The sequence below is a fragment of the Malaclemys terrapin genome, chromosome 5 (genome assembly GCF_027887155.1).
Source record: "Malaclemys terrapin pileata isolate rMalTer1 chromosome 5, rMalTer1.hap1, whole genome shotgun sequence".
Classification (NCBI taxonomy): Eukaryota; Metazoa; Chordata; order Testudines; family Emydidae; genus Malaclemys; species Malaclemys terrapin.
The window spans coordinates 46988347-47132525 of record NC_071509.1 but is presented as its reverse complement, the minus strand read 5'-3'; the positions used below and the strand labels follow the sequence as shown (position 1 = coordinate 47132525).

Sequence of the window (144179 nt, the reverse complement as noted above, 5' to 3'; positions counted from 1 at the left end):
TCACTCTCAATGTGAGAGACAATACATTGCTTTTAAAAAGGGTGGATATGGACTCTAAAATGGTTGAAAGTGAACAAAAGGGAATGGTTGAAACATGGTCAAAGCTTTCACAATAATAACAAATTCAGAAATTTTTCAATTATTTTTTACAATAAATGTCTTATTAATCAAGGCTTTCTTTTCTGCCTGCCTGTAGTCTTTAAAACCACAAAGGTCATATTTTCTTAAACTCTGCATTTCATCAAAGCCTGATACACTTTTATGAGGAGTTTAAACTCTGTAAATACACTAGTGACTGATGAAATGCAGTTTGCCTGCAGGAAATAATATTGTGCAGATGTCCTTTATTTTCTGAAAGCTCTTGCTCTCCATTCTCCAATTATCTCCACCACTCTGCCTTCCAAAAAAGACTTCAAGGTCAAATCCAGGTCTCTCAACCAGCTACACGCTTAACAGGTGAGTGCAGTTATTTTATTTTCAGTTATTTTTATCTCTAAAAGCTATTCTCAACATTGTCAACTAAACACAGGTAGTACAAGATCCAATCAACATGGTGGGAAATGTTTAGCAGGCAGAGAATTGAACACATGATATTTTGGAACAAATATGTTCTAAAATCTTAGTGTTCCTATTTTAATGCAGTTAAGAAATGCAAATATTTAGTTAAGATTTGAAAATGAAAAAAATGATTTCTAAGTGCTGGGTATCGGAATTGTTAGCAGAATGGAGAGGTAGCGGCAATGCAGATGCTTGTAGAGGGTTTCAGAACACCAAATGATATCGGTTTAGGGAAGGAAGGGAAAAGGTGACAACAAAATCAGGACAGGATAAGAGCATAAGAATGGCGATATTGGGTCAGACCAATGTCTAGCCCAGTATCCTGTCTTCCAACAGTGGTCAGATGCTTCAGAGAGAATAAAGAGAGCAGGTATATCGAGTGGTTCATTCCCTGTCGTCCACTCCCAGCTTCTGGCAGTCAGAGGTTTAGGGATTACCCAGGGCATGAAGTTACATCCCTCACCATCTTGGCTAATAGCCATTGATGGACCTAACTTCCATGGACTTATCTAATTTTTTTTAATCTAGTTATACTGTTGGCCTTCACAGCATCCCCTGGCAATGAGTTCCACAAGTTGACTAAGTTGTGTGAATTACTTCCTTAGGTTTTTTTAAAACCTGTTGTCACGGAGTTCCTGGGCGATGCTCTGGAACTGCTCCCTACAGTCAGGTCTCAGGTGAAGTCTCCTCTATGTGAGCAGACTGTCTTCAGGGCAAGGAGCTCACACGGCTTCCACCTTCCTGGGTCTGACCTTTGGAGCATTCAGCATCCTCTGCCCCTCTGTGCGCTTCCCACAGCGAGTCCTCCCTGGCGGGGTCCTGGGGAAGCCACAGGGTCCTGCACCCCCACTCCCCAGTCAGACATGTCTCTTAACCAGCCAGTAAAACAGAGGTTTATTAGACGACAAGAACATGGTCTGAAACAGAGCTTGTAGGTACAGAGAACAGGACCCCTCAGCCGGGTCCATCCTGGGGGACAGCAAGCCAGACACCCACATCTGCACCCACTCCACGTCCCCAGCCAGCTCCAAACTAACTCACTCACCCTCCAGCCCCTCCTCCTCTTGGCTTTGTTTCTTTCCCAGGCCAGGAGGTCACCTGATCTCTTTGTTCTCCAACACCTTTAGCTATCTTCTTACAGGGGGGAAGGGCCCTGGCCATTAGTTGCCAGGTAATAAAGTGTCGGCCATATATGTGCACTGGCCCTTTGCTCTGCAACAATCTTACCCCCTAGAGACTTAAGAAATCCATAGGGGAAACTGAGTCACCCACACAGTATTCAGAGGAAACATTAAGAACAGTCCCACTTCATCACACCTGTAGCCTATTAATTTTATTGGTGACCCCTGGTTGTTGTGTTAGGTGTGTTACATTTCCTTATTTACTCTCTCAATACTATTCATCATTTTATAGACCTCTATCATATTCCCTTTTGGTCATCTCTTTTCTAAATTGAACAGTCCCAGTCTTTTTAATCTCTTCTCAAATGGAAGATGTTTCAGACCCTTAATTATTTTTGTTGCCCTTATCTGTACTTTTTCCAATTTATATAGATAGATAGATAGATGTGGTCACCAGAACTGCAAGCAGTATTCAAGCTGTGGATGTACCATGGATTTATATAGTAGCAGTATGATATTTTCTGACTTATTATCAAATGGTTCCTAACATTCTGATGTTCTGTGAGAATTCTGGAGGCAGGCTAGTTGGAAAGAAGGCAAAGCACTTTTTTAAAATTGCATTAATCTCATCCTGAGACTACTCAGGTGACATTTAGTTCACACTGGACATACTCCGATCTCACACACATCACCTTTTTCCTCACTTGAGTTCCCATACATGTTCTACCCTGATCCATACACAAAGTACTACAGTGAATGAAACAACAAATTCACACTACTGTGGCTCTTTTGGGGTAATGTTGAGCACTAATTTGGCCCCTGAATCACTGATGTCTGAATATCACTGGTCTAGATACTTAGTACTTACATGTATGTGAACATACAGGAACAACCTTAATTATCCACACAATAATATATTTGTAACCTGTGTGCACTTTCTTCTGTTTAGTTCATTATTTTTGCGAACACTTGAGCAAGGTCCTGCCTATTGATTTGTCTAGTATCAAGAATACTTTTGGGTGCTCAGTAATGAATAATATTTGTTGATTTTAGTAGAAAAAATAAATATTTACTCCTGTTAGTGCTGAAAGGCTAAAAGAAGTAACACAGCTATGAAAGAGTGAGGTAGATTCTTTCCTGGCTCATACATCATCAACAGATTCATTCACTAAATCCTGATTAAAGCATCTTTATTTTTGGTAATAATTTGCAAGCCAGAAAGAACTCATCTTGACTTCCAGCTCCTAAATTAAGTTCTCACAATTGGGATTTAGAAAAACATCCTTTTCCTTGTAAACTTTACGCAGAAATCATTAACAGACAAAAATATGAACCCCCACATTGCCATTTTTAGAGAATTTTTTCAAAGAATAAATGAACATTAATGAGAACTATGGGATACACAGATACATTTTAAAAGAGAGAAATGCATCAGTAATTCATGACACTAATTAGAGCTCTTTTCATTAGTTCCTGATAATGGGAAATATGTGAGAAAAACATATTTTACTATAAACAGAGACAGATTGAAAAACATAAAAAGAACTTCTCATCTCATTTGTGTCTCTTCTTTGTCTTGGAAACAAAAAGAGAAATAAATAAGAACTGCCTTCTGTTATGGGAATGACAAATAGCATCTTTAGTGGAAAATATGTCATTCAAAGGCAGAGTAATTAAAATTTAAGTTCTTAAAAGTAGTTAGTCAGCTAACCATTACAAAAGCTAAATCTTAACTGCTTTAAAGCACAGGTGGTTTATGGACTTTCAGTACTTTAGTTCAGCAAACCGCTGTTGCTAATAGAGGCTGAAAAATGTTGATGGTAAGCACAATACATTTTTTCCATAACACTGATTGTACATCATTGTAATCTACCGATAGGAATTGTGTGCACTGCATGTAACAGAAGGCCAAGGAATGAGCCCAGAGGAACACCAACCAATTATCATTATGCCTAATGTTTATTTATTCAATTTGTATTGTAGATGCACTCTTTAAGAGCAATAAATCACATTCTAAGCTGTTATTTATGAAAATATGTGAACAGAAGGAACTAGAGAGGGAAAACAGTTCTCAAAATATGAACCAGTCTGCTGGCAGGATGCAGTCACCAAAGTGAGCCCCATATTCTGCTTGTCATTTAGGTGGGGAGTATAATAAAATAATAATGGTTCAAGATATGTAGTTGCTCATGTTAGGGTTTTTTTAGTCCAAATTATGCCTGCACAGGGCACACAGAGTGAAAAGAGTCCTTCTCACCTTAGGAATCTTGCACTATGCGCAGCCATAGAGCTGTTGCCTTCACTCTCAAAATGGATGGGGGGAAGCGTTAGCATTGCACGTAGTGTTCTGCACAGAGTGGGCTGTCTGGATGGGGATGTGGCCATTTCCACTGGCTTGAAACTTGGGGAGTGTGCTGGAGAAGCACAGACTTGGGGCCTGCTCCCAACCACTCTAGGCCTGACGTCTCCCACCATCATGGCTGCCCAGACAAACAAAAGTGGGTTTCTATGTAGCAGATAGGCCTAGATTATGAGCCTATCAGAGAATAAGCGGATGAGGGAAGATGGAGTTAAGTTTGCTCATTGATGTGGAAACAATGAGAGACATACACCATAGTATGATTAAATGAACAGGCTGCAATTTTATTAAAGCCCTCAACCAACAGGGAATCACTCCCCAAATTACTTGACAGGGCTGTTCCAGTGTGGATTTTGATGAGGCTTCAAAGGCACCAGGTTCTGCAAATCTGAGGACAGTTATGAAAGCAATGCCCCCTCTGACTTCCAGCCAGGATCCCTAGACAGACAGACCTGAGTGCCAGTCCACTGCCTTCCTCCATGCAGGAGGTAGATGAAATGAGATGAGGGAGCCACATGCTGTACGAGACATAGAGACATACCCCCTCGCTGGGCGCATGCCCAGCAGCCCATTAGGTTACCGGGGCCTCATGTTAGACCTTTTTAAAACCAACCCTCTGCACTAGGACCTGCCAAAGTTGCAACAATGTAATATAAATCCTCAAAACTGGCCCTTCCAGATGCTCGAGAGAAGGAGAAAAATCCTTCCCAGACCCCAAAATTTGCCTAGCCCTCAGCATCATAAGAGATAGGAACAGGGCTGGAACAGAGCCCAGTTGGCTACACACCAGCAGCAAGAGAAAGCAAAACCCAGCCCTCTTCCCCCCACCCCATCAGGCAAGAGCCAATTAGCCAGCCCCTCATGGCCCTACTGTTCAATGTCAGCAGAATCGGCAGCACAGGCTCCGCTATCCGGATACCATGTAAGATAGCCCATCCCCTCTCCCCCTTGCCGTCATTACATGTCCCTGCATGGAGAAGTGGGGAGGGAACAGGAAAGAAGCAGCAATATCGCCCTCTTCCATACAAACATGCTGTTGGCAAGGGGAACCAGAGATGCATGTTTGGCACTATCTCAGATGCCCCCACTTGCATGGGCATTGGAACAATTTGTATAGTTGGGGTGCTGAAAGCCATTGAATAAACTATAAACCCTGTATATGATGAAACCCCTTCAAGCCAGGGGATGCTGCCACACCCTCAGCGCCCCTAGTTCCACTACCCCTGCCAACTTGGGATTTCTCCCTCTACTTAGAGCAAAGGAAAGAGAGAGGATGTTGCCATTGACTCCAGACTTATCAAAGACTCACCCCAGCTACCAAGGTGAACATTTTGATAAATTTCCCATACTTCAGCTGACAAGGGATTGCCAAGCTTATCCTAATTCTTGAAGTAAGATTTCTCACTATTTTACAAAGAGAAGAATTAAAATGGCCAATGGCTTATCCAGAATTGTAATTTTAAGTGTAAAGGCATGTATACAAATAATGAATGAAAAACATTATGAGCCAAAATCTGATCTCACACATACTAGTTTCAGTTGCATGAGGATCTGCGGTCAGAATTCGGCTCTATATAAAGTTAGCTATATTCTGCCATAGGGGGGGTGGGGTGGGGTGGAGCACTTAAGCTGCAAATTGTAGTAGATCAGTATGAGTTACAAGAGCACACATCACAATGGGATTGTGCTCACTGTCATCTGCCAATCTTTGTTGTCAGACCTTTCTGAATAAGGGGATTTTCAGATATGCATTTTTGCCATGTGTTCTACACTACCTGTTTCTGTATGTTGTCAGAGGAAAACAGAGTTCTCACTCTCTTTTTTGGGTGCAGCAAAGTCAGATACTTTATTCTCAAGCAATTGCATAGAGGGAGAGAATGCACTAGGACACAGGGTTTCCCCCTCCTAGGCAGGTCTCTCAAAAGATAAACAATTAAGGCAAGCATTTATACCTTTTGTTACATACAATAATGGGCAACAGCTGCATTTTGTTTATACATAGGCCATCCTGATATCTTATTTTTCACATCTATTTAGACTCTAGTCTACATTCCATATTTATCTACACAAGGTCGCAACAACTTCTCACACAGTTCTTTCCCACTCGCCTCACACAATCCTCGCTTGTACACATCTCGCATTATTAGGGTTACAGCTAGCCTGACGCTTGCTCACAGAAGAGACTGTATGCATTGAAATCCCCTTCAAATCCCTGTCAGTTCTTGCTCTACTTCCACACTGTGGATCTGTACAGGTCTATACTTAAGCAACTTTTTGGCTACCTCATTCTGACAGACTTATCCAGAGTGTATCCTCGTGATAACGTTCTGGATATAATAGAGGCTCTCATAGTGTCTGTGATTAACACTACAACCCTGGTGCTTTAAATTCCTGTTATTCTGCAAGGCATTTGTGCCCTGAAGCCTGAATTTCATTGAATAAGACAGTTCCTGGAGTGGTTTTTGTTTGTTTTTTTTGTTTTTTTCTTTGTTATGCCCTTTAAGACATTGCCCTTTCTTATTGCTGGCCAGAAGAAAATTTAAAGGGCTAGTAGTGTATATGAGGAATACACAGTCTTTGTCTGAAATTCGAGTGACAAATAGCTCGAACAGCTATCATTGTATGCTTTATATCCTGTAAATGTATATGTTCTAAGGCATGGAGAAATATTGACATTGATAAATAATCTCTAATAAATCTTTTAGATATCAGCCCTCATCCCACTTGTTTTCTGGGGTCTAACACTGCTGGGGTCGCCAACAAGGAGATCCCCAAAGCATTTACACTTGGCCTTTGAACAATAGCACAGGGGAGAGGACAGTCCTTGCATCTTCTCCTCCTCCTTACCCACCCACACAGGAATGGGTATGAGCTCACCTCTCAGGACCAAGGAAGTTAGTGACTTAACAGGTACAATGGACTGTGAGTGTTTAATCATTCCTGAGCGCCTATAACAATCCATTCTTGTTAGGCTTTTCCTCCCCTTTTATTTCAGTTATAAATTATTGGTCTTTCTTTTGAGTGTTCCTTACTGCTATTTCCTGCATGAAGGGATAAAAAATATGAGAATATCATGGACTGACTTTGCTCTATAGAAATGGAATCCTAATACGCAGATATATGTCAGGTGATCTTTCTGAAAACAATAGAGAAATTGGATTCCTCTGGAGTGTCTTTTTTTCATATTCTTTCATGAACTGCTATCTACAGTTCAACATACAATACCTTGTATATAAACTGGGATGCAGGAAACATTTAAAGGGCTTTCCTGTGAAAACTTGTCCTCATTTAATAGTTCATTTCCGAAGCTGTTGCTTGACAGAGCCAGGGAATGCATACATGAGTTAATAAAGGCCACACTTCAGTACTGCTTTCCAGTTCATTAACTTCTCTTCCCCAGTGTCTAGATAATTAACTCCTGCTGCATCCCTAGAGTGATGCCTATGGCAAAAATGAAGGCAGAGTCACCTGAAAAAGTCAAAGAGATCGCTTCTGTACTGCTTTCTTGGGCAGATAGGCCACAACCCAACCCTGAAAGAAATGATCCTGGGAAAGAAAAGAAGGAAGAAGGTTTAAGTGATACTCTTCCCACTGATTGTAACTGGGAGGGTTACAGGAGACTGTATTATAGTATTCAAGAAAAATACAGTAGCTATTTGTTTTAATTGGATAAAATCCATATTTGGTGGAACATTTGTATTCTCTATCTCAGAGATACTGCACACTTCATTTAAAAAGCATGTTTGGCAATATAGGTTTAGTGAGAGTTGGGCTCCATTTAAACACGTTATTCCTCTGTTAACATGCTATCTTTAGAGGCATACAATGTCATAGAGCTTTATGCCTCCATAGTTTCTATTTGAAGGATGTACAATGGATCTTCTGGGCCTGATTGTCCTCTAGAGGCACCCACCCCTGTATGCCTATGAGTTGTTCTGCTGAAGGAAGATTCACCCCAGGCAAAGGCATCTTTTGCTCTAACCATGTCTCTGTACGCCACATTGGTGGTGTTTGCCCAGGGCTTGAGTTGTTCAGCATGTGGCCTTGGTTCCCTGACCATACACTCTGCCTGTCCAGCCCTGTCTACTTTATGGGAAGACCTGCTAATTCCAATCCCCGTGATGAGCACTACCTGGGCAAGTACTCCACTTCCCAGAGTGTGCAGTCCAGGTTCTGATGGCTTCCAGGCAGCTGGGCCACTGTAAATTACCTCCCACTTAGAAGTTATTAATTGTAAGTGGACAAGTGTCCTCATTTCATACAATCCCACCACTGTTTTTGGCTTGCCTGCTAAAATGGTCAAGGACTAAACAATCCTGGACACCAAGGGTTTGTCTACATAGTTCTTTACTCCATACCAAAGGGATGTACCTTTTATTTTGTACTAGTGTTTTGCACATTAACTGGCCCATGTGGAATCTGCTGGCACACCTTGAAAGTTCCCTAGTTGGTATTCACATAGCACTGTTTGAAATAGGACTATGTTAATGCACACTAAGAAACTCTAGTGCATGCCAGCAGGGTCCACACAGGCCAGCCAATGTGTGAAGCACTAGTGTGGATTAAAATTTACACCTGTGTGTCTGGGATGGACTAAATCACAATGTAGACAAGACAATAAGCCATCAGTTCCTATCTCCTGGAGGTAATCACTCCAGGTCAGCAGTGAGGTACATTTACATGCATTGTAGATGCCTTTACTAATCCTACTTTGTGGCTACATAGAACATTTTGGGCTCCAGTGCTGTCAATCTAGCTTTGTCCATGAGTAATCACACACATACACAAATATTTTGTAAAATTAGAAAAAAAGAACAGATATTCAGGAAATAAGGTTAAATAAAGTGAAGAAACAATGTCCAACAACTTTATATCAGATAAAGAGTATTCTAATGTGTCTTACAATGAGATTGATGTATAGCAGCATGAACAATGCTCCAATACAAATGGGTGCTGTCGACCAAGAAATCAATCCTTTAGTGCATAGAAAACTGAACAGTTCTTTGAATTTCTCATACAAATACCAACATGTAACCTATCCACAACATTATTACAGCCTGCTGTGTTGTTGTTTTCCTTATTCTCATATTTGACACCACAGGAAATAAATAATTTATTGAAATAACACTTATCAACTTGCCTTTTGTTTGTTGTGGGGGGAGGAGTTACGTATCTAAACTCTTATTGCAGTGTATGTAGTTCAAAATCCATCCAACAAATAAAACCTAAACTAGTAAATCATACTAGGTGGGTAGGTTGGTGGATTTTACCTGCTGCTTTAAAAATCATGTTTAAGGCTTTTATTTTCAACTATAGCTAGATGGAATGTTCTGTTGAAGTGTTTTGTTGATGAAAAATGCAGTTTCTGCAAAATCAAAATTTTCCAAGAGAAATGTTTTTTGCTGAAAGTTTTTGTTTTCGGGTCAACTCTGACTGAACCATAGCAGTGCATCAGGGAGTTGTGTGGCCATGATGCATTATGTCTGGTCTAGACCTGCCAGAGAGCCTAGCCCATGGAGGAGAATGAGGCATGAGAGGGCACAAGGCACCCAAAATACAGCTCCCGTGAGGCACTGCAGCAGCTCAGGCAAACACAGATTAATGTTAAACCAAGCTAAAACAAAATGTTTTGATTTGGTTCAACAAACTGAAACAAAATGTTTCAATTCACAAATGTGAATTCTTTTGATCACAAATGTCAAAACAAAGCATTTTGAGATTTCAAAATTAAAGTGTTTTGGAACTTTCCGTTCTTCCCCCCAGAATGTTGATATTTCAGCTCTTTGTTCTGATTAGGGCTGAAAACAAATTTTGAAATATCAGCATTTCCCCATGGCTGGAAAATCTGATTTTCAACCAGCTTTATTTTCAACCTAGTATTGAATTTTACATATCTTACACTTCAGTTCTAACCAGGGCCGGCTCCAGGCACCAGCTGAGCAAGCTCGTGCTTGGGGCGGCAGATTCCAAGGGGTGGCATTCCGGCCGCCCTTTTTTTTTTCTTTTTCTTTTTGGTTTGCCGCTCTGGCTGCCCTATAGGGGGCAGCGGCACGGAGGAGGGGAGCACCCTGCAGCAAACTTGGCAGGGCAGCCTGCATCCTTCCCTCCCAGCTGACCAGAGCGGCCTGGAGCCCTCCTGGCAGGTGGCATGGTGGGAGGGGCCATGTGGTGAGTGCCCCGCTGAAGCCCTGGCTGCCCCCCTTCTCTAATGAAGATTAGACAGATTCAAATATTTGGCTAAGCACTTGAAGTCAGTGGCTCTGAAGGTCTCTTAACACTTCACAGGAGTGCTCAGCCCCTTGCAGGATTGGGTCTAACAATCTATAGGCAGTTTCAATATTTTTCAGGTACCCCCTCTCAGTCACATGGGTCAGGTTTCTCAGTACCAATCCGCCACTAGTTAAGATAGCTTTTAAACAGTATTCTATTCACACACTGGAACTTTCCACAATGGGCTACATTTATATATTGTCCTCTAGATGACAGTGAAGGTAAATTCCTCTTCATCTAATTAAAGAGATATTTAATTTACCCCCTTTCCTCTACACAAATAACAAAGCCCTGATTAATCAGCTGTACAGCAAGAGTAAACACTCTGCTTCACTTAATTAAAAATTAAATTCCTCTTGAGGGATGATTACAGCAGGGAGCTGGTATATGCCTTTGCTAAATAGGTGTTTCTTCCATGACACAGTTAGAGGTAGACCACTGGGAACTCTGTATCAATATAAACAGAAATTTGTTCAGACATTCAATTAGGACTCTATACATGTTCATCCTCCTCTGAGAAGAGGTGTGCATAGAAAGGCCAAGGGAACTTTCAAGAATTTGGAGGTTAGAGCTGTGTTATTTGGTACATGATACATTTGATGTATTTGCATGGCATTTGATGCTCTTTTAATGAATATTTGTAATGTCAATACTTTAAAAAAGAGTGAATTTTGCACAAAGGTACTGCTCAAGGTTTTGCATGCTTCTGTGTGGGATGTTTTCAGTTTCCTCTCCCCCCACACACACACAAATCAAAATCTAACAAACTTAATTAAGAAAATATTGAACAAGAATTTTCATCAATATCTTTTCTTCTCCATTTCCCTCCCTCTGCTAAAATTTGGATCACAGGGTACTTTTTCTGTTCCTTTTATCCTCTCCTTGGCAACTAGATCATCATTAGCTCTGCGCAGTTGCACATGGGCGTACCTTGGTATAAGATACCCCCTTAATCTTTTGTGCAGGCTACACATTATCCCATGGGTTGTAACATGGGAAAGAGCAGGCTCTGCAGAGCCACTACTTCCCCACCTCCATGCAGGTGGGTAGGGACTGGACTGGACTGGACTTAGCTCCACCCCCTCTCTGCCCCAGCCAGCATAGGCTGTGGTAGCAGAGTGGGTGATATACACTGCACTGGGTACAGATGCACTTCCTCCTCAGTACAGTGAGGAGACAGAGCGTAACACTCTGCTACATTGGGGCAACAAAACCATGTACTTCCTCTTGCTCAGGTAACAGTCTAACTAGTCCCTTGGAGAACACAGAGGGGAATAACCTGCTCCCTTAGAACTAAAAATCTGATTTTGGGATTATTTTTCCCTCGATAACAAGAGTGGGAATTCACGTGCAAACTGGCAATTTTAACTTCAATGCTAAGCTGAGGACTCTTGTAAAACATCCCTGTTGGCTAAACATCTTGTGATCCAGGCATGTAAAATGTGAGCATTCTGTGAATTAGTAGTACAATATCAGGATTATTATTTATTTTCTCAAGAACTATACATGCAAGGTAAATAGACCATAGCAATATCATTACACACATTCCTACACTCACTTTAGAGACAATCAATATCAATTATCAAATTCTCAGCAGGAGAGAATGGTGGTGAAATTGACCATAAAACAAATTTACAAAGTCAACCCAGTACTTTCTATGTACCCTTTTATTTTTAAAAATGTATAATTGTTTCAAAGGATCTTTTATCTTAATGATCATAAAATTGCCTATGTGTAACATCACGGACATCCATTGTACCTTATTATATTTCATGGAAATAATGAAGGTAATTGGATTCTTATTTTAATGAAGGTTTTTGGTTTTTTATTCCATTGTATTCTTAGACTGTAATCTGTTTGAGGCAGGATCATTCTCTTGTATTTGTCTGCCAAGCACATACAAACACCAATGTCCCTCATTAAAATAAAATGGCATCCCTCTTGATTAGCCCAACAGTAAACTTTTCAAATGCCAGTTACAGTTAAATAGCATAGGCAGAGATCATCCTCACCTGCAGGAATACCAAATGGAGAGTCTGATGGAAGAAAGCCTTCACGGAGATTTCTCCAATTCATTCTGTCATGTGGGTGAAGGTGCTTCCCATCCTCCCCTCCCCCTTCCGAATATATGACAGATCTGCTGCCAAACCTTTCACATTTCCGAAGAGCCCTCACACCCCTGGAGATAGCACAGCTCCAAAAAAAACATTTTTAAATTCCAACCCTGCCAGTGACTCACGAGACAGTAGCTGTTCTCAGAATACTGGGGATTCCCAGGTACTGAGGGTATGTCTACACTGAAATGTAAGCCTAGGTCTGTGGGACTACAGCCCTCAGATCTGGTATTTCTAAGACCACATTTGAGTGTCCACACTGATTAGTCAGCCTGGATTTACAATTTCTGGACCTGGGTTTCACACCCACGCTCACATGACCACATTTCACTATATAGTCTTGAGTCAAACCAGCCTATCCGAGGCTTCCTAGTGCCCTACTCAACTGTAGCAGTTCTAGCCCTTGGTTCATGATGCACTATGGGAAAACTTGATTATCCATCCCATGGCACTTTACTGAAAGTTATCTCAGCCCACCAACACATCCAGCCAAGCCAACTTTTTGGGTCGATATACTCCAAGCAACTGGAGCCAGCAGCATGGAAGAGGCACAATTTAAGGAACTTGTCCTCCTTGTGCTTTCTCTTCTTTTCCAGAAACAGGCAGAGCACCCATGAGACACTTTTGGATATTTCAATGGCGTTTTATGACCTACCTAAGGCACCTATCAGAGGAGGAGGATACAGACATGGCAGACTCCAACTGGCTAATGTGGCTCATGACTCTCAGTATAGCCGCTGATGTCTCGTATGTAGACCGGTGCTTCTGGAGCTAGGCCACAAGCACAGAGTGGTAGGATCACATCATCATGCAGACCTGGGACAACCAGCATGAGTCCACAACTTCGGCATGAATAAAGCAGTGTTTCTGAAGCTTTGTGAGCAGCTTGCTCTGACCTCCAGGATCTGAACACATGCATGAGGGAGGCCATGCTGGTCCGGAAGTGGGCTGGTATAACTGGAAGCTGGGCACTGCTGACTGCTGCATGTCCATTGCTAACCAGTTTGGTGTTGCCAAGTCAACAGTGGGGCTGTGGTGACAGAGGTTTCTAGGGCAAAAGGCATGTGATTTACCCAGTGGAGGTGGGTATAAACAATGTCCCTGAAATAATTGGCAATTTTGAGCAAATGAGGTTTCCTTACTGCACCAGAGGCCGATTTATGGATGCCAGCATGGGCTTCACTGCAAAGGTGCTATGGTTTTCTGCCGATCGGGAGTCTACAGTCATGGACAGGCTAGGATGCTTTTCCCACTGAATGACATTGTCATAAATGCAGTAACTGTCCCCACAGTTATTCTAGGAGACCCATGTATTCCCTTTTGCCTTGGATTATGAAACCATACCCTGATCTCAGAGGGCCAGGCAAAAGAAGGTTGAATTACCCTGTTAGCAGGTGTAGAATGGTAGCTGAATGTGCATTTGGCAGATTGAAAGCCCGCTGGTGCTGTTTTACAGAATCATTTGGATTCCGGTGTTATCAATGCTGTCCACATTATTGTGGCTTGCTGTGCTTTTCACAATTTCTGGGAAGCCAAAGTTGAGCATATTCCTCCAGAGTGGAGCCATGACATTAATGGTTTGCTGAACTAACACACTCCGCCATAAAATGCACCTGTCATAACGAGAGGAGGATGCACAAGTGCAACAGAAATCAGGGATACTTTGTGTGCCCACATTATGGACTTGCTTGGACCAATGGAAGAAGGAGAATGGTTCATATATGAATGCATTTGTGATATCAGCTGCAATATCAATAGTAAATGAAGTGCTATCACTGTATGCTATGCATGGGGGGGCAATGACTGTAATCAGTTTTTAGGTATGTATTACGTGACTGTTTATACTATGTTTTTTTTAACTTGTGGATAACAACTGTGGATTTTAATTATGGATCTGAAAAGATACATCAAGAGAGATAAGGTGGGTGAGGTAATATTTTATTGGACCAATTTCTGTTGGTAAAAGAGACACGCTGTGTAGCTTGAAAGCTTGTCTCTTTCACCCATTGAAAAAGGTATTATCTCATCCACCTTGTTGCTCTCATATCCTCGGATCAACACGGCTACAACAACATTGCCAACACAATATATTGAGACATCTTATTTGCATAAAACTTCCCAGTTATGCCTTATGATAGCTTTACCTTTATTCTATGACATACATTTGTTGTATGACGTGATGTAATGATGGTAATAAACTTCCTTAATGAATTCAAAGACTTTATTCGTTAACGTGGTTGTATGACAAAATGACAGTATTAAAAAACTGACAGGCTGGCCAGCTGCTATAAAAAGAACAAACCAGAAACAAAATAAAGTTCATAACACAAACATTTAACAGTACAAAATAGTGAAACCAGTGTAGAAAAAAAGGTTAAACTCTCCTACTCCTGGGTGTCCCCGTCCCCTATTCTCCTTTCTCACTCGGCGCTGCTGCATGGAGATGAAGGATTGCACGGGGATGGAAGACTGCATTGGGTACATTTGCCCAGTCCAAATAATGTTCAGTCCTGGTTGCATAGGATGCCCACCCATAGAATTGTCCAGTGGGTTCCTGATCTTCAGGAGATGGTACCATGGAGCTCACTCAGGACATGGTGCTGGCGCAGAAGGTGAGAGTGGACCAGGAGCCTGTACTCTCACAGCCATTAGCATACGCAGCCTCTCAAACAGGTTTCTGCTGCACTCTGTCCTCCTCCCTCAAGCAACATTTCTTGCTCAAGAAACTGCTACAAGTCTCTCATCACACTCTGCAGCCTCTCTGTCTTTCAACTTGCATTGAATCCTTCTGCCTTTGGTACTGTAACTGCTGGTCGGCCCTCTTCACACTTCCTCTTTGACCACACCATTACAGTGCAACACCCCAAACTCCTGCTGGATTGTGGCTGGGCTGCAGAGAGGAAAGAGCCTGAAAATAGAAATGGAACAGTACAGTATTGTCTCAGTATTTCTGAAAAGGTTCACTACATCAGCAGCAGAAGTGCCTTTAGAATCTCAAGGCCAAACAATGATACTTTGTAAAATTCTGCTTCAATATATTCTCAGAGTAACAGTTAAGTTCCCAGATATGCTTTGGATACAATTGAGAGATAAACAGAGTATAAATCCTTCACACATAATTTTAGGATGAAAATTATAAATGATGTAGCTTTAAAAATTACAGACCATTTCAGTTTTTTGAGGGCAGGGGGTGGTAGCACTTGCTGGGGTTTACTACCTATGGCTTCACAGTCCTTTCAGGCATACAACATTCTGGAGGACATAATAATTCTGGAGATTCCTGAATGGCAAAGGGATATTCTAGCCCACAATACTGGAGGCAAGCCAGCTGTGTATGCTGAATAGGTTTTCAAGCTTATGTGACTGAGCAACACATCTATGAGTGGAGTGGGCTGCTGACCTACAGAGGAGGACCTGGAAAGTATTCCCTTCCCTAACTACGCCCATCTGCAGTTCTGACTATGGGAAAAGTTTGCAGCTATTAGCACATTGTATCAAATTAATGAGGGAATCACCAGGATGCTGCACTAGCTTATAGATTGGAGAAGCAGCCACAGAAAGTGAGAAGGATCGGTCCTGTAGCCCTGGGTCCTTACTTACCGCTTGTATGTCAACCACAAAAAGATCAGTTAATCAGACTTCCTGCTGATGCAGTGACTTCCACCCTTAACATGATGTTTACTGTGTTTTCAGACACTGAATATAGGATTGTCATGAACTGTGTATTTTATCAGTGATTTCTTGTCTTCAAAAGTGAAGGGCCTGATTCTCCACTGCCTCATTCCTGTTTTATGCCAATGTAACTCCAGTAATCTTAGTGGAAATATACTGGAATAAAGCAGTGGAGAAACATGACTCAAGACTTTAATGCATTGTACCCCTTCCTATCTACTACTTTTCAAGGTGATTATACATATCCCACTTTGACATCACTATAACACTGTGTTTCCAGGTTTGTCCATAAAAAGTACAAAGGCATCCATCATTTCCCAAGGCACTGCCAACTTGAAAGTGTCATGTTTGTACTTTTGAATGTGCAATATATAATTTCTCTACATTTGGTACTTTAAAAGCCCCATCCTTAATCCTTTATCTCTAATTTAGACAACTAATTGCTTCAGACAAATTACACCATTCCCTTTCATATTTCCCTATATGCTAAATGCTGATAAGTAACCTCCATTTATCAATGATATTCAGCTTTACATTAATTATATTTCAAGGCACACACAAATCATTGTGCAGTACATGCTTTAGTGATGCACAAATGAACCACATATTAAATATGAAGCAAATATGAAATATTTAACTGAAACTGAGTGAAATACTGAATCCTGAGCAGAGATGAAAATAATCCATTCAAATTAATTCTGGTATTTTTAATTACTGTTATTTTTACTTCAGTTGACTCTCAAAAGTTACACTTTTTGAACTACAGCAACTGGGATTAAAGATTCGAATGTATGGGGCCTACCTGAATCCTTCTGAATAGCCACAGTTATCCCGTGATTTGTAATGCTCTGCTCTCTCCTCTGTTAAAACCAGAAATTGTTTTTAATATGAAAATCAGTAGTTTACTAATGCCTGTTAGAACTTTATTTCATTTCTTTATATGTGCTATATTGCATTCATTTAACTGGCTTCCCTGTACCATAAAAATTAAGGATAACATTTTTCTTAGTCTGATTATAATTAGGATGGCAATTGAAGGGAAATGGAAACTATTGCAAACACAATATTATTTTGGATATATTTGTAAGTTTAAACCCTGGCATTTAATAAGCAATTTGAGAGTAAGTTAAACATACATACGAACATAAGAACGGCCTTCCTGGGTCAGACCAAAGGTCCATCTAGCCCAGTATCCTGTCTACTGACAGTGGCCGATGCCAGGTGCCCCAGAGGGAGTGAACCTAACAGGTAATGATCAAGTGATCTCTCTCCTGCCATCCATCTCCACCCTCTGACAAACAGAGGCTAGGGACACCATTCCTTACCCATCCTGGCTAATAGCCATTAATGGACTTAACCACCATGAATTTATCCAGTTCTCTTTTAAAGGCTGTTATAGTCCTAGCCTTCACAACCTCCTCAGGTAAGGAGTTCCACAAGCTGACTGTGCGCTGTGTGAAGAAGAACTTCCTTTTATTTGTTTTAAACCTGCTGCCTATTAATTTCATTTGGTGACCCCTAGTTCTTGTATTATGGGAATAAGTAAATAATTTTTCCTTATCTACTTTCTCCACATCACTCATAATTTTATATACCTCTATCATATCCCCCCTTAGTCTCCTCTTTTCCAAGCTGAAAAGTCCTAGCCTCGTTAATCTTTCCTCTTATGGGACCCGTTCCAAACCCCTAATCATTTTAGTTGCCCTACCCTGAACCTTTTCTAGTGCCAGTATATCTTTTCTGAGATTAGGAGACCACAGCTGTACGCAGTATTCAAGATGTGGGCGTACCATCGATTTATATAAGGGCAATAATATATTCTCCGTCTTATTCTCTATCCCCTTTTTAATGATTTCTAACATCCTGTTTGCTTTTTTGACCGCACACTGTGTGGACGTCTTCAGAGAACTATCCACGATGACTCCAAGATCTTTTTCCTGATTTGTTGTAGCTAAATTAGCCCCCATCATATTGTATGTATAGTTGGGGTTATTTTTCCCAATGTGCATTACTTTACATTTATCCACATTAAATTTCATTTGCCATTTTGTTGCCCAATCACTTAGTTTTGTGAGATCTTTTTGAAGTTCTTCACAGTCTGCTTTGGTCTTAATTATCTTGAGCTGTTTAGTATCCTCTGCAAACTTTGCCACCTCACTTTTTACCCCCTTCTCCAGATCATTTATGAATAAGTTGATTAGGATTTGTCCTAGGACTGACCCTTGGGGAACACCACTAGTTACCCCTCTCCATTCCGAGAATTTACCATTAATTCCTATCCTTTGTTCCCTGTCTTTTAATCAGTTCTCAATCCCTTTTATCCTATGACAACTTAATTTACATAAGAGCCTTTGGTGAGGGACCTTGTCAAAGGCTTTCTGGAAATCTAAGTACACTTTGTCCACTGGATCCCCCTTGTCCACATGTTTGATGACCCCTTCAAAGAACTCTAATAGATTAGTAAAATACGATTTCCCTTTAGAGAAACCATATTGACTTTTGCCCAACAGTTTATGTTCTTCTTTGTGTCTGACCATTTTATTCTTTACTATTGTTTCGACTAATTTGCCCAGTACCGACATTAGACTTACCGGTCTGTAATTGCCAGAATCACCTCTAGAGCCCTTTTTAAATATTGGCATTACATTAGCTATCTTCTAGTCATTGGGTACAGAAGCTGATTTAAAGGACAGGTTACAAACCCTAGTTAATAGTTCCGCAATTTCACATTTGAGTTCTTTCAGAACTCTTGGGTGAATGCCATCTGGTCCCGGTGACTTGTTAATGTTAAGTTTATCAATTCTAAAACCACCTCTAGTGACACTTCAATCTGTGACAGTTCCTCAGATTTGTCAGCTACAAAAGCCGGCTCAGGTTTGGGAATCTCCCTAACATCCTCCGCCATGAAGACTGAAGCAAAGAATTAGTTTAGTTTCTCCGCAATGACTTTATCGTCTTTAAGCGCTCCTTTTGTATCTCAATCATCGAGGGGTCCAACTGGTTGTTTAGCAGGCTTCCTGCTTTTGATGTACTTAAACATTTTGTTATTACCTTTTGAGTTTTTGGCTAGCCGTTCTTCAAACTCCTCTTTGGGTTTTCTTATTACATTTTTACACTTAATTTGGCAGTGTTTATGCTCCTTTCTGTTTACCTAGCTAGATTCTGCAGATAACACCTGTGTCCTTCCATTTCTGTGCAAGACCTCATTAGCCACACATGGATCTTGGTTCCTTTTCTACTTAAGTAAATTTAGCACTGTGAAGAAGCACTACAAGGTGGGCATTTCATATTAATGAACTCTCTTCTCCCCATGGTACATTTTTCCTATTTGAGAAGATTTAAAATTGACCCTTTGCCAGGAATATATATATGTTACATAAGATAGTAGTCCTGCAGCAATTAGAATCATTATCCATATAAACAGTCCAGGTAAACAGTCACTTAGGACTGTGTTTTCTAGTAGGTCAGACTCTGAAGCTATTTTTATGTGAGTTAAAGACACCTCTACCTGACCCCAGTCCTTCTTTGTTTGATTGAAGGCAATAGGGTCTGGGTCAAAAGTTTCTTTTCTCTTAACTATATTGAAGACAGCAAGATTGCTGAAGAAAAATTTAAAACATTGCTGGAAAAGAATTTCTCAGACCTCTAGTGGATTGAAATTGAGCTGCTCAGACTTAACATGTTACTTAGCACAGCAGTAATTTCTGGTAGTTTATTCCCTAGTGGAGGCCTCAGAAAACAAAAACAAACAAAAAAAGATATCAGGGCTAAATACTGCTGACAGGCATTATTCTCCTTTGGCTCCACTGTAAAGTTTACTGCTTTTTGGATACAAAGATTTCTGTTACAAGTATCATCCGGGACATATCCCTCACAAAATTTTATTACCAGTAGACTGTTTTGAGATTTCTAGCATGCATTCCTTTTGCAATTTCATTAACTACTTGGAATTCAGACTTATTTAGCACTACTCAAATGGTTTTCATAGGGATTATTTATGTGCTATTCAGGGGCCAGAAAAGCAGGTTGCTGCAAAGGACTTAATGCAGATAACTACTGCAGATGTGTGGATTCTGGTTGAACAGCCTCTGTTTTTTAAATCTCTCTCCTTCTGTTTACCCATCTATTTTAGAAGCTATAATCTTTTCATATCGCTAGGCTGGGCCTGAGCCACCTGCTATGTTGTCTCCTAGCTCTTGTCTCTACTTAGGTGCTGTTCATGAATGTGAGTCTCATGCTGGCAGAGTGTAAAGTGGATGGAAGAGTCAAGAAGAAGTAAAACATGGAAAGACAAATGTCTCAACAGCATAGAAAAACCCATCAAGGCCATTGCTTTCATCATGCCAATGAGAATGGGTGGAAAGAAAGAGAGAGCCCCCTCAATACAATTTTGTTGTAAAAGGAAGAATGAAAAAGAAGGAAATATACAGAGATAGAAAGAGAGTTAGGAGTAGAAAGAAAGTTTAGTGGATGATAAACATGTCGATGATGATGATTATGTATTATTTATATTGCGTTAACATCTAGAGGTTTCAATCAGGAATCGGGGTCCCATTGTGCTAGATTCTGTGCAAACGCATATGAAGATATGGTTTCTCTATAGGTACCTCCATCCATGATGCCACAAGTTGGCTGTGCTCTTCTGGAACAATGCAGCTCACAAACCCCAGGATGCAGTGCATTAAAACCAAACCCGAAACATTCTTAGTTGAGGGGTTTGGCTGTGGATTAGCTTTCAGAGGCGTCTGACTACCTTGTCAGTGCGCGTAAAATTATTCTCTTTGAGAAAGCTTTTCCACCATAAGGAGGTTGAGGGAGGAGGTGAAGAAAAAGAAAAAAGGAGTAGAGATGTGTACCCCAAGCAGAATCTCTCCACTGAGAAAGAAAGAAGAGCAGAAGGCTCCATGAAGCGTATTAAGGCTTTCACAGTGAAAATCTAAATTATTTAGGAAGTATTTAGGTATTATGGTGACAGGCTCTATAGAAAACCCTAAACTAGATAGCATAGTAAAAGCAGAGATTAGAAATCAATTTATTTATCCCACCTTCCCAGCAGCATTTGGAAGAAGCACAAAGATCAAAGCAGTCCTCCCCAGGACAGAGAAAATGTAAGGATTGATATAACCATCTCCTCCTGCTGTGCTCCAGTCACATCCACTCTTCTCTACCCCACCCACAGGAACCCCCAAGTTAGCCCAACAATGTAGCCAATTCTTGCAATTTTATCGCAAGTCTCACAATATTTGTTGTTTGTCTTTAAGGTCCAGCTGCTGGAATCAGGTTATTACCTGATAATCTTTTAGCTAGCATTGAAAACATTTCCCACCCTCACATTTGCAGAGAAAAGCTTAAAACTAGGATTCTACATGCTCCAATGCCAAAAGGTAAACATAAAGACCCTCACTTTTTTAAGCTCATGATTTTTAAGTCAGTCTCAGGATTTTTGGAGCCTGATTCATTATTTTTGAATGCTTGAGGTTGGCAATACTCGCGTAGAATAGGGTGGGAAGTAGCATGATGATACCATGAATTACAGATACAATATTGCTGCCAGACACTTGGATGACAGAGCAATATTTTTGATCTGTGAGGAAGAATCATCTTTATTTCCATTGCAAAATTCCAGCCCTTATTATTCAACTGAACTTAAATCTCCAATCTCTCATCCTTAATTTTCAATGTATTTAAAAGTGCTGTTTCAAACTGTGGATGGTATTGAAGGTACTTATCAAACATTGTCCAACCTTCAGAGTAAGATTCAGCTTTGTTGTAAATTAATCTATATACTGGAGATCACAGAGATGCCAAAGCTCCTATTTTAAAGTTAGCAAAGAAAACAGATTGTAGGGTTGAGAAAAAACACATTTAGTCGGGTATTAATTATTGTGACAGAGAAGGGCTTGTTTTTTGGGTCTGTGAATGTGCTGCTAATCCCCCTTAATCACACAGACAGGGTGAGAACTGAATTATTGACTCTTTCAAAGAGCTGATCATTCTTTGTTAGGTTTAAAGGAGAAATCCTAGAGCTAAAATCTAGTAGTTATCAAGCCTAGGATTTGTCACTTGGTTGGATAATAGAAAAGCCAGAAATGTTAAAGTACACTGAGCACATTACAAAACATATATACACTGTTTTATTCACAGAGTCTAAAACTCTTTAAAATTAAGTGCAGTCAAACTGATTTAAGATGTAGCATTAAAGGAGTCAAATATTTGATACCGAACCCCACTGATTGATCAGAATATTTCTGTCAAGTGTATAATGAAATAATGTCTCTGTAATGGGGCATATGAACCCCACACTTGGCCCAAAGGGATTAAAAGACAATGCTGGGCCCAACTAGCTCCATGCCTACAGACCTGCGAAACAAGCTACAGCTGGAAGAATGGGTTAAAAGGAGCTTAGAAGCCTAGCTAAGGGGTAGTGGACAGGCTGCAGGAAAGAAAAATCCAGGAAAACAGACAGAAGGCGGCACCTGAGAGGGGACCACAGAGTGGGCAAGACCCAGGCAGTCCCTTTGCCAACCACCACCCACTTTGAGGACCAGCAAGCCTTGCAGGGCCCTGCTCATTTGGATTTTGTTTGTGAAGCTATTGACTGTTTGGACTATAGGGACCATGCTCCAGAAGTTATCATATAGGTGGCAAATAGCCCAGGGCAGTGGACTTAGACTTTCTGCAGAGAGGACTCTGCTGGTGTTACTTTCCACAGGTACCTGGGCTGGAACCAGGTGGAGAGGGAGGGCCTGGGTCCCCCTACCATGTCCCACTTAAGAGCAAAGGCCCAGATGAAGTGGGGAGGCCCAGCGACATCTGGCCTGGGGTCAGGAACCAGGCACAGCTACTGCTCTGCCCCCATCCCCCAACAGAGATACAGCGGGTTAGGGGCACTAGACTACCTGGTCCTCCAAGCCCCCTATCACAGTCTCTTTAAGTCTTTAAAACTTGGATCATGTCACAATATATATGTCATACACCAGGAGTCACTGTATATGAGCACTGACCATGCAGAAAGTTTTATTTCTTGATCATGGGCCCAACAGTGACTGGCCCTTGGAGAGGTGGGCCAGGTACAGTTACAGCCCTTGTGCTTTGCTGAGCCCAAGGACTGTTCACTTCTAGTATTAGCAGATGTCTTTCCCAAAAGAGTGAAGAGAAGGTAGGGCCATGGCCCCACAATTCCTTCTATGGAACTGCCTGGACAAAGTCCATCTTGCAACCTCCTGAGTGGCATGTTCCTCCTGGGGCTATGTGGCACCACACTGACCCCTGCTCAGGGCTTTGCCAACAAGCACAATCTTCCCTATGGAAGTCTCATATTTCATGACCCATTCATATGTGCTGGAACTAGGGGTGCTGGAGGTACAGCTGCACCCTGGCTTGAAGTGGTTTCAATTATATTCAGGGTTTACAGTTTGATTCAGTGGCTCTCGGCACTCCCACTATACAAATTGTTTCAGCAATCCTGGCCCGATTTCTTACAGAAAGGTAAGCAAATGTGACATAGCTGACTGTGACATTGGAAGGTAATTTTATTTTTTCTTCCAGATTCAACTTTTCATGGTTGATCACTCCAGGATGTTTGTATTTGCTTCCAAAATAGTTGCCCAGTTTGAAGTTTTTAAACAACAAACTCTGTTTTCTTTCTCCATATCAGTCACTTGACTTCACCGGCAGTGGTGGATGCTCAGCCCTTTTGATTATAAAACCCACTGTATCCATGAAAATGGAGGCACTCTGTTTAGCAGCCACTCTTCAAAATTTGTCCCAAAGTGACTTCCACAACATCCAGAACCAACAACAAGTGAGTAGCAGAGCTGCAAATGTCCTGACTAGGATGTGGGAGACACGTAAGGCAAGATGTTCAGTTCAAGGGGGGTTGGCAGAAAACCAACTCTTTTGTGTTTTCTTGAAGTAAAAGTTCAAATCAAACCCCCAAGGGTTTTCCCTATTGCTTTGCTAGGATACCTGTCACCATGCATCTGAAGAAGTGAGGTTCTTACCCATGAAAGCTTATGCTCCCAATACGTCTGTTAGTCTCAAAGGTGCCACAGGACGCTCTGTTGCCTGTCACCATGGTATCTAAGCACTGAGAGGAAGCTAACTTACCTCCCTGTCTAGCTCCTAGACACCACACCAAGTGTCTTGGTTCCTCGTGTTAATGGAAATGTTTATATTGAAGGATTTTATTTAAGGATTAGCTAACTGTAACACAAGAGATGCCAGAGCCTGCTGTTCACTGCAGGCTGCAGATCACCCTCAGAAGCCCAGAGCCCCATCTTCCAAGATGGAGGGTGATCATTATTGACACAAGTGTTCCACACATCCTGCTCCACCTGCTCACTGTTGTTAGTTCTGAGGAAGACATGGGCTTCTGCAGATACAAAGACATGCCAAATCAGATACTGTGCTTCAAGCTCTTAGTCCTTATAGAAGGATGAGAGGACGGGAAGAGGTGCCACTTGTTAATCATGAATTTTAGACACAAAAATAACAACTGATAGTAAAAAATGATGCTCTCTATAGAGGCAGCAGGGTTATAATACCTAAAGGTGTGCATCCGGAAAAGCTGCCTGGAACACTGGAGCAATATTGGGCAGAAGCATGTCTATGTGTGAGCCCCATGGCTAGAAGACCTAGAGAATGGAGATTTCTGCTCCTTCTATTTGTGAGAAAGACAAAAACCAGTTCTGGCCAACTTCGTATATATCTTGTTTACCCATAATTCTACCTGAATTTAGTTGGAATATTTTTCTTTGGTGTGTAATGATTTTAATGGATTGTTCCATGAAAAGGTGTAAAAATTGTGCAGAATATGCCCTAGGTGTGGGGTTACCCTGAGCATTCAAGAAAGGGATTTTGGCTTGAGCTCAGCAAAGAAAGAGGAGGAAATTGCTCTGTCCTAGAAACCAGGAGTTCTAATTTGCGGAACAGTGTTTCTGTCAGAGTCCTGTTTTGCATTCCCCTTCTGGAGATCTGATGGCCTGTATGTAGAAATTTGATAGACAAGGACCAACAGGACCAGCAATGGCAGCAGAACAGAGCAGGTTCCATGGGGAGCTCTGGACCAGCAGCAGCAACATTGGAGAGCTGACTCCATGGCCAGATCATCATATCAAGCTGGCAATGCCAATACTGAGCTGACTTCACAGTACCCTAACTCACCCAGTTGGTGGAAGTGAGAGAAAACTACTGAACTGCACTAGGAGGCTGCACTGTGGAGTTCTTTCAGGACCAGAGCAGACCAGCAGAGGAGAGCCATCCCTGGATACCTTTGGCTATCATTGATTCAGTCTGTGAGTGAGTTTTTGGTGGGGTAGATGGTGAGCCAGGTTTCTGGACCTTCATCAGCTGGACATTTATTACTTGATACTGAGAGGGATTGACCAGTCTCCTAATAAGTTAATTTGAGTTGCTCAATTTCTTATACTAATATATGACTATACTCTGGATAGTTCATGTTTCTTTTGCCTGTTTTCTCCTCTTTTCCCATATAAAAGCATTGCTCTATCCCATGTTCCCAAAAGACTAGCAAGTAAAGGAAAAACTGCTTGCAAAGGTGACAAGTGATGCCTTTTTAAATTAATTAATTAATTAATCTATGTCTCAGAGCCAGAAATAAGAGTCTGACTCTGGGTGGGGGCTTGAACCATTGTTTCACTTATTTATCAAAAAGAACCTCCAGACATGTTGAACTCAGCCCTTGTTGTTGCCACCTGGCAAAGGCTGATTCATGCAAGGCACAAGATGTCCTATATTGACCAAGCATGGGCAGTGGGATCAAGGATTCCATAAGCCTACAGTATCTGCAATGAATTCCTATCAACTCAGCAAAGGGATCCTCTGACCATGAATAAAATACCTGATAAACCTGGGAGCAAGCTAGTCATGGATTTCTGTATATTGGGAAATTAAGTATACCTTGTGAGGGTTGATTATTGTTTGGATTATTGGCAAGTAGATCCCTTACATATAAAAACAGCAGCCTCTATCATGGAATGCTGCAGCTTGCTGGCATGGAATTGCAGAGACAGTTAATGTAGATAATGGACCACTTTGCCGGTTGGAATTTGCAATTTGAAGTATCAGCAAAATTCACATCTTCTGCGCATCACAGCCAGTCTAATGGCAAAGCAGAAGCTGCCAACAAGAGTCCAAGATACTATTTAAAAAAGCATATTGCACTGATGATAAAGTCCCATGGGTAGCTCTACCGGATTGAAAAAATAAACCACCAGAAGCCATTATAGAAAGAGAGGTTACTAAATGGATCAGTTTAAAAAGATAAGGTGCTAGGAGGTGGTGCTCAAGCGCATGTAGCATAGTTTATGGGTTTTGTAGGAATGATAAAACTTTTCCAAATGCAAAACTGCAAATCACTTCCTTTGTACAGATCTTTGAATCACCTCTTAAGTCATTAGGGAATCTTCAGCAGCACCTTAGCAACTCTGTGCCAAAAATTATGGGGCTTAAGTTTCTGGTAAGTGATTGTTTGGGAAGCTGTGAGGGTTCACTGCCTACTGTTAGCCATTATCTTGTCCGTATGATTTAGTGTAGAGCCACTGCTGTAGGAAATAGACTTTCATTCTTTCACTGCTCCATAGGAAAAATCAAGCCTATTCCTGATCACCCTTCCTCTGAAAATCAGGCCTCTTTTTTTTCTCTAGTTGAGGATCCAGAATCACTAGCCACTTACAGAAATCTTGGCTGTTATCCATAAGAGTCTATTTAAAAAACAAAAAAACAAAAAAACCCTGCTATGTCCTTGGACAAAATGATATTTTAAAATAAAATAAAATGTATTAACTGCAAAAAGATTCAGAAGACTCATGACACTTACAAAACTCTTCCATTTGGCTTTTAGACAGTGAGGAAAAGGGGAAAGGATTAAAAATGAACTATAGGCAAAAAAGAGAGAAAAAAGGAGGTGGGGGAAGGCATCAAGGAAGCCAAAATCAAAAAACAGGTGTTTCATTATGAAAAATTGTGGTTAATCAAAAAACCAATCTACACAATTGATATTTTCCTAGCCAACTAGAAATCTGTAGCTATTAATTGATATTCTTCTCATTTTAAATGATTATTCAAGAGGCCTATTTCTTATCATGAATATTACGAAGGAACTAAAAGTTCAGACAACTGGATCTTTTTCAGGAAAATACAATCATTAAATATTCCTATTACCGTAGCATTTAGAATCCACAGGCATGAACCAGGACCCCACTGTTCTGTGCACTGCACCTAGCACAAAAAAGTTCTCTGCCCCCAAAGAACTTACAATCTAAGTATATAGCATTTTTTAAAAAAGAAAAGATTTCTACGTTTACTGAGTACCTGTTCTGTTATAGAACTATTTAAGGACTGATCTATAGAACTGTTCATGAATTGTGTGTGTAATCCAGATGGGAGAGTTTTGTAAATGTCACGGGACCTTTCCAGTCCCCTTTCTTTCAATAAGCATTAATTTATTGATTCTTTAACTGTAGCAGCAGAAATGCTAACAGATGGGTTTTCACCACTGGGGAGACTAGACTTTTTAAATATTTTATAAAATATACCAGTAAAAAGAAGTGAAAATAGATGGTGCTTTCTAGTACCTGCTCCCAATTAAGTCTACTTTATTAGAATGATGTCATGTTCTCAGCATGGATGAGCAAAAATACGTATGGCATTTTTCCCCCTTACATTTCTTTTGGTCTCACTCAGAGTGCTCATTCAACAGCACTCTAAAATTAAACCAAGACATCATTAAATGAGGTCTTTGTTGAAGTAAAGGGGACTTTTATGTGTGGATTTATTGCAGGATCATGCACATACAGCTAGTACAATATTAATATTTCTCTCCTCCCTATTAGTAGCTGATTCTGCTGTTGTATTGTGCCTGTTACCCTAATATTCCCTTCTCCTATGTTTTTTCTCAGTTTTCAGGTTTATTCAAGAGCAGATGGTAATTTAAGGCTTCCATGCCACCTTCCTGAAGTTAATTGGACTCTTCCTCGAGCCACACTGCAGATTGCGATTCAACTCCCTCAACTCATAAGACCCCCTTGATCCTTCCAGCTCTGAGAGAATCCACTGGAAGCAAGGAAAGCTTGCCCAGGAGCTCTTTGCCTCTCCAGTGCCACCCAGCCCTTGATCTTCCTGTACCCATTGATAGCTCAATCCTGACTGTCAAGGGTGCTCCACCACCATTGCCCCCTGGTCCTCCTTGGCAGGTGCATGTTCCAGATCCTCTGTCCCAGATCTGCATATTTTCCAGAAGGTAAAAGCGGATGGGGAAATGGGCCCTAAGAGTTGATCAAAAACTAGATTTGTCTTTTGTGTGTGTGGATTTACAGCTTTTCCCCCTTTCCCTCCAATGAACCAAGAGCCTGTTCATTACCAGTTGAAATCTATAATTTCTATATTCTTATTTCTGTGATTCTGCTCTTCCGGTTGTTCTTGTTGCTGGAATTAGGTCTCTGACCCTTTTTTCTGGGAAAGCAGTTTCATTGCATAATACTGGTTTCTGATGGGCTTAAAACTCTCATGTCAGCAAGAGACGGGAAGATATCTAATTGCAACAGTGGTATCTGCTGTAAACGCACAGCATCTTGTTTTGCACCGGTCAGAAATGAAGTTGTCTATTGTATTATTAAGTATTGGAGTGGTTAAAGAAAGTTGCTTATTGCTTTAGTAAGTATCTCAGTGGTAATAACTGGAGTTATTACAAAGCCTCCGCGTGATCCTGCAATCTCTCCTCATCTGCTGGGAATTCTGTGAATGCAGCATTTACAGTATTAGGCTACATATTACTTTTTTCAAAGTAGTAGTTAAAAGAGCTGTTGTTACTGCAGTATTGTCTGATACTAGCATCTAGCGCTTATATGGGACTTTTCATGCTTAGCTCTCAAACTGCTTTAAGCATCATTATACCCATTTTACAAATGGGGAAACCGAGGCAACTTGCCCAAGGTCACTTAGCAAGCCAATGCCAGAGTTGGGACTAGAACCCAGCTCTGTGGGGTACTAGTACAGGGGTCTGTCCACTAGGCCATGCTGCCTTCCTAGTAACTAGTAACACTTAACTAACATTATACTCATTAATTTCTTTAGCAAAAATAAAATTCTGATGACAAAACAGAGAGGGATTGATGATAATATCACTTAACATCCAGCTGAAAACAAAGGATTACATTCTGGAAGATGCTGATGCCCTTTTATACCACACTCATCTCCATGCTATCAGAGAGCTTTTCACTTCAGTGGGAGCTGAAAGTAGCAAACCCCTCTCAGGAGTTGCTCAGCTTCTTGCTGGATTGGGTCCTGAAATCATAATTGGAGAGGGTAATTTCAACCTGGTCACAAGTGGAAGCGAGGTAGAATCAACCAGACTCAAACTAGAAGCAGTTATGCCATTAAACAAAAAACAACATGTGTGCAAAACCAGAATTTTAATGCTACACAGAAGAGAGCATGCAAAAATGTAACCGCTTTAAAAATATTTTTTCTAATTATTTAAAAATAAAATAAGGTGATAACTGTGCTTTTAGTATTACATGTGCCGACATCTTAAATAGTGCATTATTTATATCCACACTGATATTTGCTCAAGAGTTTGGAGGCCCATTAAAAACAGAGCTGCTGATGGAGTAAATGGGTAGCAAAAGAATTCAGTACAGTAATAAAACCTCTCTTTCCATCAGTTGCTTGTCAGTGTTATGGTGCTGTAACCATGACCAATGATGGTTTGGAAACTTTCTCACACTGCACTAATAGTGGACTACGGTAAATCACACATTAAGCACTATATAGGTGGGACAATTTGACGACACAGATACTGCATCAACTGTGGAACTAGTGCGTAAGTCACTACTTTTCCGTGAAGTAAAATACAGTTATCAGGAGTGTGAACAGGCTGATTCTTTACCTCATGCTAGGATAGCACATACTTTAAGTTAGTGCCCAGAATCGCTGCTCTTCCTGAAGTTTGGCTCTATTAAAAAAGTAACTACTAAAAAAAAAAAAAAAAAAAAAAAACAGCACCCATAAACTCCATCCTGAACTTTTTTCCAGGGTGGGCAATTTCCTAGGCTTTTTTCTGTAAATGCCCATAATCACATCCTAGCTTTCTCCCCCAAAGAGCTCTGCCAACCTTTCTTATACCTAAGGTACAGTTAGCTGCAAGAATTAATCAGCAGTTCCCTGCTTATTCCAACACTTGCTTATTCCAGAGCCCAGTCACCCTATTGTAGTGAGATTTTGAGGGTAACCTCCTATAATGAGCATTTATTGATAACATAATGATAACTGTTCAATTAGGAGCACACAAACATCCAACCCAAACAGATGGTTTTGGTAAGGGCAGTTCCATGGGGATGGGAAGAAGACAAATTCTTCCCCTCTCACACCCGCACGTGCACAAACACACAGATAGCATTTGTGGCCCTCTTAATGGAGAGCAATCTTGGGTACATCCACGTAGCTCTAGATCCACCAGCCCTTGACCTGCTCCTTCCTGGCACACTCAACTCCATTGTTCCAGCAAAGTAATGCATTGTAGAGCAGGACTCCATAATAGGCATATAGAGCCACCTCAGCGCCGGCCTAAGGTATGGGCAAACTGGGTGAAGGCCTGGGGCACCATTCTAAGCGGGGCACCTCTGGAGCAGGAGTACCCCTTCTCCTACTGCTGCTCTGCTTCTGCCCTTTGCCTTGGAGCCGCCCCTGGCCAGCTGCTCCCAGGAGCCTCCTGTTTGCTGTGTGAAGTGGGGGAGGAAAGGGGGACGCTGATGTTGGGGTATCCCCCTGCTCCTGCCCCCCTACCCATGTATCTCCAATAAGCTGGGGTGGGGGGACAGGGCTCAGGAGTGGGACCAGGCTGCTGGCAGCTGCCGCTGTCTGAACAAGCCTTCAGACTGGTGAGTGAAGCTCTGCTTAAAGGGACAGCACGCGGTCTCTCATACTTCCCTGACACACACCATCTGTCTCTCTCCCACACATACACACACACACTCTGTCACTCTCTTATACACACACACACACACACACACACACACTCTGTCACTCTCACACTCCCCGAGCACACACTGTTTCTCTCTCTCTCACACACTCTGTCTCTCACATTCCCCCAACATACACACACTCTCGCTCAGACATATACACAGACTGTCTCTCTCTCACACTCTCCCAACACACACTCTTGAGCCACATGCCAAGCACCAGGCACCACAGCAGCAGCACAGAAGTAAGGGTGGCAATACACCATATACCATGCCACCCTTACTTCTGCACAGCGTTGCCTTCAGAGCTGGGCACCCTGGCAGCACCCACCAGTATCAGGCTGCCCTGCCAGGGCTGAGCTCTGGCACCTCTTTCAATACAAATTAAACACTGGAGGAGGCAGTGGGGCCCAGAGGTGATGGGGGGGAAGCCCAGGGAGCCTATAGGGGTCAGGGGTGATGAGGTGGGTGCCAAAATACAAGCTGGCCCAGCGTGCCATTTTCCCTAAGGCCAGCCCTGGAGCACCTGCACAAGTTCCCAAAATCCTGTCCTGCTTCTGCATGCATCTGAACTTTGATGGCTTTGCTGTGGTAGGAAAGCATGGGCAGAATTTGCACTTTCATGTGAGTCATCCCTATATGTTGGTAAGAGCAACAATCACAGGAGCATTTTCTACAGGAAGATAGCTGGACCCTCTAAATTAGCATTAAGGAACTTTTAAAGAAAAAAATTTATTGGAATATGCAGAAAGCTGCTGATTGATTCTTGCTGTTAACTGTAAGTTGGCTATAACGTGAGCTTGGAGGAACTCTTTGGGGTAGGAAACTAGGATCTGAGTGTGGGCATTTATGGCTTGATAAATAGAGAGAATTTCAGTCTTTTTTTTTTCCAACTGAGGTATCCCTGTTCTCATTTGAGCAGTGTGCAGTCAGGACCCTCCTCTTTTAAAGTTTCATTTATTATTCATGGATATATGAGAATGTGCACTAATGGCCAAGTTCATCCCTGAAGCAACTCCCATTGCCCTCTGTGCAGCTGTCTCTGCATACTCAGGGTCAAAGAGGGTCTATGTGTCCCAGGGAACCTACAGAATTGTCTGCACTTCTTCTAAATCATTCTCACCAGCTACTTACACCCAGGATGATGCACAGCATGCGAGTGTGTGAAGTGCTAGAGTAACAACACAAAATAACAGCATGTTATGAAACCTTTGGGGAGAACCCCTATTTTATCATGCTTCCTATTTTGTTGGGTCAGGTCACCTGAACCAGATCCAGATGTTTGCAGTCCTCTTATCCATCACTGCCAGACATAGATTTCAAGATTCCCAGTTAATTTGTTGCTCTTCCATTAAGCTAAAGGAAAATCTTCACCCGATGACTCCAACTACTGTACTGTCTCTTCTCATTCTAATCTTTCTTATACTAGGCACAACCATCACAGATTAGAAGCACACTAGCTCCATCTGCTGAAATTCTTTTAGAAATGCCATTTTACATCCAGTGGAATTACACCAGGGGTTTATTTAGCCCAGACAATTGAGAGAGAGAGAGAGAGAGAGAGAGAGAAATTTCTAGCATAGGACACTGTATGAACCACCCTTTATTGCAGCTATCCGATACAATGACAATATACACATTAAAATGTACTTTTCAAAACATATTCTATGGAAAATATATTGTCCATTATAATTGTAAAGGCAAATCATTATAATTACACTTCCCTGCAACTCTCCCCCACTTCTGCTGACTCGCATTTGCATCAGAACACAATTTGTTGTTGTGTTTTTTATGACAGACTTAAGAAGGCTTTCGCCACAAAAAAATCCTTTTTATTTTGGTTGCTTTAAAGATCACATTAAAAATTTTCATTCAAAAGGATTTTTCCCATGAAAATGGGGAAAATGGATTTTTTTTTCAAAATGGAAAACTCCATGAGAAATAGATATTTTCAATTAAAAGTTTCTAGTTTTTGGTCCAAAAACTGAAGGAAAAAAACTTAATATTTTTTTGGTAAGCAAGAATTAAAGTATTTTCCATAACGAAAACCTAAAAATTGTTCTGCTTTTTATTTTTAGTTTCTCAATGAAAAAACCTGTAAATTTTTGTCAAAAAGATTTCCCACAGAAATGGTCGAAAAATTTCTGGTCAGTGGTTTTCAGTTTTTAGACCACTTCCCCCCGGAATAAAAACTCACCTCATGGTCCCAAGTAGTGGGGGGAAAGGAGGCTTTGTAGCACCTTGGCACCTCCTGGCAGCGGACCAATTCAAGAGGCACTCTGATTTAAGTTCTGGCTTCAATGGTTTCCAAGAGGCCATCTGTCTTCTCAGAAGTGCCAAAGCACAGACTTCTCTGGCCACACCACTGCTCTCCCCAACACATCCTTTTCCTTGTTTCTGGGTAGTAGGGGCAAGGGTCATTTTACCAGCCCTATGCCACTGGGGAATCAACCACCCTTATGAAGGGAGCATTCCCCATTGGGTAGATCAGATTGGGCTGCAGCCCCTTGACACTACAAGAGCATGTAACAGGGCCAGAATGTAGCCCAGAATCAGGGCCAATATTTTTTAAAAGGCAGCTGTCCTGGCAATATATAAATATGGAGGGGAGAGAGTATTTCTTAGCAAAATTTAAGGGGCCCAAGTGGAAAAGCAGAGAAAGTAAGTTCCCTAAGCAAAGTGAACTTGCAGTTTCTAAAAGGCCTGTTCAGTAAATCATGGAATGAAATCAGCTTGAACCCTGTGAGACAAGGACAGAAGAGACCAAGAGTCTTTTTTTAAAAAAAAAAAGGAAAAACCATTCTTGATTAAAATCTTTTATGAAGCTAAGTCTTTATTAATCCTTTTGCTGGCTTTGACTCTACACTAGTGTGAGTGGTTATGGAAGAAAGGAGGCTGTAAACAAATCTACTCTGATTAAAACACAGATCTAAAACAGAGAGGCTGTGGTGAAAGATCAAAGGAGCATTGAACATACAAAAAGAAATGGAGCTGACAATCATAAAGAGGAAGAAAAGGGTGTGTTGTGAAAGCATGGCTCTAGTTCTGTGACAGCAGAGTCTGCAGAAATTATCTAAAGATGTTTAGCTCACTAACTGTAAGAGTACAACAGTGGTATATTTTAATTCGTTAATCCAGTGGAAGATTTTGATCAGTGTAATAATATCATTACTTACAGAATATTATTCAGTCACTAGAGGTCTCTCTATGCTATATGGAGTACCAAACAGGCTGGGATCCCTGATAAACAAGGGAGACAAAGCTAGATCTCAAGCTGTGTGGAACCTGTTTGTTTATATCTGTAGCTGTTTTCTTTAATAAATTTCTCTTGTTTAAGATGGACTGTGATTCTATACAGCATGACAGGCAATCGCACCCCAAACCACAGTACAGGTCATTTAGCTTGACTCCAGATGTTTTAACAGGCCAGGTAAGAGGGGAGGGATGGAAGGAAAACCAACAGGGCAAAATTAAACATATCAGCTCCAGACATCAAAGACTACAACTTACTGAATTTTTAAAATATTTGCTCTTTTATTGAAAGTTTCTAAGGATCATCTTTAGGGATACATCAGGTCCCCTCCTCCAGCCCACAGCATAATTGGTATGTTCTGTTGCATGGTAGGAGTGAGTTCTAGGACTCAAGGAGTTCTAGATTAGGAATCTGCACCTGCGTTCACTGTACTGTGGGGTCAGGGTCTCTATGCAGATTCACAGCCAATCCTCCAGAAGAGGAATATAACACAATATAACACAGTGCTGTGGATGTTTTAGCTGCAGCCCTACGGTTTGAAGCAGCTCTACATAGTCTCCACAGTCTGGAAAGATAATTCTACCCCAATCCCCTCAGAACTACCCGCACCAAATGTAACAATTTGGCTTGAGAAAGGAAGGAAGAATTGTAGGTCCCCAATATTGTTTGACAGGGTTTCCTACACCCACTGCAGGAGGGGTCTTTACAACCATGCCCCACCCCAGCGGGAGGTTCTTCTGAATCATGTGTTGTGGCACTTTTTGAGTTAAATCACAGTTGTGAAGCTACTGGTTGCAGCTGAACCTACTTAGGCTCATAACTTCAAAAATAATCTGGGCTAGTTGGAGGGGAGGAAAAAGGGTGTTTAAAGTCCAGGCAGATGAGCTGTCTTGTTTATGTTGCTCTGGATTGGATTTTATTTTATTATTTCAGATGAGTGAGGGAAATGGAATCAGAGACTCTGGGAAGTTTTGGTTCTCTTGTGTTTTACTACATATAAGCCCTGCAAAAAATAAACCTCAATAACAAAGGGGGGGGGGGGGGACTTGGTTTTTGTTTTTAACCTGAGTCTTGTGCTTCTTCCCTCCAGCTGTGTAGACTCCTGACCTGCACTAGTTTAGCCTTTTGGGTTTTGAAAGTTTTGTGGAATCAGTAAGACCTCTGTGGTGACTTCTTAGGATACAGCTGCTTAAGGATGGGGATACAGCTACTTATGTATCTGTGGCAGGTACTGAGAAGCATTCTGCATGCAATTTCCAAAGCTGAGGGAAATAATGAGCAAAACTGAGTGGGAGGAAATATTTAGACAGAAAACTGTGATAGAAATTTGGGAGCTCTTTAAGAAGAGTCTTAGATAACCAAAAAGCAACAATTCTGCAGTCAAGAAAGAGGACAAGAGTGCCTAAAAGCTCATCCTAGTACAGTGGAGAAGAGAAGACAGCAATTGGAAATAAAAAAGCACTCTGTAACACATGGGAAAAGGAGAAATAAATAGCAAAGTATATATCAATTAGAAGTTACAGCATGTAGAAAATCAATAAGGGAAGTTACACATATTAGGAAAAAATCCATGGCTGACAGGGCTACGGGGCACTTTTTAATGTTTATTAGAAACAAAAGAACCCCTAGCAATGGTATAGGCCCATTACTACATGGAGATGTAAAATTGTCAATAGTGATGCAGAAAAGAGGACGATGATGTGCTTTCTATTAGGAGCTGAAAAGAAAGTAAACTATGTCTATTAGTGATGATTAAAATAAAATATAAAAATGAGAGTAAATCAGCAGGTCCAGATAACTTGTACCCAAGAGTCGTTAAAAAGTTGGCTGAGGAGATTTCCAGTTCACTGACGTACATTTTTAATAAATAGTGGAATACCAGGGGAACTCTGGAAGACTGGAAAGTGCTAATATTCAAAAAAGGGCAAGCAGGATGACCCAGGTAATAGAGGCCACTTAGCCTGGCATCAATCCTGGGCAAAATAATAGAAAAGCTGATATGGAATTCAATTAATGAAGAATTAAAGGATAGAAATATAAGTAATGCCAGTCAACATGGTTTTATGGAAAACAGAGCTTGTTAAACAAACCTGATTTCATTCTTTGATGAGAATACAAGTTTGACTGTTAAAGGTAATTGAGTAATTTTAGTCTACTTAAATTTTGGTGTTTGACTTAGTACCGTACAATACTCTGATTAAAAATTAGCACCCTGCAATATCAATGCAAACTTCTCATGATCTGCCCTGTTATATGCTAGGGCACAACAATGTCATCCAGATGAAATCTGAACTTCACTCAGCAAAGTCTCAGATTGAACAGGAAAGGAAATACTAATCCTGCAAAAATTGACTCCTTCCAGAGCTACTCTAAGAGAATCACAGGCCCAGCTCTATAAATTTGCCAAATGAATGTTGAAGGCATGTTCTGATCTAAAGGGGACCAACTAGCTTGCATGATGTGAGACAACATGATTGATGCCATCAAACTGCAAGAAACCCATATCAAAGATGACACTCAAGAATCACCCTGCCATATTGCTGTAATAAGCATGAAGCAGGTCTATTTTTATGAACTTTCCAAGAAGCCAGTTTACATTTCAGCTTTAAAATGTAACAAACTAGGTTTGCCAATTGGATAAGTGTTATAGCTAACATATAATAGAGTCTAATAGAATAACCCCTGTTTATTGAGTCCCAGGGATGTTAGGTTACTAATTTTAATACTGGGTTCCTTTCACGTCAACTTTTAATTTGAACAGTATTTCTCAAATACTGACACTTACTTAATCTTAACCAAGAATTTAATAATTCACCCAGAACCAAATTAATATACAATTAAAAGTCCATCATTCATATGTAGACACAACCAATGTTCTAGGTGTGTACTAAATACAGAACACAGTCTTGCAAGCAATTATCACAAATTAGAATTGAGGCTTAGCCGTTATATCAAGGAACAATACAAATTACCAAGATTTCTTATTACATTTGCTTATGATCACCAATTCTGTATTCTGTAGTACCTAACACATTTATCACACTTCCAAGGATGCACTTTTGTTTAAGGCACTTTGAAGAATATGGTTAATACAGTATGAATGGATTGGTCCAAAAGGAACAAGTTTCGAATATTAAAAGCAATTGCTTAAAGTTATTATTTTCAATTTCACGTAGACCAATTTGCTTGGACCTATAAAGGAGTTGGAATCTAAAATACAGTTCCTTGAAGTCTCACTAGAAAGTGTAGACTTAACAAGATAGCCTACAGTTATTTATATTAAAGAAATAAAAGAGGAAATAGTCTCGGAAAAGAAATCTCACCACTTCTTATCCTCTTAGTCCTGTGATGGGGGAGAGTTCTTTCCACACAGCTAATCCAGGCGTTGGTCATACTTAGATTCTGCACCTTCTTGCTGGGTTCAGTTAATGCTCTTGGCATATAATGAACTCAGTTTATATACCATCATTTCAGGGGTCATTGTGGGAGAATGGTGGGACGGGACACTGATTCCTATTGGAAATGTGTCAAGGCCGTACTCAGATTTCAGCTCTTAGTCTCTTTGCTGCTTCCATTGGTAATCCAGTAGATGGTGGTAGTGTGAAACAAATTTCTTTAATTGTTTTTTTATCAGAGGATTTTTAAGTTTGATTCACTTCAAGGACTGTACTTCATTATTAGCCCATACTATTGAGATCCCACTTAAGCAATTAATGTTAATATTCAAAAGTTGTATCCTGATTTATATCTTTCATTCCTTCTTTCTTGTGCCAGACAATTCCTATTACTTCTAGGGTGCAACAATTATTTACAATGACAACCAACAAAATCTCTTATAATCTAAATTTGGAGCACATATTCCATACATTCTTCGATTGTACATAAAATTTCACATTTACGATTTACAAAAGAACAAAAGACATTCACATATAGAAGGATGTAGAACTGACTCACAAGACAAACAAATGTGCAGCGTTTAATTTGGGGTGAAAGATTATTCATGGTATATTTGATTTACAAGGAAAACAATGTATAGTTTATAATCTGGGGTGAAAACATGTGGTTTGGATTTCTTGGGGTAACAGGCAGTTTGCACAATTTGACCTTCAATATTACAGCCAGTCATTTCTAGGACATGCCTTGCCACAGTATATACAGGAGGTCAGACTAGATGATTAATGGGCCCTTCTGGCCTTAAACTGTATGAATCTATGCATTGGGTACAAGCAGGCAGAATAGCTCTGGGAGTGCTGGGGAAATGCATGGAGGAGCAGTCACTGCTCCATGCTTTAAAAAAGACAGCGAGTGCTCCCCACAGTAGCATACTATCAACTTCTATAGAAGTGGCACGTGTCCAGGCTTCCACTTCTTTGGGACTGTTTAGAGCTCCTAGCAATGCTAACACTCGCCAGAGATCTTGTGTGCTTGGGGAGTGCCCTCCGTGAAGGAAGGCAAGTAGGGAAGGCTCTCAATGCCCTTTGCCTCATGTTCTTGAGCAGGAGACCCTAGGTGAGTGATTATTACCCCTATTTAATGGATGGAGAAGCAGAGGCAAAGACAAGGCAATTTTTTTGGCTATGCCCACACACCAAGACAGTGTCAGAGTCAAAATTCAGATTAGACCTCGGGAGTTTTCGAGTTCCTATCCCATGAAATTGACCAAAATGGCTTGTGAATTTGGTAGGGCCCTACTTATAATACCTGCAGTAGCCACTATGCTGCAATCTATGTGAAAAGGTGATAATTCATGGGTAGGATTGCACATAGCAGAGCACATCCGGTCATTTTCCAGGCAGAGCTGCTAAAGGCTCAAGTGGATGGGAGAGAAGGATAAAAAGGAGAAAGGAATAATAATTCTATCATAGGATTCTCCCATTCCACAAGACATTTTATAAACACAAAGTTAAGATGGACGGTGCCCCAAAGGGTTTCTGATATAATTTTAAAAAGATTTAAAGTTGGTGTACCTAAGAAATGGAGGTAGGACATCAATGAGAACAGGAACAAGGACATGTAGTTATATAGGCCAGATATGTGCATAGCTAGATTGTTTTGAGTAAGTTAATTTGAAAAATATATTTAATAAATTATAAGATTAAGTAGTGGAAATCCCTTCTGGCCATCTACCTTACCCATATCCATTGGCAATTTCCCATAGACATCCTGGTAGAAGTGGGTGATGAAGAGGGAAATGAAGAAGGACAGGGGAGAATGTGCCATACAAAAAGGGTAATGTGGAAGAAAGTTCAAAGGTGTTTGTGGGAGCAGAGGCTGGAGGCTGGAGGCTGGCATAATTAGTGACATCAGATACAAAAGCACATGCATAGGAATGGCTAAAATGTGAAGTGATTTAAAGGTAAGGACAAGAAGATTTTGTTTGTTGCAGTGAAGATGTGGGGCACTAATGGTGGGATTCAAAAATAGTGGAGGTGAAACAGAATAATGAACAAAGGAAGGTGGTCTTAGCGGCTGTGTTTTGAATGGGCCTGAGATGAGCAAGGGGTATGTGGAGAAGGCCACAGAGGCGGAAGTTACAGTAATGAGAGAAGATGGGGGGGGGGCAGCCTAGATGAAAGTTGTAGGGTGTGGAAAGGATGAAAAGGCTAGATCTTGGAGATGTCCAAAGGAAAAAGCAGCAAGATTTGAATGTGGCTTGTGTGGAGAGTCAAGCATGACGCTAATAAGGCTATGTCTACACTATGAGTTAGGGCTGTGATTCCCAGCTCATGCACACATATTCATGTTAGCTCTCACTTGACCTAGCATGCTAAAAATTGTAATGTAGCCTCATATAATGGTGCTGTTCAGAGTGTCAGAGAATGGGGAGGGGGAAAGGGTTTAGGAAGTGGTCAGTGTGTTGGGTTTTTTGTTGTTTTGTTTGTTTGTGGGAAGTGTAATAAGAGTCCTCAGTAATTGAAAACATACAGGACATCCTCCTTTAATCTCTTAGTCGAGCAGAGTGATGGTGACTGAAAGGGATGATTCATAGTTTCTTCAGTACACAATAAACAATGGCAATGGGGAAAAAAAAAACAGAAGCTGCCAAAGGGAAACCAGGTAAATTCCTGGTTCTCACTGAAGCAGGCAATGGCTTTGTTCCCTTGTTCTTTAATAAGGTTTCCAAGGATATGAAACACTGTGGCAGGAAATTACACTAAGACAGTACACATTGCTGGAGCACAGCCCACACTGCTAGCGCCTAGCTTCCCTCTCCAAAATCTTGCAGAGGCAGTTAAATTTCTTCACAGCTAGTCTTAGTGTGATCACCTGACAAGGAAACAGTACAACAGAGACCTCCAACATCTGGGTTTAGAAACTAAAATTAAGCTTTAGTTCTCCTGTTATACTATTTGGACTTGATTTCACGCCCGCTGAAATATTCCCATTGACTTCAATGGGAGCAGAATTGAGACCAAAGCCAGTCTCAATAATGCTTCACTTTGTGTTTTACAGCATAATTCACAGAACAAACATCAAGTCAGCAACCACAAAAACTAGTCCATCCTGTCTGACTATTACTGATGTCATACTTCTGACATTAAGCACCAGCAAGTGTCTGGTTCTAAGTGCACGCTTACCTACATAAATAGTCCTTACTCCCAGGAACAATCCTATTGGTTTTAATGGGACTACTCATATAAGTAAGATTCAGAAGGATTGACTGGCCTTTAATTTGTATAATGTATTTCACTTCAGTCCAGGCAGTGCATTTCTAGAGGGGTATTGTAGATTTCTGGTAAGTAAAGTCAATTGGCCTTTGGCTTGCTGCCTCTTAACATGCTTGTAAAAACCACACCGAAATTTACTGACTGTTTTTAGCAGAAATATTTATTGGCAGGGCCGGCTCTAGGTTTTTTGCTGCCCCAAGCAAAAAAAATTTTAGCTGCCCCCCATCCCAGCCCTGGGCTCCTCGCCGCACCCCCCCTGCTGACCCAGTCCTGGGCTCTCCCCCCCCCCACAACCACACCCCCTGCCGCCCCAGCTCTGGGCTCTCCCCCCACCACCACCATTGCCCCACACATACACCTCCTGCCGCCCCAGCCCTGGGCTCTCCCCCACCCCACCTACACCCTCCTTCCACCGCAGCCCTGGGTCACTGGTAACTCGTTCCCAGGGCAGGTCATTCGGCAGGAATTTTAGATATGCACAGAACACAGACAGGATTAGTTCCCATATGGTTACAGAACTGCAGTAAAGTGAAACAATTTTCAGCTTGTGTGATTGGAGGATATCTGGATGCATATTATAAGACTGTCCTCCATAAATGAGGAAAAGTTGAGGTGCCTTTATTATTCTTTTGTTCCACTCTTTCTTTTTATGGGGAATTTGCCAATGCACTATCACAGTCTTCCTTTTAAACAAACAAACAAACAAACAAAGGCAATGGCTGTTGAAAATAGCAATTCCAGTCCTAAAAACCACTGGGAAGCATTTCTTGCTCAATTTTATCCTACTTTTTCTACAGCAAAGTATTTGATTGCCCAAATTGAGCTTGAGCAGTCCTGAATTTTGAGGTGTTCAAATCTGGAAGGCAGGTGCTGGGGGGGGCTGTGGCTCCACCGGGGAGCATGGCAGCATGTATGCAGCAGCGTGTCTGGCGCTGTGCAGAGCCAGACACGCTGGTCTGAGTGGCATGGGAAGGGGTAGCGGGTTCCGGGGGGGTAGTCAAGGGACAGGGGACGGGGAGGTTGGATGGGGCGGAGGTTTGAGGGAGCCAGTCAGGGGCAGGGAGAAGGGGGGGTTAGATGGGTCAGAGGTTCAGGGGGCAGTCAGGGGACAGGCAGTGGTTGCATAGGCATGGGAGTCCCAGGGGTTTGTCACGGGACAGGTAGAGGGTAGGGTCCTAGGGGGGAAGTTGGGGGTGGTCTCAAGAGGGGGCAGTTGGGGATGAGGAGAAGGGAGGCTTAGATAGGGGGTGGGGTCCCAAGGGGAAGTTAGGGGCAGGGGTCCCAGGAGGGGGCAATCAGGGGACAAGGACCAGTGGAGCTTAGATAGGGGGTGGAGTCCTGGGGGGCAGTTGGGGCCGGGGTCCCGGGAGGGGGTGATCAGGGGACAGGGAGCAGGGAGGGTTGGATGGGTTGGGGTTTCTGTGAGGGGCAGTCGGAGGGAGTGGATGGTGGCAGGGTGGGGCTACCCTCCCTCCCTGTGGAGTGTCCTATTTTTTGAATATGGTATCCCCACCCTTCGCAGTGCAGCTCTCCATTCACAACAAGCTGCAGCATGAGGTCTCAGCTACCTCACTCCCTCCCCCTTCCTTTCCTGTTGGCACTGACCAAGGGAATGCTGGGAAATGTAGTTCTTTCCCTGCTCCAGGGCTGGCTCTATAGGCAGGGATCCAACCAAGGAACTACAGCTCCCAGGGCCCCCTGTTGGTTCTCAGCTCCCATGCTGGATTCCTGCCGCCCCTGCAAATGAGCTGCCCCAAGCACGTGCTTGCTTTGCTGGTGTCTAGAGCCGCCCCTGTTTATTGGAAATAGAGGGCCAAGAAATATAGTATCATGGCTCTACTGTCTTTCTGCTACTCTGTATCAATCAAATTTACATAGTAAAGAAAGTTTTATAGGACGGTCATTTTCATGAAAGTCGTACTCGCATGCTGATGAGGTTGCTGACAGAAATGTAAGTGAATTATAGTCTGGCACAGCATGAAGCTATTAAAAACAAACTGTCCTCCAAGCCATCCCTAAGGATCAGCAGATTTTATACTCGACAGCTTTTCTTTACTTGATATTGTTTCAGTGGGAATTATGGTAGCACAGTTTGCATTACACAATTCTTTATTTAACATTTTGAAATGCTGTGCCTAGTCAGTGCTGGGTCTAGGGAATGGAGGAGGAATGAGAGGGAAAGCAAAAGATGACTTAATCTAGAAAAAAAAGAAGAAAGGATTGAAGTACCTTTTTTCTGCATTTAACCCACATCTAGTTATTCTAAACTTTCTCGGTTGACTGATTGCAATTAAATCATTTATTCAACAAAGAATAACACCTTCATTGCCAAAAGGAAACTGAAATAGCAGGGTAGGTATTGATGAACAAATATATTAAACACTATAAAATTTTGTTCTCTCAGCTTTTTAATTGGATATACTTGTGTTTTGTTTTGCTTATTCCTTTTGTTTTCAGTTCACCAAATCATCTCTCACAATCTCAAGGAAATACTTGGGCTTTTTTTTATTATTATTATTTTGCTTTCTCTGTATACCTAGAGTTAGTTGTTTGGGTATACTCCACTTCACTCTCTTCCTAGTTGTATTCATTGAAAGTTTTCTATCCCAGCACTGATATCAACCATCTCTTGTAGGAACAAAGAAAATGCCATGTAGGATGAGACCAATGGGCCATATGCTCTTCCTTGTTAACTCAGGATCTCATGACCTTGAGCCTGTTGCAGGTGGTTACAGGCTCAGTGCATGAGGATGGCTACATTTTGGTTCTTGTTGTTTGGATGGGGGAAGAGATTTATTATAATTTTATCAAGTCTGATTATCTCCATCACCTTTGAAGTCAGACCTCCTTTCTGAGCAAAAACCCTGTCACTCATCTGCCTTGCTGAAGGAAACTGATAGACCCAAGTCAGTTTCAGATGTCTTCTAAAGATAATGCTGTCAAGAACCTGTAAAAAGGTTATAATCTTTTGTCATCCTCAGCCATTGATAAAATGGCTCCCAAATATCATCTTCTCCTATATCATGCTGAATACAAGCCTCTTCAATAAGTTAAATGCATCATGGAGGGCAGATTAGAGTTGCAGCAGAAACAGTTTGAAATATTCTCTACTACATCTGTCAGGGCGGCAAAGGAGATTTAATTCTCCGCAAAGACAGAATCTCCTCAAAGATAGAACCCAAAAAAATCCCATTAAACCTTGTTTCTGGTCATGGACAGCATGGCAAATTCAGTCAATGACCATCCTGAAACAAAAAGAAACTGCTCATACAGAAGAAAGTTTCAATCTTCTTCACAGGTACAACTGCTCAGTTTCTGACTGGAGTGATGACAGAGTCCAGGTATGGAGGATAAAAATGTCCTACCATCTCTTACTCAGGTCTGACCAATCTTGCTTACTCTGAGAAGTCCTGGGAGAACTTCAAATTACCATGAAGTTGTTAATAAGAAGAAATGTTATAATTATTCTTTAAATGGTCACAAGTGTGCAAGGTTCTGCACAGAAAACATACAACAGGTTTGTGTCCTAAAGAACTTACAATCTAAATAATGGATATGACAAACAATTGAGGTAGTAACATGAAAGAGCAAAGGTGAGGAAGGACATATTTCAAGTACAAAATTACATGGCTTCTCAACTTAAGGGGGGGAGCCCCGCACACACACACCTATAGATCTAGAGAGAGATATTGATGGCTCAAAATTATTTGGCACAGATATATATGTAATATTAACATACTGATTTTAGGGTGTACAGAAGCATGTAATTATTTTTTTTAAAGTTCACCAGAATACATTCCAAAAAGGATTTGTGTTAACTCATATCTTTCCAAACCTGGTTCTTGCATCCATAGTAAGCACCTTGTAAAGGAGACACTTTCACTAGCCTATGTGAAATAAGTTGGCTCTTTTTCAGCACAGCTCCCTCTATCTCCCCGCCACTTCAACTGATTGCCAATAAGCAATCCTGTTGGCAGTTTCACCAGTGAGATCAAAGATTGAATAGCTATGGAGAACAAACCAACACCTCACTTTTACAGATGGTCCCCCTAGAGTATGGGTTGGACATATGGGTGAAGCAGTGTAGCGTAGTTTGCACTGGCTCTGCTCATCCTGTAACCATCTTGTGAAAAAAACTTGGAGACAGAAGTCCTATCAATCTGGGCACTGGCACCTTTCCTCCAAAGAGATTCAATTAAGACCTTTTTAACAATTACTACCCCTCACCAGACAGCTCTCTGTTTAGCATGAGCAAGGGTTGAGAAGCCTCTTTGCACCCTCTGGTGCATTCCTTGCTATCAATATCAACCCTTTTCTGAAGGAAACCTAAATATTCCTGAAATAATGCAATCTCATTGTCCCAAACTGGAAAGTCTTGAATAGGTTTGCCATTGATCTTTAGCCATACCTATTTTGAAGAATATTGGCTTCCATAGCCTATTATATCTATACTCTCCCCCTCTACCCACCCTCCAATAGAAATGGGTTCCCTACCATTGCTATGCCTTCTTGTAATAGTGTGGCTTGCCCTGTGGGCTGGAGAGCCTTGGCCTAAGCCAGCCTGATTATAGGATGAGCCACACCTGGGTTGAATCAGGTTCTCACTGTTTACTCAGGTTCCTGCTCTTTTTAGAGTAGGCAGAGACTGTAAAGGTGAGCTGGGATAAAGACTGTATGAGTTTTTGATGTTATTTTGGATTAATCAGGAGAGAGAGACTGGGCTTGAGGCCTAGAGGGCCAGTATGTACCAGAGGACTAAATAAAGGGGACAACTTCTGAGGGGTGTTTGAACCACCCCTTGACCTGTGAGTTCTTAAATAGCCCTGATGGGAAGGGGGCGGAAGCAGGGTGCTGTTGAGTGACCTCTGGCCATGAGGGGGTGTTGGGGAAGCAGCCACACTGTTACATTCATACTTACACATTATTGATCAAGGTAAGCATGAGGGGGAGAATTGTGGATTTTACTATTGAGGTATGGACAGTCAAGCAAATAGCAAGAGAGCTTTCTATAATACAGGAACATAGTGGACTAGTTTCTGAGCCTGAAAGAAGGGGCTGCACTTATTTGTAAGTGGATTACAGCATCCACACTTCTGCTGTAATGACAAAGCAGAATCATCGTCAGCAGCTGCAATGCACAGTATGGCAGCCAACTGCTCCAAATTGGATACAGTATTTTCTTAAAATGTGCTCTGCTCAGAATACCCAAAAGCAGCTGGAATGTTTAGCCAATGTCTGGAATGTTTCACATGATCTCATGTGGCTTCTTTGTAGATAAAGGTAGCAATATGACAGAAACAGCCAGGGATTCTGGGATCACTTTCATTCACTTTCACCAATTGTCTTAATGTGACTGTACAGGGTTAGCTTGACATAAGAACAACATGACTGATAAGATACTCTTCCACCACCTTGAGCGCTAACTGGTAACTTGGGAGACTCTGGACTAAATCAAGAACATTAAAACACTTTCAGTATAAAAGTTCATTGATAGAATTCCATCTGGTATTTACTATATATTATCTACTATATGACTGAATGTATTTTCAATTAGGAAAAATACTACTCATTCAGTCCCTCATGCATGATGTCATTAGGAAGAGCATTGTTCTCCATTTTGCCTAAGGCACGTATTTTCATCAGTGTTATGACATCACCATTTTCTAATATATCACTCTGCTTGGTTATATTTCCTCTATTTTCTACAGGCTCCAAAGAGCATGTAGTTCATTACCAACCCTAAGAACAATATAATTTGTACTCCTGGAAACAAAAGTCAGCTTGAAGTGAAAATTCTGTGCAGTGCTAATATATGGAACGCACCAAATGGAATTTCATCTACTGCAAGAATGAAGGAATTCCTGACTGAAAGTACCAGTCACTCATACACACTTGTCACTAAGGAGGGCTCCCTTGTTCTCCATCTTGTCCAAGACACACACCCTATTTATCAGGTGTTTAGTGCAGTGCTATAAAGCAAATAAATAAACCAACACCCAGCAACCTCACCTCTTTTTGGTGCGCTTAATTCCTCCATTGGGGTCTGAGTACATAAAGCCCCTCATTTCCCAACAGGTGTGTGGCACCTCATTGATTTGTCAAACAGAGCTAGAGCAGTTAGGAGGACACAGCAGCATCTTGGCTCTCCAAACACATCAGTGGTGTCTCATTTCAGAGCTATTATACAGACAGCTGCAATGCATTAGTTTAAACTTTGAATGAAATGTGACCTATTGGCGCAGATGTCCTGCCACTAATGAAAATGTTTCCTCCCTGTGGCGCATCTCAGAATTCAGGAGGCAGGAATGTCCTGCTTTGGAATCATGCTACTGGTGCTACCAAGGAACATAGTCTCCAGTATGACACTAAAGTACAATATGCTTCTGATACTTAGTGACAGAATCAAAGTTCAGGGAGGGAGCTAAAGCCCCTGGCAACTCCAGTACAGTCCTGAACATTTCTTTTGTCCTTGAACTGATTTCCCAAAGTCCTTTAGGTGGGTTCTATCCCTAAAACCACCATCTAAAATTCAGAAGACGTTGTCCATTACATACTCAATATCCTTAACACTTACATTCAATCACACAAAGTGAATTTCTGGCACCTCTGGATTTTACAGGATGTTTCCTATCAACTTTGAGAGGATCAGGATTTCATTCACAAATACTGACAAACTCCTGACAAGACAATGAAAAATTCTTTGTGTGAGGACTCCTACAGTAATTTTTAATGCATTTTATTGAGCTAAAAAAACTTCCAGCACTGATGATTTTATTGGGTATTCAAAGATTCAGTTCAACTTACAGAAACACTGAAAGGTTCATTCAAACTTGCTGGCTTTCTTTTCTGATCTCATTCATAGTTTACTGGAATTAATGAAGCCACAACAGACAGCAGTCTGGTAACATACTGATACTAAGGATATTTTTATCTATAAATTGTACCTCTCAGGCTCAATATACAACTGCATCCACAAAATTATCCCAAATTACTTAAACTTTGAACAATTTGCTACTTTACAGTAATATAAATTGTATTGTTACAATGAAGGTGTCAATTATTAATTTGATCTAATCCAGATAAATACACTTTGTCATAGTTCTATGCCATTTGGATTGCTGAATTATAAACATAAATCCTACTTGTAAAGCCTTTCCATTTTCCTATTAGAACACTACCATGAACAATTTCTAGGGAAACTTGGCGAGATTACCATAACATGTTTCATTTTCTTTCATGATTTTCTGCATATGTCTTGAAATTTAAAAATATATATATTTTAATGTAGGTTACAATTTCTTGTTAGGTCACTAAATGGAACGTAATAAAAGTTGTAAGGAAGTTAAGTGAGGGAAGCTCTAGCCAGAGTAAATACAGATGAGAAGCCTTTGGGTATGTCTACACTACAAGTAAAACCCCACAGCTGCCCTGTGCCTGTGACTAAGGCTGCGGGGCTGTTTAATTGCAGTGTAGACATCCGGACTCAGGCTGGACTCCAGGACTCTGTGAAGTAGGAGGGGCCCAGAGCACAGGCTGCATTGCAAACCCAAAAGTCTACACTGCAATTAAACAGCAACCTGAGCCCCTTGAGTCAACTGGCACAGGCCAGCTGTATGTGTCCAATTGCAGTGTAGACGTACCCTCAAAGGCTGCATGGCAATGAAGAAGTGCTAGAGTTAATCTACTGTCAGCTATCCCTTGCTGTCATACTCAATAAGAAAATATACTATGGCTCCTCCAATTTGCATCAAGACTGCAAATTCTAAGACTGTGCTATCTCATAACTCATCAGAAGTAGAAATAGGAGCTTTATATCAATAGAAAGGTTAGATTCCTTCCAAGAGACAGGCTTCCTCATTGGTTGTGAATTCAGAGCTGCTTCCTCCCTCCCGCCATCCCCTCCCTCCCCGGATACAGTAGCTCCTCATTTTAAGTCGTCCCGGTTAACGTTGTTTCGTTGTTATGTTGCTGATCAATTAGGGAACATGCTCATATAAAGTTGTGCAATGCTCCACTCTTATGTTGTTTGGCTGGCTGCTTTCTCCACAGCTGGCAGGCGCGCAGGATCCCCCTCCCTCCCCTGCCTCCTGTCGGTGGCAATCAGCTGGCTTGCAGGGTTTAGAAGGGAGGAGAGGGAGGGGAGAGGAGCGAGGAAGTAGCATGGGAAGTAAAGGGGGAGGAGGTGGGGGGAGAAGAGGCAGGTCAAGGATGGGGGCTTGGGGGAAGGGGGGGGTGGATGGGCTGAGGGTTGAGCCCCCCTCTCCCCTGGTGCTTGCAGAGTAGGGGAAGCGCCCACTGCTGTGCCATGTGCTTCTCCTAGCCTACAGCACCTTCAGCCTCCTTGCCTGCCTCATCTCCAGTGCCAGTGGGCTGTGCCTGTGTAGGGTAAGGCCACCTCCCAACTATAGTGCTGTACTGTATGTACAGTATGTTTGTAAACAGACAGCACATGCACACTACCTCCCCCTCCCCCCCGTAGTATTAAATTGCTTCTTTAAAATTGTTTAAAATGTATAATGCCTTTTGTCTGGCAAAAAAAAAATGCCCTGGAACCTAACTCCCCTATTTACATTAATTTTTATGGGGAAATTGGATTCGCTTAACATCGTTTCACTTAAAGTCGCATTTTTCAGGAGCATAACTACAACGTTAAGTGAGGAGTTACTGTACTCCACTCTGTCAACAAAGGAGGTAAATAAGACGGTGCAAACAAGATACAAAGAATGTCCCCCCCAAATCCCCACTCCCATCTGCCCACAACCCACTATCTCCCACCCCATAGAACTCCAGTGTAAAACTAGAGCAGAGAAATGGTGAATCAGGCATTATACTTCTGCTTTGTGTAAATTACCAGTAATCAATAGTTTTGACATCTGGACTTTCACTGTTTGGTTGGAACAGTGTTTCTCAAACTGTGGTCCTGGCTACCTGGCAAATCCTTCTGGGGTAGACTTTAAATGGGCAAACTTTACCTCAGCTAAATTAAGAGAAGAAGAATAATTTTCTTCTCAATGAAAATGATGTAGCAAAAGATGTAGTTCTTCTTCTCCAGCAAATAGAAGGGATTCTGATGTGGCGTATCTGAATAGGGTGGAAGGTGAAGAGTACCTCCTTCCTGATATTATCCTGTTCTCCAGGAGCCACACAGATGCTCTGCAGATGTTGCAAGTTGCAAGATGGCCGCCTAAGAACAGGAATGAGTGGGCTTGCAGGTTGAACATTCTCCCTAGCACTGTATCTTCTCCTGCGTTTGGTATGCTGCATGGACATTATCTGCTTTTCACATAGAGTGAAACATTCACTAGAGAGGTGAGGTGAGGAAGGTTCCACACCCAGTGTGGGAGCCTGGCTCTTGCAGACAATCCATTTCTAATTTTATAAATGGTATTGACGTCATGGGTGTTATGCTGCCATATGCCAATTGAAAATCTGGCCCCTTGTTTCCAGCCCTAATGGGTCATGAGATATTGGACCTTAGGCATGCCACCCTTCCAGGGTTAAATATTGTCTGTCGTGCACCTGTGGGAGAGAACTTTGGAAGGAAAATTCCCGTCTGAAGCAAAGAAGTAAACGTTTTTTGGTCTAGTGTGTTTGTTTTAAATGGTGTCTGTTTGTAGTTACCCAGAGGTTTGGAAGGTGCGAAGTATTTCACAGACAAAATGTGATAAACTTCAATTTGAAGGGACAGTGATGACGAGCACTGGGGTGTTGGTGCAGGGAAGACCCACATTTATCACATGGTAGTGTCTGAGATTGAATAGGAAATAAATGTGGTTACATCGATATTACTGTGTGTACAGTAAATGGTGACTAACAGTGACCACCAGTCCATTAAGTTTAGCGAAATATACCTGAGTCCAGTTGCTACCAGCTGAGTATCTAAAGGGATTATTTTCTTATCCCCGTACGAGAGGGAATCTTCACATCTTTTCCTCTAAAAAGAATGTGACATCCTTTTCCCTTGCACTGAGGCCCTGTTTTGTGGTCGAGTCTCTACTCTTTACCCTGAAGCACATTGAGTTGAGCACCAAAGAGGAAATTTGAGCACCAAAGAGGGAAGGGAAAAGAGAAACTCTCAGCAGGGGACTCTTCATTCCCTCCCTTGGGGGAGGCGGGAAGAGAGATAAGCTGGTAGAATCTGCTGCATTGGCATTGCCGCACTGCAGATGAGCAGAAGCTGAGCACAGACATGTTCAGGAGGCAACACTCAGCTCTTCCTTAAACAAGTAGGAGAGGAGTTGGGGCTTCAGGGACTAGACTCTGGAGAAAACTCTAATCATTATCCGAACCCCTTTGCCAGGCCCACCTGGATTGACGATGATTAAATGGCAGGGTCCAAGAGGGATTTTATATTGTCATATATCATATATGGGTAAGGAAATGGGGATCTTGCTTCTGCCCAAGAGAAGTTTGAGTTTCTGCTTGCTAAAGAACTCTTTTTAAAACAAAGCACTGAGGCTTAGCAGAGAGACACGTAACTCATGATTTGCATATAACCCTGGTCTACAATTTTTGAGAAGTCGTCTGTTTCAGAGATAAAATGTGCTATTTATTAGGTATTTTGATGTGCTGAATTCAAATATGACAATTAAAACAACTGATTGGCTACTGTTTCTAAGATATTTAAGTTTTTACATTTTATGTCTATGTATATTGTGTAGATAGTAGTGTTTTAATCATGAATTGTAAATCTAGGTCTTTTCATCTGTTTATGGTTGCTTTACATGATAATATTTCACCTGTCCTGTTTATGTAACACTTTAAAAATCAGCAAAAGGGTTATATAAATAAAATTAATTATGAAACAAAAGGCAAAAGACTATTATGTACATAGTTTAGTCCTATTCAGTGTCTGCTCGTCACTTCTTGGCTTGTCTCTTGTATTCATTAAATGGAGCATCTCTTGTCACTGTCCAGCAATAGTCTGCAAGCATTGATGGGCTCCATTTGCCCTGATAGCGTTTCTCCATTGTTGTTGTTGGTTTTTGGTTTTTTTTGACACACCTTTCCCAACTGGAGGCACCATGCAGAAGTAACAATTGCTGGTATGATCTGTTGGCTCTCTCCAAATCATTGGCACTGCAAAAGGCATAGATTTCCTTTTCCTGTTCAACCACTGGCGAAGATTTGTTGCACAAGTGTTGCAGCATATGTGTGGGGCCCACCTCTTGTCCTGATCTCCAATTTTGCAGCCAAAATAAAGGTGATAGGCTTTCTTAACCATAGTGGTTATACTGCGCTTTTGTGATGCAAAAGTCACTTCACCACAACATAGCAGAAGTTATCCACACTGTTCACACAAGTACGAGGCATCTCTACTCACTTTGGCTAAACAGAAATGTGTCCCTTTGCAAAATCAAACACTGACAAATAAGAGAGCACAACACTGTATGATTTCTAGAGCTGATATAGGGCAATTTGTTCAGCAGAGTGATGTAAGCTTTGTTATGATTGCATCATCCATGACTTCTAGGAATAACATGATGCAATACATATCATGTATGACGCAATACCAGCTTCAGATTGCATCATTCATTGTTTTGCCTAAAAAGCAAGTACTGTCCAAACCCAGTCATAGGATGTATTTTAGTCATTTCTGGTTTAAATTGAGATCCCTTCCCTTTATAACTCACTTATCCTCCGCCATTCCCAAGTCAAGGGTCATATATACTGACCCAATAGCATATCTTGTAAACTAGAGCCAATCAACAATTTTAAGCATCATTTTCATTCTCAGTGACCCAGAATTAGTAAAGTTTGACTACATTTATTTCAGAAGCATTTTGGCTGTAGAGCAGTGTAACCGTATTAACCATTTCTACACTGTCTCACTAGGCAGAAAGCACTGATTGCACTTATAAAATCCTATCCCCACACACCAAGCTCAGAGAAAAATTGGAGGCAATTCTTTTCTTCAGCTGCTCCAAAGTCCTTTCCAGGGATGTTGAAGGGCAATCCCCAGGACATCACAGAGGGAATGATCTTTTCTATTGCCTTGCTAATAAGGGCTTGGCTGTCTACCATTCTCCCTGAGGAATGGATGGGAAGGAGTGGACTTCTTCTTTTTTTTTACTCAAAAGGATATAGCAATAGAAGGATTAATTAACCGCATAGACTGATTGGTACCATATTGTCTCTGGAGACACTGAGCCAGCCCAATATCTGATACAGTCTGAAATGCTTCTCTATATTAGATGTGTGCCAACACTGCCAAGACACCTTCCTGATAGCTTGTGAACAGTCCCAGTGCTCTAGCTTCTACTCCCTCCCCCCCCTTTTTGTTTTCCCCTGCCAGTCAATACTTCATCTATTTCCCAGACAGAGCATCACTTTGAGCTGGAAGTTCCAGGGTGTCATATTACATATTACTTGAGCTACTTATTTTTCATCTCGCACCATTCCCATATGTCACATTTCAAGCTCATATACTGTGTAACATAATAGGCGATTGCCAACTGTAAGTGCAGATACTATGATGTAATGTGACATTAGGTGTTAAAAATGTAAATAGAAAGTGCTTTCTTCCAGGTCAAGTATCAATTACTAATTGGGGCCAATCCTGTTAACATATATGTGTCTAACTTTATTCATGTGAGTAGTTTCATTAGCATTGATGGGATTTCTCCACAGAGTTAAGTGATGTGCATGAGTAGTGGCAGAATTAGACACTTGGTTAACAATGGTCCATGAGATTTTTGGCAGGAAATTAAATATGTACAAATCCAGAAGAAACTGCTGTCTTGAAAGAAACAGCAATGATTCCACTGCCTGCTCATCTCTGTTAAGCATAGTTCCTGTTTACAACAATATTCATCTTACTTACATCATCTAAGCATGTGTATCATTTAGTAACTCTAGAGGGACGCAATGTGACTTCTTCCTGGCTGCTTTGTGTTTCTCAAAGGCAGTATGCTCTCTCCTTGATTAAATAACAAGTCTGCTGCCCTAGGTCCTTCACGTAGGGATATTAGCTGCAATTTTTCTGACAGTTCCAAAAGCACTTTCCCACTTATTTCACTGATTTTAATTTGTTTATTTTCATCTACAGTACATGTTCCCTTTGCATGTCACTTATTTCCACATATACAGGTATGGCAATCTGCCATTTTCCAGTAACATTTGTCAGGGTTCTATGACCTTTCCCAGGGCAGCAAAAATAGAACTGCAACTAACTACCTCCAGATCAAATAACTTTGGAGTCATCAAACTGTTCAAACTGTCCACTACTTGGTTTTAATCATCAGAAACTGCTCTATGTGCAGTGTCAATTCATTTCTCAAAGGAAGAGATCAGATCCAGCCTAAAGACTACATTAGAAGTACAATGACATGTTCCCTTCTTTACAGACACTGTGATAAGGGACTCAGAAGTCCCAATCTTACAGCATTTATTCATGTAAGTAAAAGTTCGCTTGCAGGAGCAGAGACTATAAAAGCAAAGGATATGTGTGCTGCCATACTGCACCCCAACCCTGCTCCCTTTGAGGCCAATGGGAGTTTTTCCTTTCACCTCAATGATAGAATTGGATGCCTTTTTTATACTATTTTCTGGACTGAAAAGCTTACAGAAGTTGACAAAGCATTTTTGTTCTGCTGTGTCATGGACGGGATCTCTGCTCTCAACACAAAATAATAAACTTACAGGACTACATTCATATATCCTATAAAACGGAAGTGTTCACTTGGTTTATTCAATGGCTATAAGCTAGTGAGGAATAACATGATTTAGACTGGTTTTACTGTGCAATGTTATGTAGCGATTTAGAAAGGGAAAATAAAGAAGCATGAAATACTTGGTCAAGTTTCTAAGCAAGTTTCTTTGCAAAGGGAGAGTGGGTGTTTATCTGTCACTGTGGATGAGATCATACCATCATTTTAATTTTTTTTAATGTGAAATAGCCATTGACTTCATTCAGATCTCCTTGCATGGAATGATGGCTGATATGGCTCCACTATTGTATGGGGAAAATCTTCAAAGCCAAAGTGTGCCTCCCAGATTCATGAAATAAGGCACTACTCAACTTGAATAACCACATTCATTTCAATGGAACTTCTTGATGAGTGTGGTACTACAGGCAGAGGAAGGATATCCGAATCTGTGAGTTCCTTGCCTGACCATACTGTATATACACTTTTTCACAGATACTATGTGCTGCTTACACTGAGACTCTGGAACTTGCTCCTGCACTTGATCTAAAATAACCCAAATTTGGTAACCAGGAAACCAACCTGCAAGGCTCTGAAATCTCCTATTGCTTGGCAGATGGACAATAACAATATACCTAGGTGAATTCCACTTTCCTGCTTTTCACCAGACCCTTCCATTCTCTTTCCTCGCTATATACAAAACACAAGCCTTAAATATTCTGTAAGAAAAAGGGCATAAGGGACATGCTTTTTGGTGGTGTTAACTATGAATTTCCTTGCATTGGATGGAAATTGGTTCAAAACAGGATGTAATCTGGAAACTAGGAATGACCCCTTCCCAACAAAATTGAGGAAATTCACATCAATACTAGAAATATTAGTTCACTGTTTATGAAGGGGGTTTTGGTTGTTTGTTTAAACAGCAATTTCAGGGCCAAAGTTAATGATGCAGCCCTGGAATGGCAGAGACCTGAGTCTCTAACCCCTCCCTCACGCTGCTCTTTAACCCCGGGCGCAAACAGCCGGATGCAGCCCTAACCCAGTGGCTGTGGGGTGAGGAGGGTTGGGTCGAGGCATGCTACGGAGGGCTGGGCACTCAGTGAATAGTATTGGTTCACTGTTCTGGCTCCATTAAACCACCGACCAAAGTATCAGCATGGGTTGGTCTGATTTGTGTGGCTGAAGTTACATGTCAGCACTCTTTAAATGCCACTTTTGTGGTTGTTATTACTTTCAATGAAAGTTTGATGTGATTATTGGCCTTGGGTTGAAATAGACATTTCCAGTAGTTGAAAGGCTCCAGTAGGTTCACCTGGGATAATTAATGTCTTATTATTGAAATTAAACATCTTAATTCAGTCAGTCAGCACATTTATTTCCCTCATTTTCACTAGAAAACAGTGAATGATAGATGTCTTGTATCAAAGGCCTTTTTCACAATTCTGATAGTTTGAGAGCTTTGCTCTTCTATAAAATTTTGTTTGGGACACAGAACATATGTTTAACTATCTCAGATGAATTGCAACCACAGCAGAAATCAGAGGAATTACACAAGTATATAAAAAACAGGACAAAAATCAGTGGAATGAGATTTAAATTCAGATAATGCAGTTTGAAGGGAAGTAGCAAAGAGTAACAAAATGGGAGATCACTGGTTAGAAACCAGTAATTGAAGAGACTAATTTGTGGATTCATAGATCCCAAGGTCAGAAGGGACCACTTTAACCATCTGCTCTGACCTTCTGTATAACATAGGCCACAGAACTTCCCCAAAATAATTCCTAGAGCAGATCTTTAGATAAACATTCAAGCTTGATTTTTAAACCATCAGTGATGGAGAATCCACCATGATGCTTGGTAAATTGACTCTCACTGTTTTTAAAAAAGTTGCACCTTATTTCCAGTCTGACTTTGTCTAGTTTTAACTTCCAGCCATTGATTCTCTGCTGGATTGAAAAGCCTATTATTAAATATTTGTTCCCCTTTTAGACACTTATAAGCTATAATTGTTGCCTCTTGAGTCTCTTTATCTATTTAACTTAACAGACTGGAAGTGCCCAGTCACTATAAGGCATGTTTTCCAATCACTTTCATGGTTCTTCTCTGAACCCTCTCCAATTTATTAGCATCCTTCCTGAATTGTGGGCAGCAGAACTGGACATGGTATTCCAGGAGCATTTTCATGAGTGCCAAATACAGAGGTAAAACAACCTCTCTATTTCTTGCTCCAGATTCCCCTGTTTATACATCCCAGGTTCACATTAGCTCTTTTGGCCACAGCATCATATGGGGAACTCATGTTCAGCTGACTAGCAACCATGACCCCCAATATTTTTCAGTCACTGCTTCCCAGGATACAGTGCCCTGTCCTGTAAGTATGGCCTATGTTCATTGTTCTTAGATAATAGTGGACATAATCAAATTACTGTGTTTATGAAAAAGTAAAGGGTTTATGTAAGGATATTCCTTCCTGGTTTGGAGTTGGGGGGATATTTTATCAAACTTATATAAAAAGTAACACTTAGATCTGTGTGTACAGTTTGAGGCTCTTTGCCGTACAAGACAATGTTCAATTAAAGGAATCCAAAGAACTAGGGAGTCTGATTCATGAAGACAGGATAAGAAAATTTGTTTAGAGAACAGAGAGAGGGGCTAGACTGCTCCAGTCCTCATGGCTGAATAGAGGAATATGTAGGAATAAGGCTCCACCTCCTACTTGGCTGTGTAGAACTATAATCCAGGTGGGCTCTAAGCATACAGGGGAGGTGGGAAAACAGTTTCTGCATTCTGTAGACTCCTCCAAGTATGTGTGGAGGAGGTGAAGATGGGCAGAAGAGGAGGGAAGTTGGTAAAGCCATGGGTCTGCCCTCTATCCACTGACCAGAGACCTCGCTGGATGTAAAATAGTTGAAGCAGTATGTTCCCTCCCCCAGAAAAATAGGTGGTTCCGATAGAATTGTACTTTAGAGAGGTGTCTTTGGGGCACAGTTCCTTCCAGGTGCTCTTCTGTTAGTGGCACAGCTACCTGCTGCTTCATACTCAGCTCTGTGTCTAAAGGCACTATCTAGTGCTAGCTGACATTAGTGCAAAGGTTGTTCCCTGAAAAGTACGTGTTCTCATATAATAGGACAACTTGGCTGTATTGAAAGATTTTTACTCAAGGAAGTCCCAAAACTCTCAAATAGCAGGAGGCTATATGTTAGGATCCAAGGGCAATAATGTATTATTGAGCAATAACGTATTATCATGTCTCAGTTTGTCCCAGCTCTAGCCTGGCATTAATATTAGACTAGCATAAATGGTAACATATAATTTATCAGTTGAGGGATTATTATTTTTAAAATATTTTAAAATAGTGGGGATCACAGTCATGCTTTTCTTCCATACTAGCCGAGTGCATAGGGGAAAGGATACAACATCCATGGACAGGTAGCATTATCAAGTAAAGATTGTGGTAAACAAAATACATGTCTAATTTGGTACTTACCTGGTGGAACTGGCATGAAAGTAGGGTTTCCAGTTCAGCTTCACCGTTGCACTAACTGGCTTTTCAAGATAAAAAGTTAATCAGTTTTCATTCAAGCTGTTATGACAACTGCATTCTTGTTCTCTTTCTAGATTTCAGACTTCTTCCTAAATAGGACTTAAAAGAAATGGAGTTAATAGGACTCATGTTAGTGTTCAGAGTTTAGTTGTTATGAGATGGGGGCACTCTCACTTGCCAGCTAATTTTGGTCCCACTCTCCGTAGCTCTCTTCCAGGTGTTTCAGCTTCAGGTAGCTATGTGTTAAATAGAACAGGGCCATTTTATAGAGTTTTTAATGAGCAGCATGGTGGTGGTGCTGAGCAAAGCTGATGTGAGCCAATGAGAATATGACCCCTGCTTCTAGCAAAGATTGAAATCTCTAGCCAGAATAAAAGTTGTGTCGCTTTTCATCATCAAATGAAAACTCAAGGCATCATCTTTGTGAATTCTTGCAACATTTTCTCTGGAAAATTACACCATATGTGAAAAATATTGTATGTCATATTAGCTTATGCAAAACATCATGGGACATATATTGAACACTGCTGGTTTAGCTCTGGTCTGCAAGCTGCTTTCCATATGCCCCTCTTGCAGTGTATCCTTTGACCAAATTTGTACAACTCTATGTTCTTTCCACCAGCACACTTGCAAAAGTGTCCATTCTGAAGTTAGAACAGAATCTTTATGAAAAGCTTCTCCGTGTTCCTTTATTGTTCTATTCTTGTTTGTAGTTCATGGTTACATTCTGGGGTGTCAATCAGACCAGTGAGTGGTTGTCCCTATTTGCCCTGTAACCCCAAGTTCTTTAAATGCTCTGTGGATGCAGCTCTGTGCCTGGAATGTGCACAGTTAGCAACAAGCGTGCACTCTGCACAGCACATGGACATGACGCTGAGCCTATACTCTGACATCAGCAGTTTGTCTCTTGTAGCAACATAGTCACTCCCTGTTTTCCACCAGCTTTGGTTACACCTGGCAAGATGACCCCAACACCACACCCCACCATCTCCCTCACCATCCTGAATTTTCCCAAAACCATGTGCTCTGAAATGTCCAGCCCTTTCCTGGACCACTCAGAGGAATAATAAGGTTTGTTTGCTCCTCTAAAGAGACAAGTTGCATAGTGTATCACTATATCTTGAGTGAACTATCACTTCAGTTCAAACAGAGCACTGAGTTGGTTTAGATTTAAAGTAAAATAAGTTTATTAACAAAAGAATATAGGACTTTAAGTGAGATCAAGTATAAGGAATAAAGTTAGAAAGGCTTGTGAACAAAAGTAAAAATATGCTTTCTAGTGACTAAGACTTAACAAAACTAGTCTTGGTTCAAGGTAAGAGTTTCACCACACTACCTTACAGATCACCTTGGTAACAACACTACCTTAAACTCTAAGGGTCTTTCACAATAAGCTTTTGGTAGCTTTTTCACTTTCCATATAGTTTTTAGATTTTACCCTATAGCTCTGTCATTCAACTATGGCACTGTATTATTGTATTAAACATAACATGATGGTTGTGTGTCTATAAAGAACTTCTAGGCACAAAGCATATCATAAGGATAAAAGAGGACGTTACTTTACAGCTAGCAAGGTTTGATTGTTAGCTTACTTTACTAGCTGTTACAGTTACTTAAGTCTCTTCTGCGAAATACATAAGCAGCATCTTCTGTCTGATGTGTTTTTAAAGGCCTAGATCTGAATTAAGCCAAAATCCTTGGCCTACGTGTGGATGTGCATTTTATTATTAAGCGCCATATATTCTGTCATTGTAAGCTCCCCTTATGTGTTGGGGGGGGGGCTGAAGGGGGCACTATGGTATGTGAAGTATTATGCCTCCCAGTACTCCTGCTGAAATGAGCAACTCCACACGATCCCTAATGGAGGTCTGCATCTAAAAGCCATAACACAGGATATAAATTAAAGTGACTAGTAAAGCCTAGAGGAAGTCAAAGTATATGGGCAGTGGAACAGTTGCTGTGAATGCAACTTGAGCCTGATTCATGAGACTCTGGCTATTTCAGATGTGGGTTTTCCCTGTCAAGATGGTGGCAGCCATGATGAATTATAAGGAAACTGGGATGTGTGATCTTATTATTATTACCTTCATGAGGAGGGAGAGAGTGGAATTATTACTTTTTGTGTTTTTTTATTTGCAGACCATTATTAATTTCACTTCTAATATCTTTTTCATAGATGACACACTCAACTGAATGGGGGGGAAAGCCCATAATATGCTCCCAAATGAATTTTTGAGGCTTACAGGGAAAATTATATTGGGCCAATAAATTAAATCAGTCAAATTAATAACAACAAAATGCATAAAACCATGAAGGGTGGTTATTTTCCCCCAGTCACATGAAAGATCCAAATAACTCATGTGTCGTCATTAAAATTTTTCTCCTGTAATTAAAGCAGAGAACAGTGGTCCTTCATGGATGAGGCGTTCTACAATAGTCAATAGAAATGGCTTTTAAAAAAAATCTCCTTAAATCATTGCATGTAAAGGCAAGTTATTTGCAATCAATCAATGGCTGCTTACAACACAGATGTATGTTTCTGAGCATGTGTGCTGAATGATAAGCAATAAAGTATTCCCATCAGCTTATTTTACTGCTGTTAGTATAGAACTTGAGTGCTTGCTTTCATGGACATGGCATGTTCTTTTGTGATGTTATGTACAGCAAATGTAATGATTACTGAAAATTATTAATAATGCACAATAAAACAGAATCAAACATTGCTAGTGTTAAATAAAATATCATCAGACTTGTTACCAGTCTCCTCCTGAGAATAGCATTTGCAGTCCATTTATATTTGGTGTATAGTTATGACATGATAAACATAAGTTTGGTAAATAACACCAAGTGACAAGAAAAGTTTTTGATTTATTTTCAACTCATTGTTATAAAACATACATCCAGGACCAGATTTTCAAAGGTGAAAAACTCTTACAAAAACATTTTGTATGGAGGCATGTACCAGTGCATCCTGATCCATCTGGGTAGACCCTGGCAGTCAACTGCAGCCCTGTTGATGATCAATGGGTATCTGTGCTGGCTAGCATGACATTATGTTCCATTTTGGCCGGGACAGTCCCCTTTTTAAGCTCTGTCTAAGACGTCATGACTCTTTTGGCAAAACTGAGCATTTTTCCCATTTGTTCTTGCCCTATTGGGGTCCTGAGGAATGTTAGAGCAAGAGCAAATGGGACAAATGTCCAGTTTTGCCAAAAAAGTTGTGAGGTTCATTAGGGTTACCATATTTCAACAATCAAAAAAGAGGATGGGAGGAGCCCCACCCCTGTCCTGCCCTAGCCCTGCCCCTGCCCCTTCCACTCCCTCCCACTTCCTGCCCCCTCAGAACCCCCAACCCTCCCCCCCCACACCTTGTCCCCTGACTGCCCCCTCCTGGGACCCCTGCCCTTAACTGCCCCCCAGGACTCCACCCCCTACCTAAGCCTCCCTGCTCCTTGTCCCCTGACTGCCCCCTCCTGAGTCCTTCCCCACATCCTAACTGGCCCCCTAGGACTCTACCCCCTATCTGTCCCCTGACTGCCCCAACCCTTATCCACACCCCCACCCCCAGACAGACCCCTGGGACTCCCACGCCCCATCCAACCACTCCCCACCCCCTGACAGCCCCCTCCAAAACTCCCGACCCATCTAAACCCCTCTGCTCCCTGTCCCCTGACTGCTCCGATCCCTCTCCCCACTCCTGCCCCCTGACAGCTCCCCCCAGAACTCCCAAACACCCCCCCCGCTCCTTGTCCCCTGACTGCCCCCTCCTGAGACCCCCCCCACCTATACTCTGCCCAAAACCTTACACCCCCAACCCCCAGACAGCCCCCCCCGAACTCCTGACCCATCCAACCCTCCCCATGCTCCCTGTCTCTTGACTACCCCCCCGAACCTCCCTGCCGCTTCTCTGACCCCCGACCCCCTTACTGTGCTGCAGAGCAGCGCGCTCGACAGCGGGGGAGGGGAGCAGGGTCGGCGCTCCAGACTGCCGGAGGCCGAGGCGACGGCCGGCGATCTGTGAATGCAGGGCGGGGGGAGGGAGGGAGAGGAGGGGAGTGGTGTCAAGTTGCAGGAGAGAGGAGGGGGGAAGTGGAGGAAGGGCTTTGGCTGCCGGAGCCCCATGCCAGTGGCACCATCCGGCCGGCTGCCCTGTAAGCCCCGCACGCTCTGTATGTGCGGGGGGGGAAGTCCGGACATTGACAAATTCCCCCCGGACGCTATTTTTAACTGAAAAAAGCCGGACATGGCCGGGGGAATCCGGATGAATGGTAACCCTAGGTTCATGATGTCAAGAGGCCAGCAGCGATGGCAGGCAGCTCATATTTTCTCAATGCAGCTAGGTGCAGAGGGGGCAGGGAAGGAGGGAAATCGGAGCAGAGTGGGTCAAGAAGAGGTACAGTGCGGAGGGGATAGGGAAAAATAGGAGAGAGAAGAACTGGGACAGAGGGTTTATAGCCACTCTCAGTGTTCTGTTTTCACTTTAGGGAAATATGGTCACCCAAGTGCTGGCACAAGATTCAGCTGAGTAGATCAGAGCCTTTTTGTTACTGGTGGCCTAGTTAGCACTACAAAAGTAATTTTTCCTCTCTTGATATTCACCCCTTCTTGTCAACTGTTCAGAATAGGCCACTTCCACCTTAATTGAATGGGCCTCGTTAGCACTGACTCCCCCTCCCCCCAACTTGGTAAGGCAACTCCCATCTTTTCATGTGTTGTGTATATCTATATACTGCTTACTGTATTTTTCACTCCATGCATCTGATGAAGTGGGTTTTAGCCCACGAAAGCTTATGTCCAAATAAATGTGTTAGTCTCTAAGGTGCCACAAGGACTCCTCGTTGTTTTTGCTGATACAGACTAACACAGCTATCCCTCTGAAACTTGGTAAATGTTGGTTTTTAATGGTAAGGTGTTTTTTTTTTTTTTTTTTAATCACTCATCTGTGTTTTTTTTTTTTAAGGAATTAATAGCAATGTACCATGTAGGAGCTTTGTTTCTGGGTTCAAAGTATATCCACTGACAATTTGCTGGAGCATTTCACCCTGAAGAATTTACACATATACATTCAAACCTCAAGTCATTAGAGCTACATGCAGCAAAATGCATTTTTGTTGCTAATTGGCTTTTAAAGTTCTTCATTTTCAGGGAGATGGGTTGTCTTTTAGTCAAGACAAAATATGGTGTCTAGAATCATGAAACAAAGCAAGCAGTGAAAGTCCTACTGAAACACTACAACATGGCTTTACTTTAGTGAGAACTTATTGTATTTCATCAATCTTTTAACTCATTTGAAAGCAATTTTGTAAAGTAGCACTGATAAACCCTAAGCACTAGTGTCTGAGTCTGTTCATAAAGCTTTTCTTCTAACAAAATTACTTCCTGATTCATCACCCAGGAGTAAAAGAATGCAGGAAGAAAGAAAAAAATAGAGTTAAACAAAAAATATTTCTTATAATGTTTACTGTTCAAATTGTGGCTGGATTACAATGTCCTTTACTATCATCTCTAAATAATTTAAAGTAAGCTGAGCAATCTAAATTCTTTCTGCCTAAATTATTTAGGGTATAAATGTTTCCCGTTGAATGCTTTTGTGGTCACATTATGTGTCGCGGTCTTAGTGAATAAAACTATCTTTAATGCAATAATACAAAGGCAGTGGATAGAAATAATACATGAAGTGCATACTGTTATTTTGCTTCTCATTAAAATGATAAAGCACATTTCTGAAACAAAATTAATTTCTTATTTTCTTTAATAAAACCCAGAGCCTCTGGAAAAACTTGTAGGCCTTTTTGTTTTTGTTTTTTTATTTTTGCACCATATGAAGTCAAAGGAAAAAATATTGTATTTGACACTACTTATGGCAAAACTAGCTTTTGCTCTCATGTTTCAAGATTTATCCAGACTTTTTTAATGTAAACAATAGCCACTGTACAGGTTGACAAATTACCTCCCTCAGGGAAAGCATACCGTTTGCAGCAAGAAATACAGCTTGATTTATATTGGTTTATTTATTCCTTCCAATTATTTATTTACATACTCCCATTTCTCTGAAACCCTATTACCCAAACCTCCATATTATCTGAATTCCCTTCCTCATCCCCCAGCATGGATATACATGCTCTCCATGGGGGACAAGGAAGGGATTTGGATAATGTGACATAATAGAGCAGAGACCTGCCCAAGACTGCATGAAAAGGCCCCCCTGCAGCTGACTGGCTCCTGCCCTCTCAATTGTCCGAATTCCCAATTATCCAAACAAAATCCTTGTCTCCCGTGCTATTCGGATAATGAGGAGTATACTGTAAACACATCTGGTAGTAAAACTTTCCTTTCTAGCTGCACAAAGAACCAGTCAGGAGGGTCTGACCTGTGATCTAGCCTGGTGTAAAAGAGGACTGTAACTCCTTTGAAGTCAGTGGTGTTATATTGGTGCAAAACTTGGGCAAGTCAGAATAGAATCATGTCCTTTGTCTAGTTGTAGAAAAATATTGCTTAAAACATGGATTACAAGCTCCAGGGCTCAGGGACTGTCTTCTATGTCTGTAAAACACCATGCATATTTATGTTAGTACCACCAAATCTTTAGCTGGTATAAATTAGCATTGGTCCATTGACTTCAGTGGTGTTACACTGCTTCACACTACCTGAGGATCTGGCCCAATACCTATAACAAGTAATACACAGTATATTTTTACTTATTATCAAAATTACTCCTTCCTTCACAAATTATTTCTCTTGGTATTTCTCAGGTGGGCTGACTACAAGGAAAATCTATTTGGATTGAACGGACTGGTAATTCATGGGAAGACTGGAAACGCAAACATTGGCTTGCACAGTAATGACATTTTATTGTAGGCATTTAAAACATTTAGAACTTTGTTTAATTTTTGTATCTCTATTTCTCATGTTTTTATTATGTTCTTTATCCTCTCAAACTATTTTACAAGTTTTAAAGCTTATTTTTCTACCAACAGATCCCCTTTTGCTTTCCTCGTTCAGTCTTTGCAAACAAAATCTAGTGAAACTTGCCTTTCACAAACATGCAAGGGAGCTACAAAAATGGGATGCTTCGCACAGACAATCATTTATTAAAAGTGTAGCAGAACTATATTCAATAAGTTTGAGGAAACTTATGGAGAGTTTCTTAATACAGGAGATTATCAGGGAGCAGATCCTTACCTGGTGTAAATGGTCACCACCTCACTAAACTCAATAAGATACGACAGTTTATAATAGCTGAAGATTGGCCTCTGTAATTTATTTTGGGCAAAGCAAGGCCCATTTTTTTTGAGTTCCTGAGTATCGTTTATAATAGCTACACCAGGGCTGGAGGGAAAACCGTTCTGGTTCACAAAATAATATGAGGCTTCCAAATTTGTTTTTCTTCCTATAAAGAACAAAGCCAAGATATTTTAAAGGCTTTCAAAAACTGAGGAAAGACTTCCTTTAGCATGATGGATTGGATACTAACTTGCGTGTAAAAAAACCTAGGATTAGGTCCCTTCTCCCTATCAGAAGAACATTTCAAGTCGAATAAAACAGCTTTCTGTGATGAGGTAATACCTTATCCAGCTCTACTTCACATGTGCTATTTCTGTGGAAGGATGGATCATCAATATAAAGTGCAGAGTAAGATCTTTTCATCTGTGAGAGACTTTAGGATTTTAGTGCTATAAACCAACTTGAAATAATTTTTGCTTTTTTTAGTAGAAATTCCCTTTTGGAAGGAGTTTGATTATCCAATACACATCCTGGTAATCACCGTCCAGAGTGTGCTCATAGTCTATATCCAGTGCTAATTAACAATTTGACAAAGGATGTAAAGAAGCAGGATTTCATTCATCAGAAATCGCAGGATAATGAGTATCAGCATATTCTTTAATATCATTCCATTTCCCATTAATCCAACCAGTTCTTGTGCATTAGCCACTAAGAGAGGCTGCCTCTTTGTGGCAGCATAACATACAGATAGGACATAGACTGTATAAGGGGAAATAATATGCAAAAAAGTTTGCGCATTTGCCGTTCACTCTCTAATAACTCCAGGCCACATTGCATTTTGACTACTCCTTGGAGCAAATCCATCTGTCCTGCCATGCAGATGATCCATGAGAAGGAAGAGATTCTTTGTTACTAAGCCACAAAAGCAGAACTCTCATACTAATTTCTTATACACCCTGTAGTTTGTAAGGCTTTCGTGTGACCCCAAGTTATCACTACAGTATGCAGCAGATCAATACTTCTTTGTGATGGTTTAGAGATGATTACAAGCAGAAGCTACAACACCAAATATTTATATAACTTTTTTAAATGAAACTAATTTGGCATTTATAGTAGCAGGCTAAGGGGAGTTAATGGTTCAAGAGATTGTTATGGGGTATTTTACATACATGTTAAATTTTAGCCCAAGTGAGTTGTTACCAAACATTGACAGTTCAGTGAAATGCTATGCGGAAAGAATTGTGGTCTGGGGCTAGTCCACATCACAAAATCACTATCATCATTGGCAGTCTGTGCAGAAACTATCAAACAGATATGAAGTCTAAACTTCCTTCTGATGGTTTCTCCAGGTCAGGACTGAGGTCCTTGGGTGGGGCAATGTGAGGAAACGTGTGCTCCTGCTGCTAAATCTCCTATGTGAATAAAGATTTCAGATCCAACGGCAGTCAATCTAGTAACTTTTGTGAGCGCTATGTTCCCTTAAGTAGCTTATACTCTCCCTTTATTTAAGACTCAGTGCAAATGACAGTCAGTGGCCTGAGCTAATGGCTTCAGCAACTGAATCAGAAAAAGTTTATTACAAATAAATTTTATTGACTGCATCAGAAACATGGTCGTTTTTAAAAAGTATATAACAAACTGCTGTGGGATCATCATAAAAGGAGGTTCTACATGAGAAGATGCCATTCTTAACTTGCACAGCTCTTGCAGCGCTGTAACCCATTCTCGTTGCAAGAGGTACACTTGAGGGCTTTGAAAGAGTCTGTAAAACAGTTCCGAAATACTGACATCTTGCTCCCATGGCACGCTGAGCATGGAAGGAAGCCAAAACCACCACAGGAAGGGCATTCGTGGGGATGCTGCACTCTCTGCACAAAGAAAAAGAAAGCAAGAGAGGAAAAACGTTACTCTATTAATGACTGTAGGCTCTAGCATAATGAGGATTCCAAGTCAGAATTCACTTTGCAATATCTATTCTAGGAAACAGCAAAATCTGAACACTGAAATCTGGTTTTGATTTTCGTCGTCCTACTGCCATAGAATCTTGCTTTATCTGTCCTTTCAGGTGGTAAGAACAGCATTCAGTGATCAGCCAAGTTTATTACAAGTTGGTATATCTAACGTAATGCTTAATAGTTTGTGTTTTCATTTGCCCAAAAAATTAGCCAGGTTCTAAATATTTTATTGTCTAGTTATGATCTATTAGGTAACTTAACTGGCCTGTTCTAAATTCTGGGGTAAGAAACAGGGGTTTTTGTGTTTATATTATGTATGGTGCATATTATTATAGCATGACTTGTATAATTTCTCATGTTTATGTTTGAATTGTGTGATTCAGCATTTGACAGTTGCTCATATCTTTAAATGATTCATAGCATCTAAGCAAGGCAGAACTCTTTGGAAAACAGGTATATTCAAATCTAAGTATTGAGGAGATTATCGTAGGCTTTAATTGTAAAAGATATATACCAGCCATGGGTCTGATTCTTCTCACATTTGTACAAATCAGGAATAAATGCCTTTGAAATCAATCGTTACACTGGGGAAACTGGTCTGAGCAGGGAGAGAATAAGACTCAAATCTCTCAGTTGTTCCAGAATTGTTTTAATAATTCTGTCTTTATTTTCTTTTTCTTTATGATGCATTAAAGAGATTTAAGATGCAGACTTAAATCTCTTTTGATGAAAACATCACCAGTTAATTTAATGATCATCCTGGAGTTTTACATGAGAGTAATGAAATATAGCAAGTACTTACAGTAGCACAGGTGTATGGGCTTTTTAGAGCTGCTGTGTTGAGTGAAGGCTTTTAGGGCTCATTTATAAAAGAAAGCCAGTTATACATACAATCCCTGTTATTATTTCCCAGAGGTATCATACATAAATCATTAGCAAATTATGCTAAAACGTACAATGAATATGCCACTTTTTTGTAATATTATCAAACAACGCAACAGAAGTGATGCAAAACTGTCCAGAAAAATAGTTGTCTACTAGTAATGCAGATCAAATGTGCATAGCCACATAAAAAGTGAAAGGATGAGGAAAGGCAAATCCCTAGCTCGTATAAATTAGTACAGTTCCCTTGAAGTCAATGTCAGTTCATTTCAGTTGAGGATCTGGCCCAAGAATCAGTAGCATAGCTAGGGAGGCAGCGGGAGAGCGGCCACTCCCCACTGAGCACATTCCCCCCAAATGGCGCCTTTTTAATTTTTACACGCACCCCAGCAGTCTGGGTCTTCGGCGGCGGGTCCTTCAGCCACTCCGGGTCTTCAACTGCAAGTCCTTCAGTCTTCGGCGGCAAGGCTTGGGTTTTTCTTTTTTTTTTCTTCTTCACTGCTTCGGCAAGAATCTCTTAAATTCTTGTATCCTAATGCGTCTGATATGCTGCATGAAGCAGCACGTGATGTGCCCCTGAAGCTGGGTGAGGGCAAGGGGGTGGCCCAGAACAATGACAGCACAAGCTTCCTCCATGTTGCACTGATAACATGGCAAGGTTATAGAGCGGCATGATTAGTGTTATCTTGGGGCTCAACCTTCTAACGCTTGGAAAAGACTTGTGTAAAGCTTCTGTGCTTAAAATGTTTGCCATATGTTTGATAGAAGTGTTACATAAGTATACATAGAAAACTAGATAAAGAAATCAGTGGTATGTAAAATGCCTACCTGATCCTGGGATATATAATCTCTACACAAAGCTGCAGAAAAAGATCCCAGCCAAAATGCTGTGGGAAAACATAACTTCCTGACCCCAATTTGGCTATTAGATCATCCCTGTGTATGTGTGGAAGAATGATCATGCTGAAGAAGCTGATCCAATATATACCAATGTTAGCCAAAGGCAAAGCCAGCTTTTGAATTTCTTGTCGGAGTATAGAAAGTCAAACTTAGAGGTCACATGAATTCCCTCTCATTTTTCCCTACATCCCACAAAAATGGCTGTTACCACTGTCTCATTCAGCAGGCAATTCCTATTTTTGACTAACCTCTGTGGGGAAGTGTTTATAGCAAAATTCATTTTTCATATCCAGCAATGCCCACATTTTCTGTGGCTGTTTATGATACTAACCTTTTTACTTATATGGATATTTTTGCAACTAACTCCAAAATTATAAGAGAACCACAATCTTATAATTAAATTCCTTAAATTTCGATTGCTGGCATCATATGAAAAAGCAATGGTGTGCTACCTAGCAACACTTAGGCCTGGTCTACACTACGACTTTAATTCGGATTTATCAGCTTTAATTCGAATTAACCCTGTAACCGTCCACACAACGACGCCATTTAATTCGATGTAAAGGGCCCTTTAAATCGATTTCTGTACTCCACCCCAACGAGCGGAGTAGCGCCAAAATCGATTTTAGCAATTCGAATTAGGGTTAGTGTGGCCGCAATTCGATGGTATTGGCCTCCGGGAGCTATCCCACAGTGCATCATTGTGACCGCTCTGGACAGCAATCCGAACTCGGATGCACTGGCCAGGTAGACAGGAAAAGCCCCGCGAACATTTGAACTTCATTTCCTGTTTGCCCAGCGTGGAGAGCACAGGTGACCACAGATACCTCATCAGCACAGGTAACCATGCAGGCTGATAATCGAAAAAGAGCACCAGCATGGACCGTGAGGGAGGTACTGGATCTGATCGCTGTATGGGGAGAGGATTCAGTGCTTGCAGAACTTCGTTCTAAAAGACGAAATGCAAAAACTTTTGAAAAAATTTCCAAGGGCATGATGGAGAGAGGCCACAATAGGGACTCTGAGCAGTGCCGCGTGAAGGTCAAGGAGCTCAGACAAGCCTATCAAAAAACAAAGGAGGCAAACGGTCGCTCCGGGTCAGAGCCGCGGACATGCCGCTACTACGCCGAGCTGCATGCAATTCTAGGGGGGGCTGCCACCACTACCCCACCTTTGTTCGTGGATTCTGGGTCGGGGATAGTCTCGACGCCTGAGGATTCTGCCGATGGGGTAGAGGAGGAGGAGGAGGAGGAGGAGGATGAGCTTGCAGAGAGCACACAGCACTCCATTCTCCCCAACAGCCAGGATCTTTTTATCACCCTGACTGAAGTACCCTCCCAAGCCTCCCAAGGCAGTACCCAAGACTCTGACCCCATGGAAGGGACCTCAGGTGAGTTTACCTTTTAAAATATAAAACTTGTTTTAAAAGCAAACGGTTTTTAATGATTACTTTGCCTGACTTTGCATTCACGGTCAGTTCAGCTACTGGAAAAGTCTGTAGCTACTGGAAAAGTCTGTTAACGTGTATGGGGATGGAGCGGAAATCCTCCAGGGACATCTCCATGAAGCTCTCCTGGAGGTACTCCGAAAGCCTTGCCAGAAGGTTTCTGGGCAGTGCATCCTTATTCCCTCCTCCATGGTAGGACACGTGACCACGCCATGCTTGCAGCAAGTAATCTGGTATCATTGCCTGACAAAGCCTGGCAGCGTATGGTCCCGGTGTTTGCTGGCATTCAAGCAACATCCGTTCTTTATCTTGTTGTGTAATCCTCAGGAGAGTGATATCACTCCTGGTAACCTGGTTGAAATACGGGAACTTAATTAAGGGGACAGAGGTGGCCGTTCCTACTGGGCTGTTTGCCTGTGGCGGAAAATAAATCCTTCCCTGCAGTTAGCCAAGCGCAGATGGGAAATTGGCCCTGAGTTTTTCGCGTTTGGCTAGCAGGGATCTTCCCTGTTACCAGCCACGCGGTGGGGGGAGGGTACCGTGATCATCCCAGAGAATTCATGGCGAGGGGGGGGGTCGTCGGCGGCGGGGGGGGTAGTTTGGTGCCTGCAGGGATCTTCCCTGATACCAGCCACGCGGTGGGGGGAGGGATCATCCCAGAGAATTCATGGCGGGGGGGGGGTTAGTTTGTTTTCTGGTGCTGCTGAATGTTAACAGAAAAACCGCAGCACTCTACTTGCCTGAAGGGGCCCAGACAAGCCCCACCACACTGCCCCCCCCCCCCAACTGGCTGAGATTGGCCAGGCTTCTGCAGCACTCTACAAGCTATGCTTGGTATGTGGGAAAGCACGGCGCAGAAGCTTACCATGGCCGCATGCAAGCCGAATTCTGTTGCCCAGACCTGTGATCTCTAGCAGCAAAGCCACAGGCACTCAGCATTAAGAGGCAAAATGCGACCTTGCACAGAAATCACATGTGCTATGTAATGTGAACAGTGTTGGTCACCGTGAAAGAGTATAAGCATTGTTCTGCAAAATGTAGCTTTTAAAACAATTCTCTCTTTTTTCCCCTCCCTACAGCAGCTGCAAATTCCTCAAGCCTCCCTCCTCCATCCCGAAGGTTATCACAGATAAGGCGTCGTAAGAAGAAGACGCGGGAGGACATGTTTTCTGAAATTATGCAATCCAGCAGGAGTGACAGAGCTCATCTGAATGAGTGGAAGGAAACAGTTTCAAAGTATAGGAAAGAAGTCAGTGAACGTGAGGAGAGGAGGGACCAACGTGAGGAGAGGAGGGACCAACGTGAGGAGAGGAGAGACGATCGAGATGAGAGATGGCGGCAGGAAGACCAGAGGATGAAGGATGCAACGCTGGGGCTGCTCCGGCGTCTGGTGGAGGTTCAGGAACGGCTGCTGGAAAACAAACTGCCGCTTCAGCCCCTGTTCCACCCTCCCCCCTCCCCATGTTCCGTATCCTCCTCACCCAGACGTGTAAGAACGCGGGGGGGGAGGCTCCGTACACCTTCCCATTCCACCCCAGTAGACAGCCCAAGCAAAAGGCTGTCATTTTTTTAACCTTTTCTTTGTGGCTTTTTCCTTCCCAGCAATCCTCCTCCCAAATACCACCCGGGTTCCCTCCCTCTTTTTCTAATCTATTAATAAAGAATAAATGATTTTTAAATGATAGTGACTTTATTTGGTTTGAAAGAAAGATGGGGAAAGGGGCAGGGTGGGTTCCTTACAGAAAATCAGTCAGTAAAGGGGGAGGGTTTTCATGAAGGAGAAACAAACAGATATTTCACACGGTAGCCTGGCCAGCCATGAAACTGGTTTTCAAAGCTTCTCTGATGCACAGCGCTTCATGGTGTGATCTTCTAATCGCCCTGGTGTCTGGCTGCGCGTAATCAGCAGCCAGGCGATTTGCCTCAGCCTCCCACCCCGCCATAAAGGTCTCCCCCTTACTTTCACAGAGATTGTGGAGCACACAGCAAGCAGAAATAACAATGGGGAGATTTCTTTGGCTGAGGTCAGAGCGAGTCAATAATGAACGCCAGCGACCTTTTAAACGGCCAAATGCACATTCTACCACCATTCTGCACTTGCTTAGCCTGTAGTTAAACAGCTCCTGATTCCTGTCCAGGCTGCCTGTGTATGGCTTCATAAGCCATGGCATTAAGGGGTAGGCTGGGTCCCCAAGAATAACTATGGGCATTTCAACATCCCCAACGGTTATTTTCTGGTCCGGAAAGTAAGTCCCTTGCTGCAGCCCTTTAAACAGAGTAGTGTTCCTGAAGACGCGAGCGTCATGAACCCTTCCCGCCCAGCCCGCGTTGATGTTGGTGAAACGTCCCTTGTGATCCACAAGTGCTTGCAGCACCATTGAAAAGTACCCCTTGCGGTTTATGTACTCGGTGGCTTGGTGCTCCGGTGCCAAGATAGGGATATGGGTTCCGTCTATTGCCCCACCACAGTTAGGGAATCCCATTGCAGCAAAACCATCCACTATAGCCTGCACATTTCCCAGAGTCACTAACTTTCGTAGCAGCACCTGAGTGATTGCTTTGGCTACTTGCATCACAGCAGCCCCCACAGTAGATTTGCCCACTCCAAATTGATTCCCAACTGACCGGTAGCTGTCTGGCGTTGCAAGCTTCCACAGGGCTATCGCCACGCGCTTCTCAACTGTGAGGGCTGCTCTCATCTTGGTATTCTGGCGTTTCAGGGCAGGAGACAGCAAGTCACAAAGTTCCATGAAAGTGCCCTTACGCATGCGAAAGTTCCGCAGCCACTGGGAATCGTCCCAGACCTGCAACACTATGCGGTCCCACCAGTCTGTGCTTGTTTCCCTTGCCCAGAATCGGCGTTCCATGGATAGAATCTGCCCCATTAACAACATGATCTCCAAAGCACCGGGGCCTGTGGTTTCACTGAATTCTGTGTCCGTGTCCGTGTCCATGTCCTCATCATGCTTGTCGCTGCGCTGCCGCCGCCGCTGCCTCCTCGCCTCGTTTTTCTGGTCCTGGCTGAGCATAAACTCCACGAGAACGCGCGAGGTGTTTGCAATATTCATGAGTGCTGTCTTGACCTCAGCGGGCTCCATGCTTGCCGTGGTATGGAGTCTGCAGTGTTCACCCACCCAGGAAAAAAGGCGCGAAAATGGTTGTCTGCCGTCCGTTGCTTTCATGCAGGGAGGGAGGGAGGGAGGAAGTGAGGCTGTACCCAGAACCACCTGCGACGATGTTTTTTGTCCCATCAGGCACTGGGATCTTAACCCACAATCCCAATGGGCGCGGGAGACTGCGGGAACTATGGGATAGCTATGGAATTGCTACCCACAGTGCAACGGTGCAGAAATCGACGCTAGCCCCGGTACTTGGACGCACACCACCGAATTACTGTGCTAGTGTGGCCGCACTCATTTTGACTTTATACAACCTGTTTCTCAAATCCGAATTATCTAAATTCGGATTAATCCCGTAGTGTAGACATACCCTTAGTGAAGAGATGTAACTAGGGATGTTGATTAATCACAATTAATTCATGTGATTAACTAAAAAAAAGTAATCACAATAAAAAAAATAATCATGATTAATCTCAGTATTAATCGCCCTGTTAAACAATAGAATACCAATTGATATTTATTAAATATTTTGGATGTTCTTTTACATTTTCAAATATATTGATTTCAATTATAATACAGAATGCAAAGTGTACAGTGCTCACTTTATATTATTTTTATTACAAATATTTGCACTGTAAGAATGATAAACAAAAGAAATAGTATTTTTCAATTCACCTCATAAAAGTATTGTAGTGCAATATCATGAAAGTTGAACTTACAAATGTAGAATTATGTACAACAAATAACTGCATTCAAAAATAAAATAATGTAAAACTTTAGAACCTACTAGTCCACTCTGTCCTACTTCTCGTGCAGCCAATCGCTAGGAAAAACAAGTTACATTTATAGGAGATAATGCTGCCCTCTTCTTATTTACAATGTCACCAGAAAGTGAGAACAGGCATTTGCATGGCACTTTTGTAGCCGGCATTGCAAGGTATTTACGTGCCAGATATGCTAGACATTTGTATATCTCTTCATGCTTCGGCCACCATTCCAGAGGTCATGCTTCCATACTGATGACGCTCGTTAAAAAAATAATGTGTTAATTAAATTTGTGACTGAACTCCTTGGGGAAGAATTGCATGTCCCCTGCTCTGTTTTATATATTTCATGTTACATTGTTTTATTTTTGAATGCAGTTATTTTTTGTACCTAATTCTACATTTGTAAGTTCAACTTTCATGATAAAGATATTAGATATATATCCTATCTGCTTAGAACGTTACCTCAGTCTCTTACTATGTGTATGTACAGCATTTAGCACAATGGGTGTCCTGATCTTTGCAGGGGCCATTAAGTGCCACTAAAGTATAAATAGCAGGCTAGAGCAGACTATGATCATAACGGTACACAGAGTACATCCACTGATTTACAGTCCTTGTATTAAGTGAATTGAAAAATACTATTTCTTTTGTTTTTACAGTGCAAATATTTATAATAAAAATAAATATAAAGTGAGCACTGAAAACTTTATATACTCTGTGTTGTAACTGAAATCAATATATTTGAAAATGTGGAAAACACCCCAAAATATTTATACAAATGGTATTCCTTTATTGTTTAAAAGCACGATTAATCACGATTTTTTTAATCACTTGACAGCCCTAAATGTAACCCTTTGAAAAAGTTGGATTTTGGGAGGGAAGGTCTAGTTTTGCCTTAAAAGAACTGAACTGGACTTGTTGAAAGACTGGACTGCATACAGTGAATTCCTGGGTTCTGGATCTTTGGTGAAAATGAGTCACAACTGAACCTTATAGCTAATTTCAGGCAAAGCCATCTCTGTAAATCAGTGGATGTACTCTGTGTACCGTTATGATCATAGTCTGCTCTAGCCTGCTATTTATACTTTAGTGGCACTTAATGGCCCCTGCAAAGATCAGGACACCCATTGTGCTAAATGCTGTACATACACATAGTAAGAGACTGAGGTAACGTTCTAAGCAGATAGGACAAGCAAAGAGCGGGAGAAAAGAAGTGTGTCTGTTTTACTGATGGGGAAAGGAGACCCCACCAAGCTTGACTTGCAAGAAATCACACATGAACTCTGTGATAGAGCTGGGAATTGAACCCTCATCTTGTTAGTCCCAGACCAGGGCTTTAACCACCCATCCTTCTGGAGAAGGATGCTAGAGGCCCTGTCAACAAACAAAGCTTAAGAACATGTAAAGCTGTCTCACTGGCCAGTCCTTTTGAGCCCAGAGGTGGCCAGTGGATGGAGGAGTGAGGGGTATTCTGCTACCCTCACTGCTAATACTGCTAAATTCCCTCAGGAACACCCATTTGTTGAGTGGAGATGGTTTGGTCTCGTTCAGTTGTACTATGCTGGATATTGCTTTTTGTTGTATTCACCATTGTGTTTCTCTTCTATCAGGATTAAACAATTTGCTGTCTGATTAAATATCAGACTCTTTATGCTGGATTTGTTCCAGCTCAAATTGTGGAGATTGCATAAATAGTTCTTACAGAGGATAAATGTCTTGGGTCTTCTCCCTATCAAATTCAGGAACAGTGGATGTGGACTGTTGAGTTTGGCATAGTGGCAACCCCAACCTTCTGATGGGGCTGGAATCTTTGCTGGTTTGTAACACTAAGTAGTTGTTCGTTTTAAAAAAACAGGATTTGTTATCATCAGTTTAAAACAGAAAGAAAGGAAATACCCAGCAAATAATTTAATTTTAACAGCACAACTTCTATTTGTAGTTTCTCCACAGAGTTTGTAAAAATACAATTACCTCAATTTTGGTTAAGAGATCCTGCAGCTCCCCTGATTCATTCATTGACAGAATTTTCTCAGCTCCCTATTAGCAAAAAGAAAAAACACAGCAGATTTAGCACTGGAGGAACTGGAATTACCTGAGGGTTTACTCTTGGAAACTTAACTAGGTTGAAGAAATGATTGAACATTGTTCACGTGAAGTATTTTTGTTATGAGATGAACCTTAGGCTCTTGGCTAAAGGTGAAAATAACCTAACCCAAGTTCCTGAAAAGCTGTCCAAGATTGGTTATTGAACTCTATATTGCATTTTTCTTGTGAATTCACCACAACTTAATTATAGAGACTGTTTTTGCCTTATTTTACATTATGCACTTCCTGGCAGAATAGAAAATGTCTTATGTCAAAAATACAATTATATAAATATACAATGCATCAGAGAATGTAGCTAAATGATATAGGGGAAACGGTATTTCAACTATTCCGGCAGGTGAGTATTGAATTCAGACATAACATTCCTAATAAGTGTGAGTAAGGGCAATGAAAATTCTGTAACAACATTGAAGTCAAAACTCTGTAGTGAATAATAATAATGTAGGCCTAGTACATTAGGCCTTTGGGGATTTCTGTGATCTGAACCAGAGCAGTAATGAAATAGAGTCTCATTTTTCTTTCTGAAAGTAAATGTTCAGAGATTACTACAAACAAAATGAACATGCCAAAGAAGATGTAAAACTTTTTTTTTCTGTTTTTTCTTTTTGCAAATAATTAAGGGTCCAATTTGAATGTTTTGCATTTAACTTATGTAGCTATGAGTGTCTTGAATAATAATACCTGGCTCTTACATAGCACTTAATCTGTAGTGCTCAAGGTGCTTTACGAAGTAGCTAAACTTAACTATACCCATTTCACAGATGGGGAAACTGAAGCACAAGGTAGTCAAGCGACTTTCCGAGGGTCGCCCAGAAGACAACTGGTGGCAAAGCCAGGAATAGAATCCAGCACTTCTGAGTCCCAGTCCAATTCTCTGGCTATTAGGCAACTCTGTCTCTCCTGTAGCTCAGTAGTTACTGTCACTGCACCAAATACAGTACTCTGGATAAGAGGCTTCTGAACACACACTTAGTTCAACTGACAATATGTTGGAGTGTCACATACTGGTATCCTGTTCTCCATGGCCAAATGCTGCTTCTCCCCTATCTGCACCCCTCCCCTCCCCGTTACCCTTGGGGGCTTGGAAGGCCCTGAATGCAGACAAATTTATGTTGTTCTACTGAGCAGGGAGGCAGGCCATGTAGAGGCCAAACAGAGGGACTCAGTGCACACACCATGGGGCTCTACTCCATGATACTGTTTCTATGGCAGCTGGGATGGGAGTGTGGTGAAAAATCAGCCCAGAGGAGGAGTCAGTGACTGGCTGGTGGTTATGCCACTAGGTGGAAACACAGAACTGAAACCCTTGTGCATGGGAGTATACAGGTCCCCAATTACTTCTACAACTTATTAGTTGACTGGGGCAGCAGAGTGGAGGCACAGGTGTTCTACAGATCCTAAGATGGTATAAACTGTCATAGTTCCATTAAAGTCAATGGTGCTATGACAATTCTTACACCAGTGGAGGATCTGCTTGTATCTAGCATTGGGGAAGATTCCTCATGCCTGCCCACCCAACTTAGATCCCCAGCACAAAGCTGTTTTGCTTTAACTTTTGCCGAGGAATGGCATTATTTTTCTCTCTGAGGCAGTCACAACAGATGCTGTGGATAATTTCTCTGCTATAGCTATTGGCTGCTATTCAGAGACACAGTTTATAATTATAGTATTTCATCTCTTCAAATGACAACATATGAATATTTTAGCCAACACTTATTTAACAACTGATTGCTATTCCATTATTTCACATTTACAGGAATTGAAAAGGAGAGGCAATATATATCTGGCTATGATTAGTTACAGAAGCAAAGCTGACTGCGCACTCAGCTCTGCCACCTTTGTTCATGTTCAGTAGTGCCTTCCTCCATGAGTTGTCCTATTGAAATCTACTACAGATTATGGGCTGATGGGACAGCTGCTTCAAAGACTGTTCCATGGCCCTCTGTGACACCTACACAGGGGCTTCTGAAGCTCTACCAGCCTCTAGCTTGAACACACCACACCTTCAGTTCAGTGAGATGACTAGCGGGAGGGTGCTACTTAGGGCTTGTCTTCACTACACGCCTGGATCGGCGGGTAGAAATCGATCTCTCAGCGATCGAATTATCGCGTCTCGTCGGGACGCGACAACTGATCCCCGAATCGACGTGCATACTCCACCAGCCCAGGTAGGAGTAAGCACCATCGACGGGGGAGCCGCGGCGGTCGATTTGCCACCGTCCTCACAGCGGGGTAAGTCGGATCAGATATGTCGAATTCAGTTACGCTATTGGCATAGCTGAATTTGCGTATCTTAAATCGATTCCCCTCCCCCCCCAGTGTAGACCTAGCCTTAGTGTGGGTAAGACTGGCAGAATCTGGCACATGAACATCCCAGTCACACAACGTGACTGTTGCTACAAAGCCGTCATTTGCCAACAAACAATAGTGTTTGCTGAGGCCTATCTATGTGAAGTGGGAGGAGCTAAGCTCGAGCTACACCAGTGCAAACCTCTGGTATAGATGCACTGCACTGGTATAAGACACAGGTTGCACTGCTGTGATTTATCATGTGATGTAGCAACATTTAGGGATTTACAATTCCACTGATATAGATACATCAGTGCAAATTTCCCTAAATCTAGACAAGCCCTGAGATTATTACAGTTTATTTCTATTTAGAATAGAAATATCTATTGTAACTATGTAGTAACAGTTGGTAAAAACCATTTCTGTGGTTCCTGCTTTATGCTATTTTGATATTGGATTGTAGTGTAAAGCTACTGTCACAACAGTATAATTCAAAATTTGACATGCTTTCCATTATGAACTCAGATTTTAAAGGGTTTATATTTCAGTTTCAGCTAAAACTTTATCATCCCAGCTGCAAACGAGAAATTCACATTGCTGCACCTTTTTTTAATGGTACAGTAGTTAGCAACAATTTTAAAGTATTTAATATAACTCAAAATAAATCAATCACCATTAAAAAAATTATCACTCTTAATCACAGTTTTAATCGCACTGTTAAACAATAGAATAACAAGTGAAAATTATTAAATATTTTGGATGTTTTTCTACATTTTCAAATACATTCATTTCAATTGCAACACAGAATACAGTGTACAGTGCTCACTTTATATCATTTTGATTACAAATATTTGCACTGTAAAAATGTCAAATAAAAGAAATAGTATTTTTCAATTCACCTCATAAAAGTACCATAGTGCGATCTCTTTATCGTGAAAGTGCAATTTACAAATGTAGAATTTTTTTGTTACATAACTGCACTCAAAAACAAAACAATGTCCATAAGTCCACACAGTCCTACTTCTTGTTCAGTCAATTGCTAAGAGAAACAAGTTTGTTTACATTTACGGGAGATAATGCTGTCCGCTTCTTATTTACAATGTCACCTGAAAGTGAGAAAAGGCGTTCGCATGGCACTTTTGTAGCCGACATTGCAAGTTATTTACGTGCCAGATATGATAGACATTTGTATGCCCCTTCATGCTTTGGCCACCATTCCAGAGGACATGCTTCTATGCTGATGATGCTCGTTTAAAAAAATGCATTAATTAAATTTGTGACTGAACTCCTTGAGGGAGAATTGTATGTCTCCTGCTCTGTGTTTTACCCGCATTCTGCCATATATTTCATGTTATAGCAGTTACAGATAATGACCCAGCATGTTGTTCGTTTTAAGAACAGTTTCACTGCAGATTTGACAAAACACACATAAGGTACCAATGTGAGATTTCTAAAGATAGCTACAGCACTCGACTGAAGATTTAAGAATCTGAAGTGACATCCGCAATCTGAGAAGGATGCTTTCAGAAGTCTTAAAAGAACAACACTCCTATGCGGAAGCTACAGAACCCGAACCACCAAAAAAGAAAATCAACCTTCAGCAAGTGGCATCTGACTCCGATGATGAAAATGAACATGTGTTGGGCTGCACTGCTTTGGATGGTTATCAAGCAGAACCCATCATCAGCATGGACACATATCCTCTAGAATGGTGGTTGAAGCACGAAGGGACATATGAATCATTAGCCCATCTAGCATGTAAATATCTTCCAACGCCGGCTACAACAGTGCCATGCAAACACCTGTTCTCACTTTCAGGTGACATTGTAAACAAGAAGTGGGCAGCATTATCTCCTGCAAATGTAAACAAACTTGTTTGTCTGAGCAATTGGATGAACAAGAAGTAGGACTGAGTGGAATAGTAGGCTCTAAAGTTTTACGTTGTTTTATTTTTGAATGCAGTTATTTATTATACATAATTCTACATTGTAAGTTCAACTTTCACGATAAAGAGATTGCACTACAGTACTTGTATTAAGTGAACTGAAAAATACTATCTCTTTTGTTTTTACAGTACAAATATTTATAATAAAAATAAATATAAAGTGAGTCCTGTACACTTTGTAGTCTGTGTTGTAATTGAAATCAATATATTTTAAAATGTGGAAAACACCCCAAAATATTTATATAAATGGTATTCTATTATTGTTTAACAGCACGATTAATCATGATTAATTTTTTTAATCGCTCGACAGCCCTAGTCTGAACTAGAAATTAAATGTAAGAATATTTTACAGGGAACTAATCTATATTGTGGACCTGTGATGCTAAGAATAATAATTAAGGCTCCATTGTTTAGGTCAGAAAGAAGCTATTGTGTTAGCATGATAGCTGCTTTTCATAACATCTGTATCGATGACACAGGCTATGGGCTAGATAATGCCCTGCACTTATGCAGCTGCACTGGGGTGGTAAGAAGTAAGTATTCTGCCCCTTCTGAGGCCAACATAAGGGCCATCCATAATTACAGCCCAGTCCTCTGGGGGTAGTACATCCCTAACACCCCCTTAGCATGAGCTCCATGCTAAAAGCATGATCTAGCCCAGCAGTTCTCAAACTGTGGGACGGGACCCCATTTTAATGGGGTTGCCAAGGCAGGTTTAGACTTACTGGGGCCCAGGGCCAAAGCCCAAGCCCCACAGCTCAGGGCAGCAGGGCTCAGATTATAGGCCCTGCCTGGAGCTGAAGCCCTCGGGCTTCAGCATTGACCCCCTGCCTGGCGCAGTGGGGGTCGGGCTTTCACTTTGGCCCCACCACCTGCAACAGTGGGGCTTGAGTGGGTTCAAGGTTCGGTCCCCCATCCTGGAGTCATGTAGTAATTTTTGTTATCAGAAGGGGGTCGCAGTGAAATGAAATTTGAGAACCCTGATCTAACCCTATGTAGGTATCATGCTAAAATAGATTTAATTGTACCTAATCCATAGACACCATTTTTATGTTAATGGGAGCTCTGTCACTGAGTGTGCAATTGCTCTTTCCAGGGGTGTTGGGGCAATTTGTATAGTTGGGGCGCTGAGAGCCATTGAACCAAACTGTAAACCCTGTATATAATGGAAACCACTTCAAGCCACTGCACCCCCCACACCTCTAGTTCCAGCACCTGTGGCTCTGTCTTCACACTATTACAATACGGGGTCTCTGAGACTACCTCACTCTGAAGAACTGAAATAAACTAACTTCAAGTGCTGGGTTTACTAGTAGGTTTGACGGGTTGGATCACAGAAACCTCCTTGGGAACTGCCACTTGATGTGCCAAGACTACTTTTGCTCCTGCTTTCCCTGCCAGCCTGGCAATCCAGCACCCTGTCTTGTTAGGCCAGACACGCCAGTCTGCTCCAACACAGACCCAGGTCTGAACCACGTGCCCCAAAGCTGCAGACTTAACCTGAAAGCAACTTACAGAAATGTTCCTGTCTTTAACACTCAGATGCCCAACTCCCAGTGGGGTCTAAACCCCAAATAAATCCGTTTTAATTGTTCGCCCTCTGTAACACTGATAGAGAGATATGCACAGCTGTTCCCTCCCCCGCCCCCAAGTATTAATGCATACTCTGGGTTAATTAATAAGTAAAAAGTGATTTTATTAAATACAATCACTCACACCCCCTGTAGTTATTGTCCTTTGTTCCAGTTTCTTTCAGGTATCCATGGGGGGTGGAGAGGCTATCTCTTTAGCCAGCTGAAGAAAAAATGGAGGGGTCTCCCACAGGCTTAAATAGACTTTCTCTTGTGGGGGGAGACCCTCTCCTCTCTCATTATGCAAAGTCCAGCTCCAAGATGAAGTTTTGGAGTCACATGGGCAAGTCACATGTCCATGCATGACTGAGTTTCTTATCAGCCAAGCCACATTCCTGGGAAAGCTCGGATGTGGACTGGCATCTTCGAATTCATTGTTGGCTTAAGTGGTTCTTGATTGGGCATTTAATTTGCACATTCCTTTCTCAATAGAAATCAAGCAAGTATACAGCCAATATTCCTAACTTCAAATACAAAAATGATACATGCATACAAATAGGAGGAATGTATTTAATAAATCATAATCTTTACATAGCTATGTTACATGGCATATGTAGAATAAAACATATTCCAGTTATATGATATAACTTATATCATATATATATTCATAAGTATATTCCCATGAAGACTTATGGGGTACACAATTACTGTAGGATCTAGAATTATGATCCAAATAATCAAGGTTATTCATCTTAGACCCTTAAGTCCACTAAAGTAAAAAGCCTGGCCTTCTACCTGTTTTTTGGTTGAGTAAATCCTTCTCTATCCCACAAGAACTCTCTGAGGGCAGGTCTTCACTACGGGGGGGGGGGGGGGGGTTCGATTTTAAGATACGCAAATTCAGCTACGCGAATAGCATAGCTGAATGAGACCTATCGGAGCCGACTTACCCCGCTGTGAGGACGGCGGCAAAATTAACCTCCGCGGCTCCCCGTTGACGGTGCTTACTCCCACCTCCGCTGGAGGAGTAAGAGCGTCGATTCGGGGATCGATTGTCGCGTCCCGACGAGACGCGATAATTCGATCCCCGAGAGATCGATTTCTACCCACCGATTCAGGCGGGTAGTGTAGACCTAGCCTCATAGTGTGAGGAATTTCTAGTCAGAGGAAAGCCTATCTTGTTGGATGAATAGATTCTATCATCCATTAGTAATCTAACATTAACCTAATATTAGTGTGGATTTAAATGTAAGCCACAGCACTTAATGCCTGTATTAACTGTTTTGCAGAGAAATGGCAAACAAAAGGCAGACACGAAAAGCACTCCTAAGGTGCATTGTCTTAAATAATTATTTTCTTTTAAGGTTCCTTCAGTAAGACTGAGTTTTAATGCACAGGAACTTAAGGAATAAGTCACTCACTTTGCAGTCCTTGTTTAGCAATGGTTCAATGAGAGTTTTGCCTAAGTTAAAGGCCACAGGATTTGGTCCTAAGAGAATTAGCAAGAGGCATAGTTCAGGGACATGAGGTGAAAGCTTTCCTACACTGTCCTGCCAATGCACCATACGCCTTACTTGCACGAGCAGAATTGCAAAGGTGATGTCTCTCTCTGAGCAAGGACTATCTCACAGTGTCTGTATGGGAATTTAGTGACATGCATGTCTTTCTATATACAAAAAGAACAGGAGTACTTGTGGCACCGTAGAGACTAACAAATATATCCTGTTCTTTTTGTGGATACAGACTAACACGGCTGCTACTCTGAAACCTTTTTATATACATTAAGTTAGAGTGTGGTGTGAATGAGGTATGTTGAATGTAGATACATGAAGATCATGTTATGATCTGGGACCCTGATGCAGGATCTGGGCCTAAAACGGTCTCTGAATTTCCTTTCCCCTTTATCCCCATCTCTTTAATATGTAAATTCATTTATTTTTCCAGACTGTCTCTCATTTAAAGAGCGTTATCATTCATACAAAACTATTTTTATCAACCATCAATAAAGAAAAATAATATTATGTTTTAATGGAGTCTTAGTGAAATAAATCTGCTGCTGAATAGTTGGGATTTATTAAAAGTTTGAAAAGATGAAGTGAGAACAAATGTCACTAAAACAGAGTCATCACTCTCTACCCTCCACCACACTGCAGTGAAAGTGCATTTGAGTTTAGATTAAATCCATCGCTCTTTTTGGGAGGAAAGTGTATAGTTGTGAATAGAGCTGGGCAAATAATTGATTTTTCAGTTCAGTGGCAGTTCCAAAAAGTAATAAAATTAAAAAAAGAATGTTTTGTTCGACCCAAAACAAAACGGGTTGATTTCTAGTTCTAAGGTGTTTTTTTTTAAATAAAGAAAAATTCAAAATAAAAGTATTTTCAGTTGAAAAAATACAATATTTTATTTTGAAAATGTCAATGTTTCTATTTTTTTCAGAATTTTGTTTTGGGTTTTTACCAGTCAAAACAATTCAGTGAATTTGCCATAAATTTACAAAATGTTTTGGTTGACTTGAGTCTTCATTTTTCTCAGAAAAAAATTGGTTTGAAAAATTTCTCCTAGCTCTAGTTATGAATACTCCCATAATAGTAGAAGAAACACCTTTAACATGACATCTCTTGGTGTGGTAGTTAGTTGCCCTGGTAAAACAACCCCTGCATTCTAAGCAATCTTGCTCTTCAGTCTATAAATCTGCTTTTACATTAGTAGAGTAAGGACTGACTCATCTGCCCAAAAGCATATTCTTTCTTATTTTGGTCCATCTTTCTGGATTGCCAGCTTGACTGTTGGGCTCAGATTCTATAACACCTTAAAATGACACTCGTTTTTCATATACATTCTTACTATTTGCTTGGCTTTTGGCAGGTTTATCCCCATCCAGCAAATAAGAGAGAACATTTGTACTGATGTCAAATCTGTCATTGAGAAGAGAAATATATGGGGAGCTTGAGTGCAGCAAGCCATGATATTCACTGAAGATGTTTATTTTATTAAGGTCATTGTGCCAAATTCTGGTCTCTTATGCTGTCATTAATCCAGGGTAACTTCTTTGATTTTTGGCCAAGTATCTTAATTCCACAGGTGAGTGCATGTTTACTCCTTTTGGAGGGCTGAATGGGATGTGTGTCGCAAAGCAAGTGATGCTTAGTATTACCCACAGTTCACAAACTGTAGTTTATGAAACACTGGTAATCTCATGAAAGAGTAAAGTATCTGTAAGAGGTAGCCCAGCAAGTTCCCTTGTATAGAATATCTGCTTCTCAGATTACCATTAAACAATTCCAGGAGACCAAGATTCAGCAGTTACTGCTGGACTTTTCAGTTTATGAAGGCAACACTCATCGTTTCATGGATCTATAGATTATAAGGTCCAAGGGTACCTTTATGATCATAGAGTCTGACCGCCGGCGTAACAAAGATCCTAATTTTTCACTGAACTAAAGCATGTCTTTTATAAAAGATGGCTGATATTAATATGAATAATCCACCACATTCCTGGATAAATTGTTCCAATGATTAATTACCATTGCTGTACCTTATTTTCAGTTTGAATTTATCTAGCTTCAACTTCCTGCCATTGAATCTTGTTATGCCTTTGTCTGCTAAGTTAAATAGCTTTCTACTATCAGAAATATTCTCAATGGAGGCACTCATAGGCCATGATCAAGTCACCTATTAACCTTGTCTTTGATAATATAATTGGGTTGAGCTTCTTAAATCTCTCACTGTAAGGCAGGCTTTCTAGACCTTGAATAATTCTTGTTGCTCTTTTTTTGAACCCTTTCCAATTTTTCAAAGTGTGGACACCAGCCATGACATGGTATTCCAGAAATGATCTCACCAAGTATAGACATAATACCACCTTCCCACTATGACTCTTTATCCCCTGTATACACCCTCATAGCCATTCCAGCTCATGTTCAGTTCATTATTCACTATGACCTATAGGTCCTTTCCTGAGTCACTGTTTTGCATGATAAAATCCCTCATCCTGGAAATATGATTTACAGTCTTGGTTCTTGGATGCATGACCTTGCATTTGTCCATATTAAAATGCATGTTGCTTGTTTCAGGGAGTAGACACTGGCTTATATCACTTTGTATAAAGACAAAATAACCTTATTACAACCTTAAATGAGGCAGGGGGTTGGGTGGCAATAGTAACTACTGACTGAAAAGAGTGGGTTTATAAGAAATAAGAGGCCCAAACTAAAATGGCAAACTCAAGGACATCTTGACCCTGCTTAGCCTACAGAATGAGTCCCTTTCCTTGCTCCTAAAATTATCCCTCATAAAGTTAATAACCCAACTCCCATCTCCTCCGCCATCTTTGAGGAGGGTTTTCCCAGCACAGAGGAATTAATTCAACTACAAGATGCAGTTTTTTCATAAGGGGCTGGGGGTGGGTAGGGACACAATACATGGGAGCTGGGGACAGAGTCAAGTATTCATCTTTACACATTCACAGGATCCTACTGTTGGACAGTTGATCTCACCCATTGTAACAGGCAGTAGTCAGAGATGTTCAAATGGCTGGGAAGCTTGCAACAAAAGGAGAAAACTGTGAATGTAATATTGTTACATAGTCTAGGAAAGGAGAACCTAAATTTAGTCTTCAAAAAGCTAAATTGCTGGCTTATTGGTCTTTAAAAAGATATTATTAAAGCCTACCCTTTAGGAGTGCTGACCTCTGCAAAATGGGGAAAGTAGGTGGGGAAAAAACACTAGACGCTTGTTCTGGTAACAGACGTATTATAGTTACACCACACTCATGTTAGTGGGACAATGGCTGTAAGGGCATTCACCATTCATACCACCAAAGGAAAGCCATAGAATAGTTTCGCTGTTGCAAAATACAAAAGCATTTGAGTAGGGTAATCATATAAATTTGCTGCAATGATAGTAACAGTGCAGCCATCACTACTTAGTTTATAATAAAACTACATTTTACAATTGGTATTTTCTTAAAGAACTACATACATTTAAATGTTGTCATCATCGTCATCAGTAAATCTTCATAGAGCATGAAGCAAATAAAAAATCTAATTCTTAAACCTGCCACCCCATTAGAACTGGCCAAAAAAAGGGGAGAAATATAATATTATTTTTAAAAAGTGAAATTGATTAAATGGATATATAACTCAATTTCTTCAATCAGATCTCTAAGATGAATGAATAATGGAAAAAAATTAATCAAATATTTCATATGAAAAATTATTCAATAAGTTCTACTTTAATTTGCAAAATATCACTCAATCAGCCACTTTGCATATTTTACATATAACTTTTTCTCCCCGCTCCTTCCACAAAAAACCCCTAGGACTTTACATACAACAGGTCTCAGACAGTTCTGAATGCCCTTGGAAAAGGATAAACAAATGCTACAATTCCTTTTTTGTATCACCTTCTTGCTGAAAATGCTGAGCTATTGAAGCAGAGTGAAAAATCAGAGGGCATACTTCAGTTTCATAGAGAGGCAGGCCGGCCTTGGGTAAATGTTAGAGGAGATATCTCAGATTTAATCAGATTATTCCATGACACTGTGACAGACCCAGACCAGTGGGGTACAGGAGTCTGGTAGAGGACAAATATACTGGTCACTGGATGAGTAGTTTTCTGTTCCCTGAGTGACCAGAGCAGGGGCTGCACTAGAGTAATCAGGAACCTGCTAGAACCAGTTAAGGCAGGCAGGCTAATTGGGACACCTGAAGCCAATTAAGAAGAAGCTGCTAGAATCAATGAAGGCAGGCTAATCAGGGCACCTGGGTTTTAAAAGGAACTCACTTCAGTTTGTGGTGTGAGTGTGAGGAGCTGAGAGGTGCAAGGAGGGGTGGGCGTGTGTGCTGCTGGAGGACTGAGGAGCACAAGCATTATCAGACACCAGGAAGAAGGTCCTGTGGTGAGAATAAGGAAGGTGTTTGGAGGAGGCCATGGGGAAGTAGCCCAGGGAGTTGTAGCCATCATGCAGCTGTTACAGGAGGCGCTATAGACAGCTGCAGTCCACAGGGCCCTGGGCTGGAACCCAGAGTAGAGGGCAGGCCTGGGTTCCCCCCAAACCTCCCAATTGACCTGGACTGTGGGTTCTTCCAGAGGGGAAGGTCTCTGGGCTGTTCCCCAACCCACATGGTGAATCTCTGAGGCAAGAAAATCCGCCAATAAGCGCAGGAACTACCAAGATAGAGGAGGAACTTTGTCACAACACCTAGACCATTTAGAACATAATTGAAAAAATGTTACAAGACTTGTATCTGTTTCTCTTGTATCTGAAACACTCTCTCACAGAAGTTCTTTTCCTAGACCTCATGATCCACCTTATTTGTCTGATAGCAAGAAAGCAATCTTTTGGCCTCTCTGCTGTGTTGATGTAGTGAATTCAATCTACAGCCTAGACAGAAGAGGGTGGCTGCAGGAGAAGCACAATAAAGACCTCATTTTATTTACTACCCATCTATGTCAACAGTACTATTACCACTGCTGTTCAGATTGAAATGTGTGGACCATTCAAACTTGCCACAAATAGGCTCACTTGTCCCAGGGGTATCTCTTCCTTAAACTAGTAATTTGAAGGAAAGTGAACAGAGCACTATTTTGACTACTGGATTTAAGTGGGAGCCACTGAAATAAAGCCGTCTGCCAATACAACACAATCTTAGTTTGTGGAGAATAAGATACCTTAGCTTGTCAATTATTTTTTTTTCAGTCTCCAAATACATTCTCCTGGTGCTTAACCGAAAGTCTCTACTGATTTTTAGGGTTACTCAAGAAAACTTGGCAAAGTGTCTTTTTAAAGAAAAAGTTGAATACATATTTTGATTCAACATATGGCTGTTTTGGTGAACATGCCTGGCAGCAATCTCATCTGCTAGACTATTCTGAGAAAGCCAACACCAATAGACCATAAACACAGTCTGAGCAAATTCAAATGCATATTTGTGGATTTTTTTATTTTTATTTTTTTCCAGTATTAGCTCAGCTCCAATATCAAGGATCTCCTGTTTGTCTATTCCATTTATTTTCATCAAATACATATTTAGTTGTTATTATTGTTTTTTTTAAGTGTTTAGCAACACAAACAACTTAGTTTGTCTGTCAAGTCACTATCTCACCTCTAGTGATGGTTACTGGTTCCTTAACACCTTATTCATATATACATAAAGAGTAAGTTTTTTGACATCCCAAACTTCTTTTTTTTGCTTCTCCTATTTGCATTCCTTTGGAAAACATCAACCTTTGCAACCCTTCAGTGATGTGGAAGAACTGAAAGTTCTTCTTGAGGTCTCTCCATAACTACAAAGTAAATACTTTAAAAATCATTCTAAGTAAGAAATGTGTTTTGAACAGTGGAGATGAACCCAAACCAAAACCTGGTTTCAAACATTTGTGAACTTTTAGCCCCATGGCTTGAGAATCTGAGTCTGGATTAAAAAAAAATCCATTTGGCCTTTAGGTCTCAACAGAATAGTACATTGCTCTTTTTTCACCTCCCTCCATTCTGATTCAGGATTATGCAGCTGTCATCCTCCATACAGAAAATGAAGAAGTAGCAACTTGTATGCAAATAAAGGGAATTTAACTAATTATGTGCATGATGTAAAAGAATGCAAAACTGCACCTAAATTGAAGGAACTGGGCCCCAAACTCATAGAACAACTTTATATTTAAATACAGAGATTGCTATTTAATAATCTAATGCTGACTATTCTCAGAACTGATTATTGAGTATATTAGCTTTCATAAATGTGATATGAAGCCCATTTCTTTATATCCTTATGGTTTGAACTGTAAAGATGAATTATTTCTTCAGAGGCTGAGCATAACTTTGTTCATTTCTTTGTTACTTAATCATGCCCCCCAACTTTTTCCTGTTTGTTTTATCCACCTGTTGCATCTTGTAGTATCCTAGACTGTGGGCTCTTTGGGACAGGGACCATGTTTTGCTGTATATCTGTACAGAGCCTAGCACAATAGGGCCCCAATCCTTGATTGCTCCTATAATACAAATAATAAAATAAAATAATTTCCCATTCTTATTGGTTAGGATCTACACACACGACTACAGAGTGAAATTTAAACTTGTGCAGAACTTACCCCAAGATATTGGCCATCAATAAAGACAACAGGTAGCGATGGAATTTCACACACCCGCCTGCATCTTTCTTCTAGTTCTTTTCCATAGTCGCTGTTCAGAGCAATGTTTTTTTCTTCAAATTTCACTCTGTGATTTTGGAAGATCTTTCTTACTAGCTCGCATCTTTCAAACGTGGTTCTCACCACACGAAGGCTGGTAGTGTAAATTACAATGCGACCAAATTCTAGAACTGTAGACACCTGAAAAACAGAATGTTTTTATTGTCCACTCCAGTAAATAAAATGTTAGTAGTTGCATTTATTTCATGGCTGGACCAGTATCTTTCAGATTATTCTGTTCTTTTGAAATGTTATTTAAGCAGTAAGCACATCTTAACCTCTTTTCCAAAATTGTTGTTTTGTTTTTTTTTCCCCCTCAAACATAAGTATGGAAGAGGATGAGGTGTGATTGCCATGCAGGGGCCCAATTAAGAGGATTTGTGGTGGCTTTGCACAGTGGTGCAAGCAACTTTGAACACTGATGAATCAGTCCCACTAGTTCCAGTCTCTAAAAGCACAAATCCCCAGTTATGCAGCTATGACCTTCATCTAGGTATGAGATTAATCCACATTTTGGGGATTTGCCAGATCCTATACCAAATACTGTTTTGTTCTTCCCCAACTGGTTGGGACCGGGGATCCATATAGCCAATGATGCCTTGATCTCACATTAATGCACCTTTAGTAGAGGGGCAGTCAATAGGTGGATTGCGGGCCAAATCTGGACTGCCAGACACTTTTGAACAGACCCCCAAAATCTTTTTATTTGCTTCTTATTATTTTCTCTGGAGTCTGGACTTTGACTATACCTTGACCAAGAAATTTGGACCTTGACAAAAAATAATTGACTACCCCTGCTATAGTCCTTGCTATCATGATTCCTCATGAAAAGCCAATGCTATTGCCAGGAAAAAAAAGGATGCAAAAGAGAGGCAGACAATTTTGTCTAACTGAAAAGGACTGGCATCTCTTGGCGGCAACTCAGTACTTCCTGGTTTTTGCTGAGGATTCAACCAACAGTTTTACCTTTTAAAATGGTAAATTTAGAATAAGGGTCAGATCCAAACCCCATTGTAGTCAATAGAAGTTGAAAGAGAGAGTATGTGAGAGGGTCTCCCCTCTTTAAAAAAATGGCTTGCCTTTATAATAATGTCTAAGAACCACTATTGTATATCAAAGAGATATTAAGTTCAGACAAACACTGGATAAATAGTAAAACTCCTAGGTTATTAATTAAAGCAAAATGAACTCCCAAGCCTTTTTAGTTACCCATTGCAAGAGCCAACACAAGAAGGTTTCATTATTTTAGCAATGTTACAGCAGTAAAGCCACAAGTTAGGAAACACTACAAAACAGAGACTTAAATCATCCTGTAGCAATTTGTAGAAAATTATTCTTGATGGGTGATTATTCATTTTTGAATTGTGTAACCTAACTGCAAAGGTAAAATTGCAGTCAGTCTGGGACAAACAACATTGGAAGTGTTGGTAGATAATGAAGTCATGATTTATCTTACTAGTCAAATGCACAAAAATGTCACTGGCAGCAAATTTATTTTACTTAGATTTTTAAAGGGTTTAATTTGTAGTTAAGGAGAGTCCTCAAGAAGAACTTTCAGGTCTTCCAGATCACCAAAGGGATGCTTCAAAAATATGGAATTTACCAATTTCCTACCCACCATCCCAGGGCACCATCCCATAAAGGAGCCAAAGGTTCTTTCTCTCTGATTCTACTTCTTGGCTCTTCTGTTTGTAGGAAAAGTTAGTGTAAAAATTGATCTATTACTCACTGGCCTGTATTCTGTCACTAGAATCTACTATACCTCTTCTGAAGCAATTAACTCTTCCTTAGCTTTTTTCACATCTCCTGAATGAGAGGAATAGCTTGTCCCTTATTAAACCATTCAATATTCTACAGTAATAGTCCAAAATATTTCAGTAAGCCTCATCTGTCACCTGTGTCTTTTAAATTATACTCTCTTCCTTTATGGGTATTATACTATTACTAGCAGCTATTTTGCACATTCCCTACGGAGCAGAAGAGCTGATGCCAAAGTCCAAAAGATTTGCAAAATTAATAAAAAATGGAGAATTACTTCAAAGCAGATGTATAGCACATTGCACAGTTTGGGAGGGGGGCGGAAACAGCTACTTATGCACAGGACAAAAGGGAGGGGGGAGTTGAGCAGTGAGCTATTTTTGAACGAATAGAAATGCTAATTCCAAAGATTTCTTTAACAGTGCTAATTCACAATCCCAGAGGCAAAAATAACCTTCACATATACCTCACTGGAAAGACTGGAAGTGAAAGAACTTTGGTTCTCACAAATGATGTTTTCCAACATGAAAAGAATAAAGTCATGTTAGATCTTGGTGGCATTGTCATAATGAACAGGAGCCAGAATCATCATCTCGAATAAACCTGGTCAAGGCTTTCCAGTGGAATTGCTTTTCCATTGGAAAATGCTGATTTGGCAGAATCAAACCATTCCCATGAACATGTTGCTTCTATTGAAACTTTAGGTGGAAACTAAGCAAGCCAACCCGCCTGCTGCCAGCTTGGCCACCCATTTCTCTTGCTCTTTGGTAGCCTGCCTTTTGAGGGAGATTGGGAGCCAGGGATCCCAGAGCTTCCTGGCTCCTGGGTAGACTGGTGCCACAGAGCTGGGGCTTCCCAGGTATTATGCACCTCAGCACCCTGTGAGGTGGGTTGCTGCAGAGTCTGGGAGTACATTGAGCTTGGACTGGAAATATTTTTTTAAAAACATTTTGGAAGAAAAGATTTTTTGAAAGTCTCTCCCATGGAAAATCTTGCATATCCTGTGTTATGTTCTGATTTGGAATGATTTTTGGGGGGGTGGGCGCGGGGGGGAAGGAATGCAACATTTGCTGGAAATTCCAGTGACCACAAAGCTCTAATTTCTAGTGCTAGTGGTTCCCAGTCACAGCAGATGGGATTGAAACAAAGGGTCATTATCTGGATTAGCATCAGCACTAGAGGTGTTTTAGCAGCATACAAGTCAACAGAGACATGGGGAAAGTGGAGAGCTGAAAGACTATTTGGAGCGATCAGAGATTAGGCAGGTTTATGTGTCTGCATCTGCTTTTATGTTTCTTTATTTTGCCTAATGGGGTAATGAAGAAGCACACTTATTTGTGCTGCAAAGATGTATCAAGGGCACAAGATAAATAGGAATTTAGGACATTTTAGTAAGATTTCTTCAAATGGCTTTCTGAGATAGAGACTGACTGTACTTGGCATTGGGACATTAAGCTTTTTCCTCTTCGCACTATACTTTTGCCTTCTGTAGCTGCACTTGATAATTCAAAATCCTACATGTAAATATACAGAAAATGTGGAAGTTCAATTCTCTTTTCTCTTATTAGTACTAATTCCTATTTTGTTACCCAGTTTGAAGGATAGTAACCCATGATATGTACTATAGAAATAAACCTTTGTAGGAAGTCAGCAGAATTCTATTCTGAATCAATATCCCTGTATCTTTGCTTTGCTGAGTTGTAAAAGTAGGTTCTTATCTGTTAGTCTCACATGGCAATAGAACTGTAATAAACTAATGGAAGCAAAAAAATAAATTAATGGAAAAGCAGTTCAGAAAATGACCTTTCACAATTTAGCCCTAACAGACCTTACAGGGATGCTGTGAAACTGACTATACACAAAGTATCATCAATACATAAAATAAACAAACTGAAAAAAAAGTAAAGGAGATTCTTTCCCTGTCCCCGCCCCACACACACCCACACCCTAATCTCTTTTGGTTTTCGTAATCTTACTTGTTAGCTTGTTACTATAGTAGATACAAAGTTTTCAGACAGAAATGTGATTTTCAAATAGACATTGTGCCTTTAGCCGTGATCCTACATTTCTGCCCACCTGGAGAGGAATGCAGGACTCCTAGACCCATAGGGAATTCCAGACTGACTGTTACAGGCCTGGTGTAAAGCAGGACTTGGATGGTGGCCATCTTAATAAAAAAGATAAGCACTTTTGCAACCCTGCTTTCAGGAAATATTATTGTACAGCCAACCTTAGATTTTTCATATATAGTGGAAATTTAGCAAATCATTATTGATCAAGCAGTTTGTGCTCCAGGAAGACCCCAGGAGAAAGTATTTTTTCCAGAATTGCTGTAAGTGGTCTGGTCCATTCACAAGCAGGAGACACAAAAGTAATTTATTCCTCTCTCTCCCTATTTGGGAAATTGAGTTCTCCCTCAGATATAGAAACACCTAAAAAGAGCATCTAGTAGAAAAATGTCTGCAGAGATACTCCCTGCTGTTAGCAGTAGTAGGAATTTGTATTGTTTATTTTTAAGCTGGAACAATTACCACATATGTGTACCCCTATAACAGATGCTTTGACAAGAGCAAAATAAAGCTGACAGGCATTTATGGAACACCACCCAGGACTGGAAAATTATTCTTTAGTGCTCCTGAGATCAAACAAGACACTGGATGGTTCTATTGAGCTCAGGCCTGAAGGAACTCTCATGTTCAGTCTGTTAATTGGAAAGGATATCTAAATGCACAAGAGAACTCGAGTGCACAGAACTGTTCTGTGTAGCATAAGGAAGCTCAATGGCTCTGTCATACACAGAACACAAGAGTGCATCAAATCATAGTTAAACATTAAGGCTGGGGCAGGCAAACTTTTTGGCCTGAAGGCCACATCGGGTTTCGTTAATTGTATGGAGGGCTGGTTAGCGGAGGGGGTTGTGGCCTGGCCCCCACCTCCTATCTGCCCCATCCACCCCTAGCCCCCCATTCCCTGTCCCCTGACCACCCCCAGACTCCCACCACCCCCATCCAACCCCTCTTCTCATTCCTGATGGCCCCCCTGGGACCACAGCCCCCATTCAACCCCCTGTGCCCCCCCCAACCACCCTGACCCCTATCCACACCCCCGCCCCCTGACCACCATCCCGAACTCCCCTGCCCTCTAGCCATCCCTCCCTGCTCTCTGCCCCCTTACCACGCTGCTTGGAGCACTGGTGGCTGGTGGCGCTACAGCTGCGCTGCCCCAGGAGCTCACAGCCCCACTGCCCAGAGCATTGTGTCAGTGGTAGAGCAAGCAAGCTGAGGCTGTGGGGGAGGGAGGACATCAGGGGAGGGGCCGGGGGCTAGCCTCCTGGGCCAGGAGCTATGGGGCCGGGCAGGACAGTCTCATGGGCCGTAGTTTGCCCACCTCTGTTATAGGCCTATATTTCTTCACATTAGTGGGGTGAGTCTATATGAGGTTGAGGACCTATACCTTAAAAGGCTCAAAGTGAACAACACACTTGAACTATATAGAAAGATGTAGCCTGCTGTTAACTGTGAATATCCCATTAACTCCTGAGTTTTTGACTTGTAATAAAAGGAATATTTCATTTACAGAAAAAGTAAAAATAAACTGAATGATGAGGCAGCTGGTAACATACAATTAAATGCAGCACTGTACTGCACTATTAGAAATCCACAAAATAAATGCATATTTACCCACCTTTTCTGACCCTGCCTCCAGCATTCAGTAATATAAACAGTGCAATTCAGGATTTATTGTGAAGATGGCAGTTTAACAAGATGAACAACAGATGCTGCTTAGTTTACTAAAATTTTAATTTTTTTATTTTGTTTTTTGTTTTGCTTTATTTTTAATACGTAAGTTGGTTAGAGAATTCATATTGCATAGGGTTAATTTAATGGCTATTTTACATACATATAACTGAACACCCTCAATTTTAAATCTAGATGGACTCCAGAAATCTGCCATACTTGTTTCTAATAACAGGGACACAGAAATACAGGAATTCCCAAATTCCCAGACTGGATCAGACCAGCGGTCAACTTAGTCATATACATAGTTTACATACATATAACTGAACACCCTCAATTAGTTTTACATACATATAACTGAACACCCTCAATTTTAAATCTAGATGGACTCCAGAAATCTGCCAATTTTAAATCTAGATGGACTCCAGAAATCTGCCATACTTGTTTCTAATAACCGGGACACAGAAATACAGGAATTCCCAAATTCCCAGACTGGATCAGACCAGCGGTCAACTTAGTCATCAACAGTGACCAGTACCAGATGCTTCAGAACAAGATACAAAAAACCCTTATCGTGTAAGGTGCCTCAGGGAAAGTTTACTCCTATTCCCCAATAGTAGAGATTATTTTATGCCCTACAGCATGTTAAGGGTTTATATCCCTTCCAAAATTCCTCGGGGTATTTCTTGTAACATATAATTACTATTATAACTTGGATATTCTTATTATCCATAAATGTCTAATCCTTTTTGGACTCCTTTGCAGCTTCTGGCCTCAATGAGATTGCAGTGAGTTCCACAAGCTAGTTTTGCATTGTGTGAAAATATAATTCCCTTTGCAAGATTTGAATTTGCCTTTTGATTTGATTTAATATCCCCTTGTTCTCACAGTATGAGGCAGGGTGAACAGAAGTTCCCAATCTACCTACTCTGAACCATTCAGTGTTTTCTACACATTATCAGGTCCTCTCTCATTCATCTCAGCTAGGATTTTCAAAGGAGCCTAGGAAAGTTAGACACTGAAATCTCATTGAAGTTCAATGGGAGTTGGGCGCCTAACTCCTGGGGCTCTTCTGAAAATCCTAGCACATCTCTCTGGTAAACATGCCAGTCTTTTCAATATCTTCACATATGAGAGCTTATCTATGCCTTAGATTAATCTCTCAGGAGAAATCTTGCTATATGGCAATTAAAGAGGAAGACAGCAGAGTCGTCTTCATGGCTTCTGCTAAAGATTTTACTCCTCCATTAAGTGCAGAATTGGGTCCTTGGATTGAAACCATATTGTAGAAACACTGCAAATAGTGCTCACACAAGTAATCAACGTACCAACATTAGCTGCATTCCACATCAATACTCTGATTGATTTCAATAAGATTACTTGTGTAAATAACCTTGCACATGTGTGGGAATGTTTGAAGGATTGGGCCCTAATCTACTAATTTAGGGAGTGCCACATTAGCAATTCCAGAGTTTTGTGACTGATAATTTGGGGCTTGTTTACATTGGCAATTTACAGCGCTGCAACTTTCTAGGTCAAGGGTGTGAAAAAATACCCCCCGGAGCGCAGCAAGTTTCAGCACTGTAAAGTGCCAATATAGACAGTGCACCAGCACGGTGGTATCTATGCCCCTCGTGGAGGTGGTTTCTTTAGAGTGCTGGAAAAACTCTCTACCAGTGCTCTGCTGTGACCACACAAGCCACGTTACAGCACTGCCGCGGCAGTGCTTTAGCATTGACAGTGTAGACTAGCACTCATTCTTGAAGCATTTCCCATAGTCTGACTTGATTCTGCCTTGCAAAAGTCCAAACACGCATGGTAAATAAATTTTTTTGAGGGTAACAAGCAAGTAAAATATTGCTTTCATTAAAATATTGTAAGTTCAAGTTAGTAGAATTTATGCCTCTGCTGGTAAATTTTCATAACAATTTTGCAAGCATGACTCAAATGCAAATTGCATTCATAATCAAGGAGAATGAGTAACTTGCACCAAGTTACCTTGATATTGCTCACATGTCAGTTACTCAGTTCCATACCCTTGCATGACAATTGCTCTTAAATGTTCTACAAGTGTTGGCTGCAGATTTTTCTTAAATGCCCAAAGAGCAATAATAGTTGCCTCAAGGAAGGCAATAACCTCCAGACACAGACCAAGACTTTTTTTCTCCTTTAAATATGTGCCCCAGTTAGGCTCTGAATTACGTGACCCAGTTTTTCAAAATGGAATTGATGGGGGCTTTGAAAAACTGGGCCACTTACTCCGGAACCTCAATAAGGATTTAGGGCTTTGATCCTGTTCCCATTGAGATCAACGGCAATGGTATCCTTGAGTTCAGTGATGCAAGGTAATGCTGTTATAACTATAAAGGGAAGGGTAACAGCTGTCCTGTGTACAGTACTAAATCCCTCCTGGCCAGAGACTCCAAAATCCTTTTCCCTGTAAAGGGTTAAGAAGCTCAGGTAAAATGGCTGGCATCTAACCAAAGGACCAATAAGGGGACAAAATACTTTCAAATCTTGGGGGGAGGAGGAGAAGGCTTTTGTTTGTGCTTTTTGTTTGGAAGTTCGTTCGCTCTAGGAACTGAGAGGGACCAGACATCAATCCAGGTTCTCCCCATCTTTCTAAACAAGTCTCTCCTATTTCAAACTTGTAAGTAAAAAGCCAGGCAAGGCGTCTTAGTTTTACTTTTTCTCAACTTGTAAATGTACCTTTTACTAAAGTAAAAAGAACAGGAGTACTTGTGACACCTTAGAGACTAACAAATTTATTAGAGCATAAGCTTTCGTGGACTACAGCCCACTTCTTCGGATGCATAGTGGGCTGTACTTGAACCTAAGACTAGATTTTCTTTAATTAAAAACCTTCTTTTTAAGAACCTGATTAATTTTTCCTTGTTTTAAGATCCAAGGGGTTTGGATCTGTATTCACCAGGGAATTGGTAAAAGGTTTCTCAAGGCTTCCCAGGGAGGGAATCCATTGGGATGATGGCAGCGGACCAGACCTAAGCTGGTAGTTAAGCTTAGAAGTTTTCATGCAGGCCCCTACATTTGTACCCTAAAGTTCAAAGTGGGGATACAGCCTTGACATGGCAGAGCGGTGGGATCATTTTAAACCCAAAAGCCAGTAAGATTTTTTTTTTCCTTCTAGCTGCTTGAAAAGCAGAGCTGGAGGTAGATGCATATCTAATCTCTCCTTGCCTGAAGGCAGAGGTGTTAAGTTTTTTTAACAAGGTCCTTTGTTAAGAGAAGCGTTCAAATGAGCAAACAAACGACTGGTAAAAGGAATTTACAAGCTGAATTGTTTTTTTTCTTTTTACATCCTCCGGAGTAGCTAGTTAGAAAGTCTCTGTTAACTCAGCAGCAGCCAGAGCTGAGAGCTTCCCAGTTTCAGTCAACTGCAGAGGGGGTGACCCAGCACAAGAAAACAGGAAAATGACTACCAAAGAAGTAGCTAAAAAAAATAGAACTGGCCAAACTAGAAGCAGAAGAAAATGAAAAGAAAACATCAGAGACTGCTTCAATTAACAAAACTCGAGACACAGCAGAGAGAAAGAGAAGAGAAAGCCAAAGAGGAGGCCCACAAGAGAGAGATGGAGCTGAAAAAAAAAAAAGAGATGGAGCTGAAAGAAAAAGAGATGGAGGAGAGAGAAAAAGAAAGGAAGCATGAACTGGAAGTAGCAAAGGCTAAGCCGGATACAACAGCCCATCCCAACAACCCCTCTCCAGGTACCACTTCCCATCCCAGAAAATTCCCCACCTACAAGGCAGGCAATGATACTGAGGCCTTCTTAGAAAATTTTGAAAGGGCCTGCCTTGGATACAGCATTGCTGCAGACCAGTACATGGTAGAGCTCAGTGGACCCTTAGCAGAGGTGGCGGCTGAAATGCCTAAGGAACACATGAACAGTTATGAACTTTTTAAAAACAAGGCCAGAATCAGAATGGGGCTAACACCTGAGCATGCCCGTTGGCGATTCAGAGCCCTAAAGTGGAAACGCGATGTGTCATTTACCCGACATGCCTACCACATTGGGAAAAATTGGGATGCCTAGATATCAGGAGCAAATGTTAAATCTACGGAAGAGTTGCCCTTCCTAATGCAAATGGAGCAGTTTTTAGAGGGTGTTCCTGAAGAAATAGAAAGGTACATCCTAGACAGGAAGCCCAAAACTGTAACCGAGGCGGGGGAGATTGGAGCCAAATGGGTGGAGGTGGCAGAAAAGAAAAAAACTAGTAGCAGTTGGAGCGAATATCAGAAGGGGCAAGCCGAAACAAAACCTTACCACTGGGGACAACCCAAGGCCCCACCCACATCCCAAGGGAAACCCCAGATGCCTTCTCACCCCACCACACCAGTCTCCACCAACCAACATCGCCCCGGTGATACCTTAGCGGGGCAATGTTTTAAATGTAATGAACTGGGACATATAAAGGCTCACTGCCCCAAGAACCCCAACCGATTACAGTTCATTACACCCCAATCACACCAAAGATCCCCAGACCCAGATGCCTCTCTCATACCCTCGGAGCGAAGGGAAACCTTGAGAGTGGGCGGAAAGAAGGTTATCGCTTGGAGGGACACTGGGGCACAAGTGTCAACTATCCACCAATCCCTAGTGGACCCCAAACTCATCAACCCGGAGGCTCCAGTGACAATTCAACCCTTCGTGTCACAGTCTGTAACCTTGCCTACAGCCAAGTTGCCTGTCCAGTACAAAGGCTGGTCAGGAATGTGGACTTTTGCAGTCTATGACAATTATCCCATTCCTATGCTGCTGGGGAAGACTTGGCCAACCATGTGAAGCTAGCCAAGAGGGTGGGAATAGTCACCCGCAGCCAGGCTAAGCAAGCTTTCACCCCCATCCCTGTTCCTGAGCCGTCCACCAGGGCCCCGTCTGTGTTACCAAAGACCCAAACAAAGGTGGTGGAACCGGATCCCCTGCCAACGACTGCAACAGCCGTAGTGGATCCAATCCCAGAGACCCAGCCAAAGCCAGTCCCAGAATCTGAACTGGCAATGCAACCAGCACCAGAACCATTTCCAGCACTGAGTCCAGCGCTTGCAAACCCGTCTACAACTCCAATGCCAGAGGGCACCAGCGAGCCTGACCTGGCAGAAGCAGCAGATAACCCTACCCAAGAGGCTCAGCCAGAGCCTGAGATACCACATAGTGCACCAGCGGACAGCGGTTCACAGTCAATGGAAACAGCCCCAGCACCTGCATCGCTTCCAGAGGGACCAAGCCCCAGTCCACAGTCCAAGGAGGAACTGATATCTCCAGCATCAAGGAAACAGTTCCAGGCCGAGCAGGAAGCAGATGACAGCCTTCAGAAAGCTTGGGCAGCGGCGCGGAGCACCCCACCACCTCTCAGCTCTTCTAACCGATCCCGGTTTGTTATAGAACAAGGACTTTTATACAAGGAGACTCTTTCTGGTGGGCACCAGGAAGACTGGCATCCTCAAAGACAGTTGGTAGTTCCCACTAAGTATCGGGTAAAGCTCTTGAGCTCAGCCCATGATCATCCCAGTGGCCATTCTGGGGTGAACAGAACCAAAGACCAGTTGGGGAAGTCCTTCCACTGGGAGGGAATGGGCAAGGACGTTGCTAATTATGTCTGGTCTTGTGAGGTGTGCCAACGAGTGGGAAAGCCCCAAGACCAGGTTAAGGCCCCTCTTCAGCCACTACCCATAATTGAGGTCCCATGTCAGCGAGTAGCTGTGGATATTCTGGGACCTTTCCCAAAAAAGACACCCAGAGAAAAGCAGTACGTACTGACTTTCATGGATTTTGCTACCCGATGGCCGGAAGCAGTACCCTTAAGTGTGTGCCAGGCATTAACAGACATTTTTGCCAGGGTAGGTTGGCCCTCCGACATCCTTACAGATTCGGGAACTAATTTCCTGGCAGGGACCATGGAAAACCTGTGGGAAGCTCATGGGGTGAATCACTTGGTTGCCACCCCTTACCACCATGAAACCAATGGCCTGGTGGAGAGGTTTAATGGAACTTTGGGGGCCATGATACGTAAATTCATAAATGAACACTCCAATAATTGGGATCTAGTGTTGCAGCAGTTGCTTTTTGCCTACAGGGCTGTACCACATCCGAGTTTAGGGTTTTCACCATTTGAACTTGTGTATGGCTGCGAGATTAAGGGGCCATTACAGTTGGTGAAGCAGCAATGGGAGGGGTTTACGCCTTCTCCAGGAACTAACATTCTAGACTTTGTAAGCAACCTACAAAACACCCTCCGACACTCTTTAGCCCTTGCTAAAGAAAACCTAAAGAATGCTCAGGAAGAGCAAAAGGCCTGGTATGATAAACATTCCAGAGAACGGTCCTTCAAAGTAGGAGACCAAGTCATGGTCTTAAAGGCGCTCCAGGCCCATAAAATGAAAGCGTCGTGGGAAGGACCATTCACGGTCCAGAAGCACCTAGGAGCTGTTAACTATCTCATAGCCTCCCCCACCTCCAACATAAAGCCTAAGGTATACCATGTTAATTCTCTTAAGCCCTTCTTTCCAGAGAATTAAACGTTTGCCAGTTTACAGCCCAGGAAACAGATGACGCGAAGTGGCCTGAAGGTGTCTACTACAAAGGAAAAAAGGATGGTGGCGTAGAAGAGGTGAACCTCTCCACAACCCTTGGACGTCTGCAGCAACAGCAGATCAAGGAGCTGTGCACAAGCTTTGCACCAATTTTCTCAGCCACTCCAGGACGGACCGAGCGGGCATACCACTCCATTGACACAGGTAATGCTCACCCAATTAGAACCCATCCCTACCAGGAGTCACCTCATGCCAAAACTGCTATACAAAGGGAGATCCAGGACATGCTACAGATGGGTATAATCCGCCCCTCTAAGAGTGCATGGGCATCTCCAGTGGTTCTAGTTCCCAAACCAGATGGGGAAATATGCTTTTGCATGGACTACTGTAAGCTAAATGCTGTAACTCGTCCTGACAACTATCCAATGCCACGCACAGATGAGCTATTGGAGAAATTGGGACATGCCCAATTCATCTCTACTTTAGACTTAACCAAGGGGTACTGGCAAGTACCACTAGATGAACCCGCTAAGGAAAGGTCAGCCTTCGTCACCCAGGCAGGGGTGTATGAATTCAATGTACTCCCTTTCGGGTTGCGAAATGCACCCACCACCTTCCAAAAACTTGTAAATGGTCTCCTAGCGGGATTGGGAGAATCTGCAGTTGCCTACCTCGATGATGTGGCCATTTTTTCTGATTCATGGGCAGAGCACCTGGAAAAAGTCTTCGAGCGCATCCAGCAGGCAGAACTAACTGTTAAGGCTAAAAAGTGTCAAATAGGCCAAAACAAAGTAACTTACCTGGGGCACCAGGAGGGTCGAGAACTATAAATCCCCTACAGGCCAAAGTGGATGCTATCCAAAAGTGGCCGGTTCCAAAGTCTAAGAAACAGGTCCAATCCTTCTTAGGCTCGCCTGGATATTATAGGCGATTTGTACCCCACTACAGTCAAATCGCTGCCCCGCTAACAGACCTAACCAAAAAGAAACAGCCAAATGCAGTTCAGTGGACTGATAAGTGTCAAAAGGCCTTTAACCAGCTTAAGGCAACACTCATGTCTGACCCTGTGCTAAGGGCCCCAGACTTTGACAAACCGTTCCTAGTAACCACAGATGCGTCCGAGCGAGGCGTGGGAGCAGTTTTAATGCAGGAAGGACAGGATCAAGAATTCCATCCTGTCGTGTTTCTCAGCAAGAAACTGTCTGAGAGGGAAAGCCACTGGTCAATCAGCAAGAAGGAATGCTACGCCATTGTGTACGTGCTGGAAAAGCTACGCCCATATGTTTGGGGACAGCGTTTCCAACTACAAACAGACCATGCTGCGCTACAGTGGCTTCATACCGCCAAGGGAAATAACAAAAAATTTCTTCAGTGGAGTTTAGCTCTCCAAGATTTTAATTTTGAAATACAACACATTTCGGGAGCTTCTAACAAAGTGGCTGATGCTCTCTCCCGGGAAAGGTTTCAGAGTAATCTCCCACTGGTTTTTGAGTATTTTGATTCCTGATGTCAGATTTGTGTCCATTAATTCTTTTGCGTAGAGACTGTCCGGTTTGGCCAATGTACATGGCAGAGGGGCATTGCTGGCACATGATGGCATATATCACATTGGTAGATGTGCAGGTGAACGAGCCCCTGATGGTATGGCTGATGTGATTAGGTCCTATGATGATGTCACTTGAATAGATATGTGGACAGAGTTGGCATCGGGGTTTGTTACAAGGATAGGTTCCTGGGTTAGTGGTTTTGTTCAGGGATGTGTGGTTGCTGGTGAGTATTTGCTTTAGGTTGGGGGGTTGTCTGTAAGCGAGGACAGGTCTGTCTCCCAAGATCTGTGAGAGTAAAGGATCATCTTTCAGGATAGGTTGTAGATCTCTGATGATGCGCTGGAGAGGTTTTAGTTGGGGGCTGAAGGTGACAGCTAGTGGTGTTCTGTTATTTTCTTTGTTGGGCCTGTCTTGTAGGAGGTGACTTCTGGGTACTCGTCTGGCTCTGTCAATCTGTTTTTTCACTTCAGCAGGTGGGTATTGTAGTTTTAAGAATGCTTGATAGAGATCTTGTAGGTGCTTGTCTCTATCCGAGGAATCAAAATACTCAAAAACCAGTGGGAGAACACTTTAACCTGTCTGGTTATTCAGTGACAGACCTGCGGGTGGCTATATTACAACAGAAAAACTTCAAAAACAGACTCCAAAGAGAGACTGCTGAGCTAGAATTGATATGCAAACTAGACACAATCAACTCCGGTTTGAATAAGGACTGGGAATGGCTGAGCCATTACAAACATTGATTCTATCTCCCCTTGTAAGTATGCTCACACTTCTTATCAAACTGTCTGTACTGGGCTATCTTGATTATCACTTCAAAAGTTTTTTTTCTCTTAATTAATTGGCCTCTCAGAGTTGGTAAGACAACTCCCACCTGTTTATGCTCTCTGTATGTGTGTATATATATCTCCTCAATATATGTTCCATTCTATATGCATCCGAAGAAGTGGGCTGTAGTCCACGAAAGCTTATGCTCTAATAAATTTGTTAGTCTCTAAGGTGCCACAAGTACTCCTGTTCTTCTTTCTCCCGGGAAAGTTTCCCAGAGTTAACTGGTTAACAATTGTTCTTGGAATGAAACATATTGTTAGTTTTTATATAATCAGTAGTATGTCTAAAGGTACATGTGTCTTATTAACTCTGTTTTCTTCTAGAACTCCAGGAAGAAATCATAGCCAGTGTAGAACCAAATGTCCAACACTATCTGTGATTTGGGGGGCGTGTCATAACTATAAAGGGAAGGGTAACAGCTGTCCTGTGTACAGTACTAAATCCCTCCTGGCCAGAGACTCCAAAATCCTTTTCCCTGTAAAGGGTTAAGAAGCTCAGGTAACCTGGCTGGCATCTAACCAAAGGACCAATAAGGGGACAAAATACTTTCAAATCTTGGGGGTGGGGGAAGGCTTTTGTTTGTGCTTTTTGTTTGGAAGTTCGTTCACTCTAGGAATTGAGAGGGACCAGACATCAATCCAGGTTCTCCCCATCTTTCTAAACAAGTCTCTCCTATTTCAAACTTGTAAGTAAAAAGCCAGGCAAGGCGTCTTAGTTTTACTTTGTTTTCTCAACTTGTAAATGTACCTTTTACTAAAGTGTTTATCTTTGTTTGCTGTACTTTAAACCTAAGACTAGAGGGGAGTCCTCTGAGCTCTAAGTTTAATTACCCTGTAAAGTTATTTTCCATACTGATTTTACAGAGATAATTTTTACCTTTTTCTTTAATTAAAAACCTGATTAATTTTTCCTTGTTTTAGATCCAAGGGGTTTGGATCTGTATTCACCAGGGAATTGGTAAAAGGTTTCTCAAGGCTTCCCAGGGAGGGAATCCATTGGGATGGTGGCAGCGGACCAGACCTAAGCTGGTAGTTAAGCTTAGAAGTTTTCATGCAGGCCCCTACATTTGTACCCTAAAGTTCAAAGTGGGGATACAGCCTTGACAAATGCCCTATGTGCCTAACTTTAGCACCCATTCTTTAAAGTCTCATCTCTAATATTTTAATACTTTGTCCTTCTATAGCACATTCTTCCAAAGTTTCACAGACAAGTTCATCATCACATGCCCTTCTTAGCGAAGAAGTATCCCCATTTTAGGGAAACTGAGGCAGAGAGAAATTAAGTGACTTGCATAAAGAAAGTCTGTGGCAAAATAGTAATATTTAGGTCTTATAAAAAGAAGCTAGTGTTTTAACCACAAGTCCATCCTGCTCCTCATTTGAATTTTATATCAACACACAACAAACATTTGGAGGATGCAATGGAGTTTTAAGTGCTCACTAGCTACTAGTAGGCTGGCCCAGATCATAGGAGAAGTTTGGTTTCCTTTCATGAAATATGAGTCTGATTCTGCACTCATGCAACATTTGGAACTCAGGTAGGGCCTTATTTAAAGTAAAATACCTGTTTCCTACCCTTATGGCTTTAAGGGAATCTTATGCATTGCTAAAAGAACATCAGGGATTTCCATCTAGCTTATTGTGTGGCAGGAGGAACTCAGGCCAAGAATCCTCTCTCTCTCTCTCAAAGAAATCCCCCATCCCCCATGGATTTTGCCTCCCCCAAACACCCCCCTCACCCCTATCGCTAGCCCCTGGCCCTGCCGCTCCCCCATCCAGGCCATTCACATGGCTCCTTCCTTGCCCCTCCCCTCCACCAGACTACCAGCCCCGGCCTATGCTGCCTCCCCGTCCCCCCCCATGATCCCCATGATCATCCCCAGTGTCCCTGGTGACCCCTACTTCCTCCCTGCTCCCCTTCCTCCCTTGAGCCCTCCTATTTTGCCCCGTCACTGCAAAAAATAAGCTCCCCTTCTTACTCACTGGCAGCGGCAGGCACAGTGACTCCAAGGAGCTCAAGCAGACAGGCATGTACCTGAGCATAGCTGGTGGGTGGGACAGGCCAGGGACAGCTTCCTACTTGCCCCCTCTGGAATGTGCCACCCCCAGCATCTTGGGAGGGGCATGTGACCATTCATGCCCCTCCCTAGCATCGCCCCTGATAAATGGGTGTTAATTTCATTCATGGGTCAATAAACATGAAAAAGCTGTTGTTCAGCCAAGGGTGGTCTGGTAATGTAATACATTAGAAAGATTCAGCTGCAATGGTTTGTACTGTCCATTGAACATCCTTTTGGAAAACTTTTATGGTGAAACTTGAAGCAAAGTGAAGTTGATTTGGGTTTGAGATATCATTACCAACTCAAACGTTGGATCCAGTTGACCAAAGCTCATAATCTTGGGTCAAGTTTCAAGTGAACTTGCACTGAGTTCCAGAGATGGCACCCACGTGGAACCAGTGTCAGGGAGGGATTTATGGAGTCAGAAAAAAATAAGCTTATATACTATTTACAGAAGTTAAATTAACAGTGCAGTGCTTCCATTTGCTAAGGAAGGGTCCATACGCGGTAGCTACTCCAGTGCCTCAAACTCTACAGCTTGTATTTCGTTTGGGGACTTCAAGGCAGCAGCAACATAACTTCAGGCAGCAAGCCCCAGTAGCCTATCACAGTGGATGAGCACAAAGAAGCAGGGATTAGTAAGATCTGCCATTTTCTCTGTCAGAAGAGAAAAATGAATGGAGGAGCACTCACAATTTGGGGTTCCTGCACATGCACCATCTTCCCCTGATCTGCCATTGTTGGAAGTAGATGCAATCATCAGCAGACAAGGGGGGACTAGGAGTAGCATGAGAAATACTGTGATATAGGGTTAGAGGATGGTGCAGGTGAGTTTGGGACAGGGGAGACAGCAATGGAGACAAGGAAACAAGAGAGACTTAAAAGGGAGAGGAATAGAATGAGGGGGGAAAGTTGAGTTGCAGAGCATTGAAGGAAGGCTGGTGAGAAGAGATAACAGAAAACAGAAAAATGTGAATCAAGCTAGTGAAGAGAGAGATGGTAAAGAGAAGAAAAAAAATAGCAACATCATGAAACTTTTGTTTTAAAAAAAGTTCGATAGCCAAAGTAATTGTGTGATAAAAAGTCTGTTATGAAATCCAGGAATCCTCATGTTTTAATATTTTGGAGAAAATTTTTCAAAGCAGTGAAGTGCAATGGTTTAGCTGCACACCTATCACTAAAGTAGGAATCATGCTGTTTAAATACCACAAAGCATTAGAGAATATGCCTTTTTTTAATAACATGTAAACATCACATACAAATACCAGTAATCTGTTATAAACTACATGAATATCTTTGAGAATAATGTATTGTGCTCTGAGATACACCAAAATACAGCATTTTCTGTGTTTAATATGTTAAGCATTTATGATGAGTAGGTCATTAAATTCCCTGAGTAGTGTGAGAGTTCAGATCCTCCACATAATATTGCAATCTCTGTCTACTGGGCCTGGCATAGACTCAGACTAGTTACTTAGAAGTTCAAGGGTCCATGTCCCCTTACCAATCACAGAAGCTGTTCTGTCCTCATTCAGTTTTCGCTTTCTCAAGATTGAAATCTGATATAGGAATTTTTAAAATGAGTTACTAAGCAGTAATAGGTAACTCACCCCTTACAGGTGTTAACAGGATAATCTTTATTCAGCACTGTTTGCCCAAACCTACAGACTTCTTTCTTACCTATTTTATGATGGTTTTTACTAGGTGCCCGTAGAACCTATTTTTCCACCCTTACTAACATTAGATCATTTCTTACTTCTTGAATGGTCCCATTAAAATAAATGGTAACATTAGCAGAGTAAGGAATTGTTCAGTGTGAACAAGGACATCAGAATCTGCCCTTGAATGATTTTCTTATGAGCTATCTAGCCTTGTAACACAGATATTTGCTTACTGCTGCTCTGTGTGGGCCAAATTCAGAGGAGATACAAATGCTGGTCTACGTTACTTGTCAATACAACCTCCTGATGGTTGCTATTCCTGTGATACAGCTCTGTCTTTTTGCCCCCTCAGTGTGAAAGTGACATCAGCTTACATTCACACCTCAGTATAATTATACCACCAATTGATTCACTTCTGAATTTAGTCCTGTGTCTTTCAATGTACTTATCTTTTTCCCAGTACTGAGTGTTTCAAATAATATATGCAATGAAACTTGGCTTTATATTTTGTACTTGAGCTAAGGCACAATATCTTATCTGCTGCATTTGATGGTCTGGAACAATATTTTGAATCATTAATGCTGAAATGTTAACACCAATCTTTAGTAAATATGAGATTTCTTAAGGTTCTTAGTAGGTTGGTATATATCATTTAAATAATTCCATTCAAGCAATGGCAAAATGTTTCACTGATGCATATAAATGACTGACACTTCCTTCTCAATCTAAGAATATGATCTTGCCACATCTCAAAATGTTCTACTGAAATATGTACCCTCTGGCCTTGTAATTAGATGGTATCAGGTTGGCACAGGTATCTACTATCCACCGATTCTTCTGAAGAAGAAAGTCACAGTACACCACAAGATCTGTGCCAGAGGGGTTTTATTAGGTGAATAAGCACTTGCAGCTGATAGTGAATGTTACACTGAAAAAAATATTTGGCCAACATTTTCATTCATGAGCCTAACTTAGGCTTTCGTCCACATGTTGGCATATATTGCGGCCTCAGCTGGTAAAATTCTCTGGAGCAGAAGGCTGTGGGCTTAAGACTACCCAGACTTGGGAATCTACCCATTACTGACAAAACAGTGCAACACTGGTTGTGCTGTACCATTAAAGGTGCCATCCCTGTGATGAGATGCTAAACCCAGGTCCCTTCTGTCTGTCATTGGTGGCTGTCCATTTGAAAGTTAAAGATATAATGGCATCTTTAAGAAAGAATAAAATAACTGGCTTCCTGATCACCATTCCTTTTCTCTCAATAAATAGTTCCTAACCTCCACTGCTCTCAGAGAGAAGAAATTGCAAAGAGAGAGAGAGAGAGAGAGAGAGATACTGAGACTTCCTATGAGTTCATCAAGATCATACTTAGTCATCACAGTATATCTCTTATTATTTGTGATGTGCTTCAGTATAAAATCACTTTCCATTTCATTTAGCTATTTTCAAAACCATGTAAAGAACAGTATTAATTCCAATTCCATGATATGTTAATAGGATTTGTGTCTTCCTCCCATGTATAGTATTTCAAAAACATAACCCTTTTTCTTATACTATACCTATATATCTATTTCGGGTACTATGATAGATATGGTGAGGTTCTCTAGCATCTGAGCACCTCACAATCTTCAGTGTATTTACCTTTGTGACACAGCTGTGATGTAGGGAAGTACTCCCTGTCTCCATTCTATAGGTGAGGAACTGAGTCATAGAGATGCTAAGTGAATTGCAGGAAATCTGTGGCCAATCAGGGACTTGAACGTTGATCTTCCCAGTCCTAGGCTAGTGCCCTAGCCACTAGATCATCCTGCCCCTCTAGAGCCTCCTCCTACAGCTCTTGGGAACATAGCCCATTTTCTTGCATCTTCCTATTTTATCTGTGTGACCTGGTACCTGCAATACCAGGTCAATATGAATCTCAGATCTTACCCAATATCATGCAGATGGTCCTTTAGTAACTAAAGACTAAAGGTTTAATAATAAAAAGAAAAAGAGTTGCTGTGGTTAAAAGAACAATATACAAACAGATATGCATAAAGGTCTTTGGTCAGTTTCATAGCAGAGATAGTGAGGCTGCTGATTTGTAAAAGTCTTTCTTATAAGTTGAGTCCAGTTTATAGTCCAATGAGCAGTCCAGGTGTAGAGTCTGTTCAAATTCTTCCATGAGAATTCCAGGGTAAACCTGGGGACCTCAGACTTTTAAGTATAGACCTTCCCTGTTAAAGTTTAAGCAGATCTGAGATAAAAAGGATCAGGCCTGGGACTTTTCTTTATAGTCCTCCAGAAAGCTGATAAGCCTGTTGACAGCAATTGTCACAGTAGGACCCTCCTAGGCAGTGCAGATTGTTGCTTTGAAGCTAATCTATTTCCTATGCATACACAGGTAAGCTAGTTGTATTCATTAACATAAGGCAATTAGCCATTCAAACAATCAAGACAGTTCATTATAGCATAGATAATTAAACTGAAGATGATGCAGATAATATTATGAGTTCCTACAGAATCTTATTACAGTATTATGCAAGACACTGAATTTAGCCGAATAGAGTGGAAATCCATCTACAGTATCTTGCATCTTTGATGTTAAGGTTAACTGAACCATCCACATGCATACTATAAGGCCATAAAGACATGAAAGGGAATTAGCATCCACAAGTAATCTAGTTACATTGTTAAACTTCTGACAAGATATAGGTAAACACAGACAAATACATTTAGCATCTATTCTTGATTCTCTGACAATACAGGCAAACATGTTAAAGATTCAAGTCTACTTAACATGGCTTTGATAACTATCTACAAGAAATAGCCCTGTTTACCTTTCAGTACCCTTTGGATATGCCCTTAAGGGTTGCTTCCTCAGTGTTACAATCTTTATAAGGTTTGTCCCCTCACAATTACTCACAGACAGTAATATAATTCAAAAAAATAGTTGCTATACTACTTCAGTACAGATTGGCATACAATACATCCTTGCTGGACAGTAGAGTATCAATAATAAAACATGTTTATAAAACATATGATATGGAAGGTTGTACTCCATTTTTACATTTAAGACAACTTATGTCTTTTAGGGATATCATAAAGGAAATGACTGTAATAATAGTGTTAATATATTATATGTATATTGCACCTTTATCTCAAAGAATCCCAAACCATTTTAGGAATTTAATGTAGTTTTCTGATGGAATTATGATTAAGAATGCTGAAGTTGTGTGACTAAGCAATCAAAAGACAAGAGATTAAGATAAAGCTGGAGGGGCTGCCTCTCCACAAACTGCATCTGTGTCTGCAGTATGATTTAAAGTGGGTGACATTTTTTTGACAAAACATTCTTTGGTGAATTTTTCATTTTGGAAAAAAACAAAGACAATTCTGAAAAAACTACATGTTTCATTTTGACATTTTTGAAACAAAACATTTTGTTCTTCGATTCGAAACAACTGTAACTTTATTTTTTTAAATAATCAAAAACATTAAATGCTCCATATCATAATGAAACATTTTGTTTGACCAAAAACATTTTTTTCTTTTCAGTTTGCAAAAATGTAACCATTTTTTTTACTTTTTTTTTAAATTGCCGACAAACTGAAAAACCAATTATTTCCCCAGCTCGTATTATGATCCCATGTTATTTCTCAAATAGTACAATGTAATATCATACTGTTTTTGACAAGCTTAAATTCACCAACATGTCTTGTAGGTCAGAGTGCATGCTAACAAAAAAGATGTGCTTTCAAGTAAGAAAAAATACTTGAAACACCAATGCAAGGGACTAGAGCATGGCCCTTCACTTTCCTGTCATCCATAAGATGGAGTTGTCACAGTTTCATGGCAACAGTACCTGTATTACCCCTCCGTGCTCCACCAAGGGCATCCACTTTAGGCTTCTAACTCCCAGGGATCAGCTCTCCTAGGCAGACACCTGCAGCCACTCCCTCCTGACCAGGGATTTAAAAGCTGCCCAGCTCCTTGCCTTACATTGTGATATCCTCAGCAAACCAGAGTGACTGAAAAGGGCAATGCCTGTGCTTTGCTTTCTCTCCAAGAGCTATGAACATTGTATTGCCTGCAGTTACAAGTTACCACACAGCTCATTCTAAGCATGCATGTTTATTTAAAGTAAAAGCATTATAAAGGAAACATAATAAAAGAACCTGCACGCATGCTAAAATACTTACCTGAGGTCACCCCCAACTCCAGCCTAGGGCTTTGGCTGATTTTAGTACTTCAAAATCTACAACTGGGTTTTCCCCAAGCTTACAAGTTCATCTGTCTTAGATCCAGGATCAAGGCTGGGCAGATCAGTTGCTCCTTTATACAGCTCAAGCCTTTGATCTTGGCCTTCTGTAACAGGTAACCAGCAGACAATGACCCTCTCCTCAGGGAGTAGCTTCAAAATGCTGGGGTTTTGCGTAACTGGAGTTGAGGAATTTGCATGAACTTCTCCCTAGGAATTCCCCAGGAAATCCACTTTACACTTATTATCCCTTCTTTGATAGGATAACGAGTCTTGTGGATAAGGGAGAAGCGGTAGATGTGGTATACCTAGACTTTAGTAAGGCATTTGATATGGTCTCGCAGGATATTCTTATCAATAAACTAGGCAAATACAATTTAGATGGGGCTACTATAAGGTGGGTGCATAACTGGCTGGATAACTGTACTCAGAGAGTAGTTAGTAATGATTCCCAATCCTGCTGGAAAAGTATAACAAGTGGGGTTCCGCAGGGGTCTGTTTTGGGACCAGCTGTGTTCAATATCTTCATCAATGACTTAGATATTGGCATAGAAAGTGTGCTTATTAAGTTTGCAGATGATACCAAACTGGGAGGGATTGCAACTGCTTTGGAGGACAGGGTCATAATTCAAAATGATCTGGACAAATTGGAGAAATGGTCTGAGGTAAACAGGATGAAGTTTAACAAAGACAAATGCAAAGTGCTCCACTTAGGAAGGAACAATCATTTCACACATACAGAATGGGAAGAGACTGTCTAAAAAGGAGTATGGCAGAAAGGGATCTACGGGTGATAGTGGACCCCAAGCTAAATATGAGTCAACAGTGTGATGCTGTTGCAAAAAAAGCAAACATGATTCTGGGATGCATTAACAGGTGTATTGTGAACAAGACACGAGAAGTCATTCTTCCACTGTACTCTGTGCTGGTTAGGCCTCAGCTGGAGTATTGTGTCTAGTTCTGGGCACCACATTTCAAGAAAGATGTGAAGAAATTGGAGAGGGCCCAGAGAAGAGCAACAAGAATGCTTAAAGATCTAGAGAACATGACCTATGAAGGAAGGCTGAAAGAATTGGGTTTGTTTAGTTTGGAAAAGAGAAGACTGAGAGGGGACATGATAGCAGTTTTCAGGTATCTAAAAGGGTGTCATAAGGAGGAGGGAGAAAACTTGTTCACCTTAGCCTCTAAGGATAGAACAAAAAGCAATTGGCTTAAACTGCAGCAAGGGAGGTTTAGGAAATTAGGAAAAAGTTCCTAACTGTCAGGGTGGTTAAACACTGGAATAAACTGCCTAGGGAGGTTGTGGAATCTCCATCTCTGGAGCTATTTAAGAGTAGGTTAGATAAATGTCTATCAGGGATGGTCTAGACAGTATTTGGTCCTGCTATGAGGGCAGGGGACAGGACTCGATGACCTCTCGAGGTCCCTTCCAGTCCTAGAATCTATTAATCCCAAAAGTCCATATTTGTCTGGCACATTTTCAATATAGTCTTTTGAACTTCTAGGTCTGACATTTGTCACATCTCCCCCATACAGATGTTACATACAATCCTAACCCACAATAATCCAAAAACTTAATGCAATAAAGTCTTTCAAAGATATTGCAGGAAATTGTCATATCTATCACAGGAATAGCACTTCACATATCACTAGGCTGGAGCACTTCCAGTTCAAAAGCTGCAATTGGCTCCTCATGGTCTCATTCCTCCTCACCATGCACATCTCCACAGGAACAGGCCACCCATTGTCCCTCAGTGATTTACCAATGGCCACAAAATGAGCTAATATCAGAGCATGGATTAGCACTCTGGAATTCATAGCTTCCTGCTCCTGAGTCATTAGATTCTGCTGCCCCTGACTTCATAAACTCATACACAAATTTACCACTACTGGTATGCAACCAGCTCTAGCGAGGAATGCAGTTTGTATTTAACAATACACAACAATGTTTAAGGACATTAGATATGTGTTTTTGCTTTGTTTAATTAAAACTACAAGGAGGATGTAAGGCAGGCAGAATGCATTTACCCAACTTGGAATTTGTCCAGGACATCATTTGTAATGATGATCAAATTACAAACAATTACTAACAGTATTTTCCCACACCTGGCTGGACTTTATTTATGAAGAGTCCATTCCCTAAAAGCACCATCAGTATTTTCTTTTTAATGTAACGCATTACTGTGTGCTTCATGATTTATTCCTTTCTACATATTCTGATAACAGAGGGATATCACTTCTGGCTCTTTACAGCTTCTGGGTCCTCTGCAAACCAAGAACCAGAGGTACACCAGAGTGGGTATCTGTAATCTATTCCTTAACCTTCCAGTAACAAGGCCATGGCTTTTGACATACTTCTCTCTATCTCTAGGAACACTCTCCTGGAAATGAAAATCTGGTATATAAGAAAGGAAAACCACTCTCCGGTCCTCCCCTGCATCAGCCTGGAAACGAATATTTGTAAAGCCAATTTATAAGTATTGCTCTCCATTAAAACACAATAAAAAGAGAGAAAACATGTAGTAAGGACAGAATGAGGAGAAACAAGAATTACTGAAAATAAATTAAAATAATTCTGTTCTCAGCAGCTCACATGATGCACTTGAAGAGGTTATTCCATTACAGCATCTAGCAATCTAATCTATCATGCCATGCTCTGATCTGCTGTATACCACATGCTCTTCTTATTCAGCAGGATAGGCCTCTAGCTAAACAAGTTGCAGCTAGATTGTTTTGTAAAACTGCTGAAGTCTCCATTAGCTAGCCTGACATTTAGGGCTCAGATTAAGACATATATTTGTAACTCAGCTGTTTGCTAGCTGAGTGCTTTTCTCCTCCACATTTACAGTCTTAATCATAATAAGGAATCTCACCCTTCACTTCATCTCCAAAAAAAACATACTGACTTAACACAAGCCGTGGTATTTCTAAACCGAAAGCAGTCTAGCCTGTTTTCTGAAGCACAATAGTATATTTGATGGATGGTAAAATATAAGCATTTAGAGGGTCTTTGTAAAGACTTCAGAGGCCCAGTTCAGGCTTCAGTGGATTACTGCCTCTCTACACCAGCTCCTAGTATGGCCCATTGTATTTATTTCTGGAAGGAAATGACTGCAGTAAGGTGTAACAATGAACAAATTATTGTCATGAAAACAACAGACTTGAGTGAAATTGCCAAAATGCAGCTAATTCAGCAATTCAATCTTATTTTCAATACAGAGCTCTCATATACAATCCTCTTAATGAGCTATGAAAAATCTTCAGATATTAAATTCCTTTTCATGTCCTGTTTACATTCACAAATAGCTGGAAATGTACTCACTATCTCTGTATTAAAGTAGTTTCCTAAAATGCTACTTATATTAGTGAGTGAAATCTAATTATAATGCCAATTGACATAAATGCCTTCAGCTAAAACAGGGGTGGGCATTCTATGGTCTGCGGGCCGGATCCGGCCCATCAGGGTTTTGGATCCGGCCTGCGGGATTGCCACCCTCGTGGCGCCGCGGGGCTAAGACAGGCACCCTGCCTGTCCTGGCCCCGGCCCTGTGCCGCTCCCAGAAGTGGCCAGCACCACATCCCTGTGGCCCCTGGGGGAGGGAGGGCAGAGTGCTCCGTGCGCTGCCCTTGCCTGCAGGCACCGCCCCCTGCAGCTCCCATTGGCTCGGAATGGTGAACTGCAGCCATTAGGAGCTTCGAAAGAGATACAGGCAAGGGCAGCGCGCAGAGCCCTCTACCCCTAAGAGTGCCTGTCTTAGCCCCGCAGCGCCATGGGGGTGGCAATCCCACAAGCCGGATCCAAAACCCTGACAGGCCAGATCTGGTCTGCAGGCCGTAGTTTGCCCACCTCTGTTTTAGTTGTAAAGGCATTTATGTCAATTGGCATTATAATTAGTTTTCACTCACTAATATAAGTAGCATTTTAGGAAACTACTTTAATACAGAGATGGTGAGTATGCTTCCGGGAGCGGCACGGGGCCAGGGCAGGCAGGCAGCCTGCCTTAGCCCCTCTGCGTGCTGCTACCACCCTGGAGCCGTGCAAGGTAAGCATCGCCGAGCCAGATCTCGCACCCCGCACCCTCCCTGCACCCCAACCCCCTGCCCGGAGCCCCCTGCCACATCCCTCCTGCACCCCAATCCCCTGCCCTGAGCCCCCTCCCGCAATCTGCACTTCCTCCTGCACCCCAAACTTCTGCCCTGAGCCCCTTCCTGCACACCGCACCCCCTCCCACACCCCAACCCTCTGCCCCAGCCCTACATTCATGGCCCTGCATGCAATTTCCCCAACCAGATGTGGCCCTCGGGCCAAAAAGTTTGCCCATCCCTAAACTAAAATGTAGTCAAAAGGCTGTCTCAAGTAAATCCAAAAATAGATATTAGAATCATCTGCTTAACATTCTGCTTCTTAGTTAATTGATTATACTAGCACATGCTTTCTCATTATTTAAAACACTTCACTATTGCACAGATCTCTGAAATGAAATTTGTTAGTCTCCCCACCCTTGTCATAAAGCTTTTAAAGACACAGAGAGAAACAGAATAAGGCAGCACAAGGAAAATAGCATTAAAATGTTAAAGCCAGGCTAATGATCACACTAACAGCTTTTTCGCAGTTGGCCTCTATACCCTTGGAGAAATAGATAGATTTAAATCTCCCACTCCCAATACAAAGAAAATCTGTATAACTACAACTACATTGCCAAAATTCAGACACATAATTCACCATCAGTGCAATTCCACCAGTGGTAATGGCAGCGGAACCTGTGTCCACTGGAATTTCATCACCCACCAGTGAAATGTTGCCAAGACTGAAATATATTGTGGTTACTGTTGAAAAGCTCACAGCGACACTGTACAACAGTTTAGGGCAGGAGGTGAAGAATAATGCAACTACAGGGCATATTTTAAGTAACAGACTGGAATTACTCAAACCGAATTTTAAACATAGCATATGACAACACTTCTTTTGCAGAATGTACATTGGGAACGTACACAACCACAAGCAGTTAGGACCTACTTTTTTAATATTACTACAGGTACATATTATCCATCTCATCTTAATCGGATTCCTTAGTGATGCAAAGTGTGGATCCAGATCCAAACTTCTTCCAGGCTTATTAGTGCTTGGATTCAGGATTTCAGTTTGGTACCACTACTTGCTAAAGTTACTTTCATTTCCTTAACATAAGAATGGCCATATTGGGTCAGACCAAAGGTCCATCTAGCCCAGTATCCTGTCTTCCAACAGTGGGCAATGCCAGGTGCCCCAGAGGGAATTAACAGAACAGGTGATCCAAGTGATCCATCCCCTGTCGCCCATTCCCAGCTTGCTTGTGGCAAACAGAGGCTAGGGACACCATCCCTGCCCATCCTGGCTAATAGCCATTGATGGACCTATCCTCCATGAACTTATCTCATTCTTTTTTTAACCCTGTTATAGTCTTGGCCTTCACAACATCCTCTGGCAAGGAGTTCCATAAGTTGATTGTTCATTGTGTGGAAAAAATATTTCCTTTTGTTGGTCTTAAACTGGCTGCCTATTGATTTCATTTGGTGACCCCTAGTTCTTGTGTTATGAGAAGGAGTAAATAACACCTATTTACTTTTTGCAAACCTATCATGATTTTATAGACCTCAATCATATCCCCCCTTAGTTGTCTCATTTCCCAGTTGAAAAGACCCAGTCTTATTAATCTCTCCTCATATGGAAGCTGTTCCATACCTCTAATCATTTTTGTTCCAGTTTTCTGAACCTTTTCCAATTCCAATACATCTTTTTTGAGATAGGACAACCACATCTGAAGCGGTACTCAAGATGTGGGTGCACCAAGGATTTATATAGAGGCTATATGATATTTTCTGTCTTATTATCTATCCCTTTTGTTAATGATTCCCAATGTTCTGTTCACTTTTTTGACTGCCGCTGCACATTGAGTGGATGTTTTCACAGAACTATTCACAATGACTCCAAGGTCTTTTTCTTGAGTGGTAACAGCGGTAATTTAGACTGCATCATTTTATATGCATAGCCGGGATTATGTTTTCCAATGTGCATTACTTTGCATTTATCAACATTGAATTTCATCTGCCATTTTGTTGCCCAGTCACCCAGTTCTGTGAGATCCTTTTGTAGTTTTTTGCAGTCTGCTTGGGACTTAAATATCTTGAATAGTCTTGTGTCATCTGCAAATTTTGCCACCTCACTGTTTACCCCTTTTTCCAGATCATTTATGAATATGTTGAATAGGACTGCTCCCAGTACAGACCCCTAGGGGACACCACCATTTACCTCTCTCCATTCTGAAAACTAACCATTTATTCCTACTCTTTGTTTCCTATCTTTTAACCAGTTACCAATCCATGAGAGGACCTTTCCTCTTATCCCATGACAGCTTACTTTGCTTAAGAGCCTTTGGTGAGGAACCTTGTCAAAGGCTTTCTGAAAATATAAGTACACTATATCCACTGGATCCCCCTTGTCCACATGCGCATTGACCCTCTCAAAGAATTCTAGTAGATTGATGAAGCATGATTTCCCTTTACAAAAACCATGTTGACTTTTCCCCAACAAATTATGTTCATCTACGTGTCTAATCATTTTGTTCTTTACTATAGTTTCAGCCAGTTTGCCAGGTACTGAAGTCAGGCTTACCAGCCTGTAATTGCTGGGATCTCCTCTGGAGCCCTTTTTAAAAATTGGCATCACATTAACTAATCCTCTAGTCATTTGGTACAGAAGCTGATTTAAATGATAGGTTACAAACTACAGTTAGTAGTTCTGCAATTTCACATTTGAGTTCCTTCAGAACTCTTGGGTGAATACCATCTGGTCCTGGTAACTTATTACTGTTTAGTTTATCAATTGTTCCAAAACCTCCTCTCAGGACACCTCAATCTGGGACAGTTCCTCAGATTTGTCACCTAAAAAGAATATCTCAGGTTTGGGATTCTCCCTCACATCCTCAGCCATGAAGACCGATGCAAAGAATTCATTTAGTTTTTCCACAAAGGCCTTGTCATCCTTGAATGGTCCTTTAGCATCTTGGTTTATTTAAGATTTTTACTTCATTTGATTCTATGCTTTCTTTCACATATAGTGCCACTCCCCCACCAGCATGACCTGTTCTGTCCTCCTGATATTTTTGCACCCTGGTATTACTGTGTCCCATTGATTATCCTCATTCCATCAAGTTTCTGTGATGCCTATTATATCAATATCCTCATTTAATACAAGGCACTCTAGTTCACCCATCTTATTATTTAGGCTTCTAGCATTTGTACATAAACACTTTAAAAACTTGTCACTTTTTAGCTGTCTGCCATTACATGATATAATTGAATGGGCCTCTTTTTCATTTAACTGATTCTCATCAGATCCTACTCATATTTTATCATCTTCCATCCTCTCCTCCTTACTAGGACATAGAGAATCTTCTTTAATAGTTCCTCCCCTAAGAGATTACTCTGTCCAAACCACATGCCCCTCCACACCTGTCCGCTTTCCCCCAGCCCTTAGTTTAAAAACTGCTCTACAATCTTTTTAGTTTTAAGTTTCCTTAACTATATTAACCATACTGTGAAGAGCATTGGTCAGTTTACATGGACTAGTGTGAGTAATGATGTAGATCAGTCGGTTCTGCTTTTAGCAGAACCAAGATAATATTGTATATGAATCAACTTGAGGGAGATAACCTTTTCTCATTCTATTATGAAGATATATGATATATATGTAACATATTCCAGAATGTGGCCAAATACCATGTGAGAGAGACAGATTGTATTTCTGGCATTGGTCTCCTGTTCCACAGATTGAGAACCTCTCATTACTCAATGGCGGGCACTCTAGTTCAGTGAGAAGTAGCAATGACAGGATCAGACATAGTCCAGTCTAGTCCTCTTTGGTTAACAGTTGGTTAGCTAAAATGCCAGATTTTACAAGAAAGAGAAGGGAGGGCAAAACCAGAGATGAATGGGTATTTATGTAAGCAAAATTAGGGATATAAGGACCCTGCCGTGAATCTATATACAAAGAACAATCTTTGGCTTGTTTTCTTTCCATGGTGTAATAACATCATGTGACGTTCATAAATACAGTTCTTTAGAAATGGCTCTTTTGAGTCAGTTTACAAGAAAAAGTCTAAACAGTAGAAGCCTTTTTTCCTGCATAATGAAGCTGTTCATGGAAAAATGCTTCTGTATCTAATTCAAAAGCTAGATCCATATGCCACATTTAACGTTAACAGTATAAACCTCTATCTTGTACTTTGTATATCAATATCAGATCTGAGTACCTGTCCTAAAAATTAGCTTTGTATGGCATTTGAGTTTTCCAGCTTTCCCCAGTAGGCCTACTCTGTTATGCTCTTGCTTTATGCATCAGTGTGGTATCCACTGCTTTTCCTCTCTTTTCCAGGCCAACTTCAGTTCTTAGGTCTCTATTGCCTTATTTTGCCCAGGAGTCCAAAAGACATCCTTCCACTGCCAGGGCAGCCAGTTCACAAAAGGCTGCATCCTGTCTCTTATCTCCTTTTTCCCCTCCTGATTGTTCTCTCTAGCTGGAAGGCTTTCCCTCCCATCTTGACATTTCCAACAGCTATTGATTTTCAGCCCATCTATAGCTCAGATGATTAAATTCTTTCTTCTTGTGCCAGCCCAGTCATATAGTAAACATCTCAATATCCAGGTCCACATATATTATTATTATTAAGCACTGGAATAAATTGCCTAGGGAAGTTGTGGAATCTCCGTCATTGGAGATTTTTAAGAGCAGGTTAGACAAACACCTGTCAGGAATTGTCTAGATGATAATTAGCCCTGCCATGAGTGCAGGGGACTGGACTAGATGACCTCTCAAGGTCCCTTCAAGTCCTATGATTCATCAGTTATTACACAGCAGCTCCAGATCCATCACACCAGCTGCCCCTCAGCCACTTAGCTGCCCTCTTGAAAACCCTCCCAAACCCAAATGTCCCCAGCTTCTCTCCCAAGCTTTTCTTTCTACCTCCACGAAGCTAGCTCCCCCCTCCAACTTTCCCCAGTCACCCCATGAACACCATTACAAACCCAGCTCTTCTCCCAAGTTATCCAGCTACCTCCTGGAAACCCCCATAATCCCAACTGTTCACAGCTACTCCCTCCCCACCCCAACCTCTACTCCCAGCTTTCTCCAACCACTGAGCTTGCACCCATCTTTCTCTCCTGGTCACCTGCACAAACCCCAGCTTCTCTTAGCTACGTCACAGCTTCCCTCAGCTCCCAGTTAACTCCCTCTTCTCCCAGATACCTCCACAAAACAACTTCCCTTAGCTGCCACCCAGCTTCCCCAGCTACCTCCACCCTCACAACCACTACTACGGCTCTCCACCATCTTTATCTTCCACCCAGACACTCCACAAACCCAGCTGCCCTGACTTTGAATGCACCCACATACTCTCCAGACACCCTTCAGTACACACCCATTTGCCACTGCTGTCAGATTTGGTGCAGCTCTCTGCCCCCACCACTGCTTGGTGCAAGGTATATTGCTGTTAAGCTATAGTTTATGGTCAGATGTAAATTATTTGCAAACATACAAATTATTTAAAGAACCAATATGTATTTTTATAAATAATTTGTATAAATCTTGGCAGCTATGAAACCTCCTGAACTGGCAATGGCTCTAATGGACCTCCCCCTGCTTCCCTAACCCCTGCATGCAGAATATTACTTCTGGCAGGAATAACTTCTGTTGTGTGCAGACTACACAGAACTGCTTATGGCCAAGATGTGTGTGCGTATGAACACTGTTTTGGCTGCATAACTGTGCGCCCATTTTGGAATCCTTTGAGTTTAGTTCCTGATTGTGGCCTAAGTTCTCAGGGTATTTTAAATGTGCCTTGACTCCCGCTGAATGTTTACCATATCATAGAACAAACAATGTTCTATAGTACTGTAAATGATCCTTGCAGGTTTTGATGTTCACATTTCATACATGAGAAGGGAGGGGAGAAGAGGTTGAGTTCCTACCTTTGCAGCTGTCATTGTTTAACTGGAGACAGTTTTCTGAAGCTGATGTGAGCAGAACAGCAGCAGAACAGCTTAGATAGTGAAAGATGCAATACGCATTTTTGCAATAGAAAGATAGAGACATTTTAGAATGTATGGAAAGTTATGGAGTAAAGCAAAAGGTGTAGAGACACCATTGCAGAACTTATAATTTTTCATTCCCCTGTCTCTGATCACTAACACACAACATGAAGATAGCAAGCTAGCAGAGTGTTAAGTACTTGGAGATGTAAAGATGATGTTAACAAACATTAACATTAGTTAGTCTAAGAGCAGAGGAAAAAAAACTCCACTGCATGTCAACTTAAGAATGGTTGCTCTCAGGACATTAAAAATGCATGCCAGGGTGTGCATAGCATATGCCTGTCTAAACTTGTCTACAAACAGTGAAAGATGAAGGGTTTAAACAATGGATCACATATGTGGCAATTAATTTTGGATGTTAATATTAATTATAACTAGAGCTAGCTAAAATTTGAGACAACTCTTTTTGCCAAAATATAATATAGATTCAGGTTGACTGAAACATTTCACAAATTCATGTAGAATTCATCAAATTGGTTGATGTCAGGAAAAAAATGCAAAATCAAAGCATTTCATTTCAATATTTTCTAAACTAGACATTTCCATTTTTCAATTTAAAACCACTTTTTGTTTAGAATTTTAGTTCAGTTTTATTTTTAAAAACACTAAAGGTAATAAAAAGCTCAAAAATGAAATGAAACATTTTGTTTTAGGTCAAATGAAGAATTTTGTTCAACCAAAAATTATTTTTTTCCCCCAACTTTTTCAGTTCTCTGAGAAATTTTCATTTCAGGTCAGCCAGAATAGAATTTTTGTTTTGTTCAGCTACTGAACCGAAAAATTGTTTTTTGCACAGCTCTAATTATAACATTCTAAACAATATCTAAATGTTGGGAATACTAAGAATCAAAGGTTACCTTCATAGCAGAAAATGTAATTTAAATTCCTACTACTTAATGTGTTACCAACTGATGACAAAGTTCGTGTGTAGGGGTGTGGGAAAAAATGTTGGCTAACTATTTTATTACTATTTATCAGATTTTCCTTATTCCTCTGCGTTTTCTGATTCTGGTCAGGATGAGAAGCAGAAGTGCTGGAAATCACAAAAGACAGCAGGTACTTAAAAGATTTTCCAACACAGTTTGGAAACTAAAGGTGTATGTAGAATTTAGATAAGTATCCAGACTTTTGATTGCTTATCCAAATATTCAGAGAATTGCCTGTCACTATTTAATCCTGAGTGATTAAACATTATAACAACAGGTTATCTTCCTTTTTTTAAATTATACACAGGGTAAAATTTCTCAAACTTGCTTAGTTGTCCAGCATGAAAACATTTCAACCTGCTATTCACTCAGGTTATAATTATAATACTTGGCACTATCATACCACTTTCCATCAGAGAACTTTAAAGCACTTTATAAACATTGATGAATTAAGCCTTAACAGCCCCCCCCCCAGTACAGAACCCAAGTCTCCTGATTCCTTGTCCTCTGCTTTAGCAATAAGACTATATTTCTGCTCATTCATTTATTTGTCCCACTTTACAGCACAGATTAAGCTTGCATATCATAGAGAACAAGGGAACCTTGTGCTGCTTGTGTCTTCCTCCAGCACATGCTGTATCACATAGTGGAACATTTCACACTGCAAGGAAGCATAGTTGTACTACTGGGGAGCACAGGTAGTGAATGGCAGTCATGAAAAATACTATACCTACTTTTCCCCATTTCTTTTCAGCTTGTCAGTGTTTTTGGAGAGAAAAACAAACAAACAAACAAAAAAAAACACCTGTTTGTCCTCAGGCAACCAGCTGAAGTTAGAGAAGGGCACTGTTTCTTCTTCCTATTTTATGGCATGTTTCTCTGCCTTGTAAAAGAAACCACTCTCTCCCTTCGGTCGTCTTCCAGCCTCCTATTCTTTCCCCTTCTAAGATATATCCCTTATACCCTAAACCTCAGCAGAGATTTAGAGAGACTAATATCATAATAATACATACATGAAACTGTGGCTTAGCCACATCACATTTCAACATAACCAGGTGCAGTTTACTCATTCAATGATCACTATACAGATCTCAAAGAGCTGACTGCATTTAATTTAATTAAAGGGCATTACTGCTCTGTGAAAATGAAATACAGAGTGCTGAGCTCCCTATTATTGTGACTCATCATAATGCTGGCCAGAGGAAAGTATGCTGAGGTGGTAAGAACTGTGTAATGTCGAGCAGTTGTTAGGTTTCTTTTCTCTCTCCAAGACGTGCTTAGTGTGCTTTATCTGAGCCTGGCTTTTAACATCCCAGAGAAACATACAAAATGCCTGTATGTGCAGTGTTCCCTGACTTCATATTTATTTGCCAACCATTTGAGATACCTTATTTTAATTAAAACAAGTGTCTTTGCTTCTGTTAGAAACCCTCTAGTGTCATAGATAGTAATCAGCAAGTAAACAAGCAGTTGCCAGTAAAGATCTTATCAGTTGAACTTAGCTCTGTTGAAAATTTAGTGTTTTCTTTGGCAGCTGGTCCAGCCTTTCACCATGGATTAATTACACTCCAGGATCAGTCTGTCTCGCATAGCAAGACAACTTTTGCTCATCCAGTGCAAGTGAAAGACTAAAGAAAGCAATGAGGTTACTGAAATAAGGTGTTACTTCAGACTGCTACATGTGCAATCAATAAATAGAGAAAATGTAAAATTTTAACCCATTCTTCACACTTTACTCTTCCAAGCAATAAATTCAATCACTGAAATCAGTTAGAGTTTGGGATTGGTCTGGGATATACCCCTGAGTTTGTAAATTTGACAGATATTAAACTTTCTTTTAAAAGTCAGCTCACATTTTACAAATATTCCCATGAGTAGAACCTGCAACAGGACGAACAGAGACCATGAAAGTAATTCACTATAAAATAAAATGGCAAAACTAGGTCCATAGTAGGTTGTACCTAGTATATTTAATTTCCATTTCTAAATTTCTGCCATTTACATGTAAAAGGATCAGCTACTTTTTTCCCCTCAGTAGTTGTAATATACAATGTGCCTATTATTTAAATGATACCTTATTGGTGAAAATGTTAATCAACTGAGCTAAAATGTAATAATAAACAGAAAACAGGCACCTTTGGAAAAGCTGAAATTTTCATGTTTACTGCACAGTTATTGTAAATAAAAATAATAATACTTTACCCACACACAACACATTTCCTCTCAAAGGATCCCAAAACCCTAAGCAAACATTAATGACTTTCACATTGAGATTTCAATGAGACAAAGGATACAACTGGACTAGGCTTAGACTGACAAGGTGCTAATAAAGTGTTGACTCAGTCCTGAGTCTGCAGTGGTGGTGCTGCACCTTATTGAACTAAAAGCCCAGTAGTGAAGAAAAAGGACCTCTTCAAGTTATCATGTTAGAGGATTTCAGTCCCCTTGCCACTTACTTAACATAATTGGAACTATACCTCTCAGCTGTTCCTCATGACTTAATAATACCCAGAACTTGGATACCCCCTTCATCTTCAGATTAACTAATTCATTAACTAATTACATAATCAATCCTCCCTATTTTTAAACCTAAATTTACCTCTGTATCACACATGCTGGTGTTTCCTCCTTTTTCTTGTAAATTACATCTCAACAACACAACCACAAATCTGAGGTTATAGGACCAAGGCTTGAGGGTATTTTATGCAGACATAAGACCCATATATAACAACATGAACTGTCTCTACATTGGACCCAACTTCTCCTGAGGCTGGATGGCTCATTATGCAAGCTGGGGCAGACTGTGCACACACTCATTTTGTGAGAGCAAGACATGGAGCATCTGGCTAGGCCACAGGCCTTGCGCCTGGGAGAATGTCTAGACTAGGATAAAAGGTGTGGGGGGTTTAAACATATTAGCTAGCATGCTTTAACTAAAATTTTAAAACCCTACTGTAGACCGCTCAAGTTGTATTTTAACATATGTTGGCTGATTGACATGGACCCCAGTAGTGAGCCAATGGGGACCAGCTAATACATATTATAATTCAATGTACAGTGTCTACATGAGGGTATAAAACATGCTAGTTAAAACATGTTAGCTAACACATTTTAAAAAACAACTACACCTTTTATCCTAGTCTAGACATACCATGGGTGGAGGGAGCAATTGGGCAGCCACATGGGCCCTATGCAGATACCCTCAGGACACTGTATCTCACAACCGGAGTAGGTTTCTGTCTGCAGAGCCTGGGTAGTCCAGATCCACTGGATTCCATAGATGTGCCTGGTGCAAGATTTGGCCCTTAAAAAATCTTACATGTTTTTTAAATTAAATATTTTTTTAATTTGTTCTTCCTACACTAATTTTTTAATTTGGTTTTCCTCTGTGTCATGGGGATACCAGGCCAATGGTTTGGAACTACTCCATATGAAGCCAGGCATGACTCTGGTGTAGCATGCCTCCTCTTTCTGAGCATACTGTCTCCAGAGCAAGAAGTTTACACAGTTTCGACCTTCCTGTATCTGACCTTGGAGCATTCAGCATCTCCTTCCACACCATGCACTTCCCGCAGCAAGTCTGCCCAGGTGGGGCTCCCAGGGAAGCCAGAGGGTCCTGCACCCCAATTCTCGGCCAGCATGTAGAACAGAAGGGTTTATTAGTTGACAGGAACACAGCATAGAACAGAGCTTGCTATCACAGAAATCAGTGACTTTCAGCCAAGTCCATCTTGGGGAGTCGTGGGCCAGGCGGCCTGGACTCCCCCTTTTCCAGTCTCCCCAAGCAGACTGCCAGTTTCCAGCAACCAGATCTCAGACACCTCTGTTGTTCCTCCTCCTTGTCTTTGTCTCACTTCCCAGGCAAAGAATCACCTGGTCATCACCAGGTTGCATCCCCTCCTATGTCTCAGGTTACGAAGGGCACCAAAGTCATAGCATATGTGCAGGCAGCTGGAGCAGCCTCACCTGCCCCAGAGGTCTCAGTCAAAGTCAACACCACCGAGGAATTGGTGCCGCACACAGGGAATCTGAGGCACACACAGTATTCATGCAAACAGTAAAACTCACATAGGCTCAACAGTAAGACTCACATACAACATAACAAGGGAAAATCCCCACTTTGTCTCACACTGTGCCTCATTTTAGGGCAATGTCCTACACCGTGTCACATATTTGAGTCTTGAGAGATTTGATTGCAAGTGGAGCTACTTAGGTTATTCAAGCCACCTAAATATGTGCTGTTCTCCTTGGAGCACTAAGGCTTCCTTGGGATATGAGTCATCCTTGAATCCACCCCATACAAAGAATTTCCCTAGCAGTGCTTTTGCAACCCCATGCAGTTCTCTCTGAAGCAACTGTTCAGCAGTTCTTGAGCTGAACTTAACCACCTCTGTAACAGTTTCCCGGTACTATTTCAATTTCACAGACTGGAACTGGAAAAGACCTATTAGCTCATCTACTACATCTCCTTGCTGTGCAAGATTGTTCCCTACAGTGCCTTCTTGAGCATTTTGTCCAAACTAGCTTTAAATGACTACATTGGCTAATTAAAGAGAGCTATAAAACACCTAGATAACTGTGAAATTAGTGCAACAAATATTCACAGCCTCTGTAAAGGAAAATTATTTCTCTTGAATCTACTAGAATTCTTTAAGCATTTCAACAAAATAGTAGAAAAAGGAGAACAGGGAGGTATAATTTACTTGGACTTTCAAAAAGCCTATGTCTATGCTACAAAGTTCTTCAGAGTCAAATCCACACCCCGAGTGACATAAGTTATACCAACTTAAGTGCCGGTGTAGAGCATCTCCTGCCAACATAGCAACCGCTTCTCATGGAGGCTGGAGTTTTTATGCTGATGGGAGAGCTCTCTCCCATCGACTTAGAACAGTGGTGGTCAGGGTAATATGCTGGTGGGCTGTGAGACAGTTTGTTTACATTGACCGTCTGCATGCATAGCCACCTGCAGCTCCCAGGGGCCGCGGTTCACCGTTCCCAGCCAACGGGAGCTGCGGGAAGCCACGGGCCACAGGGACATGCTGGCCACCGCTTCCCGCAGTTCCCATTGGCCGGGAATGGTGAACCACGGCCACTAGGAGCTGCGGGGAGCCGTGCCTGCAGATGGTCAATATAAACATAATGTCTCGTGGCCTGGCAGCAGATTACCCTGATGGGCCCGTGCCGAAGGTTGCCGACCCCTGGTATAGTCACTCTGGACCCATCACAGAATCTCAGCTTTCATTCAAAATAAAAAATAACTTTCTTGCCCTTATGGTTACAAAGAAAAACTTTAAAATGTGATGTGACTGGAGTCCCAGGAATGCCACACTGAGGTTGCTCAATCAGGGCAAACTGCAAAGAATGGGGCAGACAATCCCCCAAACTGGTGGCTATTCTGATATTTAGATCCACCAAGCTAGCAACAAAACAGCTTCTATAATACCATACTGGTTACACAGAAGTCCAAAACACAGTTTCCTTTAAAGCAACCCAGCCTTGGGCTTTCTCCCAGACAGCCAAGTCAAATTTAATGAGGATTATTGAAAATCTTGTTCATCACATAAAAAGTTCTACCAATTCTAAAGGATCGGACACATTACCAAGCAAGTTAATGAATATTTCAGATCTTACCCAAATACATGCTCACAGCCAATTCTTATTGACTAAACTAAAATTTATTAAAAAAGAAAAGAGAGGGAGTATTGGTTAAAAGATCATTATAAATATAGACATTAATATAGTTCTCAGGTCAGTTTCATAGTAGAGATGGTGAGCTCTAGAGTTGCAAAGAGTTCTTTCTGAATTAGTCGATAGGTTTAGTTCAATGTTCAATATCAGGGCAATCCAAAATGAAATTGGAGACCTCAATCTTGTGGCTCAAGCATCACCCTGATAAAGTATAAGCAGATTTGAGATGAAAAGGATCAGTACCAAGAACCCGTTATACAGTTTCTAGGTGCCCTCTTGACAGCATCCAGTTCTAGGGTGAACAATAGTGTCTTTGAAGTAACCTCCTATTTCCTAGACATCACCGGTAATTAGCTACATGGATTAACATAAGGCAATTGCTGGTCTCCCACCATTTGCAGATGATTTGCTTTATACTTCAAAGAGAAATCCAGACAGTGATATCACTAGATTCGTAGTTCATTTAAATGTTAATATCTCCTTTTGATCTCTGAATTAACAGAATAGAGTGATAGATAGGAACTATTTGGTTATATTGTCAACCTCTAGCTGTGTGTGTGTGTGTGTGTGTGTGTGTGTGTGCGTATATATATATAATACACACAAAACTCGATCATTATCTACTAATATGTCTCATGTCTCTAAAGTTTGAATCTAGGTTAATTAGCCTGCTAATTATGTAACCCTTTCTGGCCCTTTGTCACATGTGACTTAAGTGTAACCAATACTGTGATGACTCCCTGAGTTTGCAGAGAGCCTGAAACAATAGCTGCAAGAAATGTGAACTTCCCCATTCAGCTCAATGGTGTGTTAAATGTAATGCCATTGGCAGGTAGGCTAAAACCTGAAATCTCTGGTGCTAAATGCATGAGCCTCTATTGCATGCACTAAAAAACACATGCTCTTAGTTAAGGCTGTAGCAGGCTCATTAATCTCTAGATGGTTTAGGTACTACTAGGGGGGGGGGGGAAGTACCACATCAAGCAAGCATGGGTTATATTAACTCCTAGATAGATTGCTCTGCAGATCCCACCCATATCACCACAACCAAGAACTCAAGGTGTGGCAGAAAGAGAGGAATGCAGTGGGCCTGGCCACCCACCCATGCAGATACAACCCCAATGCTGGGGTAAATAGTGGGGCCACTGCCTCTCCAGGGAAAGAGAGGGAACTCCTGCTGCGACCCCTGCAGCTCTCAAAGGGAAAGAGAAGCCCTGCTACTGTTCCAGTGGGGGATATAAGGGCCCCTTTGCTGCTGCTCTTGCCTATCTCGGAAGGGAGAAGACTTCCTCCCTGCAACCTCCACTCCAGGTGGGTGGAGAGTCATGATGCAGGGATGAGGCTGTGGTAGCCATGTGTCATGATGTGCCTATGGTCCTGGATTGCTTTCATCCATCCCCGTTACTAAAGAATCGCCAATCAGGGTTACAATTAAAACAACAGAAATACATGAGAGAACAATATCAAAATGAAAAAAAAAACTGGATTTACTGTTTTCATAGATCCTTGGGGAGAGGGACAAATATCCTCTAGGGAAAAGACTGTCTGGCAAAGTGTTTGTGAGAGTTCAAGGAAGTGTTCTGATACTTCAGTGATAGGTGCTATAGAAAAAAACTAAAGAAAGCGGATAGATCACCAAGCTTCTCAGTGGCACCTAAATGAGTAGCCTGATTTTTTTCAAAAGTGTGAGAACCTAGATCCTCCCACTGAAGTCAGACTGCAGACAGAATAAAATCTTGAGCTGGAAATTTTTTCAATGTGGGACACCGTCCCTATTTTTATATCTCTTGCCTTCATGTATCATGCATGCATGAGAGAATTTTTGAACAGCTGAGGATGTGATGTCTCCACACTGTACAAGGTTAATTACAGGAACACAAGGTGCTGTAAATGCAGATGAAGTAATTTGCACTTAGTTGCGAATATTAACTGTAAAAATGCCCTTCTAGCCACCAAACAGTTGCACGAAGAATGTGTGACAATAATGCTATGTATCATGTCTAATCTCAAAAATGGGTGCTCAGCGATAGACTTCTACATCCAGATCTAAACCTCTACATCAGTAGGCTGGGTTTCAAAAGTACTAATCACTCAGCAGCTCCCACAGAACATGGGAGATGCACAGGAATCCATCTTCTGAATGAATCACCTAGGAAGTATTTGCTTTTGTAAATTACTTTTTCCTTTGGTGCTTGTTTTTTGGATGGTTTATTTGGGAGGGATTTTTTTTTGTTGTTGAGACTGGTGGCTGGTCTTTGGGTTGGGGGGGTTGAAATGGGTTGTGTTTCTGTTTTGTTGTTTCTTTGGATGGCATTGGGGGTTGTTGTTTACGGATGCTTCAGTTGTGCATCAGCCTGATTGAAAGAACCTAAACTGTAACTTTCAAGAAGCATTTAGACCTATGATTGGTGGAGGGAAGTGTGGCAGTGTTTAAAGTTGTCATTTTTCACCAGTTCTGCTATTCTGTACTCTGGGACATTCTGCATCTGAATTGAAACACAAAGGCAACTGTTTCACAGATGGCTCTGCAGCAGGCATACTTCTCTTGCAATAAAAGATGCAGTACATGGACAGCAGAAGCACATCATCATTCAGTTACACACACAACACTGCATTTTCTTTTTAAAGATTATGGCCTCAGTCACAGGATTAGAACCTTTGTGGGGGTTCTGACTGCATTCTATACCACATGAACTGTGTGAACAAGAAAGATTTTGTAAAAATAATTTACATATAACCAGCTGCTGCGCTTCTTTTTAAGCCTTAGTTTTTCTGTGGGCTTCTTTTGAAAGTATTATCAGCCATTCAGTAGCCACTGATATTCCATACCAGGGGACAAACTGATACAGAAGGATTTTATGGATAGGACTTTTGCATTGGTATTTATTGATTGGTTCAGGGTTCATAAGTATGAGACATGATATTGTTTGTTGCTGTAGACCTGTGCACATATCAGCTGAGGACAAAATTTGCATGTTTCTGCAGGAGGAGGGAGGGCAAAGGAAAGGTTGTGTGGTGTTTTTGTGGTACAGCAGACATTCTCCTCTGATAGTATTGATAGACAGTGTCTCTGGAGATCGCTAAAAGCAGAGTTGTAGTATGGTTGTTTAAATGCTTCCCACAACTTACATTAGATATGCAGATGGCTTTTCTGTCATCTTTCTTGTCGTGTGTGAAATGAGTCTGTACCTCACTGACTCCAGCAGCATTTCTGTGACCAGTTTTGCTGAGTTGGATAGTGGAGGGAGGCTGTCAAGAATTCTGCTGCTGCTGCAGCAGCATGTGTTTCTTGTGCCTAGCAAAACACTGCATAGATTGGCTGTTTGGTTTGGGATGAATCTTTCTCCTGAACCTTATTCAGCACCAGCAGAAAAAGAGAGAGTACACTAATTATTACTTATAAATAGGGACTGGCTTAAATTGTGAAATTTGGTAAATATTTATACTTCAATACTTTTCATATTTGGTACCAGATGCTATGAGGATGTGGGGAAATGGGGCAAAGGAAAATTAAAGGTTACATACCTTTATTTCTGGCTGCAAATTTCCCTCATTTTAAAGCATGTTTTACTGCAGTTAAACTAGGGATTTACTCATCATCCTGCGGGCTGCTGCAGTAACTGGTAGAAACTTTGTTCCTAGCCAAGTGATAGATCACCTATGGGATACTTTTAACTGTTACTTTCTTTAAGCTGTTAATTATGTATCTTGTGTGGATGCAGTGTGCAATAAACCACCAGCCGCAGCACCCAAATGTCTGCAGCCTGTTCTGACAGTCCTGAGTAGTCTAGCTGCTTCCCATTCTGATTCTCATCTGCAATTACATCATCGCTTTCTCTTTTTTGGCTGAAGGAAAAAATTGCTCCTTAACCACTTCCATATGCCAGTCATGTTGGTTAGCATATGATTGACTGACTTGTCACTGGTTTATGATCAGGTGCTAAAATTGTACATCTGATTTCCTTTGTTGCACAACATCAGTATTTCATGAATACTGTGTGATATTTTTATTCAGTTAGTCAGTACTTGCAAACCCCAGTGCAGGCTCACTGCAAATATACTTCTGAGGTGCTGTTAAAAGAGTGTGACAAAACTTCAGAACTAAATGGTATTATTCTGTAATTAGCTGGCTGTGTATTTGTACCATTGCCTTCTTCAAGACAGACTCAGCACTATTTGTTACGGGCCCCATACAGCTAGCCACTAAAGGAGTTTCCCTTGTAGTTCAAATGGTAGGAGCATGTGCTTTTGGAATAGGAGGAGGTGTCCCCATTTTCACAACACCAATAGTTGCACAGTTTGGTAACAGATGTGAAGACTGAAGAGGCCAGAGGTTTGTTATAATATTTTCATGATTTAGATGTAACTATAAATGTCCTCTCATGCAAATATTAAAAAAATCAGCTGCAAGACATTCAGTTTCCAAATATGCACTAGTCCTGAACCTGTGTGGTTGACTTTAGCTGCTAAGTACCTAGGACAGTTTATAAATGTAAATAATTTAACATTTACATTTCACCTTTCAACCTAACGTACTTCACAAACTATATACATACAGCATCACAGGAATTCATCCAGCACAGAGGTGAAAGGTAGCAGGTAGGCAACCAGTGAACAGCTTGTTATTCAATAACGAGGGCAGGGGCAGGAATTTGGTCAGGATAGCAAGGCAACCCCCTACTCCTGCAAACATGACAAGCATTTTTAAAATATCTATACACAGGACCAAGTTTTAAGATAGGTTCAGAAAGACCCTGCAACAGGAACACATCATTGTTCTGCTGAGTCACCCTACTAAGCACAGGTGGTAGACCAGGGGTAGGCAACCTATGGCACGCATGCCGAAGGCGGCACACGAGCTGATTTTCAGTGGCACTCACACTGCTGAGGTCCTGGCCACCGGTCCGGGGGGCTCTGCATTTTAATTTAATTTTAAATGAAGCTTCTTAAACATTTTAAAACCCTTATTTATTTTACATACAACAATAGTTTAGTTATATATTATAAACGTATAGAAAGAGGCCTTCTAAAAACGTTAAAATGTATTACTGGCACACGAAACCTTAAATTAGAGTGAATAAATGAAGACTCAGCACATCACTTCTGAAAGGTTGCCAACTCCTGTGGTAGACTCTGCAAAAAGGTGCAGGGTTGTTACTGTTGATTAATGATTAATGCTGGCAGATGGATCTTTTTAGTGCCAAGCTGGATATAAGAGAAGCTGGGGACTCTCTAAAAGATGGAAGTGGGTAGAAGAAGGATAGAGCAGATCCTGCAGTGAAACCCTAAGAACAGCTAGTTTTGGGGAGACTATGTTCTTGATAATGCCCCATTGAAGGGAATGCATTTTGGATACTAATTCAGAACCTGAATGCCTTGTTGAAGATAGGCTAGAGACTAAAGCTAAGAGTCTGGTTCAGTGTTGTACTATTTCCCATGTGTGTGGGCTCTGCTGCTAAGAGGCTGTAAAGCCAATGGATGTGCCTATTAGGTAATTCCCTCCTCTTTAGGGAAAGCATCCACATGGCATAGAAATGGCTGCAGTGCTCTAGCCCACTCTTGCAGCTGTGACAGCAGTTTGCTATTCTGAACTCCGCAGTAGCCCCTTGTGACGATAGGCAGTTGGGTACAGGTTAGGGTAGGCCTGAGGCTGCTCTAATCTGTGCCAGAAATCAAAACAGCTCCTAGCCAGAGTAGGGTAAGTGTGAAGTTACAATTGCCTCATACCTTTGGATCCTGCATTTAGCACAGCTTGGTGGCATTTGGGACTCAGACCCATTTGTAGAAAGCTGCATGAGGTTCAGTTTTTCTACCATGGAAGGATAGAGTACAGAGGTAATCCTGTTAAGATTTGATCCTGTGGTTCTAGGTTGTCTAGAGATTTTAAACTAACATCCTCTTTAATACTGTACTGCAAATGCATAAGGCAATTCTCAATTGCCTTGTGCCTATTGTAGGCATTTACACCTATGCAAAGGGGATATAAATGCTGCTGCCAGTGTGAATAGAAAATTCAGTTTGGTAACAATATATACCCACCATGAAAAGGTGAAAATGACTACAGAGGATCCAAGGAGCAGTGGATGAACATATACATTTTTCTGATTCAGGAAATATTCTGGATAATTAGATAGATATGTATGCAAACATGGGAAAGAAATGCCAAGGAATCATAACTTATATCCAGAACACCACTGATTTCACCAGCATTTCACATGAGATAGAGCAGGATAGAGCAAGAATCGTTTAGTGCACCTGTGGAGCTCTGATTACATGTAGGTCATGGTCTGAGAGCCTGTACTATACAGAGCTGGATGAAGTTTTCAAAATAAAAACATGTATATTAATTCTTTCTCCAAAATAACCAAAAACAACTAATCCACTTTATGGAACAATCACTGATGAAATCAAACAATCAAATATCATGGTTTGCTTTTGTTGCTGGTTTCTTTATATTCAATAAATCAAGCAGTCAAAAGGTTTTTCCTCTATAACTTAGGGGATAAAAGGGGAAGGGGGGGGTATCTGAAAATCTTGTATATCAGAAACTTGTATTTTTTCCAGTCTATTTATAAACCCTTAACAGTAAAGTGTTTCAATGCAACACCAGCAAACCCTTAACTGTAACATCATGAACAGTGCCACTATAATAATGCCCTTGTCTAAACCTGCTGATGTATAGCTGTTTTTGCAGTCTGGGAACAACAGATACTAATACACTAATTAATGATCAACCATAGACTCTAATTGAAAGACCATTAACCCAGAGTTTAAAATCCTCCTTTTGGAATCAATGTAATTATTCAGCATGTGGTTCTATAAAACTAACTATAGGTAAACTACAGTATTACTCACAGTCCCAAGCAGTTGAGGTAACTTGACAAAATTTAAGAAGCCATGAAAATTGTTTTGCAACAAGTTTTCTCCCCCTTTCCCTGCCCGCTAAGATTTTGGACACTCCAATTATGCCTTTTCTATTGTCTAATGGACAGAAATCTAATTTTGCTAACTTCTCCTGGCTATTACTCCACTGGCATTTGTCAGCCTTGTTACCATTTTTCATGCACTCTCTAATTCTTCAATAGACTTCTATAATATAGTGCTCAGAATGGTCACAAGATTCCAAGTGAAAGCTGGCACAGGGAGGTATAAATTAAAATTACCTACATGAGCTAATAAATCTGCATCTCATCAGAATTTATCCCAAAAGAGGGTCACTCTGCTTCAAGATTCATACCAGATGATGTAGCTTTAGCTTACAGCTGGGGTTCCATAGCAGCCTGGCTGGCCAGTACTGATGACCTGGCAATTCCCTTTTCTGTGAAATTTGCTATTTTGGAACCTGTGTTTTTGCTGCGTCTTGTGCAGACATCCCACAAGGAGGCTCTGGCACAAGAAGCTTCTCTTCCTCTTGCTCCCCATAAGTATGATCCAGTCCAGTGGGAGCCTTTATGCTAAGGGAGTCAAAGGACTATGCAGGGCTAGAGTGGCCCTGCCAGTGTTGAAAATTTGACCAGGGAGTGGGAGGGCAAGATCAATGACTCTCTCCAAACAGGGGTACAATATTCATTCTTCTCCTGTGCTCCCTAGAGTTCTGGGGATTATGACCTCCACTCTGCCCCCAATGAGGGGCTGTAGCTACATGCTACATTCTATCCAGCCTATAATTTTAGGTTTCTGTTTACCTGTCACTCCAAAATCCTGTCCCAAACAGCATTTTGCAGCTCGTACTATTTAGAGCACAATTCTTTTCTAACTCCCGTTGGCTCTATTCTGCGTGCTATTTGGTATTGGTCAGCCCTCCTATTTTTGCAGCATCTGCAAAGTTGAAAACCATGCCACATATTCACTCCACCAGGTCACTGATGAACAGAGAAAATGACAAGAGGTTGGAAAACAATCCCTGCAGCACTCCATTTGTTACTGCATTTTTATCTGATTTTACCATTCACCACTCCTCTCTTCAGCCTTAACAAGCTAACTCTTTATCTAGCTGAGTATTTCATTGTCAATACTATACTTTGCAAACTTACACATTAGTCTTGTCTAGACATATTGGAAAAGAGCTTGAAAAGCACTTCTCGTTGCTACATCCACAAATACATTAATCAGATTTGTTAACCGCGCCTTCCCTTTTATAATGGATGCTAGCAGGCTTGCCTTGATTTAGTTCTGTAGTTAATCAAACAGCAAGTGACCTTTCAGAACCTACTAGATGCCCAGCAGAGCGTTATAAGCCTGGAATTAAATAAAAAGATCACTGCTGGAACTGTGATAAGGAGCGAAAGGATTTGTACAAATCTTTTGGCTGGGCTCCATTGTACCACACCTTGTGGTAGGAAATCTGTCATGAATTGAACATCATGCTAGTTAGTGATGTACCAAATAATTCACTCAGTTTTGTTCTATATTACCTAGATGCTATATGAGGCATGAGCAAGTCACCAAAGATTGGTTCTGAGGAGTATTAGCATTTATTTTAAGAAAACAGAAATCATACTATTCTTAAGTTTTATAGAAAAATCTTAGGCATATTCAAGCCTGTAGAGGTGCTAAAAACCATAGTGATTAAGTATATTTAATTAACGAGTGTGCAGAGTATTAGTATAAACCTCAAACCAATATTAATATACTAATCTAAAGACAACAGTTAACCACAGCCGCATCCAATGAGTATATGCTCCTAAAATAAGATCCATGAAAGAATTTAGGCACCTAAACCCCAGACTTAGGTAACTAAGTTCCTGTTTTAAGTGCCTACATCCCAGTTTTGGTTCCCCTGCCATCCACAACACTCCCACTGACCCAGTAGGTGCCTAACCTCATTCAGTGCCTCAGATTTTCAGATTAAAATGTCCTTATGTTTCTGTCCCTGAGCATGTGCAGTGCTACTCTGGGCATCCAGACTCCTCTCTGACCTAAGCCCCAGGGTGATTCACAAACCAGGGAAAGACAGGCCTTCGTCCACCTAACTCTCATGGGAGGACCCAGTATGGTAGGCATGTTCAGTCTGCACCTATGCATAGGGCACCATTCAAAATCCAGCTGGATGAGATGATGTTGCCCACCTTATAACTTTTAGCCCAGTGCTTAGAGCACTCACCTGTGATATGGGAGACTCAGGTTCATGTCCCCACTCTCTGCCAGAGGGTGAGAGAGGATTTGAACGGGGGTCTCCAACCTGTCAGGACAGAGCTCTAATCCCTGAGGTATTCTGATGTGGGGCTCACTCAGTTGTTCCTGTTGAAGTTGTTCCACTGTGGATAAATAATGAAAGAGTGGTTGGAGCAGGGCGAAGGGACTCAGAATCTCTGACATCCCAGGTGGTTGCCCCAATCGCTGGGCTACAGAGTCATTCTCTCTCCTCCTATTCATTATATAGGGAGCCTAGGTGCCTTACTCAGCTGAGTGGATTGCAATCTTGTTCCTGTGATTTTTTAGGCACTTAAAAGTTGGGTGCTGTGACAGTTAGTGTTGCAACACTAAGTCCCTTCATGGATCCCACCCTGAGTATAAATAGCAGGTCACTCCCATAGTTCTATACCAGCAGGTGGTATCTTCCTTCCCATTGAGGGCATGCAGCAGTAGGGCATTAAATGCTGATAGTTGAGGATCTCCAGTTGATTGTCTGCTGTAGCTTCAGCCATAAATATCCGCTCAACTTAGCTATACTGAACTCCCAGTGACAAATGCCTTGTTACCAACACACTGAGTCCTGAGTGCACATCAACATGTCTTAGGCCTGGTGCTGAGCATTCACAAAGGTTATCAATATGTCCCATTCCTAATCTTGAATACCCAAAGGAGTCATCCATGAGGTTCAGACCTTGTTCTGAGTGATAACATGACCCTCAGTAGGCCCCAGGCCTAGTCTTGAGCATCCAACAAGGTCATTGACATTGTTTAAGCCTGATTCCAAGTGCCCAATGGAGTCACTGATAGGGTCTCAGGCCTAGTACTGAATAGCCATTGAGGGTCATTAACTTAGAACCCCACTCTGGACTCCAAGGAAAGTGTTTTATATCAACTGGGTTGAGGCTTCCCATGCTCCAGGCTGGACACAAAGTGAGCCCTCCACCACAGGCTTCAGAGCATGCTGCAGGGAGACTGGGGAATTGCTATGTCACCTTCCTTGCTGGAGGCATCAACTTACATTAAAAGGGAGTGGGAAGATGTTGCCATGGCAACCTTGTTCCCATCTTCACTGAAGCACAAGGAGCGGCTGAGGGGGTTGCTATGGCAACATTCTCTATTTCAGGCACCAGCAGCTTAGAGGGAAAGTCGGAAGGGGTTGCTATAGAAACCATGCTCCCATTGGGCTGGTTTCTTGGCAGCCTTCCTACCCCAATTTCAAAATATCCACAACCTAAAATGGAACTAAACCCTCCCCTGACCCCCAGCATAATTCCTTTCACGCCATGCATCCCCATCCTGCGAGCCGAGAAAGTAACTTTCTTGGTGCTGTCTTTACCATCTTTCAGCCCCTTCAGTACCGGCCTCAAACTTCGAGTGTAAATGATTATACTTGGTCGAATTGCTGTGGCCCCTCTTATTTACAGAGCATTTCCATATACAGTTGGACCCAAAAGTATGCACAGGGACCAGTTATTAGATAAACTGAGGTGTCAATCCCAGTTACTCTTTCACAAATGGCTGAAATCATTAGCCATCCATCTGGCTTGTGGCAAAGATGCTCCAAGTGTTCTTGTAGAAGTGAGCAAGGGATCTATGTGTATAGTTTCTCTCAGACTGGGTTTCTATAACAGGCAAATTCTTGTTTTAATCTAGAAATACTTCCCACCTAGTAGATCTACTCTGCTCATATTCATTAAAGGTATGGTGGTCATGAGCCATGTCTGATTAGGTAGCCTTTTTGAAGGAACTATCTGCACCACTTCCATGGGGGTGTACTCAGTAGCATGAATGGAAAATTATTCAAAATCCAAAAATATCTCTGGAACATTTAAAATTCACAGAAGACTTGCTGGACTCAGATATTCTTAGTCCTTCTGAGTATAAAAGATGAAAACAGCTTGCCTGCTTCACCAAACTCCATTTATTGAAATCCCCACTTGTCTCTGTACATATATGGAGTCTCTCAAATTCCTGCTAGAAACTACTTGTTTTGAAGTCTGCCATTGCTCTACACTAGAGAATATTTGCCACAGATAGCAGTTGTTAGCAAAGGCTTTGATGTGGAAGTTGAGGACCAAAATCATGTGGCCACAACTAGCAGTATACCTCAAAGAGAAGCCACTGTTAGTGATTAACGGACACACACATATTCCATATTTGAGATCTCAAATAACATTTTTCATTATAAATAATTTCTCAGTTACTCTGATCCAAATAATAATATTCAAGACTCCATCCACAACTTAGACTCAGGATTCACCCAGGAATTTCTGTGCATACTTTGGGATTTCAAATGACTATTACAGGTAAAGATCCTGACAAACATATAATCAGGCCACCTAGTTCTGAATCAATATGCAAGCAAGGTCAGAATCTCACCTCAGATATTGTAAGCTCCATAAAAGTTTGACTGAACTGTTATTCAGCTAGTTGCCTAGTAGAGAAAAGAATACAACTGCAGACAGTCACATCTGTTCAACATTGGACCCTCTAGATGGTCCATAGACCAGAGGGTGCTGAAGCAAATCCTTTTGAGAGAGAAACATAATTATCTTGTCAGACCTTTAACCACTAAATTTCTACTTTCTACACTCTTTTGTTGGTGAAGGGAAGGTCCTGATCAAGCTCATGGAATAACAATAGAAATCATGTGGTGATAATCTTTTTCAAGAGGAGGGTAGATACCATTCCATTTTTAATAAGGAGGGATATCTGAAGATATCTCAGACAGGACTCCAGCAGTCTCAAAGGAAACCTTTGCACTCTGGTATACCACATTTATACTGATCAGTGTTACGGACTACATACCATAGAAATCATTTGCAATAGATAATTCCTCTCCATTAGACTCTGACCCTTGAATTTGTGGTGACTGTTGTGCAGAGACCTTTCCTTATGCCTCCTTCAAACTGTTTAAAATATCTGTGTGTTCCAGTTTTTCAGAGTAGTTTCTTTCTGTTGGCAATGATATCATCCAGTGGAGTAACACATGAAAACCAAGAGTCTGATCTACCATCTCTGTGTATAGTTTTTTTTTTTCTATGAAGCCTTTCCCCTTTCCTGAATGCCGTCCTTCTAGACATTTCACAGAAATAAGTAAAGTTGCTGGACCAGATTCTTATTGCACTTAACAGGAGTGACTCCACTGAAGTCAATGGAATTACACTGGTATAAAATTGGTGAGAGCAGAATTAGGCCCCTGGTTCCTGCCCTGAAGAGCTTATGGTCTAAACCTGGGGATAGGAAGGCAAGAGTGACTGTAATAAGATTACATGGTTGTTAAATAAGAACATGGCATAAAACTTAGAGAGATTTCTCATAAATAGAGCATTTAATTTCAATAAATAAGTACTTATATAAAACCCCTACCCCTCTTAGGTGTTGCCCAAATGCTTCTAAAACAATACATGCTCTAAAACTAGCATGTATTAATTTTGAATATCATGATAAACACGTTAGACATTGAATCCTCCTAGAAAACAGTAAATAACATGTATGCTAGCACAATTTAAACATTAATAATTCAAAAATAGTATAGTAGAACTAGTGAATAGTATATTTTGTAGTTTTATTGTATGAAATCTAAGCTATTTTAAAAAACAACAATTTTATTTTATTTTTCCGAGAAATCTACTTTTCAGCCTAGGGGTTCAAAGTGGCAGAAACCATTTTAAATATAGATCTTCAATTCCTTCCAGCAAATTAGTGAAAAATAGACCTTAATAAGAAAGTCATCTGACTAGATATCATTCATCTAAAACTTTAAATGGGAGATGTGTCATTGGTGGTATTCTGCATCTAATTTGACTTACTTATCGTGTTAAACACAACAGAATTTACAAGTATAAATATTTATAGAGAAAGGATAGCAGATGTCATGGTAAACCAGTTAAAACAGATACCATGCTGGAAATGGCATATAACCCCATATATACTCTTAATGCTCGTAATGAAGCTGAAAATTAATTCTTCAGTCATATCTTCACTCCAGGTCTTTACATGCTAAGCAGAGAGTATCCATTTTTAGCCAGCAAACCCTAGGGGAGGTAAATACTGAGAGAAGTTTCAAAACCAATTTTTGCGGTGGAGTTGGTATAGGAACAATCATTCTCTCCTGTACAGGGGAGCCTTCAGTGGCATCAGTTATGAATACTGAAGTATGAGAACTCATAAATAAGAGAGGCTTGGAAGAACTAGGAGAAAAAGATGAGAATAGTTTTCACAATTAGCAAAGCTGCTTCGCTTACCTGAAATATTTTTGACAAATTGTTAAAGAGGGCTTGACCAGCACTGACTTTGTGTTTGACTCCTCTGACTGTACCATTTTTGCTTAGAATGTTGACTCGTTTTGTACCAAAGCCCCTCTCTTTAGTAGCTCTCACTAAAATGAGCAAGTCATCTTGCTCATTCTCATTTTCATCACACTCAGATCCTAAATGTCCATTCTGCTGTCCATCCGCTTCACTCAGTCTGCTGGTTTGGTCAGTCTCTGAACTACTGGTGTATTCAGAATCCAAAGAGTCTGCCGTTTCTCCATCTGCATACACTTCCTTTAGTACTCTCCCACTGTGAGAGGAAGCAATTCGAAATCGGACTTTCCTCAGCTGCCTTTCACCTTCAGTCTTCATCTCGCTTTTAAGCATTGTCCCATCTATTGATATCAGCCGTTTACATTGTTCTGGTTTAGGCTGTGACTGTAACTGCCAGCTTGTCACACTTAAAACAATATCAGAACTGTTTTCCAGGGACAGCAGCACTCATATTAAACTGAAGTGTAAAGGAAAGAGGATTCCCAAGAACCTACACTGCAGTTCTACAGTTAATAATGAATGGGTTTGTGCTATGGTTACCTTTAAACTAAAACCTGCAAAATGATATCATCAATTAAATATTAAAGAGCCATTGTGTTGGGTTTTTTAGCAGTTAGAGAGAGAGAGAGAGAGAGAGAATATTAATTGATTGAAACCAAAATTCAGATCAGCATCTAAGAAACATAATAAGTTACACGAATTTATGTGAATTAAACTTTGTTGAAAAGTGCAAAAAGGAAGAAAGAATTTTCCTCAGGGTTCATCTGAGTAGAATTATTAGGGCTCTTCATTTTCAGTTTTTATTTTATTTAATTTTTCACAGGAATTTATCAGTGTTTATTATCACAACAACAAAAGCAGGTGAAAATCAGTGCAAAAATCTATTAATAATTTTTCTGGATAAATATTGGTGTTTATTTTGGTGGATGGAAAAACAGGGGGGGAAAGGTATTCAGTAGATTAATGCTTTGAATTCCGTTCATTAATGTGGTTTGCTGCAGAACTAAAACAGAACTCAAAATACAATG

At 41.3% G+C, this 144179-nt stretch overlaps 1 protein-coding gene across 1 annotated transcript; it reads right to left on the bottom strand.

The window, feature by feature from the left end:
- Nucleotides 1-67060: 67060 nt before the first annotated feature.
- GRXCR1 (glutaredoxin and cysteine rich domain containing 1) lies at nucleotides 67061-143625 on the bottom strand. The gene is made up of 4 exons (XM_054030467.1): nucleotides 143089-143625; nucleotides 90480-90719; nucleotides 76452-76517; nucleotides 67061-67278 (listed from the first exon to the last, which is right to left on the bottom strand). Exons 1-4 carry the CDS (start codon nucleotides 143482-143484, stop codon nucleotides 67099-67101), a joined length of 882 nt encoding a protein of 293 aa, XP_053886442.1. The 5' UTR covers nucleotides 143485-143625; the 3' UTR covers nucleotides 67061-67098.
- Between the last annotated feature and the right edge of the window lie 554 nt (nucleotides 143626-144179).

Excerpts from the sequence above, each read along its gene's own strand:
- GRXCR1 (XM_054030467.1), bottom strand. The coding sequence starts at position 143,484 with ATGCTTAAAAGCGAGATGAAGACTGAAGGTGAAAGGCAGCTGAGGAAA. Across the intron at positions 90,720-143,088 it reads ATTTGTCAAAAATATTTCAG|GTGTCTACAGTTCTAGAATT; the intron begins GTAAGCGAAGCA and ends TCTGTTTTTCAG. Across the intron at positions 67,279-76,451 it reads ATCTCTTAACCAAAATTGAG|AGAGTGCAGCATCCCCACGA; the intron begins GTAATTGTATTT and ends TTCTTTGTGCAG.